The sequence below is a fragment of the Takifugu rubripes genome, chromosome 20, assembly GCF_901000725.2.
Source record: "Takifugu rubripes chromosome 20, fTakRub1.2, whole genome shotgun sequence".
Taxonomy (NCBI): domain Eukaryota; kingdom Metazoa; phylum Chordata; class Actinopteri; order Tetraodontiformes; family Tetraodontidae; genus Takifugu; species Takifugu rubripes.
In genome coordinates, this window is record NC_042304.1 from 14,963,912 (window position 1) to 15,105,719 (window position 141,808).

The 141,808-nt window shown below is 40.7% G+C and overlaps 10 protein-coding genes, 2 long non-coding RNA genes and 1 pseudogene across 16 annotated transcripts in view; 7 read left to right on the forward strand and 6 right to left on the reverse strand.

Moving 5' to 3' along the window:
- LOC101066829 (contactin-associated protein-like 5) overlaps positions 1-12,177 on the forward strand; it is a 47,154-nt gene extending 34,977 nt beyond the window's left edge. For both annotated transcript variants that reach the window (XM_029827755.1, XM_029827754.1), the window contains exons 15-24: positions 230-357; positions 962-1,132; positions 3,016-3,234; positions 4,553-4,792; positions 5,420-5,644; positions 6,604-6,737; positions 8,026-8,113; positions 10,247-10,459; positions 10,689-10,760; positions 11,132-12,177. In XM_029827755.1, coding sequence (XP_029683615.1) covers positions 230-357; positions 962-1,132; positions 3,016-3,234; positions 4,553-4,792; positions 5,420-5,644; positions 6,604-6,737; positions 8,026-8,113; positions 10,247-10,459; positions 10,689-10,760; positions 11,132-11,328 — 1,687 coding nt within the window. In that variant the 3' untranslated portion in view covers positions 11,329-12,177. The remainder of the gene's footprint in view (positions 1-229; positions 358-961; positions 1,133-3,015; positions 3,235-4,552; positions 4,793-5,419; positions 5,645-6,603; positions 6,738-8,025; positions 8,114-10,246; positions 10,460-10,688; positions 10,761-11,131) is intronic.
- Positions 9,813-16,132, reverse strand: LOC115247153 (uncharacterized). Its single transcript, XR_003886203.1, has 3 exons — positions 16,065-16,132; positions 12,558-12,698; positions 9,813-10,429 (listed from the first exon to the last, which is right to left on the reverse strand). It is a non-coding gene; the product is annotated as an uncharacterized lncRNA (long non-coding RNA).
- Positions 16,133-26,754: 10,622 nt separating this feature from the next.
- Positions 26,755-28,028, forward strand: LOC115247154 (uncharacterized). The gene is made up of 3 exons (XR_003886204.1): positions 26,755-27,227; positions 27,745-27,804; positions 27,926-28,028. It is a non-coding gene; the product is annotated as an uncharacterized lncRNA (long non-coding RNA).
- A 247-nt stretch (positions 28,029-28,275) lies between these two features.
- cp (ceruloplasmin) lies at positions 28,276-34,654 on the reverse strand. The gene is made up of 24 exons (XM_029827756.1): positions 34,389-34,654; positions 33,845-34,089; positions 33,560-33,772; positions 33,269-33,442; positions 33,086-33,177; positions 32,813-32,975; positions 32,598-32,736; positions 32,366-32,505; positions 31,987-32,127; positions 31,849-31,893; positions 31,550-31,764; positions 31,227-31,377; positions 30,910-31,122; positions 30,601-30,805; positions 30,332-30,471; positions 30,091-30,219; positions 29,881-29,987; positions 29,723-29,778; positions 29,575-29,646; positions 29,372-29,463; positions 29,144-29,283; positions 29,019-29,075; positions 28,797-28,902; positions 28,276-28,721 (listed from the first exon to the last, which is right to left on the reverse strand). The coding sequence occupies exons 1-24, from the start codon at positions 34,544-34,546 to the stop codon at positions 28,699-28,701; spliced, it is 3,216 nt and encodes a 1,071-aa protein (XP_029683616.1). The 5' UTR covers positions 34,547-34,654; the 3' UTR covers positions 28,276-28,698.
- A 507-nt stretch (positions 34,655-35,161) lies between these two features.
- tm4sf18 (transmembrane 4 L six family member 18) lies at positions 35,162-41,662 on the reverse strand. Its single transcript, XM_029827760.1, has 5 exons — positions 41,575-41,662; positions 38,834-39,065; positions 37,051-37,119; positions 36,339-36,481; positions 35,162-35,997 (listed from the first exon to the last, which is right to left on the reverse strand). The coding sequence occupies exons 2-5, from the start codon at positions 39,011-39,013 to the stop codon at positions 35,799-35,801; spliced, it is 591 nt and encodes a 196-aa protein (XP_029683620.1). The 5' UTR covers positions 39,014-39,065; positions 41,575-41,662; the 3' UTR covers positions 35,162-35,798.
- On the reverse strand, positions 41,615-46,951 carry LOC101066382 (glutathione hydrolase-like YwrD proenzyme). 3 transcript variants are annotated; one of them, XM_029827757.1, is made up of 11 exons: positions 46,002-46,951; positions 45,104-45,257; positions 44,877-45,030; positions 44,464-44,670; positions 43,827-43,979; positions 43,655-43,742; positions 43,258-43,429; positions 42,386-42,542; positions 41,916-42,113; positions 41,755-41,839; positions 41,615-41,670 (listed from the first exon to the last, which is right to left on the reverse strand). In XM_029827757.1, exons 1-9 carry the CDS (start codon positions 46,099-46,101, stop codon positions 41,922-41,924), a joined length of 1,377 nt encoding a protein of 458 aa, XP_029683617.1. In that variant the 5' UTR covers positions 46,102-46,951; the 3' UTR covers positions 41,615-41,670; positions 41,755-41,839; positions 41,916-41,921. The 3 variants fall into 3 exon arrangements, with proteins under 3 accessions (XP_029683617.1, XP_029683618.1, XP_029683619.1); XM_029827758.1 differs by lacking the exons at positions 41,615-41,670; positions 43,258-43,429 and having other exon boundaries at positions 41,931-42,113; XM_029827759.1 differs by lacking the exons at positions 41,615-41,670; positions 43,258-43,429.
- Positions 46,952-47,113: 162 nt separating this feature from the next.
- tm4sf4 (transmembrane 4 L six family member 4) lies at positions 47,114-49,973 on the forward strand. Its single transcript, XM_003974380.3, has 5 exons — positions 47,114-47,429; positions 47,920-48,009; positions 48,475-48,623; positions 48,707-48,893; positions 49,177-49,973. Exons 1-5 carry the CDS (start codon positions 47,259-47,261, stop codon positions 49,189-49,191), a joined length of 612 nt encoding a protein of 203 aa, XP_003974429.1. The 5' UTR covers positions 47,114-47,258; the 3' UTR covers positions 49,192-49,973.
- Positions 49,974-50,277: 304 nt separating this feature from the next.
- On the forward strand, positions 50,278-51,539 carry LOC101065929 (transmembrane protein 69-like). The gene is made up of 3 exons (XM_011615075.2): positions 50,278-50,430; positions 50,511-50,555; positions 50,658-51,539. The coding sequence occupies exons 2-3, from the start codon at positions 50,511-50,513 to the stop codon at positions 51,393-51,395; spliced, it is 783 nt and encodes a 260-aa protein (XP_011613377.1). The 5' UTR covers positions 50,278-50,430; the 3' UTR covers positions 51,396-51,539.
- A 169-nt stretch (positions 51,540-51,708) lies between these two features.
- LOC101062048 (calcium-binding mitochondrial carrier protein SCaMC-1) lies at positions 51,709-59,201 on the reverse strand. The gene is made up of 10 exons (XM_011615074.2): positions 58,987-59,201; positions 57,299-57,425; positions 57,118-57,205; positions 56,026-56,137; positions 53,992-54,150; positions 53,734-53,886; positions 53,513-53,620; positions 53,213-53,380; positions 52,977-53,127; positions 51,709-52,551 (listed from the first exon to the last, which is right to left on the reverse strand). Exons 1-10 carry the CDS (start codon positions 59,170-59,172, stop codon positions 52,370-52,372), a joined length of 1,434 nt encoding a protein of 477 aa, XP_011613376.2. The 5' UTR covers positions 59,173-59,201; the 3' UTR covers positions 51,709-52,369.
- A 160-nt stretch (positions 59,202-59,361) lies between these two features.
- fam102bb (family with sequence similarity 102 member Bb) lies at positions 59,362-70,875 on the forward strand. 2 transcript variants are annotated; one of them, XM_029827812.1, is made up of 11 exons: positions 59,362-59,491; positions 64,044-64,164; positions 64,326-64,355; positions 64,647-64,763; positions 64,878-64,924; positions 65,726-65,820; positions 66,989-67,084; positions 67,510-67,750; positions 68,322-68,458; positions 68,809-68,878; positions 69,174-70,875. In XM_029827812.1, exons 2-11 carry the CDS (start codon positions 64,102-64,104, stop codon positions 69,214-69,216), a joined length of 939 nt encoding a protein of 312 aa, XP_029683672.1. In that variant the 5' UTR covers positions 59,362-59,491; positions 64,044-64,101; the 3' UTR covers positions 69,217-70,875. The 2 variants fall into 2 exon arrangements, with proteins under 2 accessions (XP_029683672.1, XP_011613375.1); XM_011615073.2 differs by lacking the exon at positions 59,362-59,491 and adding an exon at positions 60,640-60,905.
- A 365-nt stretch (positions 70,876-71,240) lies between these two features.
- On the reverse strand, positions 71,241-74,162 carry henmt1 (HEN methyltransferase 1). Its single transcript, XM_003974378.3, has 9 exons — positions 74,010-74,162; positions 73,698-73,810; positions 73,408-73,542; positions 73,112-73,294; positions 72,810-72,993; positions 72,259-72,436; positions 72,064-72,175; positions 71,819-71,970; positions 71,241-71,513 (listed from the first exon to the last, which is right to left on the reverse strand). The coding sequence occupies exons 1-9, from the start codon at positions 74,082-74,084 to the stop codon at positions 71,404-71,406; spliced, it is 1,242 nt and encodes a 413-aa protein (XP_003974427.2). The 5' UTR covers positions 74,085-74,162; the 3' UTR covers positions 71,241-71,403.
- A 3,328-nt stretch (positions 74,163-77,490) lies between these two features.
- Positions 77,491-81,422, forward strand: LOC101068892 (trace amine-associated receptor 13c-like). Its single transcript, XM_029828399.1, has 4 exons — positions 77,491-77,654; positions 80,645-80,931; positions 81,088-81,139; positions 81,326-81,422. The coding sequence occupies exons 1-4, from the start codon at positions 77,491-77,493 to the stop codon at positions 81,420-81,422; spliced, it is 600 nt and encodes a 199-aa protein (XP_029684259.1).
- Positions 81,423-125,255: 43,833 nt separating this feature from the next.
- Positions 125,256-126,264, forward strand: LOC115247253 (trace amine-associated receptor 13c-like; annotated as a pseudogene).
- Positions 126,265-141,808: the final 15,544 nt, after the last annotated feature.

Below are 141,808 nucleotides of genomic sequence, written 5' to 3' on the forward strand. Positions count from 1 at the left end.
CATTTTACGCTTGTTCTGTACCTTCCCATGCCTCACCACCCGTCTTCTTTTAATCTTTAATCCTTGTCCTCTTATCTTTCTGTCTGTGCTTATTTATCATTTCCTTCCTTTGTTCCACTTCTCCCCCTCCTTCTCTTTTTCCTGACTTTATTCCTTCTTCTTCTTACACCTATCCCCCTTGGTTCCTCCCTTTTCTTCATTCTTATACACCCTTTTTCATTTTCTCCAGGACTGATGACTCGGGTTTGGTCACTCATAAGGAGACCCTCCCAGTCAGGTCCTTAGTGCTGGGTGACATCCACAGGATGGGCTCAGAGGTTGCCTACAAGGTGGGACCCCTTCGTTGCCATGGAGACAGTAAGTCCATAGGCATGCAAATAGTCAGTATGCATCTGATGTATGCTGTGAAAAAGTAACAAGCCCTGTTCCAGCCAAATATTCCCTTAAGCCATTAAGTTGCGTGGCTTTTTCCATTACTGCAGTCTGCCACTAGAGGGTGCTTAAGTGCCTTGGTCTTAAAAGTCACTTATCTATTAATTGTCAGTCGGCTTATTCTGATTGTATACACACTGACACTTGGAAAATGGGATACTTCAATTTGTAACCTAATAATTACTATAACAAATAATTTAAATAAAATTCCCTCACATTTCACATATTGATGTAAGTGATGTGTTTTTCCTAAATTGGATCTAATTCTGCTTTCTGATTTATGAGTGGAAATAAACTAAATAAAGGGAAATAAAATAAATAAAAGGGAAAATTGAATGCCTTTCTTGGATAATTAGCTGGGCCTTTGTTTCATTTGTTCACAACAAAATTTTAATTATACAGCCTCTGTAATGACATTTTTTTTTTTTAAAAATGCTTTGTCCTGCGTAGTAGTTGTAGTTTTATAAAAAGGAAATAAAAAGACACAATGAAGGATTCTAGAAGTTCAAAAGGCATTTGTTCATTCTAGAAAGCTTCTGGAATGCAGCATTTTTTGACAAGGAGACATCTTATCTTCACTTCCCCACCTTCCACGGTGAGCTGAATGCTGACATCTCGTTCCTGTTTAAAACTACCTCTTCCTCTGGGGTCTTCGTGGAAAATCTGGGCATCAAGGACTTCATCCGAATTGAACTCAGATGTAAGTAGAAGCTAATTAGCATTCTGCTGTTTGATCAGTATTGTCAACTCGGATGTGGTTCTAAAGTGTTGAAGACTGCACACCAATGAAAACCATCAAGCCCCGCTTTCATGGTACATATTTTGTTTGTTTCATATCCATATTTTCTTATTTTAATATTTGCACATTTACGGTATCCGTGAATGGAGAGAAATTGTTCAGTGTTCACCTTAAACCTGAAAACAGAAACTCATTCAGGGTTCAGTATGTAAATTACAGAAGTGTGATGTGGAAAATGGAAAATGAAATTGCTGTGAGTCAGGAGACAGTGTCTCCCTATGGAATATACAATATACACTCATTTGGATTATTCAATGAAGGAGATACATGTACCTGAAAAGGTTATTTTCTTTTACATTTTATAGCATACAGGAATCAGAGCTCTTGTCCACTTCATAGAATAGCTGGAACATTTCTATCTGCAGTGAATGACAAACAGGCATTATTGTGATTTTCTTAAGATAGCATAATTCCAACTCTCCATTATTTGTTTACTATGTTGATGTATCCAGGATTAGACTGCATGCATGTTCATTCTTGTAGATCAACTAGTTTTAAATCTGCATTATTAAATTAGTTGCCTAACAAATTCAGACTTTAAAGCTTGAATTTTCTTTCTTTAATTAATTCTTGAATTATTTATTGCAACAATGTCAGAAAATGAAGCGGAGTATACTTTGGGGTACGCCAGCTTGTGATTAAAGGCCTCTGGCGCTGTCTATCCTGACTCCACAGAGACAAAACATTGGCCTTCCTAACACTCTACATCCTCACGTCTGTCTTACAAAACCATTACAGGTGAAAACAAACTGCGGAATTAAAGAGATATGCAGGAATTTTCCTCTCAATTTGCATTTGGAAACCTTGAGTGAATCTATTTTTATTGTTCGAAAGAAAGACTAAGTCATTAGCAGTCATTATTCAGCTGGACTTCAGAACCATCCCACGTCTCTGGCGAGTCATCCAGTCATGGACTTTGTTTGTTTGTTTGTTTGTTTGTTGTCAACGTTATTGTACATACAGGCCCACTTGTTACCTGTGAACAGACTTGAGTTTAATTTGAGTTTATTCCCAGTGGGACACAACATTTAATATGCATATGTTAAAGGAAGTCACATACATTGGTTAGCAAATATATTAGACCACCTGCCCTAAAGAAAAGCCTGAAAACACAAAGGAGCTGGCTAAACTTTAAGGTATTTTTCAGCAGCGTGTGGAACCCCACAGTGTTGGCAAACTCCTCACGCTGGCTGTGGGTCTAATTATGGGTTGGTGCTGGAAAATACATTTAAGCTTAGGGTCTAAGTTTTCAGTATTCCATCACTTCGAAGTTTGCTCGTTGTTAGCTCAAGTTCCCTCCTTACGAGGACGTGACGCTCCACGCGTGGAGCCAGAGCCACAACAGTTCTATTTATTCAAACGGGATGATTTAGAAACTTCCAGAAATGCTGACTGATTGCTGGATGCAGTTCATTAAACTCATTCAGATCATTAAGACACTGATGCAAGTGAAGCTGACATGTTTCCTTATTTTAGTAGAAACTTTTTTGTCCTCTGAAAATAAACTCAAATCCTGCGTGGCTGAAGGTGTCAACCTCATTACTCAAGATGAACCATTTTCTCTTTGTGCAAAGTCAGAAGTGTGACATCTTTAGGAGTGACTTTAGGGATTTGTGACGTCTCACAGTCAACACCGCTATCTCGCAGGGTCAGGAAGGGACGGCTAATCAGAGTTCAGGGGGACCGACTCGTCTACATTTGAGAGTGTTTATCATGAATGTTGTTTTGCTAGCAAGTTCTTTCACTCTTATGAGAGTTGCAACTGTTCTGTTGTTCTTCTTTAGCCTCCTCGGAGGTGGTCTTCTCTTTTGATGTGGGGAACGGGCCTCTGGAGGTGAGTGTGGAAACAAACGTCCCCCTGAATGACAACCGGTGGCACAGTGTGCAGGCTGAGCGGAACATTAAAGAGGCTTCGCTACGTGTCGACGAGTACCCTGCCGCCACGCAGCAGGCCCCCACTGATGGACACATTCATTTGCAGCTCAACAGTCAATTATTCATAGGTAAGAACCAGGACAAGGACTTGAATGTCGTCCAAATGTCAGAATTTTACGGCTGGTGTCATAATTGTGATTTCTTTTTTCCAGCTCAGTCAAGACAGGGTTATGGTAGTTAGAATTAAGACTAATACATTTATAATACTGACTTTGCCTGAACAGAAGTTTCAATGGCATTGTAAATGTTTAAGAAGGCAAAAGTTCAATCTGTACTTATGAAGACTCCCAGAGGAGGATCCAGAAGATCTGTCATTTCGTTTTATACACTATTTGCTAATCCATTAAATAACCTTTTTTCAATATTAGTTTCTCAAGATGCAACGAAAAATCCCTGCTGTTTTTTTTTTCCAACTCAGTTTTAATGAACTTTATTAGAGTGTTTTACTTAAATGTGTTGGGCACTGAATACTTGATGAGCTACACAATGAACATGCTTGCGGACAACTCTTTTCCCCTTTAATTATTAAATCAAAAGGATGTTAATTTGAATTTCATACTCTCGTGCTGGTATTTTATAATAGAGAGGGCGGCTCAAAATTTAAAAAAAAAAAAAATCCTTCTGACACTGAGTAACACCTAGACAATTCCCATTTGGGAGGGAAATTCACAACGACATAAATTAATATGCGCATGCATGTGAAATTAGAAGCCACCAGCTTGGACCTGCAACATAACTAATTTTGCAGAGAACAGACTGTAGGACCCAAATGAGGTTATATCGTGGTATTATAGTGATAATTGCCTGGTGAAAATTGACTGTTAGCTGAAGAAATGAATGTCAGACAGCAGGTGGCTCATCAGCCATTCAGTTAACCATCAGTGACTCCAAACCCTGCAGGGCTGCTCAGCCTTAACAACATGTGGTTGTCACTTGTGATTTACTGCGATACTTGTAGCTTGATTGGAATTTTCTTATGTTTCAAAAACCCGGCTTATGGAATTCCAAATTCAATAGAAAAAAATGCAGGTGTTCGATATGCAATCAGAAAAAACACCAAGTCAAAACCTTTAGAATTTGATTTTAAGACAACCATCAGTTCATCAATCAATGTTGGACAAGTATCCCACATGACACAGATCAAGTTAAATAAATAGTTAAATATCTTAAATATTATACATTGATGGTTTGGACAATGCAGCATAAATGGGAATTTTTCTTTTAGTATTTTCTAAAACCAAATGTAAAATCCAAAAGCTTAATGGTAACTTCTATTATTATTATTACGTTTGTGTTCTAATAATTGATTTGATTTTTTAATTTTATTTTTATAAGTGAGGGGCATGAAAGAGTAATGCTGTGTTTGGTTTGGGTGACTGTTTGTAGGAGGAACTGCATCCAGGCAAAAAGGCTTCCTGGGATGCATCCGTTCTCTGCAGCTCAATGGTGTCACGCTGGACCTGGAGGAGCGAGCGAAGATCACCCCAGGCGTGCGGCCTGGCTGCCCGGGCCACTGCAGCAGCTACGGTTCCCTCTGTCAGAACAACGGTCAGTGTGTGGAGAAACCCAGTGGCTTTTCCTGCCGCTGTGCCCAGTCAGCCTACATCGGGACTTTCTGTGATGAAGGTACATATTCTATAGGCAGTTCATGCTAGTAAATATGCTGGAAAAAGTTTTCCATGCTAGTAAATATGCTGGAAAAAGTTTTCCATGCTAGTAAATATGCTGTAAAAGTTTTCCATTTGTAAAATGGTAACTTCTCTAGACAACACGCACAACACTTCAGACTGATCATTTTCATTTGAAGCTCTGATACATTTAAAATTAGTCTGGCTTGGCTCATTAAGTAATTCACCCTCATAATTGCCTTGAAAATTCAATTTTCTTGTGCATAATTTAGCATGGAACATTTAATAAGTTTGTGTCTCAGACTCTGCAAAATTCTCAATCGTTTCCTGATTTGAAGTGATCCATGTAAATTTTAAGGACATGAGAAATAGCTGAAGTGTGTTTTAAATGTATTTATTTCCAGTAATCTTTAAGAAGGAAAGTGGGCAATAACGGGCTCCTGCAACAGGTGGTTCCTTTTAAGCCCTCTTCGATATAACCCATCTGAGAAGGGTTATAGAAGAAGTTAGCAGCTGTTTCTATACATATAACATGAAAATTCTAGCTTAACACTTTGAGTCCAAGCATTTTTATCATATTTGGTATAACAGTCTGGAATAAAATCCATAACTTCCTAATTCTCAGAGGTAGCAGCCAACTTTGAGTCAAGCACGTCCATCACGTACAACCTGAAGGAGCCTTCTGAAGTTGGTCTGAACCACAGTGTCTCACCGTTCTCCATCTACTCTGATGTGACACTGAGAGGAGAAAACATCTCCCTGAGCTTCAGGACCAGCCAGAGTCCTGCTCTGCTGCTCTACGTCAACTCTTACTTCAGGGAGTATTTGGCCCTGCTCATTAATGATTATGGTGAGTTTGCTGAAATAACTTGCTTTTTTTTTTGGGTTCTCCCTACCAAGCTCACATTTGCCTTATGATGCCTTCTGTATAATATCATTTGAATAGTTCTCCTGCAGAGTTTTGGGTTAAAAGACAATATTTGTTGCAGTTATCATTAAATGATAATTTTGTTGTCACCAGGGTTCCTTCCCGCTTTTGTGCTCTCCAATATGATTATTTTATTCAGATTTTCATCACTCATCTCCCTGCAGACAGTTCTCCAGCTGGCAAGCAGGCAATTCATCACTCCTGTGCAAGAATATAGGATTTTGTTACTACTGGTGTCTGCGTCATACAAGTAGAATTACCTGTTAATGAAAAGAGGGGGAAAAAAACACCTGAAAAACATGTAAATGAATAATTTTTAAGAAATCTTTGGTAATTCAAGTTATACTTGATTAGCGATACATATTTTTTTGCTGACAGAATCAAATGAGGACCAGTAGACTTTGTATTTGTTCTTCATGAAAGTATAGAATGAAACTCCAAACAGGTTTCTTTGGATGCTTCACGCAGGTTCTTCAGAGGATTCTCTGTATTAAAGCCGTAAACTGCAGTAAAAGCAGTCACATCTCCTGCACACAGATACTTCCTGCAAGCCTCTGCACGCAGGTTTTTTATGATCAAGACCTGCTGCTTTGTTAGTAGAATTGCCCCCGATTCGCTTTTCTTAGAGGGAAAAGTTGTGAGAGCATTGGAAAAAAAATAGGAACAAATCTGTAAAGTAAATTAGAAGTCTGGATTATTGAAATGCAAACTAGCTGCTCTGTACAATAGAATTTGTTCTATGTCAGGCTGTGAGAACTGGAGACCTATTTTATATATTATTAACAAACACATACAGTTCCTTTTTAAAAAGGATTGTATACATTCTCCGTTAGAGTCAATGGCAGCACATCTTTTATATCTTTTTTTTTCTGTTTGCAAAGATGAGCTGGAAGTGAGGTACAAGCTGCACAGCAGCAAAGATGTGGAGGTGCTGTGGAGCCGAGTGTCAAACGTGGCTGATGGACTTCTCCACTCAGTGAGCATCAGGAGGTTGGAAAACACCGTTTCTGTTCAGGTAAAGAAAAAATGAAAAAATATAAAAATCACAGCACTGTGACACACAGGCCATCTTCAAAAGCGACTTGCATTGCAGACATGGCCACATTGTTCCGTTTTCCATACACAGCTGAAAGGTGGCTGCTGGACTAGAGATATACTGTAGCTGTAGAGCAAAAGTATCAGAAGACGAGGCAGGGCTCGTTATTCAGGAAGACTGTTGAGAAACACCCAAATCATAGCGTTGAAGAGGCTTTAATGTGACACTTCCCACTGCTGTTAGCACCGGCTGGGCTTCAGTAACTGTTGCCCTTTTCTTCAAAAGCAGCGAGGATTATTTTCTTTGGCAGAACACCTTTCGCAGTCATTCCAGAATCATGGAGAGTAATATATGTTCCTGCTTTTTTCCCTGTTTTGATTGTGCATTGGCTGATGTGCTCCCCCGGTGCTGTAAACAATTTTTTCATTTTCAGCTATGGATTTCTTTGTGAAAGCACAGAGGAATCCAATTTTCTCTTTCCATGGTGACATGGCATACATTCCACCTTTGTTTTAAGACTTTATGCAGGAATTTCAGTTTCAGCTAGAATGATACTCAGGTTTTGGTTTCAAATGTGGCCCAAACCTTTGACAAATTTTCATATGAATGAGAATTAAATGAAAAATGTTGCTGATCCTCAGGAATAAAGCTGGAGCCAATCTATGCGATTTCATTCACAGATATCAACTGTGATTTCCTTCCATACATGCAAGACATCACACTTGTTTGAAAAGCCATTTCTTCTGCCCCAGTTTAGATGGAACAGAATGATGAGCTTGAAGAGAGTAGTGCAATTCCTCCTTTTCAACTGTGGCAGACAGTACTTTATCAGGATCTGACATGCCACTCATTACCTCTCGGTTTGTCATTTGTTCAAAAGGATCTTGCAAAGAAAGGTTATAAAGTCATATATTTTCAGGTATTCATAAACTGCCTCCTCCTAATCTATCAGTAGCTCTCAAAAAGACTTTACCAAAGGAAAATACCCTGACTGATTGGATGGGCCCATGTTGCCTTTTTTTTAAGTCTTTCAGAGGGTTCTTTGGCAGCTCTGAGCATCATAATCATCAAAAAATGTTAACTTACCAAAGGGAACAGGTGAAAGGTGCTCCTGCCTTTACTGTCTGATTGCCTTAAATTAGCCTTCCATGTCTAATTACTTGCCTCAGCATTTAATGTCCCCTGCCAAGCAACCCAGCACCTTTGCTTGAAACCTGATATTTTAATTTTACTGCCTCTTTCGTTTCTTGCATGTCTGTTTTTTCAGATTGATGGGGAAGTCAGAGAGCACTTCAATTTGACCTCCGATATGGAATTCAACAGTGTCAAATCGCTTTTCATAGGAAGAGTACAGGGTAAGTGGTGGCCTTTCATCAGAAATCTGCAGTCTAAAGACCTGTCGCGATGCTTTATAAACATCATTTAATGTAAACTGCAGTAATGTGGGAATAAGAACATTTTTCTATTGAGAATAATATCACTACAGCTTTTAAAAATTAGTAAAGCTTGTCAACCATGCCAATTAATCCTTGTAGAATCAGTGTAGCTGTATGGATGGACAAAGTAGTATAAACAATGAGTTATACATTTTATTGAGAGCTGTAAGTGTGTAAGGCTTCCAATTTAATGCTCATCATTGTGGAAATGGTCTTTTACTTTGTATGGTAATGAGGAGAGATTTAAGAGGACAAATTATTAGAAGATTGGAGTCGGTACCCTACTATTCAGCATAACAACCATGTTTCTGCTGCTGGGTGTCTCATTCCTGACGGATATTTTAATCTCCATTCCTTTAACTGCTTTTTTCCCTACTGCACTATCAGAGAAGCAGAGAGCGAGAGAAAATAGTTTAGAAAAAAAGAGACAGGAACATGCAGTGAATATACAATTCATTAATCTGTATGATGGATGGGTTTCAATAAACTGGCTTCATGCGGTCAGGGCCAAAAACTGTCCCCCGATGATCATTTTATGTCTTATTTACATTTATTTAACTTGGACACTGTTTTTTCTGGGGAAAATCCAAATACAGCTCATGCTCAATACCAAGCAACACAAGGCACAGATGTACGCTGAGATGCTGTTGTTGTCATTGGCCCTTCTATCTTTTGCTTTCAGTTCATGTATCCGCTGACCCAACTTATGTTAGTATGTGACCCAGTCTTTTTTCTGCTGAGCCAGAGGACCTGGGCACTCATATCAATATCACAGAGACGGCAAGGTGGTTGCTACACTGTCATTCCCTGCCAGAGCTGTCATCCATCAGCCTAACTAATGGACTCCGAGAAGCTCAGAGAAAGGGGATAATGATGGAAGCGGATCGGTGAAGTAGTGGCACGAGGGTGGTGGAGGTGGAAGGGCAGCAGTTGCGTAACAGTTCTCTGTCCGTGGATGTAAGGGCAGGGCTGCCTATGTGGGGTTTGAGGGACTGTGGTATAAACCATTTCCCCACATGCACATGCTTTTGTATCTTATTTCATTCATCTTGCACTGATCAGGTTCACACATGTTCTGCCTTATGTATGTAATTCCTAGTCAAGTGCTGCGGCTCAGAATAGCCTTTGTTTTACATTATCTCAGTCAAATCCTGGTCAATAACACTGATAAACGGATGAGTGGATATAAATGACTGGCAGGGATACGAAATGAAATCAAACAGCACCATGAGAGCAACCCCTTTTTCTCTCTGCAACATGCATAATCAGGTTGTTCTACACAAGCTTCTGGGAAAATCACTCAATGTTTTGGCCCACTGAGGGTCTGCACTCTTATAATTGAACTTGATGCATGGAACAGTTCTGATGTACTGTGTGTGTGTGTGGGGGGGGGGGGGGGGGGGACAGTGAGCAACAGTATTTTGAAGCTGATATGATGGTGGATGGGTAACAGTTGGAGTTCTTGAAGAAGGGGGGAGGTGGATGATGTGAAGAAGGTGGAAATAGGCAGTCCCGGTGACGGGACTGATGTGAGGCTGCAGCGAGAGGGTGTAGTCGAAGATGACACCCAGCCTCTTGACCAGGAGAGACTTGATGGACAGACAGAAGTTGTGGGATTTGGACAGGATGGGTTTGGTGCCAATCAATATAATCTCGGGTTTATTGCTGATTCGCTTTAGGGAGTTAAGTGAAAACCAGATTGGAATATGACTTTCTGTGACGATGAACTGAGATAGCGCCTATCATTCTGCACATAAACATTCAGTTTTAATACCTGCGTGTCAGGTGGAGATAGCAGTGGCCTGCGCACACCACCCTACATTCTAGTTTTCTAGAAATAAACTCCTTAAAAACACTGAAGCAAATGGAAATATTCTTGCAGGTTTATTCTTGGCTGCATTATCAAAGAAAGGATATTATAATCATTAGAAACGCATAACACCACTTATCCTCAACACCTCGTCTTCTGAGATAAATGTTCAGTGCTGAGTTATATAGGTGTAAATTGAACTTGCTGATTAGAACGCCATCTGTGTGTCTTTCTATTGTTAGAATCTGAGCTGGATGCAGACTTGGTAGAACTGGCCTCTCTTGGGTTCACTGGCTGTCTGTCAGGTGTTCGCTTTAACTCCATCACTCCTGTGAAAGCTGCTCTGCTGCACCCCGACAGCCTGGTTAGTGTCTCTGGCCCATTGGCCCAGTCCAGCTGTGGCTCATCCTCTCCCGTCAGTCCCACTGCGGAGGAGACCATAAACTCCTTATCAGGTGAGGAGCAGGCTCTTGCTTGTATTCTTTGTCTCCCCACAACAAATCTGTGTGTTCAGTTTTTTGTCAGAGCTGTTCATTAAACATCTTTTTTGGCTCATTACCCCCTCGGGTGAACACACGAGGTGAAATGGCGTTACATTGGTTAGACAGCAGTGTAAAACTGGATTTTTTAACAATTCAAAGAATTTTTTCCGTTTTGGATGTTTTTTTTTTTTCCTCCTTACAGACCAACCTGATCCAGTGGATCCTGGACAACCTTTAGTCAATACCATCAGGACTGATTCAGCTCTAATTGGAGGTAAGCCCATCCAACAGTTGGCTTGTTAATCACAGAAAAAAGATTTATTTTTTTTTGACATTTTAAACCAAACAAACAACAGGTGGTGGGAGGATAGAATCATTTTGGTTATAGGTCAGAATTTCCCCTGTAGTCATCTGTGAGGATATTTTTCTTTCACAATGTAATGCAAAGCCATGATCTAAATAGAACACACTTTGCTTAATAATCTGAAAATATTTCGACAGTAGATAAAAACTGGGCAAACCCGCTACCTGCTTATCAAATTACAACCATGAGCAACTGATTTATAGCATTTTCAGTTTGATGTTATATTAGGGTTCCGTGCCTATAATGGACTGATAATAAAACAGTGGTTTTCTGTGTTTAAGGCGTGATCGCCATTGTGATTTTTGTCATCGTGGGAGCTCTGGCACTGATGGCCAGATTCATCTGCAGCAGGAAAGAGACATATAGAAACCAGGAAGTCAAAGCAGCTCATTCTGAAGATGTTCACGAGTTCCCCTTCAGCAGCCACGCTGACCTCCAAAACTCACCCTCGGAAAACCGAAAGGAACATTTCATTTAGCAGGAGACCTGAAGTCCCTGAGCAGAAAATGATCGCTTTGAGCTCGGTCGATAACACAGACGTGTAAATTGAAATGTTTCTTTATTCCCCCCCATTATTTTAAAAGTATTTTTAAGAAGTCATTTCTGTGCTTGTCAAAAACATTTCGTCATATTGAAACAATAAAAAAAAAAAATACCAGAAAACATGCAGGATACTGCATAGCAAAGCTGAAGCTCAGACTTTTTAATTTATAAATATATTATTCTAATTTTTTCTACAAAGACAATGGAATGAAATGCAGAATGTTTGTCAGCGTGAGACTTTGATTTCACTGAAGGACTTAGATCAGCGGTAGCACAGAGCAACATCAACTAGTCTGTACATAAGAACACAAATTAAAGCACTAAACATCTACATTTTGTCTTTGAGTTCAAAAAGTGGCAGTGTTTTATATTATATGGTGGTTTTATTTGTGGAAAAAAAATAAAAGCTTCACTTTTGTCACTTCCTGTTAGCTGTGTGTCTCTAAAAATGATTCAGAAAGATTTGTACACTGATGATCAATGACGAGGAGGTGCTTGGCTAAAAGCCTTTCAGGAGTTAATTGTGACGGTAATAAGCATCCCAGGTGAACCCGCAGTGACGCCTCTGAGAAACCAAGTGGTACACTTTAAAATGGTGCTTTTTTTGCCCGTCTTACAGTGTCATCAACAAGTTTGAGCTTTTCATAATTTTACTGCTATTCAATAAAATACCAGTTTGAATTTTCCTAAGTAATCCTTCTCTCAAACAGGAACAGATGAGAAACCAATGACGAATACGTTGAAGAAAACACATGAAACTGTATTCAATAACCTTTGATTCGTCTTAAAATATATCTCACCTTAAAGATGTGGAACAAGCAGTTTCAAAACACTGCAGCTCAGATTTGAATGGGGATTTGGATGAAATCTGAGGAATTCTGAATAAAAGTAAGAGGAATGGTGAAATAAGATTCAAACCAAACTTATTGTTTCCAATATGAATGAATGAATAAAGTTCTCCCGAATGGAACTGAATTGCTATATGAAGTTGAAAATCACTTTCTTTCCTTATATTATGCTTTTTTTAATTTAAATTAGGACTGTTTTAGACTGTTATCTGTGGCGTGTAATCTTAAAACATGCATGACTCACTCACATCGTAATTGAAGTTAACTCTGCTTTCTCAAGGTTGGTGTCAGGTGCAATGAATAAATGAGTCCTCACCTAAATGGAGTGCCGATTAATAATTTATGCAGAAGAAACGGTGGCATCAGTGCAGTTTGTGGGAAGCGCTGGTGGATCTCTATCCTCCGCCCTCTTTTGGACGATCCCAAGCACTCTTCTATGATGAGCGATCTCATAAGCCTGCAGCAAAAGAACACAACTGCACGTTAGTTGATGGTCTGTGTTTGTCATGATGATGCTGGGAAACTAGGCGGGAAAATACTGAGCCATCTTTGATAATGCCTCAGAGCAAATAATCTAGAATAATCTTAAATTTGATCTTAATGAAAAGATAAAAATACAACAAATGTTCCTTGAAAACTCTTACTAAAGCTATTTTGATCTTAAACAATGTCAATATTTGTAATGTTGCCATTTAAGAGCTTATCAAAAGTATTTCTCTGTTACATTTATGCATCAGAAAAATGCACATAGAGCAGCACTAGTCAGAAGAAATGCAGATATCTGTGATTTGGGTTCTTAAATCATGGCGGTATGGTTGTAGAAAGCAGCAGAATGCAGTTTAATTTCTTTTAGTGGCAAATTGAGCTGCAGCTACTATGCATTTTACTCTTAGTTCCCATCTTTGTATGCAGAGGAAACAGTCACATTAATCTGCATGAAATGAATGTTTCATTGGTCACTGGCAGACAACTTCAACTTCTAATGAAAAAGTGGAAGATTTGGATACAAGATACAGCAAAAGCTGAATAATTCATAGCTTGCCATTTTAAAAAAAAACAACAATACACAATGATGGCAGAATATGTGCGTAAGGAGTAGTAGAAAATACAAAAACACCTCCACTAAAAATGTACAGATACAAATTATCTACAGATGTAACACGTTGTGCTGTTAAATAAGCTGTAAATCTGCATGTTGATGTTTATGCTGCACTTAAGGGTTTACTTTGGTACACCATGGAAGGTTTTCAGTGCAACAAGTGAAGCATTTGGAATAGTGTGTTTACATTACATGCAGTATTTATCCCCATCCACCCAGCAACATCCGTTCTGTCTCATGGTGCGCACGATTCCCTGCGCTTCCTGTGTAATTATTCAGTGCCTGGTCTTGTAATACATCAGTAACACTGTTTATGGCCCAAGGTCAGAGCAGAAAAGGCCATGAAGCCAGTGATGGATTAATAGTTTCAATAGCTTTGAAATCTCAGAGATGCATTTCGGCAACGTGGGCTTTTGGAAAACTCCCTTTTCCCATCCTTCTGGAGGTACACTAAACACGTCTCCAGCACCAGGGGGAACACTCAGCAACTAGTAATTCTCAGAAATGACAAAAACAAAAAATACACTGGGATTCAGTATTCAATATACTGAAAAGAAATGGTAGAAATCCTCCTGGTTTACTTTCCATTTGTCCACGTTACACAAAAACCCAGCTCAGACTGAATGTTACTAAAATACACAGCACAACATAAAGTATAATGTGGGTATTAATCATCCATTTGGACAGCGCTCATCCAGCTGGGCTGAACATGCAACAAATCATTCCATGGGATAGAACTGACCTGATAAGTGCAGGGTTTTAGTGCTATTTTGAAATTCATCCCCTATATTTCCTTTCACTGGGAATATAAAGCAGTGGCGCTGCGCAACATTTTTACATGTTTTTTAATAAATGGCTTCCATCGTGGAGGACAGAACTTTCATGGTTCATTAGCTTTCTCTATCTAGCATAACTGCGACTCCTAACGTTGGTCTAAATCCAAGTACAGCGCAACCAAGATACTCTTTAATGGATATATCTATTCATTAAAATAATCTAATCAACAAAATCAAAAATTTACGTGCAAAATCCATTATTTTGCTTCCTATTGTAGTATTAAATATTTTGTACTATGCATTGGGTTCTCTTTTCTCTTCGTTGAAGAGGGTATCTAAAGTCCAGAGCAGCAAAACGTGAAACGATGCCGATTTAAATATGCAAAGTTCCATAAAAGGCGTTTGATAACCCCAGCCATGATTAAATGGGACCCCTTTAGGGACCACAACAAATTTCTTTTATTTCTTTCAGGTTAAACTCCAGATTTTTGTTCTATGGTTGAGGCATTATGGTGAACAAATTTCAAATAATACAATAAATTTTTCTTAAACCATAGTAATCTCTTATGTGTATACGACCTGTTGGACGCTACGGTTAATGTTATCTATATATTTTTATAGCAACAAAGCCACCCAGTAACAAAAAACATCCACTAATACTATCTGATATGATGTCAAGGGCATTATTTGATTTTATTTTGGCCAATCTCTGAGGGAATAGAGAGGAAACAAGTCCCAGATGTTGCCTGTATGTGTACATTGTTCCTAGTAAAGGATGTAAAATAAGGTTTCAACTTGTCCAACTGAGAACGGCTTCATTTACTACTTCATTTTTAATGTTATTCAAGTTACATCCTATATTTGTGATGTGATCACAGAACTGATTTCTAATAATATTTTAGTGCTCTAAGAGTGATCTGCACAATATTTATTCATCTCGGACAACATCCAAGATAAGAGAAAATGGATGGATGGATGGATGGATGGATGGATGGATGGATGGATGGATGGATGGATGGATGGATGGATGGATGGATGGATGGATGAAGAATTACTACAAGACTCACAACTAAAGATCATTAGCAGCCGACTGAAGTTTTAATGAGTGAGTTTTGGATCATTTAATTTAATAAGACAGCTGACCGTAACAAAAGCAACAGGCAGCACGGCACAGCTCTTCTGGTCTCGGCATTGCACAACCCAGCCAAAGTCCCCTGAGTGGTTATGGGCTGCTCAACAGTGCATGTGACACCCACGGCTGGTCACTGAGGTAGCACTGGTTAGTAGTTCTGGACGGTAACTAAGACTCTGCTAATTATCAAATTGCTGGATTTAAATAGTTCACTGTTTTTTGCTTTGATGAACAGCAAGTGTGCTGAAACTTAATACACTGCGAGGGTTTTATGTCACGACATGAGCATAAAAAAGGATTTTGCCAAACAATATGCACCATGCTTCCAGTGCACATACACTGAGAAAGCAAGTAAATGAACCACAGATACATCTAATTAAATATATACAGCTAAGCGAAGTCTTCTTCTCTCGTGGTCTGTTTCCACGTGTGTTTTCTGTTGAATAAAGATAAATCACATTCATTTATACCTAAACTTGAAATGTATTCAAATGTAGCCCGAGCGTTTGCGGCCTTCGCTGGGGCACCCTGGATTGCAAAGCCTCCCCTTGTGTCTGATTAGACCACGACAGCACAGGCTCCCTGATGTGAGTGTGATAAATACTCTTTTAAAGCCACGTTAAACTGCATTTCAGGACCGACTGGCTGAAGTTGCACATATCACACCTAATGAAGTCATATGATGCCATGCAATATTCATAAGCTCTCCCATGCAGCCAACTTTATCAAATCTGCAGGAATGCTATTCAAATTCAAATCTAGAAATTCTAGACAGTCTGTCTGTGTCTCTTTCTCTTCTTCTGTGTTTTTTCCTACCATTTTAACTTTGGATGATCGGTAATGTGGGTTCTCATTTGTCAACTGTGCACTCCAGCGAATCTCCTGTCTCAGAAAAGACAAAATAGACAAAAAGGATTTTCTTTTTTAATCCCTTCCTCTTTCAAAAGAGCTGTAAGGCAGAAACACCACTCTGCATTTTGTGAACCTTCAATAAAGCAGGGACAACATAGGGATCGATCCATGTTTCAGGTCTTGCCACAAACAGTGCAAACGGGATTTAAAGAAAGTCTGTGGTTGGAAAGCAAAACTTAATGAAATGCAGGCCTTTCAATAATTCTATAAAATGACCTGAAGAAGCTGGTTGATAGTTTTCTTATAATCTTTCATTTCTTCCAGTCTTAAGTCTGTATCAGAAATCCTTATAGTAGTCAGGAACAAAGAGAACAGATATACGTTCCCCAGGTTCTCATTTAAGCTGCACATATGCTTATACACATGCGGGTATGGTTTATTCCCATAAAAAGTAATTAGGAGTTGGTACATCTGGGAATTCCCTAACAACTCCCCTTGCACGAACCCACCCAGCAGCACCAAATGGCACATTAACTCCCCAGAATACATTTGATGAAATTTCAAAGCACAAGATAAGAAAAAGAGCTGCAACACCCCACAATAAAGGTACTATAGAATAATTCTCTCCTGATTCTTTAAGCATCACAGAGCTGGAAGGGAAATGATGGAGGGGAAACTGATGCAATTTCTGATGCAAATTAGTCCGTTAGACAGATGGGGGTTCAGGATATTTGGAGAACTTAAAAGTACACACACACACACACACCACACACACACCACACACACACCACACACACACACACACACACGTCATAGTTCCAGGTCTGTGGGACTCAATACAGACTTTTCAAATGTGAGTTTGGTGTTTTGCTTCTTAACACAATTTTCCTGCATACTTTCAACAATGAAAAATCACAAACCAAGCGATGGTAGCTGGACCAAGAAGACCACAACAAGTAAAGTCGGATGAATATGTATCTGGCTGTTTGTGAACATTGATATTCCTGTAATGTCTTATTCCTGCGAACACAGGCATGCCGCAGCATTTTAAGAAGGTAAAATAACAATGTTTGATTTGTTCTACAAAAACCCGTGAAAACATCGACCAAATCTCTCCGCTTCAGATTTCCGAGGAATGCCAATAAGGTGTCAAGAAGTGGTAGTTGTGAAATTGATTGGGGCTTCAAAAGGACGGTGGGCAGGAATTGCAGACACTGTGTGTTTTCCTAGTGAATTAAAATCAGGAAAAAATCACCAGGAGATGTGGCCTCAGTCCCTGGGCTCTCCCCGAGGTCCAGCCCTCTACATTTACATGCATGAGTCCAATCTGAATGTGGTCAATGACACCGTTAATGTCTTCCAACACGAGCATGACTTAAATATGAATGTAGCATGATCTGCTCTGTAGTAACACACTGCGTTCTAATGAGATGGAGCAGGAAGAAGGGAGATCAGATGGGCAGACAGACTGACAGGTTTTCATTAAAATGTTTTGTTACTGGGTTTGTAATTAATCCTTCAGAGACCACTGCTCACTACCACGACAGATGGAGAAAAGAAGGAAGTATATGTTGTTCTGAATGCAGAAACATGCTTTTGGGGAGTGCGTCTTCCCAGAGAGATGCTGTGCACGGTGGACCCCATAATACCTCTTACACCAAGTATGTGTAGTACAGAAACTTTACCTTTGCATTAGAGAAATCTGAATTGTTGCGAGGGATTATTTTGAGGTTTCAAACTGGATTAAGATTGAATGGTGAAAGAATAAATTTAGCGACTGTTCCAAGATGACAATGTAATAAGCTTCTTTCTTTAAACAGCTCAGATCTCCACAGTTGATAAACTGCTGCCTCTTTCTAGTTGTGCCAACAGACTGAGAAAAATATAAGAAAATCATGCTAATTCCAATGACTCTTAATGGTCAAAAACATGATATAAAGACAGTCCTGTTGATAATTTCTCTATAGTTGGTGGCAGGACAGAGCACAGGTAGTAGATCTAATGCAGGTCGAGTTTTAAACTGTGTGTGTGTGTGTGTGGGGGGGGGGGGGGGGTCAACACATCTTTTGTCTTTTTCCCCCTCCTCTTTCTGAAATAGGGCCAACTCGGACAAAAAATGCTGCTCTGACAGAATAAGTGCTGATACCGTGAATGAAAGGTCAGCAACATAAAAGGAGCAATGGAGGGTCATTAGGATTTCAATGTCATATGACCTTCAACGTGACTTCTTTTGACATGGGATGTTATTCCTTTGGGAAACCAAGGAAAAAGACGATTTGCAAATAAGCAACCAGGAAATCAAGCAGAACGACAAAAGCCAGCCTTGGGGAGAAAAGAAAGGAATATAAGGTAAATATAAGAAGGCAGCAAGAGAGAATAATATATATGGAATAGACATCATCATCATCATCATCATCATCCCATCAATGCTTTGGCACCGTTGGGCACATCAGTTTTAATTCAATTCCATAGTTTCTCATCACAGTATAATTTAATATGCACAATATTCCATATTCTATGTTTTATTTAAAATAATAATCAGCATCACACTTTGCTTTGTTTGATGGTAAAATTGAATGTGGTTGATAAGAAAAGGAACATGAGCGGCGCCGTTTCAGGCGATGGTCAGAACCCGAGGACACAAATCACAGCAGGCCAGAACCGAGGTGCAGGCTGTGCAAAGACAGTCCGAAGATGGTCCAGAACATACCAGCAAGGTGTAGGACGCTGGCGGGTAAAGTTTACGTGGACGCCAAAACCTGGCAGCTGGCTGAACATACAGGAACATCTGGAATGGGTTGAGAGGAAAAGTCCCAAGGTCCAAATGTGTTACAGAATGGAGAAGCAAAGATCCAGTTGGACTTCAGATACAGTAAGACTGCCGATGTCAATCCAGGCTGTTATGGCGGTGGGGGTCAAAGGGCAGAGCAGGGCTGCAGGGACAGATGTTGCAAAACCATCTGATAGCAGCATCAGTAAGAGAGAGCACAAGAAACTAGAGAGACACCAAAGGGTGACTGAACAGTTGGAGAGGATGTGGGGAGTGAAGACATCGGTGATCGCCGTGGTGATCTGCTAAGACCTCAAGCAGACTCCAGCAGATCCCTGTGTTGGTCCAGAGAACAGTTCCAGGGACAGCTAAGATTTTAATGGTTACATCCATGTTATTACTAATGGATTTTAGACAAAGGTGCCAGTCACAAACTTTTCTTTTCTTTTTTTTTTTTAAATCAATACTTTAGGTGACAGGAATATGCATATGTAGGAATAACGTATAAACCAGCAGCAGAAGTCACTTCCTGTTCCTGTGTTGTGAAGATGATGCTACAGAAGTCAGCAGCACTCCGTGTGATCTGAGAGGGGCTGGTTGATGGTATGCACAGAAAAATAATGTGTAATTACACTGATCTTTGGATTGAGACCCTGTGTTTGACCATCACTTCCAGAAACATCAATTATGGAACGCCTAAAGAAATATTAAAGAGTGTTTAATAGTGGTGGGATGAATAAATAATTCACATCTTAATCTCTTCAGTGCAGAAGACAATTTTGGAAACACCTGACAGATGTTGTGTTATATTAGTTATAGGTCACTGCCTCTTGTGAGGCTGCAATAGCTTTGCCCTGGAACTATCAGATTATTGCAATACTTCTGAGTCCATTAATGTTTCAACAGACAGTGTTATTACCACAGGTCAAGGATAGAGTTGGAGGGCTAATTGTAATCAATTAATAATTATATATGTTGACAGGTGAATCCTGTTCAGTTTTATTTATTCGTCAAGAGCGCTTACAGATAAAGGCATAAACATGATTAAATTAGTGTAAATTGTCTTCTATGCAAATCTCATAAATATCTGACCGCTGCACTCCTACATACATATATATTGTATTACACTAAATTTTTAAATATGTGACAAAGGACATATTTGTTTTTGCTTCACCCCAACACTATTTTTTATACACCGGTCCAGATAAGTTTCTAAACTATAAGAATTAAAATAATGCAGTGCGACTTCTGCCAAGGTTTTTTGCTCAGACTAATGACTCCAATAAACAAATACCATGTGATTTTACTTTGTATAATAAAATGAACAAAAATTGAGTGTGATTTTTATTTTATTTTTACAGACAACCAGGTTAAAAAAAGCAGCCATAATTGCTACATTTATTATAAAAATGAACAAGTTTTTTTTTTTTTTTTTACTAACCCTATTTCTGAGGTTATGTTGTCTCAGTTTTCTTAACAAGCTTCTTCCTACACTTTTCAGATATTTCTTTTTAAAATAATTCTAAACCGCCAGACTGGTGTTGGCATTTGAAATCCCCTTGTCTCATGCCAAGATTTAATAAAAACTTTTTTCTTTTGCAGGAAAGTTTAAACCAGAATTCTTAAGATGGCACTTCGTGCTCCTGAATTTGGATAAATTCAAAAAGGTTTTTATATATATATATATACATATATAAATATATGTATATATATATAAATAAATATACACTGGAGGTATGAAAAATCTTGAATGAATATCACATTTCTGCTTTATATTACAAGAGAGTGAAATTCCTCTGCTTCTGAATATTTGATCCGTTCATCTTAATTCCTTCTGCATCCGGGCAAAGGTGCCTATTTCGCTTGATGTTTTGGCTCGGAGGCTGACAGCAGATTCGTGTGGCACTGAATAAATGAGAGAGATCCACAAAAGGCCACAAAGCGGGCGACAAATAGACAAAAGGTTGAGGATGAAGCTTTTTCTACCTGCTTCAAAGGGTGCCAGCATGGCCGTCCTGCTCATCTACATGGCTGCCCCTCAGGTCACAACTCTTCTGCTTATCAGGAAACCAAATCATGAGGTAGGTCTGTGGGGACGCTGGTGGTGCACGTGGTGGTGCACGTGGTGCTGGCGACGTCTGGTTGGAAGAGAGAGAGGTGGTTGCATCCTGCTACTTCTGCCAGCCTTTTCAGCACTCCATTGGGACCGCACCATCTAGCATCTGGGTCAGGTGTGCAGGAAGCTGCCAGTGTTGGGGAGGTGTTTCAGGGATAAAGAAGGGTTGGGTGCTGCTTTGACGTTGAGACAACCAGGTTCTTGATTCCAAAACACCTGCCAGTTTCAGGCATTTCCAGAAAGGGGTTCTGATTGCATCGAGGTGCCAGAAGTCCTTCAGGGCACTGCTGAGGTACCCTTGAGCAAGGTACAGAACCCACAAATGCTCACATAGGGCCCTGCGATGAACTGTGCACCCTCCCCGTGATTATGAAAGGGACAAAGCGGTCAGATGAGAAGATGAGACAACCACCATGACTATGACATCCACAAGGTCTCTGACAGCTCCACTGTCAGCCCCATCATACCACTTTAAACAGACAGCACTCAACCCATGGTCCTTGGGTGTTAAGCCTTGCACCAGCAGCACTGGGGGGCCCTCTTGGACACCAGTTCCTCTCTAAATGTGAGAGGTAAAATAAGAAAAGGATAGGAAAGACCCTGATTTGTTGACATGTATGGCGATAACTCACATCTGCATGTTGCAGAGAATGTTTAAATTTCATATAACATGTATGAGCGTGAGCGTCTTCTAGACTCTGTGCAAGGCTGTTTGCAGAAAAGAAAATGAAGAAACAATCCTTCTAAGGTTGCAGTTTTGTTGCTCAGAGCGAAGCCGCAGGCACTCTCTGTCCAGCTGAGGATACCTAAATTGAGCTCGCTGAGGGTCATCAATGTATTCAGGAGCAGAGAAATGCCGTCTATACATATGTATAACCACTTACGACAGTCTGCAAACCAAATGGCTGCTCTGACACCTGCTCGCTGCCTAACAGTTAGATTAACTCAGATTAACCGTGTTTAATGAACAGCATCTTCGTTAAATTATTTTTATTCTGTTGGATCAGACTCAGTGGACACTGCAGAAATGATTTAGGACTTTCTGTGGCTCAAAACAAGGACTTATTTTTTTAATTGCTTTAAGACAAGTTGTCAGTGGCCTCAGCCCTTTGTGGAAGTGGCTGAAACTTGCAGAGCTGGCTGGCTCTATTTTAAACTAAACTGTCTTAAATTAAAACTGAATAATGTACTACACTGAAACAAGTTGTGTTTGAAACAGACGGGCTGTGTGTAACAGTTTAGCTAAACCATAAACAACATGGATCATAACAGAAAATAAAAGCCGTCCCAGGAGGTGGATGCTGGAGCCTCCAGAGATTTTAAATCTGCAGTTGTTGAATGCTGCTGAAAAATTGGAGTCTTGAAGAATCAAAGTCCCCAGATTTACCAGCGCGTTCTTCCCTAAATGGACAGCAACAAACAAGCCCAAGGTCAGTCAATGACAATGGCACAACAGTGCTGTTTTCTCTTTCTGTCACCAGGAGACTGGACTAACTGAGAATGTAAAGTACCAGGGTGAACAAATGTCCTTGACTAAACTCATTTTGAACAGTCTTATTTTACACAGGCAGACAAAGAAAGAATCCTGCAGCAATAAGTTTCCCTGGAAAACTGGTGTACGGTTAGAAGTAAACCAGTCTGTAAGGCCAGATAAATCAATTTCTGTCTCAGTCTCCTGCTGATGGCCTGTCAGCAATGCAATAATTACAAGAATTACAAAAAATATTTGGAGTTATAAGTGATGCCTGTGTTTTATCTATAATTAAATCTTTTAATTACCCCAGTTAAAGTGTTTGCACCAATCTGCTTAAGCAGCCAATGCATCTGTCTAACAGCAAAATTAACATTCAGCTCCCAAATGATCCAAAATAATCTCCCAATTATTGGAGCACTTCATGTGAACAAGGTGATGGCAAAGGCAGCATTCAAATATTGTTACTCTGAATATTGTTACATGGCAAAAAGTATGATAACCAAATGCCATGATTTCATAACCATCCAATTTACAGATATATAAAATCACTTATATTGAGTAAAATGTTCGGCGGTTATCTTTGCTTATTTCAGACGAGCCAAAAAAAACCTGTATAAAAGGAGCATCTGAACCACCACCATTTTATTCTTTTCAGACAAAAGAAGCAGCACGCACGCACGCACGCACGCACGCACGCACGCACACACACACACACACACTATCATTGCAAAGTTTTTTGTGGTCTAAACAGTTTGGCCGCCATCCACACCAACCACACCCGTTGTGCCCAGTGGGGCATTTAACTGCAGTGTTTTTTTTAGTTGTATAAATATTTAAATCTAATTTGGGATGATTGCATTTACAGTGCTGAATTAATCTAAACCTTTAGAGGAGAACAATAATGCTTAAAAACTGCTTCTAAACGTAATTTTGCACAAAATGTAACAGACACCAACACATTAGTAAGTAAATTAGACTGCAGATGCTAACTCTTTCACCACAAATCAACAGCTGAACATGATATCCTCCCACCTCCACCAAAATAAAAGATATGAAAAGACAATGATACACATTGTTCAACAGCAAATGTTCAAATTCAGTTCGGCAGAGAAAGTTTTATGGTAGCAGATGGTAGCAGGACAGCAACAATCAGGTAGATGTTGCTGGAATGAAGTGCTTACACCCATACCAAAATGTTGCTGAAGCATATTTTCTTTTCTTTTCCTCCTTTGGTGAATTTCCTTAGGCTGTATTTTTGTAAAGTAATCTATTAGAAAGTCCAGGTGAATATTTGGTGAAGCAATTAATTTAAGTGACATTTCCTAAATTAAAGGTGAACTTGTGGTTGCACCTCCACTCACCCAAAACCGTTCAAGCACGGGTGTCTAATTTAAGCAGCAGCAGAGTCGCTGAGTAATTAACTGTGGCTTCAGAATGTTGCATTCTGCCCTTTAGTTTTCATTTCCTCTCACTTATCCAGTGTACCAGGCTTGTGTATGTATGTTTATGTGTATGAATAAGTATCTATATTGTATGTGTGTCTCTAAACTGGAGGCTTTCAGGTATGTAAAAATGTCATTACTAGTTTTCTCACAATAAGATAAATCTGAGCAAGTCTAAAAGTAAATAATAATCTAAATATTATATACAAATCTCATGTTAAATGTCTCAACTAAAACTAAAACTAAAGCTCCACCTGGAACAGCGCAAGGCCATGTCATGCTGACTCAAATCCCTCAAACAGCGCGCAAAGCCCACCAACACCCTCGGGGTCGGTGGACAACGTGTCCGTCACCTCTGGTGTTGTGTTGAATTTAGCTACTGTGCTACTGTGTGGTTCTGTGCATGTGGTTTAGGTTGCACAATGGATTCGCTTGTGAATGTGAAGACTGGATAGGTAAATAAATAATTGTGTCACTAGGAGCATTTTACAATGGGGAGTAGTTGGACTATTAAATGATGCCTTCTAAAATACTTTTATCGGGTAATGTTAGTGTGAATAGCTGTGCGCTCGGCAAGATATTTAACATTTACATTTAACTTTTCTATTTGCATTCATATAAAATTAGATTTACATTTCAAATATATGTAATATTTAGATTTACATCTCGACTGTCGTATTCAGCTAAATATGAGAAAACTAGTTGCGAGTGATATTTTTACATTTGGTGCCCGATACTCCTGTTTACTGAGCTCAGAGAGTCCAATCTTCTGTTTGACATTTTAAACAAATAGAATATTATTTGGTTTAAACATTTATTCACTGAACAACTCGGGATGGTTTCAAGTATGTTTTTATGTAACTCTCTCAAGTCTGAGCAGATCTGTTTACAACTGACCTATTTAATTCACTCTTCAGTCAGATTAAGGTGCAGATTAAGGTTCTGACCTCAGTTCTGAAGTCCAACTCCTGTCTCCTATGAGAGAACTGGACCTGAGTGACAACAGGTTGCTGGAGTGAAGCTGCTGTCTCAACATGAGACTCCAGCTGATTAACTGGTGACTCTGAGGTCAACAGATTATTAAAATCAGTCCAGACTGATTCAGTCCTTTTGGCAAAACAGAGATTTTCCTGTTTGACTATTTCCAATAAATAAATCTGTGACAGAAGCCTGTTGGCAAGCTTAAGGAGTGGTACAAACACAAAAGAATCAGCCAATCAGATCAGATTGATCTGATTAAATTGTCATGGCAACAGAAAGTTAATCTGGATTACTGCTGCCAGAAGTCCTGATACATTGAAATTCCAAGTGAACGGTCTTATTTAAGACAAGAAGGCAAAGAAAGCAACAGTTGTACACAAAGTGCAGCAACCCCCTAAAAGAAAATAAAACCTCTGGTGAATTTTCAAAATAAATAAACCTATGTTTATGGCAGATAACTTTCAACTACGTAGAAGAGACCAGCACTTGCAAAATATAGTTGGAAGGAAAAAAATAACTGCAATACAAAATAAATAATCAAGCAATTGGAGTGAAAATATTGGAATCACCCACAGTAACATCCCCAAAATCTGAATAAAAAGAGCTCCTCCTCTGCTGGAAGGGAACAATTGCCATCTTTTGTGGCTCCTTTCACGTGCTACAGGTTGGTTATATCACACGATCGCACGTGAAGTCGTTTTCAACGGACACGGACATGCAGCCAAACTGCTCCACATCCGCTGAATTGTCAGAATAAACATGTTTATCCAGAAAAAATCCATTTCCATTCATTGCCTAAAGGATAGCAATGTGTTAAAATGTCTTCTATGCTCAGAAATAGTTTTCATTGTCTGAGTAGCGTCTCACCAACATCCAGCTGCAGCCTGTTTCCAGCTATGGCTTTTAGCTGTCATGTTATACTTTGTTTTATAAATAAATTAAATCTAATCTGGGATGATGCATTTACTGTCCTAAATTGGATTTTCTAAGAATTTTTACCAACAGCTCAAAAGAAAATTGTACTTATTTGACAGCAAATTATCATATTTAGTTAGATTGAGGGCAAAAATCTTCCAGATAGATGTTTCTAAGAACAGAGTGATTATTGATCTGATGCATGTTTCATCCAGTTATTCCTGGACTGCAGCGGTGATACATATAATCTTTTCTCTATCGTGCTCAGAGGTGGATGATTTCCAAGATGTTTCAGGCTTTATTTATGCAGTCGGCGTTATGAATTCACACATGCTGCTCCCTGGGTTCAGACTCGCTGTTTACATAAAGGTGAACTGATCATATTTCCTTCCCATGTTCCTCTTTTTTCCACCATAATGCGAATTAATTATGTCTGAATTTCCCATGGGTGGACTTTTTGTATTCTATTTGCAAGTCCAGGTGAATATTTGGTGAAGCAATTAATTTAAGTGGCAGTTCCTAAATTAGAGGTGAACTTGTGGTTGCAGCTCCACTGACCTCAAACTGTTCAAGCATGGCTGTCTAATTTAAGCAGCAGCAGAGTCACTAAGTTATTAACTATGAGTCACAATGTTGCATTCTGCCCTTTACTTTGTGTTTCCTCTCACTTTTCCAACTAACACGCTGCACAAAATATACATCTGACCCTGGAGTCACCATACTTTGGTGACAGACTTGCCCCAAAGCTGAATGCGCACACACACACACACACACACACACACACACACACACACACACACACTCTTACCTTCCAGGCTGCCATTCGCTCTCTGTAGGCGTTTATTAACGTTAACTTTCTTTCCTTCCCCATGATCGAGGATTCTCACAATCCGGGACTTCAGTTTTACGCGTGCTCATTTACGCACCGCGGCCAGGACTCCGCGTATTCAGCGTCTCTCCGTCACTCCGGGGTATCCGCGTGTGTCCAAACGGGAGGAATCGGTTTGAGGCCTTTAAGTCGGAAGTTAGGGGCCACTTTTGCTGTCATGTGATCCCAGTGGACAATGTTTTTATTTTAACTTATATTGCCAAGGTTTTTTTTTCGTGTTAAATAAGCTCAAGACAATTTATTCTAAAATGGATTCTGTCTTATTTATTGTTACATACGCGCACGCGCACTCACGCAGGCGCACTTTCCGTAAGGGTGCAAACCACCTCCGTGTTTTTGACCAATAAAGTCGCACTGAGATTTATTAGCCAAGTTTTTCCTGATTCAACCTGACTCTTAAATCTTGAAGTTTCACTGGAAGCAGAAGCAGAGCCTTCGGGAACCATCTGTTTTATTAAGTTAGAGTGCTTGTTTGTGTCCCACCACATGCCGGAGAGCTCACACTGATGTGAGAATGGGAGTCAAAAAAGAAATCACCAGGTGAAATTTGTGGTAGTAAATCTCTTAGCAACACACTGTGAGCCACTTTAGGGCCCACATTTGGAATTTATATCTGTCTCCATGTTCCTTTTAACACATCTGCTGTTATCAACTCATTAATTAAGCTTGTGTCAACTCTACCGAGAGAGCTTGGTGTGGGAGAGAAATATGACCACAGTCACAAGCAGACATCTGCTCCCAACATGCTGATGTTGCAGAAGATTAGTCTTTAAAGGGCTTGTTTCCAGGAACAGACAGAAAAGGCGAAACTGTCAGGCAGCAGAGAGTGATACGGACACCTTTATGTTGTGAACTTGGTGATTATTAATAGTAGGCCGTGCCGCCGGATTTTCGCTTCTGTCAAAATTGTATTTAAATGTTATGTATTTTATCTTGATCTTCATGCCTGATAACACCTTAATCATTCAGCATAGTTTTATGATTTGTGCTGCTTTCAAAAAGCAATGTAAATGCAAAAAGAATGCTGTGAAATATTTTCTTTGTTCTCTTTTGATAGGAACTCAGTCAGGCGCTTGAAACCTGAGATACTTAAAGTGAAATCGGAGGGGAGAAAAAGGTTGCCCTCCTGTGTTTGTGTGTGCATGGACACAGAGATCTACTTGTTTTAGAAGATAAGATAATCGTCACTCAGGTGGCACTATGTAAATTTTAACTAAAAGGTGTTTATGCTTTTGCAGGTGTTTTTGCAGGGTAAAGCCACCGTAGTTTCTCCAACAGAATCCACGGAGCTGCTCATACGTCATTGAGATTCATCACATGTTTAGATCAGAGCAGGCATTAGTGGCTCCATTCCTTTGTCTGAATAATTTGAATTCCATTTCCTTTCCACTTAATGGAGGACTGCAAGTGGCTGCTAAGACAATGATCTGCACTTTTCTTTTGTGTCTTTCTGTGAGATAATCCTCACATCTCTGATTCTTCTATATAAACAAACAAAATCAGAACAAAATATCTGTTTTTATCTATTTCTGCTTGATTATCTTATCTGTTTGCCACATTGAATGGTTGTATAAAGTGCATACTAGAGTGTCACTCCAGTGAAGTTTATTGCTAAAAGATAAATGCAACAATTCTGATTTTACCTTTTGTTACATACCATATTTTAAGTAGCTTAAACTAAGCTACTGGTTTTCAAATATACAATTTCAGAAATCATAGTATTCAGTCAATCAAATTGACGTTTATAAGTTCCATTGGACAACTGGACTTTGTCCTCCTCGGGTTCTTAGAAGCACCATACCACCACCTGCTGGTCAATTTTTGTTCAACAGTCTTACTTATGTTTATTTTTACTTGGGTTTAGCCTGCATTACTTTTTCAGTGTCATTTGATTTAAACAAAAAACAAACACAGTATTTTAAGTTTTACATGTAAACTACATTGAGATAACAGGAAAGTAAAAGGAATTGTTAATTCTGCTGGTGTGACTGAATCCATCTTCTTTAACGGTTTATCCAAATATCGTCTTCTTTGCTGTTAAAGAGCAACATCATTCATTAAAATTTAGACATCCTTTCACATTTACCTTACTTTTATGTATTCATTTACCTTTTTCCGTAACAGTATATGTTGTTATCATGCCAGCTTTAATGTGGTCTGTTACATGGCAGTGGAGCAACCATGTGCCTGGGAACTGAGGACGCATCTTTAGTGTCTGATAGAAAGGTGATCCAAAAAAAAAGTTTGAGTTTCTTTTTTAATGTTTTTTTTGTATTGGTTATTAAAATTAAATACCTTTGACGATATATGTATCAAAGAAACTCAGTTTACCTGGAAGGTTGCTGGAAATAGCTCATACACGTCAGTGCGATGTGGACCACCACCCAGCTAGAGGCGATAGAGAGTTAATATTCCTCTTATACCATGATTCAGCATGTGTGTCTAGAGTTAAATACCTTATATTCAGCACTGTGTCCATGCCAGTGCACAGAATGTATGTCCACATCAGTGCCCATTCCCATCAGGTACCAGTAGACTTTATCACCAACTTCCATGTTCAAGCCATCGAGATTGCCGTACATTTGTCCATTGATGGCTGTGTACACGAAAATGGGCGCACAGATCACTTAAGATGGTGAAAAATATCTAAAATGTCTATCGAGAAGATTTCTATGTTATCTCACCGTGCATCTTGTTGCTTTCTATAAAGGTCTCGTCAGTCTTTAAATTTGTAGGAGGGTTCCTGATGTGTGTTCGAATGTTTTCATCTAGATACCTGTTGTAATGTGATTATTTGGGAACCAATGTAACAACAGGACATTGTTTCTATGAGTACATACACACTACTGTTCTGACATCATAACCACATAAAATAATATTTAGTTACCAGCTTTCGTTCTCATCAAAAATCAGGAAAAGCAAGGCAAACTCTTCTATTTCTTTCTTCATACCAAGGGTTCTGAAACACATAATAAAGTGAATATCACTACTTCTGAACTAAGACTTAAAGGTCTCCTTTTATGTGCAGAACTCACCTGGCCCAGCTACGGCGACAGATTATCAAGGGGCCAATCAGACCACTGTATAGATCCTAGCCAGCAGATAGAGAAAATAAGTGTGATTGTGTGTGTGTGTGTGTGTGTGTGTGTGTGTGTGTGTGTGTGTGTGTGTGTGTGTGTGTGTGTGTGTGTACCTTGACAACATCAACAGTAGAGTAGTATGCTGATACAGAGCACTCTTCTTGCTCTGTGGTTGGACCCGTATTCTTTGTGACATACCAGTAATACGTATGAGTCTCCCCTGTAATGAGAACATATATGCCATGTTTATATGTAACCCAAGAGATTATTTGGGAAACTTCATAACTCCCATGTTTGTCTGCAGCCCTGCCGTCTGTCTGTACCTGGTTTGGTGTGGTATACATCAGGCGTGTCTGTTTTGACTCCGTTTGCATGGATTGAATAAGGCCTGGATGCCATGTTTTTAAAAACCACCTTCACTTTGTCTCCCACATTGGCGTGAATCATTAAACCTGTATCAGAGACAATGCAAACTTAACCACAGAGCAGAAAATAAGGCTGAATGTGACACAGATGTGAGATCCAAAGAAACAAATTGAGGAGCGTCACCAGCTGAAACCATACCCATTATTCCAAGGTGCTCCGTATCTGCTGTCCTTTCCACCTGCTTGGTGAATTTGTCACTGGTGAACTGACGGTAGACAACCTTCTTATAGCGGGACCCTATAAATCCAGCCTGCTTGTCCAAGAAGACAGAACCAGGACTGCAGTAAGAGAGAGAGATGTTATTTAGCAAAACCTTAGATGGATATACGCTTTGCTGGTGCTGTAAAAGTGCTCGTGTCACTGAAAACGGGCCAAGCATTCAGATCGACACTCAGGAGCTTCTGTACCTCTCCTGACCACGAAAGTTCTCAGTCTCCCATATGCGACTGGGAGAGTAATCCCACTCTATTTCCACGGCAGCTATGTAGTAGGTCTTTGAATGGAGCATAATTTCACTCTGACGCTGAAATAAGCCACATTTCTCCACAGTGTAGTTGGCTCTCATCCCACCACGATAATTGGAAACTGTAGGCGACACCACCTCAAACTGACCTGGAACACATATTTTTGCATAGCATGTTCAGAATAAACACTCACAATGAGGAACAAAAGAAGAAGCCTGTGCATCCTTTATGAACTCATTGTAATCTGCATACCCATACTGTCGGGCTCCATGGTAACAGTGTGGGAGATGTGAGGGAAGACACTGATAGAGTCTCTCCTGTTCTGAAGGTAGATAAATCTGTTCCCTTGGAAGTAAAGGCTGTTTATGTCTGACTCTGAACCCAATCCTGACAGGTGCCATGTTACTTTTTTGCCCTTACACATGGTCAGACCTGGAAGGCTCCTGAAGACAAACCCATTGATGGCTAGAAAAGAGTCAGAAAAACACCAAGTGGATGATTTTTGTGCAGACAGATTATATATTTCACATCTTTTCAGAGGGATTGTGAGGGAAACAAGTCCTTCGCACCATGCATCTTGTTGCTTTCAATGAAGTCCTCATCCTCTTTGTTAACAGTGGTAGGAGCACTGGTGAAGGTCAAAATGTTTTCATCCAGATACCAGCTCAGATTCTCATCGAACACAGTGGCCAAGAGATGGAACTCTTTATCATAGTGTTTCTATGCAAAAAAACCCAAATAATAGAAAAAAGAAAAGGAATGTTACATGGCCAAAGAAGTTTACTAAGAAAGCCAATCATAGCGCAGTTGGCCATGTTGTAGAAAGCTCGATAATCCCAAGACTAATTTATATATTTAACTGTTATTGTGTGTTATTGTGTGAGATTCTTACCTGCACTCCTTTTTTAAGAGATCCAGGTCGACAGACAAGAAGTGGTCCAACCAGCCCAGAGCTGGTATCTTTAACAGGGTCGACTGCTGAGTAGTACAGATAAGTTAGGCAGTCAGCCTCGCCCTGCACTGGACCAGCACCTATTGGAACCGTCCACTCATAGGTGTACACTGAGCCGGGTTTGACCAGAGCAGCTGGGAGAGGGGTCACCACTCCTGGTAACGTACATTTCAACAAAGACCATTAAAAATGCTGGGCTTACATGCTCAGAGTGTTAGAGGTAGTAGGGTTCAACGCACGTGGCTGTTTTTTCAGCTCCCTCAGTCTCTTCTCTGTGTAGGACTCTGTGCAGACCAGAAATGGTGGAGAAAAGGGATGAGGAGGGTCTTCACTTACATTCCATGAACATATTGTGTATTTGTGTGCAAGTTAGCAACCTTCGAGTTCATTGAAATAAAGCGTCCCATCCTGCTCCACACTGTACTGAACACCATGTGGTTGCATACTGTAGGGGCGACTGGCTTTGTTCTTAAATACCACACTGATGGTGTCCTTTTCTTCAGCTCGGATCACCGGACCTAAATATGCATTAGAATGAGATATTTAGTCAACTGACCCGACGCAGCAGTAATGACTACAGTAATTTTGCAAGAAGGAAGTAAATATAGTTTCATTGTAACAGTAAATGTCATAATTCTAAACTAAAGTGAGGATTACATTTAAAAAAAATACTCAGTCTTGCTTTCCTTGCTATCTTAAATTCATTACGTCACATGATGAACATGCAACCCAAAGCCACAGCCTACTCTGATTTACCCAGTATCCCGAGGTGTAGCTCCTCTGGTGTCCTCAGCATTTTGGTCATGAAGGTGTTGTCCGAGTATTCCACATAGCGAACCTTTTTATAGCGGCTCCCGATGCGGTTCTTGCCTCTGGTTAAAAACGCCTCAGCCTCTCTGCGCCAGTGCAGAAAATATGAATTACATTGTTATTTCTTAGTATGGTCCTGAATTATGGGACTACTGTGTACATATGCACATGAACGAACTCATCATCAGTGGGTGTGGGAGCATAGTCCCAGACTTCTTCCTCCGCAGCTATAAAGAATGTTCTGTGCTCGCCGTGAGGTCGTGGTTTATGGACATTGGGGAAACATTTCTTGATCTCAAATAGGGCTTGCATTCCAGCTGAACAAATCAAGAAAACAAAGTGTTTGGAAATGGAACACGTGGGCTTCTGTTGTGTTGTGTTGTGGGACCTTACCCATCAAGTGGTCGTTGACAGTGCAGGTCAGGAGCCAGTGTCCAACATTGTCAGCCATCATTTCAGCTGTAGTGCTGGAGCCGGGGGAAAGACTGACTGTGTCTGTGTGGCGGTTCTGCGCCGTCAGGATCTGGCCATGGAAATGGACTGAATGGGTGTCCACCTTGTTTTAAAGGATAACAAAACAGCAAAGAAGGGGGAATTGAATAAACATATTAATGCTTTTTCTATAGAATCCACCAGTTCCTAGCTAGTCTCACATTTAATAACTACCTCATTGCCTAAACCAAACAAATGCCAGTGGATCTTGTTGCCCTGGCAGATGCTCAGGCCGGGCAGGTTTCCATACAGAAACCCGTTTATACCTGCAGATGACACATGCATCAATAAAGAGTGTAGACGCATGCGTCCACTGTGCGTTATGGTGTATTTGGCATATTGACAGCTCTTCCTCACCATGCATCTTATTGCTCTCAATGAAGTCCTCATCATCTTTTAGGTCCATGGCTGGGTTTGTGATGTACGTCTTGATATTATCGTCCAGATACCAGCTGAAATTCTCATCAGACACCATGAAAAGCAGCGCATATTGATAATCTCCCGAGTGGTCTCCATGTAGGTCGAGAGTTCCTGCAGTTGGGAGCCAGCATCATCAAATCAGTGCTTAATGATAACATACAGTACATACTGTATGAGATGTGTACATCTATATTCACAATGTTTACATTTTCAAAAGTTCAAGCGCACCTTTCTTACAGATAAGGAGGGGCCCTATCAGTCCAGAGTTAATGTCTTTGGGTGTGTTGACGTGAGAGTGGTAGAATCTGGTCAGACAGTTGCTGTCTTCCGATGTGGGGGCATGGTCTTCTGTTAGGGTCCACTCATACGTCACCGTGGTACCAGGAAGCACAAGGTCATCACGCTTCTGCTCTGGCCCGGTCTTATCTGGGTATAAGGCTCCTGCAGACACACGTAAAACACTCGTGAAGTCTATTCTTGAACTTATTGTAGCATTGAGGCATCGATGCTCACCCTCGCTGCTCTTGCTGTAGTTCAGTGCATGTGGATGGATGCTGTAAGGTCTGGATGCTGCGTTCCTCAGGTGGACGATCACAGTGTCTCCTTGCTCAGATGCTAGCAGCGGCCCAAGGTAGCCCAGCCACCCTGGTTTGGTCACTTCTGTCCTGTAGGTGGCGTCGCTATATTGCTTGTATACAGCTTTCTTGTAGGTGGGACCGATTCGCTGTGGGCCTCTTTTTAGGAAGACAGAGGCTTCTCTGTAGAAAGAAACACGTTATAACCTTCCTAAATAATTGTATCAATTTAAACCTATTTATAAGTTCAGGTTGCAGACGCGTTTACATCTGGATGTCTCAAACTCCAAAGGTGTTTTGTGAACCTTGATTTAAACTCTATCGGGTTTTTTTTTATTTATTTTTTTTTATTTTGGTCAAAGCCTAAAATAGAGTTTTTGCTGTTACCAAATTTAAGTGAGTTATAAAATATAGATATTAAGTGCTCAAAGGAAAAAACAAAACAATCATCAATGGATTTTAAAAGATATTTGGTTACTTACTCGTCTTCGTCCACTGTACGGTTCTGAATGAGGTTCATCCCACTTGGAGCATAGTTCCAAGATACCTCTTCTATTCTCAGAAAGTACTCTCTTGTCATTCCAGAGACACACACTGCTGCACAACAAAGCAACACTCCCTTTAACCCCAACCGATGCATTCTGGGGTCCCCAGCACAACTGCTTCAGAGGAATAATACTTTTTATACAGATGATGAGACCGAAGCCAAACAGTGGAACTGACTGATGAGTCTGTCTGTCTGCGGACTCCAGCCCTTCTGTGTTTCTTTATACCCCCTCAGTGACGGCATTGAAAAAGAACAAAGGTCAACAACCTAATAGTCTGGTCAACAAGTCAGACTTGCATAACATGAGACTGTGTTAATGCAACAAATGTGCTCCTTACTAACCGAACAGGTAGTTTTATTCTCTCTCTGACATCCATCAGGGGCAGGATGCATAGGAAATTAATGTTTGTGTCCATTCTGGTCCAGTGAGCTGACAGGGGGATTTATTTAATCCGCGCCACGCTGTCACACTGTTGTGGGCTTTCCTTACTCAAAAATGATGATGTTCTGCCAGATGAGGATTACGACACCCTGGAAACTCAGGGACAAAATGATTTCAAAACAGGGAGCGTATTGACTCACAACACAGACTCCACTCAAACTAAGAATCAATCAATATGGATGAAAGGAGGGAATCAGATAAGCCAAAGGTGCAGGAGGTGAGAAATGCTGATTTTAACTTTTAAAGTGCTAAATGACAACAGGATCTAAGAATTATAACATTTTATTCAAGAATGCACAAACATACAAAAATGTGGCTCTAATATATATAAAATATCCATTCAATACTGACCAGCATCAACCAGATGCAATGAAAACATTTTTTTTTCAAAAAAGAAAAGGTTCTGGAAATGAAAACAAATGTACAGTACACAATGTCATAATCCTGATTTACTCCAACATGACACATAAAGGTTTGAACTTAAGATAAAAACTTGTGTGTAAAAACAATCTCGTCAGCTGAGGAGCTGTAAAACTGTCCAAATTCAGTGTTTGCAAAGACACAAGTAGAGCTGTAAAGCTGTTCTGTAGTTGTTGTGCTTGTAAAGCAGCGCAGGCACATTTAACACATTCTTTCTAAAATTCCTGGCAGTTTCTGTTATAGCTGCTGCCTGTGTTTTAATGATTGTTTTTTTCTCCATTTTGTAACAGTTAAAGGTTTAAAAAAATATAATTTTTACTCTGGCACATGTCAGGTGCCCATGATAAAATACTGCACGTGATATAAAAGACATGTTCACCAGCAGAATGGCTGTCCTGTGTTCAGAAACAATGCAGATGAGGCCTCGGCTATACCAGTGTGTCTCTTCTGTTGCCTCTACTGTATATATGCCTGTGTGTTTATTTAAGCATTGAGGCTATACTCTTGTTTGTAGCAACATGGACGGAAAATAGCATTGATTAAACCATTTCCCAGCTGCAGGAGACAGATGAGGAACTCCAGCGAAGCCAGACCGAGCAGTATGCACAGCAGAGTCACATTCCATTCCACAATATGAAGTGGTTGAAGACAGCGTGACCAAGTATTGGGCTGGAAGAGATACCTGGAAGAAGACAAGAGAAAACAGCTGCTAATGGCAACGGGAAAAAAAGATATTTTTACCCAACAGGTAAGAAATAACAAACATCAAGATAACCAGACAGTTGGATATTTTAGAAGAACAGTGTGAATTTATTCTGAGGGTCCAGTTGCTGATACAACTATAGTCTAAAGGAACAATATATAATATTGTCACTTTTGGTTGTGCAGTTATACATAGTAGCTTGATTGTGTCTCTCACTGTCAAGCGACTGCTAAATGGCTAAAAATTAAATGTAAATACAACAGATACTGATAGAATCAAAAGGATTCTCCTATGTGTGCTGCAGCATGCTATTTCCCCACCTGCCACTCAGATCGTTAAACGGGTATCCCCATCCAAAAACTGTGAAGCACTGGGGACCCTTCAACAAGGCGAACCCTGATATGACAAAGCAGTAGGCAGATCCCAGCAGGCCGACCACAGCTGCAAATACAGAACCGCACATCTAGAGCCAAACACAGACACACAAAGTGAGATGTGGGACGAGAATGCATTCTTGGATGGCTGTTGCATGAGCATGTGTGAAACAGAGACAAAGACTACATAAAGAATGCTTTTACACTTTGTAGATACATTATGCTACAGAGAAAATGACAGCACGTGCCCTGCAGCACGTGCCCTGCAGCACGTGCATACACACACACACACACACACACACACACGCACACACGCACACACAGTGCAGCTGCTGAGAGTTACCTTACAATGGGTCCCCTGTTTAACTGATATAGCTGGATTAGAATTTGCATTCCATCTCACAAGAAGCCGACATTAATTAGCTTAAAACCAGTAGGGGAATAAAGCACAAACATTTTCAAGGGGGAAAAACAATCAGCAGTTGAAATTTACTATGACCAAAAAAAGACACACAGAAATATGAAGAAATGTGTCAGCTTGACACAATAATTATGTTTAACCAGTTGAACTTGCTGAAAGTACTGGACTAATACAGCATCTCTAAAGAATGAGATGTCACTGATCCTTCAGAAGAGAAAAAGTTAAAGCAGTCCTTACCATTAAGCTTTGATTCCAGCAGCAGTTACATTTCCCAAGGGTGATAAAGACAACAGCTGGCACCAACATCTGGAAGCACAGAAATGGGCACTTCTGAGTTTCAGTTCAATTTCAATTTTCTTTGCTTTTGTTGTGTTTCAGCAACTAAACATGGTGATAGTTTGCATTTGGATTGCCCCATTAGAAGTTTTACTGGGAATATTGAGAGCAAAACAGAATTCTATCATAGCCTCCATAGTTTTGTGATAAATAGAACTGCAACATGGAAATACGGTACTTGACGTTAATGTGACCACTCATGTCCACATTTGATAAAATTGTGTTGCCTAATGGATATGATGAATGTTTAGAATTGCTGACAAGACCAGTGGGGAACTCAGATTAGTGCATAAATTGTGCAGTCTGCTCAGAGAACCTTGCTGAAAAGGACAAAAGGGTTGAATCTGAGAATTAAATCTGTTTATTTTAAATTTTTGCTCTTTCCTCCTCCAGTCAGTCCTCCTGTTTCCTGTGTTGTCTCTCTCTCACACAGCGGTCAAGGACCTTAAATCACATCCCTACTGAGGGGGGAAGTTCCCAAGGTTTTTCATACACACAATGTTCATGTGCATCCTTACATACACATCCTGGATGTCCTTCATAAACCACTATCCAAAGAATGACAGGGTGTGTATGTGTGTGTGTGTTGGGGGTTGACAATATCGAGGGAGGTGCACATGGATAGAGGAGGAAAAAGAGGGAGGAAGAGCACTAGCTAAAGATAGAATAGGCTCAGTGGAATTCAGTTTGCTCTGTGACTCTTTGGTTTCCAGAGCATAAAATTTAATACGGCAAAGGCGTAAAAACATGATTTGATGTATGATACTGTAATTAAAACACAGCAAAAGGAACTACCGTGCGCTCCTTAGAGATTCAATCTCTCTGAAGAACCTCTAAACTTAATCCACCATCATGTCGGAATAACTGTTCTATTGCTTTTGTGCATCCCATAAATCACACGATCTCCTCCAGATCACTTCTCTTGTATTCTCCCCACATTGATTGTGAAACAGAAAGTGTTGTTTTCACTATAAAACAATTTAAAGCTTTTCATTAACGAATTAGACTCAAGCTTCTCTTCAGCTTTTACAAAAACAATGACTCGGGGTAGTTTGCAGCTATGGAGATCTGTTTCACCGACTATAAAGAACTTCTTCTCTATCAAACCTTGAGGCACAAGACACCTACAAAACAACGTATCTTATTTAAGAGAGTGAACATTTACAGAACTGAGCAGTAAGTGTACTGCACAGCCAAGTTAGTGTTGTCTGGAGAAACATAATCTCCCCTCTGTTTCTACTTTAGCCCAACAGAACAGTTCCGTTCTACTCGGTCTGCACATAAACCCATCAGATCAGCAACATGTAGAACAGACGGATTAGCTGGGAAATCACACAACACTCCATTGTTCTCATGGAAAAATGCAATCATGCCCCAACTTCCCCTAAATAGGAAACTATTAATACTATGAGAGGTCAAAATTTGCGCTATGGTTGGATGATACCAACTCACATAACTATGCTCAGAACAAATGTTTGATGAGAAATAAGATTATTTTGAACACAATGACGCAGCCTTGATTATGAATGCAGCCACATTACAGCATAGGAAAGATGGTAGGAGGACATCTGCTGCATGGAAAAAGCTTTAAGATTCACAAATCAACAGTCACACTATAGTCATCCGTCAACAAGATAATAATGTGGAGAAAATAATCCAGTGTGATAAAGTTTTCTTTCCTCACCAGCAGTCCACCTCCTCCTAGTCCACCAGAGTACCAGATGAAATTGGACAAACGATCATCTTGGACATAGCTGAGTTCCCCCATAGGAAACAACAGAAGCAGGTTGGCCAAGATGGAGCACAGGGCCAGAGGCAGGAGGGCCAGGCCCAGAGACCTGGCGAAACCCACCGAACAACACATCTCTCTTCCAAATAACACTCGCAGCTGCAGAGAAGAGAGGACTGGAATGGAGCTGAGAGCACAAGGAGGGAAAGAGGGGAGGGAAGTGTCAGAGCAGCTGGGGTGCCAGGAAATGAAAACAAGTGACGTTAGTGTGGGTGTGTGTGTGTTTCCTCCAGCTACCATTTGGTTTTATTGTGTTTTGTATTCTTCGCAAAATAATTGATTTTATAATTTTCTTAAGATGCATTTTAGTCATTAAGCAGATGTTTTTGTCCAAATTGACTTACAGTGGGAGACATAAGCCACTATTTGATTGGAACCAACGTGAATAAAATACTAACTCATGGTGCTACACTACCTAGTACATGTGCAACTACCAACTAACAGTGCAGAGCTGTGGAGTTAACCTAAGAATAAGTTTAACTTCCTCCAGAAAGAGGAAGCAAAAGGTATCAAAGCCCCGCCACTTTATATTTGGTATCATTGAAAAGCCCTAGATGTCTCTGTAGAGAGCAAAAGTAGTTAGTAGTAGTATGTAGTATGTAGGTGGGTGATATTCCGGTTTGAAAATGTCCTCCACGGAGGAAAAATTTAAATTACTGGTAGTCAGGAATGCTAGACACATTTTAGGATTGCTCACCTTTATTGCACACAGGAGTACTTTCATTTAAAATGAAGACTATGAAGAAGAATGAGTTAAAATTACCATATTTTCACAGTTTTAGTTCAACCCAGATGTGCATTAGACAAAAAAAGTGAATTGGAAGAATAATGTGATGTGACAGCATCAAAATCTCTATGTGGGCCAATAGGGCCAACAGAGCTGCTCATAACTGCATGCTCAGCATGTTGTTTGTGCTGCTTCATAATCTGTCTGGAATCCAGAAAATCCAGATAACCTCTGCTATAATCTGGATCTGGGCATGAGCAAGATGTTTCAACCAGGTTTAATTAAGGTTATTAAGGAAAACAGCCTAACACATGGCTCCTTACAGGGGTTGACTTGGTACCAGGTAGGATTTGGATCTGAGCAAACAACAGTGAAAGTGAAAAGTCTACAATGATTCAGCAAAAGACATGATGGACAACTATGACTGTGCCACTCACTGCAGAATTTAATGTTAAAGTATACTAATGTTAAAGTATGTTGTCAAGGTCAACATACTTGATCAAAGCATGTACTCTCCCAGTTAGCTTCAAACAGGCAGGTGTTTTTTTCAGCAGTAATATATAAAACAAAACAAAAGCCTGATTAACATGTTAACAATGTTAAATGTTACAATAAGCAATTAAAGAATGTAGAGTATAGATTAAAAATAATCATCAAGAACAATAAAGTACTTCTTATGTATTTTGACAGTGGGCACAAGGTGATTCAGCACTTACATGAAATATAATTAGATTCCCACACAAAAAAAATACAATTCCCAGAATTACTTTCTATGGTAAATGCTGTCTAGAATCAGAGATAATTGTGACTCTAGAATTTTCTCATGACAGTGGAAAATAGAAATAATCTTGAGAGACAAAAAATACTCAGGTCGAAAAAGCCTTTCCATTGGCTAGGCACTGAATTCTGAATTATTCCCCATCCACACAAGTTTTTCATACTACATATGTATGCAAAATGTTTTCACGTCCAGATTTCAATGAAATTCAATAAAACTTTGCTTTAAGAAGTCACTTAATTTAACTTATTATTAAATCAAATACAGAAAAAACATCTCAGGACTGAACTAACCATGCAGCAAACTGCATGCATGTTAAGCTGATATGATAATTGTCCACTAAAAGTGACCATTTTGATCTCACACAGATGTGATCACACCAGTTGGTTATTTAAAAGTGCAGTTAAAAGCAAATGATGCCCGGAGACATGAAAAATTGTCCACAAACACTGAAATGATTGACAGTCATAGTTTGCCTGCACTGCATAAGGATTGATTTGGGTTTTTTTCCAATTAAAAATGATAATCAGATCACTGACACCATTTTCACTCTTCAGATTTTGGATGGTTCCTCTATGAATGCATATGAGGCAGGGTGGTCGGTACTGTTTGTCTAGTACCCCTGAGCACATCCATCACCTCTGGGGTCCGATCCCGCCCACAGCACCTTGGACGGATGATTAGTTTGACTGACAGATGGGCTCCACCAGTCGCCCACTGTAATGATTTGTCCCCGCCCAAACTGTGACCTCTTGTGGCCTGTGTGCATGAAAGAATTGGCAAATGAACAAATGTAATGAGGTTTTTGATTTACTTAAAAATAACCTTAATATGAGGAACAATAATGTTGATTATTAGAGAATTATTCCCTAACATAATATGAAAAGTATGTGAAATATGAGTGAATTCATCAATCATCTACTGCTTTATCCTTAAGTGGGATTGTGAGAGGGGGGGTTGAAGTCCATCCCAGCTGCACTCAGACTGGGGGGGTTACGAACTGGACAAGTCACCAGCTCATCAGTGATGATTCAGTGATGATTCACTCAAATAAATGAATCATTTCTGAACTGTCTCATTTGGTAAAAGCATTATAAAACATTTGGCCAATTTTTGTATTTTATTCAGTACCTGTGATTGGCCAGTTGACTTTATGGCCCCTCTTTATCAGCTCTTCTGCCACCTCCTGGCGGACGCCTTCTTCCAGATGGACCAACCACTGTGCAGCTGGACATACAGAAACGTTTATGCTGGTTATCTACTGTACGTAAATATGTAATACATGCATTGGTGTTTCAAAAGGGGTCTTACTTTTTTGGTCATAGTGTACATAAATTCTTGGTGCATCCAGAGCTTGTTGAGGATTCATTCCAAACTCCAACATATTCAACAGCACCTTAACACAATAGCAACTTTAATAAATAACTTATGCCACAATGAACTCATAAGGTTGAAAAGAAATATCTCTTTACCCCTCATTAGAATACCTGGACATGTCCTTGTGGTTGCATTAAACCCCCCATAACTCCCAGTGCGGCCAGTAATCGAGGTTTTTGCGAGCTGCTTGGAGAGTCGGTTAGAAGTGCTGCCATTATTGTGTGATACGGACGCTTCCCTCCAGCCACACAATTGAAGTGGTTGCGACGTAAATTGAAGAATGCACCACGATTCTGTGAGATTTCATAACATCATCATTTAATACACAGGTTTCTTTAGAATTCTTTGCTCATCATAATTTCAATAGAGGATGTGTAAAGAAGGTTCCCGACCTATTTGCAATAGTTAAACTGCAATTATAAATCAAATGATAATGGGACATTTATGTGTTACAGGCTTGTAGCGCATGTATTTGTGAGAAGAAACAAAGTGTAATCACACTATCGGTCAACCCTAGAAGGAGAGTGATAAAACAGAGTAGAAATCCTCTTTCAGTGACACTGACCTGCAGTGAAAATCCACAATCCTTAGGGACCAGCCCTGTTCCAAAGCCCATGCAGTTGCTATTGACAAATGAACAAGCGTTGCCGTGACTATCAAGTACGCAAAAATAGACGGTGTCACTTCCACCAGTTGGTCCAGGCTCCACGTCTGCCATGGCCCTACATGCACGCGCACAAACGACAGCAGAACAAAAGCAGAAGGCACAAGGCTAAATAAATGTACAGAAAACAGAGATTAAAGTTTTTGGGTTATAACAGTGCATATAAATTCATGGCATTTTAGTTTTATGCTTCGAAGACACTTTCTCAACATGTTTTTAATGTTTTCTTGTTTTTGAAATATTGTAAATAAATTGCCAGCAAATGTTTTAATGCTAAATTAAGTAATTAAAAGGACAAGACTGATAGTAAGAAAATAATACTGAAGCCCATCCTGAGTAATGTATATTTATTGATATAACACGTTTTAATTACATAACAAGATAATTGTGCATTGTGTTCATATGTGCCCGTGCTCACGTGCATGTTATCACTCGTTAGTCAAAAAGGTAATATGGACTATAAAATGAAAAAAACTTTTTAAAAAAGTTCAAAGTCTACAGTAAGTAAACGTTTGCCAAAACACACACACACACACACACACCACACACACACACACACACACACACACACAACAAAATGGAGGACATAGAAGAGTATGATGGGATGGACATAAAGGTCAGAGGGAAATAAATTCTACAGTCCTATCTAATGTCAACAGAGCACAACTGGTACACACTGGTACCAAATGACACAGAGAAACACACACACTCACACACACACACACGTGCACACCCATACACACACACACACACACATGCACACACGCACACACCTGTCCATGCTGATGTGCTGTGCCCGCTTCTGGCTGTAGCTCTTGTCCAGTAAAGTTCCCAAAGGAATGGTCACGTGCTCTGGGTCTCCCAGATAACTCAAACTGTCTGTTACAGTCAAACGAAGTGCCTCCACTAGAATATGAATGTAGTCAGAACTGTTGTGGCCTAAGGCTTTACCCACACACACACACACACACACACACACACACACACACACAAATACGCTCATCAGGACACCAATTACAAACAAGCAATGGTTGTCACATGATGAGCAAGAGGGATCATTGAATGGCCATCTTCTTTTCCAGAGGTTTTGCATTTCATATTTTGCAGCAGGTAATTAAATCTTTATTTGAGCAGCTCTAATATGGAAATGTATTTTGTTTATCTAAATACCTTTGAGAGGAAAGCTCTCCAGGATGTTGAGGAGCAGCAGGGCAGCCAAGCCCTGACTGTTAGGAGGAGGCTCCCACAGACGCACACCCTGAGCACACAATGGAGTCATTCCCTCTGCTAAACATGTTATCAAAATCCAGATAGCTTCAGCATCTAAGGTCACTGATTTTACCTTGTAATCCGTGCTTATGGGTGTGATGACCTCACTGTCATGGCTGCTGAGGTCATCCAGGGTCATGACTCCTCCATGTTGGCGTATGACATCAACAATAGCTTGGGCCACTCTGCCTTTGTAAAAGGCCGATTTGCCACCCTCACCTAAAGTCTGTTGATAGATGAATCATAAACCCAGAACTCCTCCATTGATTACGCCTATAAAATATGTAACGATTAAGGCATGATTTGAAGGCTGCGCCTTATGAATGTGTGGTTTAATTATTAAGGAACTAAGGAAGAAACACACGTCACGTTTGAGGAATGAGTGTAATGCTCCGGTGGAAACTATCAGTTAGGACGCTGAGGTCACTTCTATTGTTCCTATACTGGGTGGGTGGGGGGGGTAGGGGGGGGGGGGGGGGGGGGGGCTCTAGCATCACTCTGTTTGCATTTCCCTCTGAGGAATCCACCACATTATATCCCCTCTAATTGTCTGTTTTACTTTCACTCCTGCCTTGCTCATTCCAGCCCAGTCTCCTCTCTTCAAACCTTCAGTCTACCTTCAACTTTCTCGTGTAGTCGATGTAAGACTCTGATGGATTGCATTGCACTCTTGCTTGTATAAATGATGGTTTCTAAGGATTTTATAGTACCTTCAATGTTTGTGCCAGGGCAGGATTTTTGTATAACTGTCCAGATTTTGGTGCATGACCATCAATCAGAAGGTTTCCATCTACTTCCTTCCCAGCGTCTCTCAGGGCAGCAACCCAGTTCGTCCAGTGATGAGTTGTCACCTCAGCAACAGGAAACCCCACCTCTGCAAGCTCCACCGCCCCACTCAGTACCTCCTGCAGGGACAGCTGGAGAAGCAGGAAGGGGAAACACTCTTATTACCTCACGGAAAAAAACATTCTGCAGAAAATATAAGTCCCTGTTCTGACATGGAACATGACAAAACATACGACCAACTAAATCTTGGTTGTACTTTCCTTTGTGTGAAAAAATTATACCTGAATATTCTGTAAATTACCGGCACAAAGTCCAACAGAAAAAATAAGAAATTAACCTTTTGACTGCCAAACATCTGTATGGTATCACACCAGCATGCCGGGGCCCCGGGTACCGTCACATTCAAGGCATCAAAAGGTAAAGGAGGTGCTTCTGCTGTGTAACCGAGGCCTTCTATGAAGTCCAGGGTCTGAGCTCTGGATGAACGGCCACTATGGGCGAAAGCAGAAACTCAGCTTAACATTCTATATTATAAACAATAACTATGAAATCTGAGACATTCACCTGCCATTAATCCCTTTGATATCTCCCGTCTCTCCATTATAAAATAAACAGAAAGCATCACCGCCGGGGCCAGTGCTACATGGCTCTGTTACTGCCAGCGCTGCTGCAATGGCAACAGCAGCATCTGCTGCATTTCCTCCACGTTTCAGAATATCTGCACACAAACACATACTGTTATACACACACACACACACACACACACATAATTTCACCTAAACTATTCGTAATGTTGCTCAGTAGGAGTGTATGGCCTCGATGTGCCCAAATACACTCACTGCAGCATTTGTGTATGCTACCGATGAGTTGATGGATGGGGCTCTCTGTGTGGACATTTTTAAAGATTTCCTACTTGCAAAAAGGAACCGACAGATGTCCTTCTGCTGGATTGTTGCCCTCTTACCTGCCCCTCCATCACCAGGGTGTATGGATGTGCCATTGTGAAGAAGCTGCGCGCTGCAGATGCCACTTCCTGCTATCAGTTATCATGAAGGCTGTGGGAATATGTAATTCCAGATTGGTCTGACTAATTAACTGTTCTGTCAATGTGCGGCCTGTCCCATTTGGCAGGTAAAAATGTATATTATTAATATATATTATGATTAATATTACAGTAATCATGTTACAGAATATTTGATGGGTCTTATTTTACATCAGACATTCTGACAAAGTTGTGTGATAATCATGGATGTTCCCTGTGACACCGTTATTTCAAGTTAAAATTGCAGCCAGTTCACTGCTTAAGGTACTGTTGCTGGAGGCAACATTCAAGCACTAAATAGAGAATAACCCGAAGGAATTTTGTTACCTATATCTGGTTTTGCTATTTGTCTGTTAGTGTTTACCATGGGACTCTCATTTCACAAAGTTTAAGATGAGCGTGGGACCGTTTTCTACTCACCCAGTCCTATATTTGAAGCCAGGGATTGGCTGGACGCCACACAGCCGTGGAGACTCACCACAGGTGACCGTCGAGAAGAAAAAGTCAAATCAGCTTCCATCTTGTTTTCACCATAACCATAAAAAATAAGCAAATACGGGGCAAAATATCCTGTTTATAACTGTACATCGACTACTCGGATGTCGATTGAGTTAGTCTGCAGTGGAGCGGCAGCCAGAGAGGACAGATTTTATCGATTGATCAATTTGCGTCAAAAGCAAGTTGTTTCTATACCAGTGTTTTCACAATTTACACAATTTACTGACCATATTCATATCTGGACTGACACTCTTTCGCCCACTCTTATGTTCAAATGTACACATCTACAGATCATATGTTCTGTGTGGAAAGGCTCTAGAAATTAGAGTTGCAATACAGTTAGGTAGTCCTTCATAATATTCGAAGTAAATACTAATATTCCAATATTTATTATTATTATTGTTGTTAGTAGTAGTAGTTGTAATATATAATGTGTTTTAATTAGTATTATTAGCCTTTTTTATCACTCAAAGTACAACAACGCCACAGCTCAGGGGGCGTCACACTTCATATTGATAACCTTTCAACATCATTTTTTTATGATTTATGCATTCCTTTTGTCCCTTTTTTGTTTGTGAATGTTTTGACTACACCCTGTTTTAGTCACTGAACTAATAAAGGAGTCTTTCTTGTCACAAAAGCGGTTCCCACTACAGATCAACCACGAATCGACCAGCTGTCTGTCGCTTCCCTTTCTGTCTCCATGTACACAAAACACCTGGTAGAACATTAACTACTGTCTTCAGTGGTGTATCTGTGCACACAGAGGTATGTTATCTTACATTAATGACTGTGTACTTGTGGGTGACAGACGTGGATGCATCCCTTTATGACCAAAAGAAAATTACATTATATTTTCCTTTGAAATCTTGTGCTTGAATTAGTGATTAAGTTGTTAATAGATATAAAGATGTTAAGAGGCCTTTATCCTTAATGTGGTCTCTGATCAAGCCAATTTGCAATTGGCTGTTGCAAAATGATAAGAGACAGGTAGGGTGGGGAGGGGGATATAAAGGCAAACCTGGAGCATCAGCCACCCAAAGACTCTGGACAGGTGCAGCAGAAAGGGTCATTCAGATAATTCAGTAAATTTGAGAAGATTCTAATCTCAAATCAATCAAAAGATAAACCAAAAGAGAATTTCAAGTACTATTAAGAGATTGAAGAACTCGGGTCAGAATGTGTTCAGGTGGCTTTGCCAAGTGTCTGGGGATCAGTCTGCTGCCTCTGTCTATTGTGTGTGTGCTATGTAACATATTGCTCTTCTTTCCTGGTGGAACTTCAGTGGATAAAGACAATATCACAGTGCAAGTCTGGTACTTTGGAGGTATTATTGGATCTGGAGTGCTGGTGAGTACAATGAAATGGCAAAGGCAATAATTAAAGTATTCTGCAATGGTGTGGATCCAATTATGCATATTTTATGTCAGTACAAAGGTATTCTGATGTTTCAATTTTGGGGCTACAGCAATACTATTAACTCACATTCATTGTTAATATCAGAGAAAACAATTAATTTATGTAATAGCAACAGTCCAGGTATTATTACAAGCTTGTACTGTGGTTTGAAGGGACAGTAAAGGAAAAGGAAAATATTTATTTAAAAAAAATTCTTAATGATTATGATTACATCTGCAACAAATTGCACATTAAAATTAATTTTATGTTATTCTTTATGTAATGTCAAAGATACAGTATATATAGTACAGTATTACCCTGTTTAATCCCGAACAACAAAGCTGAACTGTTTGATGCTCGTGTGTGTGTGTGTGTGTGTGTGTGTGTGTGTGTGTGTGTGTGTGTGTGTGTGTGTGTTTGTGTGTACATACCTGGTTAACAGATGATCTTCCCAGCTCTGGTCTTTCTTGGTTTGAAGAACAATGACTGCTGCGGTTGCTGTGGCAATGAAAGCTGTGGACGGAGATTTGCTGTGAGGAAAAATATTTTTTACTCCACATTTAAAAATCAAACAAATTTGCTGCGGCTTAAAAGTTAGAAAAGTTTCTGGACAGATTTATGACAGCAATTGGCAGCTTTCCATAGTTTCACTTGGAGTGAAAGAGGGAAAAAACCTCATATGTTTGTTCTTTGATAGCAACTAAAATATATAGACTAAAACCCAAATAACTTGTTTATACAAGGGTTTACTGTCATTGCAGTGGTTTTATTTGCACTCTGTCAGTGGTTTCACGGTGTGTCACTTGTTAAATTGTCAAGTTTATTCTCCTTTATTTTAAGCAAACACAACTATACACTGCTTCTCTTATTTAAACAGCAATAAATGCTGGAATTATAAACACCCCCCCCCAACTAATTTTAATTACTCTATTAGGGGATTGTCATTCATTTGAATTGGGTATTTTCAAGTAATACACTTTTCTTGCTGTCTATGTAGATGCTGAGTTCCATACTCTTCGCTGGTGTAGGTGTTTTGGGAGCTGGTTATTCTTTTATCATTTCTATTGTGGCCATAAATCATGGACCCAAGTGTTTGGTTTTCAAAAACGAGACCCACAGGGAATGGAGTGTGCCCTTCTCTAATGGGTGAGACACATATGAACAAATAAATAAAAAAATTAAAATTATTATGTAGACTTTTCTTACATTTGACTTTTCATCCTTTTCAGAGATTACCTGTCCAACACATCGTACTGGTCACGGTGTTTAGAGCCAGATGGTGTGGTGTCCTGGCATCTCTCTCTGTTCTCGGTGCTGCTGGTCATGGGGTTAATCCAGATAGCATTGTGTGCTGTGCAGGTGGTGAACGGCCTGCTGGGAGCTCTATGCGGGGATTGCTGTGGCTGCTGTGGAGGGGTAAGTGGTTAGGTTAAGATAAGTTACTTCAGTCGAATGTGTAGCAATGCCATTTATTTTGAAGGCATGCATGGATTTAATTTTACAATAATATTAAGTAAAGAAAAAAAGTAAGAAATAAAGATTAAACAGCCCACTTTCTCACAGAAGTGAGGGATTTGCAAGAAAAATTCTCTTACAGAAAATACAATTATTTTCCCTTCAGGTTAAAATATTAATGGTCATTATAGTATGCATGGTGTAAGAGAGAAAACATATTTATTCATTGTTTTGTGTGTTTCAGAATGGAGCAGTCTAAAAATCAGAAGAGTCAGAAGATATGTTTGAAGATTATAGTAGTGTCTAATGCATAAGAGCTCATTGATTACATTGTGTGTCCTTTCTTTGAACACCCCTGTGAAGTGACAGAGCTCTCAATTCTCCAGCCTAATGCTCATTGATTACCATGTCGATCCACCAATAATAACCACTCGATTAAAATGATTTTACTTGTGCTGTACAGGATGCCGATGAATATCATACTGGAAAAAGGGGAGATGATATGGAATAGAATTTTTGCTCGAGTTTTTCTAAATACAAAGAAATTTGCATAAAAGCCAATGTTGGCTCCAAAGCCTTCATGAAATATACCGTTCTGCCATCTACTGGTAATGGACAAAATAACTGGATTTGTCTATTTCTTTGTCTCATAACAAGGTATTTCTTGTCGCTAATTTTATTTCTTCATTACGTGTCGACACTTGTGATACAAATGTGGGAACTGTTATGTTTTAAAGCTGTCGATGATCAGATTACATGCTATTTAACGTTTAATAGATACTGTATATCATTAATATTTAATCACACAAATATATTCTCAGTAACATAATCACACAGCACAGTTAGTCAAAATAACTGGGGAGAAAATACGATCATCATGGTTCAAGAAAGCATTAAAGTATGCATTGGACTAATTACCTGACAGCACCAGAGAGCAGCACTGGATGACGCTGTAATTCCAGATGAGATTAAAGAACTGTGACTGCAGTTTTAGTATGTTACACTTCTACTCTTTTTAACATGTATAATAAAAATGCATGTGGAACATTTTGTCTGGTCTTACTTATTATCTCTCACATTTATATGTCTTTATTTTCACTTGCATGTTCAAAAAAAATTTATGAATGAATGAATGAATGAATGAATGAATGAATGAATCAATCAATCAATCAATCAATCAATCGTGCATTAAAATCGATGAAGAATGATGTATCATAAACTACTAATACTTTGTTCTCATACAGATAAATATCTATATTTTTATTCTATTAAAACAACCAACAAAAATTTGGCAGATACTTCAAGCTCAACCTTTACGTCAGCCGTATGTTCAGTTTGACAATTTATTGCCGGAACCACATATTGAGGATGTTAGTAGAGACGGAAGAAAAACGTGACGTACCGGTGTGTTTCATCATTTGTTGTTCCCCGTTTCCCACTGGGTGACCTAAGGAATGATACAAACGCTATCTCCTGAGGATTTTGATCCGAAATAGTGGTAAGCGTATATGGTGTGTATGTAATATTTGTAGTTTCTCTTTCAGTCATCAATCATTAACTTGTCAACTCTTTAATCAGATGTTCTCAGTCGTACTTAAAAGAACTGCCTTTGCAGCCCGGAAGGTAATCTGGCCTTTAAAAAAATATATATTGTTCACATTTTGGATCTATTGTGTTTGCAATAAAAGATGTTCATGGTTTTTCTTTTTCCGTTATTTTTTTCAGTTAGCCCAGTGGGGGGGTATTCAAACACGATGTTTGACTTCCCAGGGTGGTTTCAGGCTGAATGGCTGTCTCGCTTCGACAGCAAGGAGACATTTTCCACAGGACTGTGTTACCCTGGGGTTGAAGAGGGTGGAACTCTTCCAGCTTTCTCCAGCTCCCTCTTTAGTGTGGAGCCAACATGTCCACTCTTCTGCTGTGAGATTTAAAAAGCGTGCACAGCCCGAGCCTCCTCCTCGGGAGCTGGACTTGCTGCGCTATGACATGAGGGACCTGTGGAAAAGCCCAAAGCCTGCACTGACTCTCGGGTTTGCGGGGCTCATCCCCTTTGTGACTCCAGTTTTGATCATGGGAGTGAGAGAGATCTACTGTCCAGAACTGGCCTATGCTCAGCTGGCATATGGCGCATCAATACTTTCCTTCCTGGGTGGAGCACGCTGGGGCTTCGCGCTCCCTGAGAGCAGTCCAGCTCAACCTGACTGGATCAACCTGGCCAACAGTGTGATCCCGTCGCTGCTCGCATGGATGACAATGCTGATGAGTGACAGTGTCACCCCTGCTCTCACTATGCTCATCATGGGACTTGGAATATCGCTGCATTATGATCTGTCTCTGCTGCCCACTTACCCCAGCTGGTTCAAAGCCCTGCGTGCTGTTCTGACCACAGTGGCATTTTTCTCTCTGGTTGGGACTCTCATTGTTAGTCAACTATACCCAGAAAAGAAGTTGTTCTGGGATTAAATTATACCCAAACAGTTCTGTAACTTTCCTTTGTTTTGTGACACTTCTGTTGGATTTAAAGAATATGTTAAATGGAGTTCTTAAAAACACTGTGTCCTCTTACGTGGATAAGATTAGACGTCTTAATTCAGCCATACGCACCTATTACATAAGATGTTAAGTAGTGTAATCTGTACTCTTGGCATCCAATAATAGGCTACCTGGTTTACAGAATATTTTAATATTGCCATTTCCTCAGTATTTGTATCAATGAAGGACAGACGTTATCCAGATACATTATAAATAACATGAACATAAACTCAAAGCCCATTACTTTTCTATCCAAACGTCTTTAATATTGTAAACATCAGGATCTAATGATTGAAATTTAGGAAAACATGAAAGGTATAGAAATTGATAAGATATCTAATGACAACAAATACATAAGGCACATTTCTCCAATCTAAGGTCAAATAAGCTGCAGTAATAACCACTTTTAAACTGCTCCAGTAAATTCTGACAGCAAAGTGCATCCGTAATTATTTTTAAACACTAAATATTTCCAAAAGCCCCAACCACTCAAAGTATAAAACATTAAGGGGAAAATACAGTATTGGATTTTAAACCCCACCCTTTTTTGTAAACAGTTAAATTTGTGAATTTTCAAAATAAATGCAAACCCCTTTAGCAAGTGTCACGCTCTGATAGTATAAAGGCATTTTTGGGAAAAAAATATATTTTTAGTGCATTTTTAAAACAAGACTGTGTCTGGTTTTGTGGTAAACAGAAACAAGACGTCAAATAAAAAGAACTGAAATATCAATTGCCTTTTGAGTGTGTCTGCAAGTGTTGAACTTGCTAGTTTGATGGCCAGTGTTCAGTAAACTGGAAAACATCTCCAATGACACATTTGTATCACCTGTGTGAGAGCAGGAGGATTTGCTCGGGCTTCATAATGTGTACTAACATCCTCTTGGCTCTCAAATGACTTCTCCCTACTTTTGGATACCTAAACTGTAACGCATGTTCTCATACACCACATAACTGATGCTCACAGCCGGGATGACTTTCATGAAATTGGGCAGGATGCCGCGGTACAGTCCAAAGAATCCTTCCTTTTCCAGAATCTTCTTTGCTATCTGACTCATGGACATCTGCTTGGAGCCCTCAATGGAAGCTGAGAAATGCAGAAAAAGAACAAAAACAATTAAAATAGGACATTTTGAAAACCATTATTTAAAATCTGACGTAGGTGGATGTTATCAGCAATTATTGGCTGGGGGGGGGGGGGGGTTGCACATTTACTGTTGGTGATGTAGCAAGCTTGGAAACTGCTGTCGAAACAGTCGAATGATTAGTTGCATTAAAAGAAAACGCGTCTCCAACAACTTTTATTCCTCATTTTTTGTTTTTCAGTTGATTATTAAGCAGTTGTACGATATTACAAGTGTGCTAAGGATTCTGTAACCTCCATTTAAAGAGTAGAAGGTTGCATAAAAACATAAGATAATTCACAATAATGACACTGCTTTCATTCATCTTTTCATTGTTTTGGCATGCTTCAAGAATAACTCTGGAAAACTTTGAAAAGGGCGCGATTACCTTGTGCCTGCATCCTAGTTCGGATCAGAGCGAGAGGGTAACTGGCCACCTGCCCACAGGAGCTGGATATGGTTCCACAGCCAAGCAGCACCAGAATGCCGGGATTGGCCGTATCTTTGGCGTATTTTGATAACCACAGGTTCTTCAAGCTCTGGTAAGTGTGACAGTGAAAGTTTAAGTACACATCTGAGGATTATATGTAGGCCTCCATCTAAAGTTTAAACTTTCACATGTACCTCGTAGATTGCCAGATCAATACCAGCATATGGAATGATGCCCAGGATATTGGGGATGTAACCCTTGTAAAACGCCTTCACACCCTCATTCTTTAAGATTTTCTTGGCGCAGTCAAACATTCCAGAGTACTGTCCCGTCTTCCTCAGCGTCAGCCGTGTTTTTAGCACCTGCAAGGAGGCAAATTAGCAGACTTTAGTGGCAGCAATAATGCAAACAAACTGATACTGAGCATATGCTTGTGGAAGCAGAGCTGAGCAGGTCATACAGTACATCCCTACAAGGACACGTTCCGCGCTCACCTCCATGGGGTAGATGGCTGTTTGTGCTGTGGCTCCTGCCAGCGATCCCGCCATGAACCTCTCATGGGTCCTGACCTTGCCCGGTTCACTTGACAGCAGCTTCTTGTACTGTTAGACACAACAGCGGCGTGAAGGTCAGAGCAGATTAGAATGTTACCGGCGTCAGCGGTCGACAGATTCAGCAAAGGTTAAGATGTGTACTGAAGATCAGCTGGAAATACCTGCTCGTAAGCCATGAATTTAATGGCAGTCTCCGGGGCAATCTTCAGCACGTTGATGCCGTTTCCTCTCCACAGAGACGTCACGCCTCCCTCTTTTAACATTTGCTTAAAGCCGCCAGATAAACTGATTTTGTTGCTCTTGGTCGCGTGGACCTAAAGGTACCAGAATATTAGAAATAGGTCAACGTTTTAAAAATGAACTAACCCTCACATGTGACTGAGGGGATGTTAAAGGTTTTCATGAGGGTTCTGACGCACCTGCATGAACACCTTCATCCTGTCCAGCGGAGCCGTGCCTGTACGGGACACGGCGCCCGCCATGGCCCCGGCCGACAGCTGCTTCCACCACAGACCGCTCGTCTTCTCCTCTTCTGTAAACTCATCTGGGATGGCCAGACTCTCGCCAATGTCCAGCACCTGCGGAACGCAGCATTATTTATTTGGAGTGTTTTCTTGTCTTGTCAGCGTCTCAGCCTCACAACGACACGCCAGGCTGCGTTCAAAGCCTCATCAGATGTTACACAAAACTGCAGCGCAGCTTATAATTGGATAAAGAGCCGTAGTACACGGAAGACAAAATCACTTAATCTGACTTCTATTGGAATCTTGTTCTCTCACCGATATGTAAAATTAGGCTCCCATATTGCATCAGAAAAATGTTTCCATGGTTACTATCTGGTGATCTTCACCTTCCATTCTAATAATCTAATTAAATATGGATTTTTTTGAAGTAAAAGGTGGAAAAAAAACACATTCCGAATCATTTTTGGACCTATTAGAGATGGGTTCTTAAAAGAAAAAGTACTGGAGTCTTTCTTATCTTATAAACTTGAGACTTAAATGAGGATGTGAATGAGAAGGAATTGACATTTCATTAATTTCCAAATTCAACAATGCAAATAAGAACAATTGTGGATTTGAGTCTATCTTGACAACATTCATGTGGTGTGTAAACACACCAGTGCTGACATTATTTTGGAATAAATTTGTGCTTTTAGAGAAAAACCGAGTATCCGACGTAGCAAATGCGATGATAAGTATCTTTTATGGTCACAGAATGAGAGCAGAACATTCTGGGTTTAAGCCAAATGAGGTAAATTTGCTGCTATTGTGCCTTTGTGTAAAAGCAGTAATAAACAGACATGAAACAGACTCTCAGACAGGATTTGCTAGGACACATAATTCAAGTTTCCCTCGATAACCAGGGGACAGCGGAGCTAAATAAACCGACCTACCACGTCCACCTCCACCTCATAGATCCCACCATCATCTTCTAAGTCAATGAAAAACCAGTTTTGCTGCTGCTGTTGTTGGGGCTGCAGCAGCGCCATGGCAACGTCACCGCGCGGTGCAGTGGTCTCCCCTTTACAACCAGAGGCTCAGATTGCTCTGAATCCTTTAAACCAGTAAACGTTGCGTCCAGCCAGATGTTGCTGTAGCTGTGATCCAGCAGGAAGGAAGAAAAGAAGAATCCAAAGTAACCTGAACCTGTGGCATCTATGATCCTCCGACTCTGAGCTGGCGGTCCTCCCCTCTCACTGCTCACTAACCCGTCTAGATCACAGTGACCACGTTAATCCGTCTTTGGGCCTGAAATTAGCTGATCTCTGCCTCAGTTTAGCAGCGACAGGTTAGTGTAACCTGCCAGGGTGTGAACCTTAGGGATTAACCACTGACTGAGAGCTGGCTGGGCTCCCTGCATGCAATTATTGTGCAGGTTTATTTCTGTAAATGTTAATCTGCAACACTTGGGAAATCTCTCATAAAATACACTTTCCTAAAATACACTACTGCACCCAAACATTTCTAATTAGTTACTTGCATTAGTCTGACTTTCTTATTGTGAGATATAATCAACAAAGGTCACCCATGTCAGCAGCGCCATTAAACTATTGATTGAAACTATATTTCAGAAACAACCTGTCATGAGAAAAACTATCTTAAAGAAAAAGTGAGAACACAAGTAGCTACTTTCCAACAAGAATTGACAATTGCAGTGTGTTCTCTGGAATTAAAAGTATGTTATTCTTGGAGCATTTGACACCATTTGGTATCTAATTAAAACTGGTTTCACAGGAAGGACGGTCTGCTTCTAAATGCTCCTCCTCCTGGGCACCACAGCAAACAACCATCACATGAGAAATGCTCTTTTCTACACCAGTTCAGGCCAACTTAAGCTTTTTTAAAGCTCCAAATGACAAATCTTTATCACACCACTTGTTTCCTGTCTTTCCTGCAGGTCACGTCTTAACATCCTCCGTGTCAGTAACGGACCGGCGCCGTCGGTCCTACCGTGCTGTGCTTCCAGTAGCGGATAATCTCCTGCAGATTGGTGGCGGGGTTAAACAGGAAATGCTCCCTCCATTCATTCCAGTCCACCGTCATGGTGCCGTCCACGTCGATGCTGCACGCACAGAAGAGAGGAGCTGTCATCTCTCTAAAATCTTACAAAACGTACATTTATTGATCAATCATCTCAAATGTGCACGATTGGAACCGCAACACTGAGGCGCACGGACAACATGCAAAGCAGGAGACTATTGATGCATATTCAGTCTTTCTTCTGTCTCCTTCCTCCAGATTATTTTGTGTGTGCTGAAAGGCTCATTTTTAGTTTTCTTTGATTCGCAGGCTTCATCACTGCTGGACGTCTTTATTCAACATCTTCATGAAATATTGTGTGTGTGCAAAATAAACACACACACAGACCCTGTTTCAATTGGATCTGACAGGCAACGAGGGGACGGACCAGTGTGTCTTCATTGATAGAAAAAGGGATTTTATTCACTTCCCATTTTTGGAGGTGTGTGTGCTTATTTTGGTGGAGCTTCATGCTGACGGGGGTGAACGCTGTGTGATTCATAAGCCTGACTAACTCTGGTGGAGTGTGTGTAGAGAAACTGGAAGCACGTGCTCCCATTTTTCACTCTTTCGACGGCAGAGAACTTCCTGATCTCCGGTGGGGAGATCCCTGCACATTCACTCAGTCGATTCTGATCAATGAACCGAGTGTTTTGAGAAATCAAAAGATAAAAAATACCTGTTTATCTGCGTTTCTATGTTCTTCTTCATTCATTTACAGATAACAGCTTCTAACATTACCATGCTTGTTACAATAATGCAGATTTAAATAAGGTCATTTACTTTAATAAACTCAGTATATTTTTTTCTTCTCTTCATATTTACTTCAGCCGGGTCAGAAGTGTCTCTGTCGGTGCTTTATCAAGAATTATCAGCACATTTTCATGCACAAACTGAACTGTTATCAGTCCCTCACACTGGTTCTACCCCACCTTTAACATTTTTCTTTAAATTTTAATGCGTAAAGACGGAATCTTTTCACAGGTTTGCTTCCATTAAAGGCTCCTAAGACGACTGTGTTACCTCTGCAGGATCTTCTCTGCCTCCTCTTTGCTGATGTCCAGCCCCAGATCAGCAAGTGACTGCTTTATTTCCGTGTGGTCAATCCGACCTGAAGAGGGGGGGGGGGAAGCCAAAAACCCAGTTACATCTTTTCCCCGATATCATTTTGATCCACAGTTAAGAAACTAAAAATCCTGTTAACCATCGTTGTTTTTGTCCAAACTCTTGAAGGTGAGTTTCAGCTTCTTCTCGTGCTCCTTCAGGTACTTGCTGAACTCACTGAAGTCCAGCCCTTCGTCCTCATCTTTGTCACCGGAGGAAATTATTTTCTAGGGAGAGACGCAGCATATTAGCACATTCCTCCTCCCCCCCCACCACCCCCACTGGCACCTGTGTCTGTCAGCTCGTGGCAGAACAACAGAGATATTCCTTCTCTACCTTATCCGAGTTCACTCACGTCACTCAGTCTGGCGAGTTTTTGCAGCCGACCTCTTTTGCCTTTGAATTTTATTTTCAGCTTCTTTTTACCGAGAGCGGAAGCAGACGGATGTTTCTGCTGATCAGAGCTGATGTAACAGCCCAGAATTCCGCTCGCTACTAAATTGATCCCTCAGTGGATCGATTGCACGATTATTTAAGCAGCCAAGGAGAGACCAACAATAAACGCTCTCCTCCACCCACAGTTTGAACTTTGTAACAGTGTGAAATTCCTGCCTGTGATTTGTTCACCCGCCCTGCTTTTAAATGCCTCAAATTGTTCCAACGTTGGCAGAAAAGGCAGATATTCACTGCAGACAGTTGTATTCAGCTTTGCCAAAGGTCTCAACATCTAACTGATATTTGGGAGATGCAACAAGCAGGATGTGCTCTGCAGAATGCTGGCACTTGCTGGAGCAGTTTGGTGTTGGATGCCTTGCTCCAGGGCAGTCTGTAAAGGTAGAGGAGGAGCTGCTCTCTATTTGATTGCTTGGAACAAGTCAATAAAGCTGATTTTGTTATAATGATCTCAAAGGTTAGAGAAACTGGAGGTAAAGTAACTTATATGTGGCTTTTATTTAGGAAATTTAGAGTTAATGGCAAAATTGAAATAAAGCTAAACAAAACTATGCAGAGCATGGAAATCTAACTTCAGCAGCTGATTAATTTCATGTGATGCAACTCAAAGCTGCAGACAGACCCTGGGGGGCACTTTTTTAGCTCCATTTTAACAGAAGCTCCACACCAGCGTGAACCACAGCTAATTAAAGTACTGAGGAAGCTGCTCTGGATGATGGCAGCGATGTCTGCAGCTTTTCTGAGGTGTCTCAACCGCAACATCAGACCCCAGTAATCCAACGGTGTGACTCAATTTGGGCCTTGGTTATAACACATTATATCTGTAAATGTTGACACGGAAACATGCTGATAACATACAAAAAACAACTAGCGTGAATTTACCATTTACTTGTGTTGGCAGTGCATTAATGAACCAAAATACCTGCCAGTCGCTCAGTAATACATCACTTATCTGTACATATTTAAAGTAAATGATGTCTGCAGACAGATATGTAATAGAACGTAAATGAGGGCCTATACAAGAGTCACATTACTGCCTCCTGACACTGTGGCTTCACTTGTCCTGAGTGTGAGCACATCTGGGGGCTTTGACACACAGTCTGTTCTCATCTGACAGGAGATCAATACATAAACTGTAATCCATTACTGCATGAGAAAAAAAATCAAATGTTATGATGAAATGAGTTAATCCTGTTAAAAGATTACATTAAAACACACGCAAACTCGAATCCAAACTGGGATAAACGCGTCTTTCCCTTCAGGAATGCGCTTCTACACAGTATTTGATCCAGACATGGGGCCTCTAAACCCAGCCGCCTCCTTCTCTGAGCCTACCTGGGCTGCTCCTTTCCCGGACTTGATGCCCATCGCAGCCAGGCCAGCTCTCAGCTCGGACACGTCCACTTTTCCGTCCTTGTTGGCGTCCAGTTTGGCGAACAACTCCTCGTAAGTTTTGGGGCCATCCTGGGACGCGGCGCACCGGCAGTGGGGGAAAAACAGCTTCCCTACAATCTGAAACATAGTTGCACCGAGACGGAAGAGACGGCCTGCAGAGCCCCACACGCACACACCGAACGCGCAAAGAGGTTCCGCGCTGGCACTTCTGGTTTGAAGCTGCGCGTCCGCGTGACTCCAGCAGGAAGGAAAGCGGATCAATTCCGAAGAACTGTGCAGTTTTAAATAATAAAGAGGCGATTTGCTAATGAGGTAGGATCCCAGTGCCAAACACAAGGCTGGAGAGCTTGGGTTTGCCTAAAGACCTCCTCCTGGGTGGCCCGCAGACAGAGCAGAGACACACCCTTGGCCAGCAACAGCAATTATCGCTTACTTTCCATATACGGTATGTATTAATAGCTTGATTTTCTGCATTTAAATATATATATATATATATTTATTTATTTATTTTTAAAGCGAACTTCTTCAAAGGTTTGTCTCGTTCTCTAAAACTTGGTTGTCGTTTCTTGTGGTTTTGCGGCGCGACACTCCCATATTCGTCTACGCAAATATGCATATTCATGCACGCCAGGCATCGGTTCAGTCCAACGCTCCGTTTCGCTCCTTGATTCAGTTCTGTGACTCATACCCACAAGAATCTCGCCAGATTGCAACATTACCCATTAAAAAAATCGTTCGTTGGTTCGTTGGACAAGTGATTTGAACCACAAAAAAACCCCCAAACTTCACCATTGTACGGTGAGAGGTTTTATTCATATATTTGAGACCTATATAATGCAGCACTTATCAGCATTAATTGCCATACTGCACTGTACTGCATACATCCTCAAAAACAAAAAGATCTTGGTCGACTTTCTTGCGGAGTACACATTTGTGCCACCAGGTGGCAACAAATATACATAACGCATAACAGCTGTTTCATTTTCTCTTGTTTCTTTTGTGCTGCAGTTGTTCTGAATGGCCGCCAGAGGGAGACGCTGAGGAGAGGCGGGCTTCCATTTTAAGCTAACGGTTGTTAATACTGTACAACCGTTTAAAATTTTCAAATTAAAATACTAAAAATATAATAAAAATGTTCGGTCTTTAAATTATAACGTCTGTGACGTATAGTGTAACTGAAGAAATAATATACATTAGTAGAAATAACTTTTTTATGGTTTGGAAAAATAAATAATAACAATCATTTCATATGCAATGTAGAGTACATTAATGTGTAGTTATACCAATATTTATTTACTTTGTTTCATTTTCCAATTGCATTTTATAAGATGCTAGCAAAGTAGCTGATCTTTTACTAGCAACAAAAACTAATAAAACAAAAACATATCGATACCAGACACAGGATAATTAAAAAAAAAAAGCTAGACGTATATAGGTATGTGTAGAATCGTGCATTATATTTTTAAATCAGCATGTGACTTGCGATGTATTTTAATTGATAGATTCCAATATTCTCTATGCTTTTATACTGGACATCCTAACCGGAAGCAGTACGCCATTTTGTAAGTGTTTGTTTCATACTTGATCGTTGTCACCAAGAGCTTCACCATCCTCCCACAAAATACAACCCTGTGTCACCACAACAACACAATGAGGGGGTAATGTCAGCGGCTGGTGAGATCTGAGCATCTTCTCATTTTCCCGGAACTGTGTATGGATTTAATGATGATGAAAAAGAAGAAATTCAAATTCAAAGTGGATTTTGAGCTGGACGAGCTCTCCTCGGTCCCCTTTGTCAACGGCGTCCTATTTTGTAAAGTCAGGCTGCTGGATGGCGGGTTCTCGGAGGAGTCTTCTCGGTGAGGATGTTTGGTCTCAATTCAGTCGTTTAAAAAAACAAATACGGATTGTCTCCGCAACCTTTGCCTACATTCTTACCTTTTTAGCTACCTAACAAAGGATCAGACGTGCGCCAGTCGCAGTTTTATAGTTAACATGTAATCTATCCTCCCTGTTAAATGCGTCCCGAAGCGGAGACACAGAAGACACGGATGCGTGTCCACTCCAAACCAGCCCTTTTTCGGGACATCCGACGAGACATCTGGTAGCATTTTGCATGCTAACTTCCTAGCTGATGAGAATTCACCTGACCTGTCGCACGAGCGCCATAAAGCGAAAGTGTCGGCTCGTCAGTCAGTGCACGCGCACGCCCGCGCGTCCCAGGTCACCTTTGACCCCCTCAGCTTAAGGGTATTGAGCAGCAGCTTTACATTAGCCCAGGTTGTTTTTAACAATGCTGGAGACGCAGAGATGTAAATATAAATAACGTGTTGACTTTCACTTCCTGTCATTGACTCAATTGAAAAGCGTTTGTTATCACTTGGGATCCTAAAACACGATGGGATGCCTTCATGTTGTCCATCCAGCTCCACCAAATAGCCATCTGTGAATATTGCACAAGAAAACCTGCGTTTCTTGGGAAGGGAGGATATTTTCAGCCGTAAACGCTGCCATTTTCCTCTCAAGACACCGTTCCTCTCACCCCGGAACGCCGATCTTCCCGTGTTGGGGCTGCTGACTGTGATGTTGGTGTTCCAGGGTGAAGGCCGATGATACGGGTTAAACAACTGGTCACAGTTAAGGCAGCAGATATTAGCAGCTATGCTTGAAATGTCAGATACTTCATCCATGATTTCAGCCCTCTGGCTTCTTTAATGGCTGTAAGATGCAGGGAACCGAGGTGTGTTACAGAATATGCTTTGTGAAATGAACCGTGAGTTAAAGAAATAATCCCAAATTTACAGAATGATGTAGTTTTAATATATTTATTAAATAGCTCCTCAATGGGGTCAATATGATTCATTTATTGATGTCAGCTATTGACGTCTCCTTACGCTGTGGAGTGTTTTTTTGCTTCCACATTAATCCAAAATTTGCTTTGAATCCAAAAGCCTTTCTTTCAGAAGCAGTCCGGTGAGGATTTTATAGCTGTGCTCTGTTATATAAGCAGGTTTCTGCCTGTTCTTGTCAGCAGCTCTTATAAAATGACAGGCTGGACTCTGCAAAAGCCTTTAAGGTCATGAAATTAAAGGTCTTTTTAACATAGAAAAAAAAAATCTGCTTATCGTTGTTCTGTGTCTGATTTTGAATGAATTAATCCAGCTGCATTTTTCTCTAAACTCTCATCTCAACCACAAAAAGAAAGGAGTTTTATTTCTCTTTGGTCTGAGCTGTCTCCAGGACTGTCCCATTAATATGGCACCGTAGGTTCCTGTTGCATAAATGTACCATTTGACTTAGACTTGTTGTTTGTTGCAAGACATCGAAAACTGCTGCAGCCAATTCATGCGAAGAAATGCATGTTTGGGGTTTTACGTGTGAAGTGTGACCACAGCTGCCTCAGAAAAGAGCAGCTGTAGATGAACACGAGACCTGAAAGGACCAGAGAAGCAGTTTTATGTGCTGTTATTTACAGAAGAGCGTGGCGTCCATGTGGCGGGGAGCTCCTTCCACCACTCCGGGCTTCACTGTTGGACATTTGACAGCTCCTTTTCCTGTCAGTCATTGTTTAAACCAAAAATAAGTTACACTTTTCTTTTTGGAAGCATCCACAACCTCTGCTTGTGTTTAAATTCAGCCCGAGGAAAAGAAAAGAGAGAGTGGATTAGATGAGTGGGACGAGAGTGGATGCCAGGGAAACAGAGGCCATCTGGGGTATCACGATGCTGCCCACGCACGCATGCTGCCTTCCCCTCCGTTACATCTCACCCTTGGAGAGGAGGCTTCCCGCACATGTTTTTTAGCTTGAGTGCTAAAAGAAGCTACACCCGCCGCCGCCGTCTTTAGATCCAGCATTTGACTTAACCAGCAGAAGAAAACACGAGTTATAATGAAGTAGCTTGTTCACAAAATGGCCATAAAAGTCAGCGTTTCGGCACATTACCCTGCGACTTGAGTCAAGAGAAAGAAAGATGTCAGCAGTGGATGTCCACGGGTATTTAAGTGCTTTTTGTGTTACGCAACTCTTTGAAATTGCACCACATATAACAGATATGATCAGGGGGACGAGAACACAGCGAGAACACAGGAAAGCAAGTGCGCCATCGTCCACAATCCGCATCTCAACATCTGCTGTAACGTTCTTATTTAATGCTTCATGCTCTTTTTGCACTCAAACTTCAACCCTGCGTTTAAAAGCCTGGGCAGGGGTGACGCTTTGGACGTGCGCTTTGTGATTATGTAAGTCAAGGTGTGCTGTGACCTACTTGTGCTGCACTAGCCCCGCCCTGCCGTGTCACACGAATCGCATGAATGGGGGTGAGAATGTGGGTTAAGCTCCCTGAGAAGGAATCTCAAGACTGTGCAGGGAGCTGAGCGTGAAAGCTCCGCCCCCACCTCTGTCCACAGGTGGTTTTTCCAGTTTTCAGGTGTGTACACGTACCGTGACCAGGTGACTGACGGTCTATGCAGGCGCACTTTGCTGAGTTGCCTCTAAAAAGGAGCAAAATTAACTGAATTAACCTAAACCAGCTCATCCCAGGTCGAATAACCTGATGTGGTAAATGCGTTTCCTCCTCCCGGGCTGCTGTGATTCTAGTTCTGGTCACTTGTGAATCACTTCAGTCAGTAGAAAGAGGCTTCATGAGGAGACTTGAAGAATCTGCTGACCTTGCAGGCCTTATCTCCGCAGACAGGTCCTGCCACAGCCAACCGGCCCCGACAGCAAAGGTCTGGTCTTCGGACTCGACTTTGGAATGACCATCAGGGCCCCGCCCAAAGATCCGGGGCTCCGATGGGACCAACAAATCTGTTATGTAACAAGGGCTGGGTCATCAATGCTGTCAAAATAATCAGTAAAATATTTAAAGTCATTTCCAAAACAGACGGGAGGCCAGAATTAGAGCAGATGAGGAATAAACGTAGTTCAGGTTTGTTCAGAACTCATCTGTGTTCAGTAGTGAAAACGTAGGTTGATGGGTGTTGATTTGCTCTTGCAGGGAGCCGGTGCAGGCCAACTGCGTTCGATGGAGGAAAAGGTTCTCGTTCCCCTGCAAGATGAGCGCCAGCGCTGGGACGGGCGTGCTGGACCCGTGCGTGTGCCGCGTGTCCGTCAGGAAGGTACTCTTTTAACTGTACACGTCCCATTCCTGCTCACACAATTTCAACACCAAAAAAGTAACAATTTTATCAGCAAACATTGAAATCGGAACAGAAACTCTCATGACTATGTTTTTGTCAGTCCACTAAGCGAGTTTTCTATTTCTCTTCCTCACTTCCAGGAGCTGAAAGGTGGGAAAGCCTACGCTAAGGTAAGTTTTCCCATACTGTCGTGGATCCCTCATCCTTTAAGCGAACCTGCAGGTCATCTGCATTTACAGTAATCAGCCATATTTACCCAGAATGCCCTGAGCACACAGATGGCCTGAGCTGCCTGCATGTTGTTGCACGGCTGCTCTCCTGAGTTTCAAGAGTCTCCTCCAGTTTTGTTCTCTGACCCGTGTCATTTCACGTCCAGAGACTTGGAGAGTGCTGACTGGATGGAATCTCCGGTCTCCTGAGATCGCTCAGAGTTCACCCTTTCTCATCTTTTCCTCCTTCAGCTCGGTTTTGCGGATCTGAATTTAGCAGAGTTCGCCGGCTCAGGAAATACAACCCGCAGATGTCTGCTGGAAGGCTACGATACCAAAAATACCCGCCAGGACAACTCGATTCTCAAGGTGAACCTAAGAACTGTTGCAAAGCAGCCACACCTGTCTGGTCATCTTCCAGGTGGAGCACGCTTCAGTTTAAATGATCAGAAAGAGTTAAAAATGGCTTCTTTTTCTCTGTAGGTCATCATCAGTACACAGCTGATGTCCGGCGATCCCTGTTTTAAAACGTAAGTTAAAGTGATACTTGGTACGCTCTGCTGAAGGGACGTTTAACCCGAAAATGAACGATCTGATCCCCACTATGACCCCAGAAAGATGGGCTGAGTTTCTTTGTCAACAAACATGTTATTGGGGTTTGAAGGAAGCAGAGAGGTTGTGTTGGTTTCGGACAGAACGCGGCAGAACCCTGAAATTACAAAATGCAATTTAGGGAGTCGGAAGCCTCTCACACCCCTCCATCAGGCCAGTCACGAGTACGGGTAGATGGCTGAGCTACGGCTGGAACTGCTCTGTTAGACACACATTTGTTCATCCATGTTTACTTTCTACTAAGCTAAAAGCAGAACTGTGTCAAGTCACATTGTAAGTGAATTCTGCAGCATTTGCTTGGGAGCAGGTCCAAGAATGATGCCGTGGGTTGGCTAAAATGTCAACACTGTGCTCCAAACCCACCCTGCTCGCAGTGTTTTATGTTATATTGTGAAAACCTCCACAACATTCCTAAAATAGAATGGTCAGCATGAATAGACTCCACCCTGAGAATCAATAGTTGTTTCAGACTGAGGCAGTAAAACAAAGTTATATCAGAAAGATACGCAGCAAGAAAACTGCTGCTTAACCTTCAGGCAAAACCTGACCTAGATAAAGATCATGAGCCTGTTTACACAAACAAAAACTGTGTTTTTCCATTTCAGCATCCAATCAATGGACACTTCCATCTGTTCGTATCGCTCACTGCGCTTCGGCCTGTTGTTTTCTGAAGAATCGCTTGAATAATTAACACAATACTGGTGTTTCCGTGTCGCCAGGCCTCCCTCCACAGCCACAGTGATCGGGATCCAGAGCGATGGAGATAGTCTGCTGGAGGAGAGAAAGGGAGGAGACTCTCAGAAAAGCAGTTCTGGTGAGATCAGGGTCATCACATTACACTGCTGTGCCCTGCATTCTGCCCCCTTTAGCTTCAGAAGCACAGCACTAGCTCATCCCTCCTGTCATTTCATATTAAAAGGAAATAACTGCCTCATTAGAATCACCTAAGAAGCTTCAAACGTGCTGGGCCATAAAGTAGCTGATCAGGGATGGTACAACAGAAGGTATATTTACGGTTGGAAGCGTTATCCTCCGACAGGTCAGTGCCATGCTCACAGCCCGGCCAGTGCAGAGATATTAAAGTGATTGCAGCACACCCTTCGATGACCTGCACTCTGCACATGTTGTACATCGCTGCGTGTTTGTAGACCTTTTCTCAGATTACATGTAGTCCCTGCTGCTAATACAAATGAAACCCCGGCTGTTGCCGCATTATGCTACACAGGTAAAAGTCTCAACAACACGTAGATGGCTATCATGTCAGGGAACGTACCCACAACTCACCCTCACTCTAGCGTGGTTCATGTTGGGATTCATTAGACTGAGGAGTGGTTCGGTCATGTTTCTGCCTTATGACAGAACAGTCTTGCTTCAGTTATTTATCCTCCATTTAGCCCCATAAACCTTTTACTATCGCAGCTACCCTTCTCTGCTAGGCTTCCCCCTCTTTCCATCCCCCCTCTCTGACTCAGGATTTGTGTGTTCATGAGTGAAATATTCCACCGCTGAGTGTTTTTTCCTGCTGGAACTCAGAGTGCAGCCCTGCTCTGTCATGTATAATTTAAACTAGTTCCCTCGTAGATTAGCTACAATCTGTTCAGTCCCTCTAACACGGTTAAAAATAGGTCTGTCTGGGGGGTTGTGCGATTACATGTGGGTACCATGTGTGTGCTCTTCTGTTTTGATCAAGCTGACACTCTTCCACCTCAACAGCATCATGGCCCTGCTTGTTGTAGGTATTTCAAAGTAGGCTTTAATTTTGCGTGGGAAATTAGATCATAACTATTACTGCAGAGATGCTGAAGTTCACATCATCTCCATCATACAGATGAATCTGTTGTCGATAATAAATTATTAAAATTAGTCAGAGCAGCATTGAAGCTGCAATTGAAACTTGACTCGATATTTGCAATATACGCTCGTCTGCCACATCCAGGATATCTTCCCTCTGTCTCTTAGTTTATTTTCTCTTCATCTAACAGAGATCCGAGATGGGAAGTGTCCTGCTCCTGAAGATCTCGGGGGTTGCGGTCACTCACGGACGTCCAGCTACGCTAGCCAGCAGTCCAAGCTCTCAGGTAGAACACAGATTTGTTCGGAGTGATTTATAATTGCAGATGTTTCCAGGTTGCCTCAGTTATGTCACCATCTTTTGCAAAAGCATAACGTTAATGCAGCCTGGATGAAGCACTCAAACCTGAAGCTGGGGTATTACAGCAGATCAGATGACTCATTTTTCTTTAATTCAACCACGCATCTCCCCTCGTGTAGAGTTCTTTACTTAGGCTCTTCCCTGTCGTTGGGGCTCGTGCCCTCTGACGAAGCTCCCTCGCAGCGGCGCCCTGCAGACATGTTTGTCATGGCTAAATTTACTGAACTGTTGAGTAAAAAGAGAGGATGGTGGTTTAAAATGTGAAAGTAACCCTAAAATAAATACCAACAAGTAGTTGTTTATGTAAAAGTTACTGTATTTAAATACATTTGTTGTTGAATGATCTGTTAGGCTACAGCACAGGACATTCCCGCTCTTCCAGCATGTCAGAGTTCAGCCACAGGAGGAACCACTCCATCGGCAGCGCCTCCACAGGTATAGGCAGCATTCCTGAACCCAACGAAGAGAGAGAGAGAGAACCCAGGGCTTGTCCCGCCCTGCCCGAACACCCCGCTCCTACCTCCGGCACCGCCACTAGCAACCCAGCAAGTACTCCAGTACGGAGTGCCTCATCCTGTGAGAGGCTCAACAGGTGAATCACTAATAGGGATGAAGGTTCGGGGAGCCGAAGGCAGAGAAAAATGTTGGTCCAAGTCGTTTTAACAAAACAAAATGTGGTCTAATGGTGGTCGGTAGCGAATGTGAAATGGAGGAGTGGAAGCTAAAACGTGGACACATGTGCGACCTTTGTTGCACCTCAGGATGCAGCTGGGTTTTCAGTAACGAGCAGCGGAAAGAATCTCTGGGCTTATTATCCTTTCTGAACAGAGGCTTTTTCGTTCACAAATATCATTGTGTTCTTAGGAACTGAAATAACATTTAAAGGAGAATCCACATCCTCAAACACAATCCCAACACTGCTTTTAAATCGGACTTGCGTTGGTCTTTGATTGGGGCGCAGACTATCCAACCAGGATTCTCCACCATCGTCTCATTAATTCAAGATCGGCTCATTTTGGAATAGAAATGCATTTCCTGCACGCGCCTGTGTAACATCCTGTTAATAAAGTGGACCAACTATGAGGAGATAGCATCTTGTTTGTGTGGGGGGGGCATCAGTACAGAATGGAGTCAGAAATGACTCTCTGGTATCCTCCCCACAGGCACCCAGTCAAACAGGATTCCATGGAGTCTCAGCTGAAGAGAATGGATGACACACGAGTAGATGCTGATGATGTAGTGGAAAAAATACTTCAGAGTCAAGACTTTACACCCAACCTAATGGACTCCAGTGCAGAAGGTATCAGTACAATATTCACTGCTCTGGTGTCCAAAATACACTGTTCTAGCAATCACAAAACCCGCCTGCCTCAGACAACAATCAAAATATTTAAGTAAACCAATTTTTTGTCCATTTTGCTGTACTAGAGTTTTGCACATTTCTTAATAGCTTCTGTGCGTTTATTAATAGCTTCTGAGCATCATTTTTCTTCCTGAGGTCTCATCCAGCTCAGTCCGGAGAAGAAAGACGCTGTCAATATATGATTATTTTTAGATCGCCTAGCAACTGGCTGCTTCTGAGGAGAAATATGCAGGAGGGTGTGGGTTCTCAATACTAACCTAATGTTGCTACTGCTGCGTTTGTCACAGAGGAAGGCCTGCGTCTCTTTGTTGGACCTGGGGGAAGTACAGCCCTTGGAAGCCATCACCTTCCCACCAGGTGAGTGCAGGGCACACTTTGCATAGATTTTGTCATCATCAGTTATATAAATATACTGTAGTTGTGGGTTTAAATCATTTGCAGGTGTTCTGTGATGAAGCTCTTGTGTGCTTGTTTCTTTGCTCAAGGCAGTTGTCAAGGGACCCTGTATACCCGTCACTCAGGTTGCCATGGAGATAATCAGTGTTAGGAATGTTTGAAATGATCAGGAAGGAGTGCCATTTAGCAACATGGTGGTTTGGGTCAGTTCGTGATCCGGTTTTTCAACTAAATCTATCTCTTGCTGTCGTTCCAGAGTCGGTGCTGGTGCTTATGAACAGGTGGTGATGAAGCGTTAGACCTGCAGCCTTACTCACGTGGACTGACATGAAAAACAAACAACCAAGTTGCAGCATTTTCACTCTGCATTCCTCCGGGTTCTGCCTGATCACCTCGGTGTCTGTCCGCCCCACTATAATCGGCTGAGGTGACGAGAGCGACCCCAGGTGTTCATATCTACAACATTGATTTAGTTTTGTTTTTTCTGTTAAAGGTAGCCGTCTATGAATACGACTGTTTTGCTTGGCAGCGGACAGCAAGCAAAGTATTCATATAATTTCTGACAGTGCAATTAGCAGTATCTGCATATCTACACTTGAGCATTGTGTTATCGATACATTCCATTTAAGGTTTCTTTCAGATAGGACATTCTAATTAATATTCACCTATACACGAAGGCCTTCTGAAGGTGAATATGTGTTTTAAAACTTGAGATTTTCATGTGGGAACCTGCCAGATGTATGAATGTGTTTGTGAATCTGTTGTGCAGTAGCACCGCTTATTATCTCCTTGCTGGATTAGTAAAGAGATGTGACATAATCGCAAACATTCGAATACACAGTAATACTACCTGACGCAAGACGGGTCCTTGTTCGAGTTCTACACACTCCTAAGGATCGTTTTCAAACCCCTATATCAATACATACTAATCACCTACAATATCGACCATAACATATTTAGTCAAGTTGACTCTGGCTTTGACCAAAGGTAATATTGCAGTGTATACTCTATTTTAAATCCTGCTTTTACTTAAAGCTTAAAGCTAATTCAGAGTCCAATAACTGCATTTTGCCTTTCTGTATTTGCAGTAACTATATGGTTTCAGTAACGATACATTAGCATTGTGACATAACAGAGACAGACAATAAGTCCTCGGCAGCAAAAGACCAACATTATCTTTTATATTCAACTGGATCTAATTCACCTGCTGAAATGTTTGACATCAAACCGTCTTTCCAATGAGATGCAGTATTGAAAAAGAGGTGCCATTGAAACTGGAAATATCTCATTCCTGTAAGAATGCACTTAATACTTTTTGTTTGTTTGGAGTTTAGGACTAGTTATCAACTGCCACAGCTTTGATAAGAGCGCTGTATGAATAACTAAATGATTCAGTTAAGAATGGGTTTGTAACAGTGACCATTCCATTAAGCAAACATAAAGCTAATTCAGCATTTTTAATCCCAATAGGACATTAAATGTACACTTAATTTTGTTTACTGGTGAAATACGCAATCTAGAGAACATAGTGGGCCAAGAGTCATAGTAGAGTTAAGGTGATTTATTGGTGTCAGCAGTTTAAGCCGTTTTAAAAATACATTATTGTCCTGTTTTACACAATGTCTGTTCTGCATGAGTGTCTTTGCTTTAGGTCACAAAGCATAATGCTCCACCTTTTGTTTTTCTGATTTGTTACTGCCCACTTGTTTAATGTGAATATTTCCACATTACAGAAACAAACAAGCTTCCACATTTGCATGGAGGAAGTCGGTTCATACTCACCTCTGAGCGGATGTCTGCAAAACGATGTAATCTTCTGCATTCTCATTGCGATTTTGATGTGGTTTGAATTGTCAGCTTTGAAAACCACCTTTTAAAGATATCGTCTATTTTCATTTCTAACGTTGTGCCATATTTTGTTGGTGGGGTAAAGAGTTTCTGCTATATGGTTAAAAAAATGTCTGATTAATGGTTGTTATATTTACTGTGGAAGTCTCTTCTATATTCTATGGATCAAATAATTTGTTTTACCTGTATGGTGCAGGTATGTTCATCTTGGTACCTAACATGTTGTTACAAACATGATCTCGTCTTCTCTTCTGTGAAGCTGTTGTATGTATTAAACTGTAAAGCGTATTCTTCTGTTAAGTGATATTGCACTGTTCTGACACTGTTTCCTGTTACAAACCTGTTGTTTCAACCAATATTTGCTTCCAAGTGTACTGGATGCTTCACGTGTAACTTGCACTGTTATATTAAACAGTTAAAACCCTCAAAACATGCACCAACTATTGACTCGGCATAATCATAATAGGAGTATATCTCAGCAGTCAATTAATGGTTTATTTTCACTGGCCTTGGTTAATAGGTCATAATGTCAGGGCAGTATACAACAGAAAAAACTATAAATAGCTAACAAACTCAAAGACTAACTGCCACAGAGTAACTTTGAACTTTCTTGACCCAATAAGACTGGACCTTCCAGCTCAAATATTTGCCTCCCACTCCTCTTTCTGGTCTGGTTCAGCCCTGTTTGGGGTCCGACTCACCTCTGCAAACCCACTGTCCTCAAGATCAACAGCGTCCTCTTCAGTGTCTGTGATAACAAATTAGAGGCAGGTGTCAAACACAGGAAACCATTTAGTTGTTATACAGGGTAAACAAAACAGGAAATAATCGTTACCAAGTCAGCTGATCTGCATTGTTGCCTTAACTGCAATAAGCTATGAACAATTGTTTGAAGTAAAGCAAGCACGCTCTTAGAAGAGCGAAACGACAGTGACGCCTTGTGGAGAAACACTGATACTGCAATTGCAAAGTGTGATTTTTGTATCATTTGTGATTTCAGACAAAGCCTTGTTACTCATATAACATTAATTCTGGCTAAGATTTTTAAAATACCTTTCTCCAGTAAAAGGACAGCAGAACCATCTTGATTTAATGTAACTTTAGGCTCTTCCATGAGAAAGTGCCTGAGATTATTGAGACATCCACTCAGGGTGCTGATTTTTGGGGAACAAACCCAGAGCACAGCCAGAGGTATAGACACAGATCTAGTGACAGAAGAAATATGAACACATGAGGAAATTACAATAGACTCCATGCTATTTACATATGATCTGTAATACTATTAAATAAGAAAATACCTAATCTGATTGGGGGACTCCTGTTGCCCTGAATTATCTGCCCAAAACACCTGATCCTCTGGCATTCCTCTGCATCTTTCCAGGAAATCACCCATCTCTGCCCCACATTCCCCTGTCAGATTAATGGGCACACACTTTTAACGGGAATAAGCATGTAGAATATCATGTAGGCATGTCAAACATTGTGATGTTCACCTGCTGACTCATCTTCCATCTCTGCACCTACAGCAGCCGAATGCTCAGCATCATCCTTTTCCGCCATCTTTTCCACAAACCTTTTCTTCAGATTTTCAGCCCAGAACATCACCTCATTCACCAAGACTCTGCGCAAGGTGTTGTTGTCACGCAGGCTGGGATAGTTCACGCTGTAGAGCTGATACAGAAAGACACATAAACCCTTTCTGATGAGACCACAGGGAGGATTTTGTCTTTTACTGTAGGTGCCTTGCAGGATCACCTATTAAAGTGAGTTAGTGTTTAGACATGTGTTGAAATATCTGTCTTATAAAATATATGACTTGCCTTTGACAGTCCAATTACTCCCAACATTAATCTACATCATACTCTGATTGGTTAGTTAATTTATTAGCAGAGATGTTGCAGCCATGCATTTAAAACTACTGTTTTTTGTTATTATATATTTTTATACCTTTGAAAATGATTTGCAAAGCACACAAGAATAATGGGAAAATTGAATTAAACGCAAACAAGTCAAACTCAGAAATGACCAGTCCAGGTCTACTCACCAATGTGTAGGAACACACATCATCCTCATCATCAAGCAAAGGCCCGCAGGCATCTCTACCCCCCAGGCAGCGAAACACACCAATCTGGGAGCAGAATCCAACACTCTCCTGTTGGCCAGGCGGTGCTGGTCCAACACCTGTGAACTCCACCGTGTAGCCATAGTCTTTACACACCTTCAGAGCCCTTTGGAGAGATCAATTCATTATTATCAGGACTACCACACTACCTTTCTTTACCATAAGTATTTTAGCTGTCCACAACACACAAAAAGAATGAAAATAAATACTTAAAACCAACCTACCAAGATTTAAACTCTGCTCTAGTCCACTCAAACTTGTGGTCACTGTGCCTGAAACCCTTTAGTCCAGGCAGAAGGGGGTTGAACTCAGAGTTTGGGGTACTGATGATGACTGCCAACGGGGTCATATACCCAAACACCACCTCCGAGAAGCGGCTTAAGCTAGCAAGACTAAGGTGTTCTATGCTACGCAGGATCAAAAAATATGGGAATGGAAAACAAGCAAGTTAGTGGGGAAATAAAAACACAAGAAAAAAAGATGATGTTACAGAAACTTCAATAATCGAACAACCCCTTACAGCTCTATACTCGTCACTAGATCAAATCCTCTAAGGCGGGCATCTTTTTCTGTGACAGAACCCTGGTAGAGCTCAATGCGCAGCTCGTCTTCACTTGGCTGTAGATAGTCAGTCGACAGAGGAGCTAATCCATACCTGAATGCACATACAAGAACATTTTTCTCACTACTGTAAATGTTAAAACAAAACCACATGACAAAAATATACTATGACAGTGGTTTCTATTGGCTGGTGCAGTTTAAAGCGGACATGTTGCATTTATAGATTGAGTTGACAATTGCAGCACATACATGTGTTTTTTCACAGTGGCGCCGTTGATGTCGACCCCCACCAGCAGTTTCATTTGACGGTGAAACTTGAGTTTTTTGAGAAGTTTGCACTCACAGCACCCCAGGTCGACCACCTGAAGGGAGGAGTAGGGGCATCGATTCGTACAAATGAGATTACTACATACAAAGCATGCCATAGCGAGCAAAATTCATATGCAAACTTTTTGATTTTGAGACCTGTTAAATACGTCCTTAGGGCGTCGAACCGCTTTTGAACGCTGCTCAAATTTGGCTTTGAAACCGCATAATTCATGAAACTGGTAGTCACGTTACCTTTTGGGGCTTATTGTTCACGACAAAGTCGATGACAAATTGATGTCTTTGCGTGTGAAGTGACGGGCTAAACATCGCAGGTGACTATTGAGGAGATTTGGTCCACTGCTTGTTCCACGTTTAGCCTCGACGCGCTGGTGTCGCCACGCCACAAGGGGGCGCTGGGTCTCTAAGAACGATTCTACTTTTGAGAACACGAACATGCTTCGGAAAGTGATTAATTCGATTTAATTTACAGTTTAATCAGTTTGGTGATAAAGACTAGTTGTTCTTTCCCCAAACGTGTGTTTAACTTTATTTATTTTTCACAGGAAGAACTCTTGAGCAGGACCAGGGTCCGGTTGGCGGGGAGACTCTAATTGCTTCCTGCTGGTGCCCGGTCAGATTAAGCAGTATGGGGTTGGGGGAACCACCTATACACATCATGCATCCAAATAAATTGTTGTATTGAAGATGCAGAATAAAAAATGGATGTCAGTGCACAGCCAAGTTCTAAGCATCTTCAGTTTGTTTTTTGGTTGGTAATGGCCCCCTATTTTGAGCTCTTGCTCTTTGCTTTTTTGCTCTATAAAATAACTGGAAACTTTTAATTTTACTTATTTGATTTTTTTTCTTTGCTCTATTTGTGTTAAATACTTCATGGTGAACATTTGAAATATCATCATTTTCCTAAGGGCCACGTAGCACACGGGAGTTTTAGGGTGGTTTATTCATTTATTATTTTTGCAGGTTGTTTTGGAATTGACCATTCTAATTGTGATTGTGAAAAGGGATTTTGACTTTAATCAAGTTGACAATATTTCATATTGTCATTCATTAGAATGGATGAATACATGATAACTTGTTTACACTTTAAAAATAATAATGGAAGGCATGTTGTCCTTTTGCTCATTAAAGGTGTTAAGCAAACACCTCATTATCTCACATGCAGGTCCCTCTGTCAAAAATGATGCAATACTTGCACAACAGCACACAACAGTCATGTTTACAGCACATGTATTTAGAGCCATGTAAAAAAAAAAGAAAACCCCTCAGCCATTACATGGATGTCTGTTTACCTTTTTTTATGTAGTGAAAAGGGTTATGTGTTTACAGGTACCTAGAGACTAGGAATGATAACAATTACACAATGTATTATGTGCTTTCATAACCTGGTAAACATAAAAAAAGAAAAAACGTAAGTATTTTATTTACTTATTTACTAGGCCTGATTGTCACTTATAATAACTGGTTTAACTGCATCGCACACCCATAAATGCCTAGAAGATTACAGTATTCCCTAAACTGCGAAGCATAAGGTAAACAACAACTAATGGCTCATGTTGCGTAATGGCTGGTTCACAACTCAACACCCTAAAGCCTCTTTTACACTGCATGAGGATCCCATGTTGTCCCAAATTGTCACAGGTGTTTTTGGCAATATGAAAGGGTTTCTTCCCATGCCTAATGACACTGCAAGCAACCTGGGAACTTTGTGCCTCGGCTGAGCTCAGCTGCGATATGAAAGGGGTCCCATGAGATTATTGCAAACCATAAGAGCATTTCTCCAACTAAAGGTGTTAAGAAAACAATTCTTCTCATGATAGCATGATGTAAAGATTGACCCATTGTTAACGTTCTGATAATTCAGCACAGTCAAACAATGCTGTTTATATATTTTTTCACTGCCCTATTTACCCATAACAGCATAATGAAAACACAACACAAGTTATATCACTTTTTATGTGTTTTTTGTTTAAGTCCATCATATCTGGGTCACATTTGGTGCAGTGCCCAAATGACATAGTGCATCAGCACAGTCAATGGAACAGATGTCTCATAGCCAGAAGGTCCTGGGTTCAATTACAGCAAATACATTAGAATGTTCACAACCAAAGTTTAAGGCTCAGTTTACATTACTGTACACACTTGCTGTATATGTGTGGCATATAATATGTTGACTTTTCATAAACACACTTAAAATTCAAAATGGTAGAAAATTGTAAGTAAAATTTTTTATTTGATAACCATTGGCAGCAATAACTTCAGCCAGGCTCTTGCTGTAGCTGTAGATCACACTTGCACATCATTCAGGAGGAATTTTAGCCCATTCTTCTGAGCAGGACTACTTCAACTCAGTTATTTTCTTTGGAGGTCTTATGTGACCTCCTTCACATCATTCCATAGCAGGGTTGAGCATGAGATTCAAGATTCAAGATGTACTTTATTCATCCCCGTAGGGAAAATGAATTGTAGTAGCAGCCTAAAGTGGATTAATATAACTGAAGTGTAGGTTTTGTATTCACAAAGTATAGAAATAGAATAAATAAATAATAAGATTAGAATAATAAGATTAGAATGTTATAAGCATATAAGCATATATACATAAATATAGAATAAAATAGAAATTAAATTACAACATAAACATTAGACAATTATTGTTATAGACTGGGTTAGGATGAATTATAGAGTCTGAGGTTTTAGATCATTGTCCTGTTGCATCACCCTTCTTCAGAGTTTCAGTTGATATACAGATACTCTCAAATTATCCTAGAATTTTTCTTACATTTACACATTTGTCTTTCCCTCAGCGACTGCAAGCAGGCCAATCCTGATGCAGCAAAACAGTGAAATTTATGGTTGCAATGGTGCTTTTTGTTCTTTCCAAATAGTTCACTCTGGGTTTCATTGGTGCACCAAACATTTGGCCAGTGCCACTGTGCCAATGTACTCTTCAGCAAACACTGGTGTGCAGAAATGATCCGACATTCTTTTTCATATTCATCAGCCCTCTTCATGGTGTCCTACCAGATATCCTGTTTGTTCAATGTATTATGTATTGAAGCATGATCCTCTGAAAAGTCTTTCAGGACAACCATGACACTTTTATAGTTCTCAAAATAGACAGGAGTTTATGTTATATTATATTGGTCAATACTCTTTACTCAGAAGAGGATCAGATCACATTTTATGACAAATTAATGCAGAAAACCATGAAACTTTTCCTTGTCTTTGAATTAGTAGGAAAAAAAATAATATAAAAAACAATCTTTCCAAAAAACTAACAAATGATATAACGTTTTTCTCAAAATGTAAGATTATTTACAAATTACAACGATGGGTAAAAAAATATGGCCTTTGATGGCCAGGTAGCATCTATGAATTATGTAGGTACATTTCAAATGACTATACTACACATTATACACTATTTGTTTCTATTCGTAATATAATTTTATATGTTTGTCAAAAATAGTGTATGTCTAATCACAACACTAGGTAAACACATTCGAGAAAATGTGGCAGCTGATTTGCTTGTGCTAATTGTGCTAGTTGTGCTAGTTGATCAGGTGATGTACAGGCCCTTTGAGGTAGGTAGCATTGTTGCAATGGAAGGACAGAGGGTTGGACAGCAAAAGCAAAGATTGTAATGAAGGTGGAAGTAAAGATAAATATTTCATCTGAGAAGCAGTGATCTCTTCACAGCAACACTCTGATGACAGTGATGTCACTGGAAGATGGAGATGGCTATATCTCTCCATTCAACACCTTCTGCAGACTCATGTCTGATGCTTGGAAATCCACTCTCACCTGTGCAGCACTGGCCTGCCTTGCTCCTCTCACTGTGGTGCTCAATTTAGTGGTTGTTGTCTCCATTTCTCATTTCAGGCAAAGACACTCTCTTGAATTATAATTTGCATGAGTACAACTACATTTAGATAGATAAATAAAAAAAAAGAACAGTTCAAATGCTCGGAGAGAAAATAAATAATTATCATGAATAATTTTTGGTTTTGAAATATGATTGACATGACTCTCACCTTTGACAAAGATCAGACCAATTCAAATTCTTTACTTTTAAATTATTTATTTGAAAAAAGTGCACTATTGTTTCATGCAGGAAAGCTAATTTTCAAATTTACAATTATTTAAAGAGCAGACGGTTCTAGAGTTTGGATTTTTGATAAGGGTTCAGGATGGAACTCTTACACCAAGTGAAACCAGAAACAGGACCCAAAATATAAACACAGGCAATCCTGAAGATAAAAAAATTTAATTTTCAAAATAAGGGTGACAAAAAGGGTAAAGATGCAATAGGTGGAAAATGTACAGGTGAGGGATCTGCATGAATTGGAACACAAGACAAAGGTGAGGCAGGTAAAAACTCACAAAGAAGATGGACTATCAAAAATACAACCTCAAAATATCCTCACGAAAAGGGAGCCAAGCATTAACACTGAGGAGCAATAATCTGATCTGGAGATGAGAAGAGAAACAAGCTGCTTTAAAGGTGCAGATCCAGCCAACCCAGATGGGCTACAGGTCAGTGAGGTGCTGTTTCAGACCTGCCTGCCAGGGATTGGGGAAACAAGGAAAAACAAAATACACTGAATCATTACATTGCCCTCCTCCAACAAGTGCCTCCAGGTGAATAGTTGCGCTTGTCCGTGGTCTGTGTGAACGACCTGGCTCAAGTCAGGATCCAGAATAGAGTGAACCCGTGGCACCCATGAGTGCCCCTCAGGACCACATCCCTCCCAGTCCACCAAGTATATGCCCCGGTAGCGAATGTCAACAAGGCGGTGAACAGAGTAGACAGGGTCATGAGACGGGGAGAGGGGGTTCAGAAGGAGGCCACAAGTCACTCGTGACAACTGGCTTATTTTGAGACAAATGGAATGCAGGCTGGATCTTCATGTTTTCTGGAAGTGTGACTGTAGTTGGACCAATTCAACAATTTATGGGAAAATGTGTCAATGAATCTAGGAGAGAGTTTCCACGATTCAGTGAGTCGGGGAATGTTCTTGGTTGAAAACCAAATTGACTGACCTGGGCAGTAATTGTGTACTAGTGTTCGACAACGGTTGGAATACTTAGAAGTGCTGGTTTGTGCACGCTCATGGGCCTCCTTGGGCTGCCTCCACACCACCTTACAGTGCTGGATGTATTATCTGCACTGAATTTATGGCTAAATTTGCTTCCTGTGTAGGTAGCAGCAGAGGCTGTTACCCAAGGAAGACCTCAAAGGAGAGAGACCAGTAGCTGCCCAGGTAAGCATGTTGTGAGCATCCTCCACCCATTGAAGGTGGACACGCCAGGTCATGGGATTAGAGGCAGTCACACAGCTCAAGGAAGTGTTCAACACCTGGTTGGCTTGCTCACACTGCCCGTTGGATTGGAGATAGAAAGCAGAGGTGAGGTTTACCAAGGTGCTGAGAGCCTTGCTTATTGCACTCTATACCCAAGGGGTCTCTGAGAAATTTAGAAGGATCCTCCAAAAACATGACATACCGGTTCAGTATAAACCAAGCAACACACTCAGACAGAGGCTGGTACACCCGAAAGACAAGACACCAAGACATAAACAATGTACTGTTCTTTACGCTGTACAATGGAAGGAGGAACGCAAAGAACTGTACACTGATTAAACCAAACAAACTCTCCACATAAAAATGGCACAACACAGATGTGTCACCTCTCCAGGTCAGGTCACTTACACTTAAAGGAGAGCGGGCACTCCTTTGAGGACAGCCAAATATGGCTAATGGCCAGAGAAGACCGCTGGTTTGAGAGGGGTGTCAAGGAAGCCATCTATGTCAAATTGGAAAAAACATCATTAAACAGATGTTTAATGATTAAGGCACTTCTTATCACCTCCACTCCTTCCAACAACAAACCAAACATTCACGCCATTTCAGGAGACCTGGTGACTCACCACCATGTGAGCCAGCAGACAAAGGGGAGACACCTCAACTGAAACTAGGTGAAAGACCCTACCAACTATCTGTGTGTATTTTGTAGATAATGTTAATATATAATATAAACAGAATTTGTAAATTGCACCAAAGTAGGGACAAGATCGGTGCATCTGGAAAAGAAAAATTGAATCCACCAAATAAGAAGCTGTCCAGAGGTTTATAAAGACATCCCGATTCTATTTTTCTTCACCATCTATTAAACTGTTTTTGTGAATAATTTACAGTCTCCTGATTTAAAGCATATTTGCAAACCTTTGCACTTATGATGTATATGAAGGCTGGACAAACTACAGAAATCTGATTTGCACCAAGGGGAATTTGTAAAATCACAGTCTAGAAATTGTGGCTGCTTTATTCCCAGTATATTAGGTCGACCGGGTGATAGACAGCCACTTTGTAGGAGGTAGAATGGTTGCAAAGGAAGGACAGAGTAGTGGGAGGGCAAAAACAAAGATGGCAATGAAGGTGGCAGTAAAGATAAATATTCCATCTGAGGAAACCTAAACAGCTGCTGTACCTCAGAAGTGATCACTTCACAGCAACACTGTGACACCAGTGATGTCACTGGAAGACGGAGATGGCTACATCTCTCCATTCAACACCTCCTGCAGACTCATGTCTGATGCTTGGAAATCCACTCTCATCAGTGCAGCACTGGCCTGCCTTGCTCCTCTCACTGTGGTGCTCAATTTAGTAGTTGTTGTCTCCATTTCTCATTTCAGGCAAAGACACTCTCTTGAATTATAAGTTGCATTAGTTTAGCTATTTTTTTTTTTTACCAAAAAAGTAGCATAGATGTGAGCTAACCTTTTATATGACTGACAGTAACATATTACTTGCAGTTTTCTCTGTAGATGTGTGATTTCAATTGGAGATATTAACAATCATCTCTGTCTTTAGGCATTTCCAGACGACAACCAATATCATCCTGCTCTCCATGGCAGTGTCTGACCTTCTGGTGGGCCTCGCCGTGATGCCGCTCATGATCGTCACCCTGGATTTCTGTTGGTGCATCAGTTCATTTATATGCTTTCTTTTCGACCTGTTACGCTTTGTCCTCACCTGTGCCTCTATTGGGAACATGGTGCTGATATCAGTAGATCGTTATGTGGCCATTTGTTACCCTCTGCGTTATTCCTCCATCAAACCAAGTACAGTTAAAATCTGTGTGTCTGTGTGTTGGATCAGTTCTATTATCTACAATCTCATACTTCTAAAAGATAACCTTTTAAACATTGATTTTTCCAGTTCCTGCATCAAAAAATGCCCACTTTTCATAAATTACATTGTATTTATTGCAGATATAATCATCACATTTTATGTCCCTCTAACTGTGATTATAGTTCTCTACACCAGAGTGTTTGTGGTGGCTGTCACACAGGCACGTGCCATGCGGTCTCAGGTTTCAACAACTGGGTCAAAAGCTGTGAATGCAATGAAATCAGAGATGAGAGCTGCTAGAACACTTGGAATTGTCATTCTCTTTTTCTTCATTTGTTTTTTCCCTCCTTATATTTCATCTTTAATTGGACAAGGCATGAATATTGAAGTTTCAACAGGTCAACTTTTGCTGTTCTGTAGTAATTCTACAATAAATCCTATCATCTATGCTTTTTTCTATCCCTGGTTCAGAAAGACTGTTAAACTCCTCCTGAACTGCAAATTCTGTAAACTGTGAGCAGGAGTATGTAGATGAGAGCATATAGACTGGCACATGTTTGTAACTTCTGTGGTGGTGTAAAATGAACAGTTCAAAAGCTCAAAGAGAGAGAATAAATGATTATCATGAATAATTATTATTAATTCATGGCTCTCATGTTTCTGATTCCATTGTGTTTCACACAGATCTTTGCTGAATATGAATCAAACTGTTTGTAACAAACACATTTCCAAGTGTTTTAAAATTGAGACTGATTGATTGAATGGAGACAACTTTGGAGCCTGGAATGATGTTTATCCATCTAGGTTGTACCACAGGCTACACCCCGGACCTGTCACCCGCTCATCACAGTGTTCCTGGAATACTGTAATTTATATAAATTTCAATGCTATATTCGACCACGCTGATTCTTTTGTTAATGTCGAATATATGTCAAATAAAGTTGCATTTCTATATTAAAAATAAGATAAAGATGTTGTATGTTTTAGTTTTATTCCACTTTCTGTGCTTACAGGATAAACTTCAATAGATTAGTTTTTCATTTCTTGAATGTGTCTTGAGAATAATTGCTATCAAAACATCAGTTTAAACATGAATGATCTGACAAACTAATGTCTTAAACAACCTCGTTAGTTTGGTTGAAAAGAGTAATTGTGATCAGTGAGAAGTGGGCAGAGAAAAACACCTGAGAAATTGTTATAATATATCTTCCATATTTATTCCATGTGGGTTTACTCAGAGGTCAGCTGTTCTCTTTAGCAGCATCCTTTAATGACACTCATGTGTTTGTCCATCAAGAATGTAAATTAATTAAGATGGGAATACATTCAGATGAAATTAAAATTTCACTGAGACATTTTATTGGGCCTTTTTCAGCATAAGCTTTTGAAATATGACATAACTCTCACCTTTGACTAAGATCAGACTAATTCGAGTTTTTTACTGTTAAATTTTTATTTGAAAAAAGTGCACTATTGTTTCATGCAGGAAAGCTAATTTTCAAATTTACAATTATTTAAAGAGCAGACGGTTCTAGAGTTTGGATTTTTGATAAGGGTTCAGGATGGAACTCTTACACCAAGTGAAACCAGAAACAGGACCCAAAATATAAACACAGGCAATCCTGAAGATAAAAAAATTTAATTTTCAAAATAAGGGTGACAAAAAGGGTAAAGATGCAATAGGTGGAAAATGTACAGGTGAGGGATCTGCATGAATTGGAACACAAGACAAAGGTGAGGCAGGTAAAAACTCACAAAGAAGATGGACTATCAAAAATACAACCTCAAAATATCCTCACGAAAAGGGAGCCAAGCATTAACACTGAGGAGCAATAATCTGATCTGGAGATGAGAAGAGAAACAAGCTGCTTTAAAGGTGCAGATCCAGCCAACCCAGATGGGCTACAGGTCAGTGAGGTGCTGTTTCAGACCTGCCTGCCAGGGATTGGGGAAACAAGGAAAAACAAAATACACTGAATCATTACATTGCCCTCCTCCAACAAGTGCCTCCAGGTGAATAGTTGCGCTTGTCCGTGGTCTGTGTGAACGACCTGGCTCAAGTCAGGATCCAGAATAGAGTGAACCCGTGGCACCCATGAGTGCCCCTCAGGACCACATCCCTCCCAGTCCACCAAGTATATGCCCCGGTAGCGAATGTCAACAAGGCGGTGAACAGAGTAGACAGGGTCATGAGACGGGGAGAGGGGGTTCAGAAGGAGGCCACAAGTCACTCGTGACAACTGGCTTATTTTGAGACAAATGGAATGCAGGCTGGATCTTCATGTTTTCTGGAAGTGTGACTGTAGTTGGACCAATTCAACAATTTATGGGAAAATGTGTCAATGAATCTAGGAGAGAGTTTCCACGATTCAGTGAGTCGGGGAATGTTCTTGGTTGAAAACCAAATTGACTGACCTGGGCAGTAATTGTGTACTAGTGTTCGACAACGGTTGGAATACTTAGAAGTGCTGGTTTGTGCACGCTCATGGGCCTCCTTGGGCTGCCTCCACACCACCTTACAGTGCTGGATGTATTATCTGCACTGAATTTATGGCTAAATTTGCTTCCTGTGTAGGTAGCAGCAGAGGCTGTTACCCAAGGAAGACCTCAAAGGAGAGAGACCAGTAGCTGCCCAGGTAAGCATGTTGTGAGCATCCTCCACCCATTGAAGGTGGACACGCCAGGTCATGGGATTAGAGGCAGTCACACAGCTCAAGGAAGTGTTCAACACCTGGTTGGCTTGCTCACACTGCCCGTTGGATTGGAGATAGAAAGCAGAGGTGAGGTTTACCAAGGTGCTGAGAGCCTTGCTTATTGCACTCTATACCCAAGGGGTCTCTGAGAAATTTAGAAGGATCCTCCAAAAACATGACATACCGGTTCAGTATAAACCAAGCAACACACTCAGACAGAGGCTGGTACACCCGAAAGACAAGACACCAAGACATAAACAATGTACTGTTCTTTACGCTGTACAATGGAAGGAGGAACGCAAAGAACTGTACACTGATTAAACCAAACAAACTCTCCACATAAAAATGGCACAACACAGATGTGTCACCTCTCCAGGTCAGGTCACTTACACTTAAAGGAGAGCGGGCACTCCTTTGAGGACAGCCAAATATGGCTAATGGCCAGAGAAGACCGCTGGTTTGAGAGGGGTGTCAAGGAAGCCATCTATGTCAAATTGGAAAAAACATCATTAAACAGATGTTTAATGATTAAGGCACTTCTTATCACCTCCACTCCTTCCAACAACAAACCAAACATTCACGCCATTTCAGGAGACCTGGTGACTCACCACCATGTGAGCCAGCAGACAAAGGGGAGACACCTCAACTGAAACTAGGTGAAAGACCCTACCAACTATCTGTGTGTATTTTGTAGATAATGTTAATATATAATATAAACAGAATTTGTAAATTGCACCAAAGTAGGGACAAGATCGGTGCATCTGGAAAAGAAAAATTGAATCCACCAAATAAGAAGCTGTCCAGAGGTTTATAAAGACATCCCGATTCTATTTTTCTTCACCATCTATTAAACTGTTTTTGTGAATAATTTACAGTCTCCTGATTTAAAGCATATTTGCAAACCTTTGCACTTATGATGTATATGAAGGCTGGACAAACTACAGAAATCTGATTTGCACCAAGGGGAATTTGTAAAATCACAGTCTAGAAATTGTGGCTGCTTTATTCCCAGTATATTAGGTCGACCGGGTGATAGACAGCCACTTTGTAGGAGGTAGAATGGTTGCAAAGGAAGGACAGAGTAGTGGGAGGGCAAAAACAAAGATGGCAATGAAGGTGGCAGTAAAGATAAATATTCCATCTGAGGAAACCTAAACAGCTGCTGTACCTCAGAAGTGATCACTTCACAGCAACACTGTGACACCAGTGATGTCACTGGAAGACGGAGATGGCTACATCTCTCCATTCAACACCTCCTGCAGACTCATGTCTGATGCTTGGAAATCCACTCTCATCAGTGCAGCACTGGCCTGCCTTGCTCCTCTCACTGTGGTGCTCAATTTAGTAGTTGTTGTCTCCATTTCTCATTTCAGGCAAAGACACTCTCTTGAATTATAAGTTGCATTAGTTTAGCTATTTTTTTTTTTTACCAATAAAGTAGCATAGATGTGAGCTAACCTTTTATATGACTGACAGTAACATATTACTTGCAGTTTTCTCTGTAGATGTGTGATTTCAATTGGAGATATTAACAATCATCTCTGTCTTTAGGCATTTCCAGACGACAACCAATATCATCCTGCTCTCCATGGCAGTGTCTGACCTTCTGGTGGGCCTCGCCGTGATGCCGCTCATGATCGTCACCCTGGATTTCTGTTGGTGCATCAGTTCATTTATATGCTTTCTTTTCGACCTGTTACGCTTTGTCCTCACCTGTGCCTCTATTGGGAACATGGTGCTGATATCAGTAGATCGTTATGTGGCCATTTGTTACCCTCTGCGTTATTCCTCCATCAAACCAAGTACAGTTAAAATCTGTGTGTCTGTGTGTTGGATCAGTTCTATTATCTACAATCTCATACTTCTAAAAGATAACCTTTTAAACATTGATTTTTCCAGTTCCTGCATCAAAAAATGCCCACTTTTCATAAATTACATTGTATTTATTGCAGATATAATCATCACATTTTATGTCCCTCTAACTGTGATTATAGTTCTCTACACCAGAGTGTTTGTGGTGGCTGTCACACAGGCACGTGCCATGCGGTCTCAGGTTTCAACAACTGGGTCAAAAGCTGTGAATGCAATGAAATCAGAGATGAGAGCTGCTAGAACACTTGGAATTGTCATTCTCTTTTTCTTCATTTGTTTTTTCCCTCCTTATATTTCATCTTTAATTGGACAAGGCATGAATATTGAAGTTTCAACAGGTCAACTTTTGCTGTTCTGTAGTAATTCTACAATAAATCCTATCATCTATGCTTTTTTCTATCCCTGGTTCAGAAAGACGGTTAAACTCCTCCTGAACTGCAAATTCTGTAAACTGTGAGCAGGAGTATGTAGATGAGAGCATATAGACTGGCACATGTTTGTAACTTCTGTGGTGGTGTAAAATGAACAGTTCAAAAGCTCAAAGAGAGAGAATAAATGATTATCATGAATAATTATTATTAATTCATGGCTCTCATGTTTCTGATTCCATTGTGTTTCACACAGATCTTTGCTGAATATGAATCAAACTGTTTGTAACAAACACATTTCCAAGTGTTTTAAAATTGAGACTGATTGATTGAATGGAGACAACTTTGGAGCCTGGAATGATGTTTATCCATCTAGGTTGTACCACAGGCTACACCCCGGACCTGTCACCCGCTCATCACAGTGTTCCTGGAATACTGTAATTTATATAAATTTCAATGCTATATTCGACCACGCTGATTCTTTTGTTAATGTCGAATATATGTCAAATAAAGTTGCATTTCTATATTAAAAATAAGATAAAGATGTTGTATGTTTTAGTTTTATTCCACTTTCTGTGCTTACAGGATAAACTTCAATAGATTAGTTTTTCATTTCTTGAATGTGTCTTGAGAATAATTGCTATCAAAACATCAGTTTAAACATGAATGATCTGACAAACTAATGTCTTAAACAACCTCGTTAGTTTGGTTGAAAAGAGTAATTGTGATCAGTGAGAAGTGGGCAGAGAAAAACACCTGAGAAATTGTTATAATATATCTTCCATATTTATTCCATGTGGGTTTACTCAGAGGTCAGCTGTTCTCTTTAGCAGCATCCTTTAATGACACTCATGTGTTTGTCCATCAAGAATGTAAATTAATTAAGATGGGAATACATTCAGATGAAATTAAAATTGCACTGAGACATTTTATTGGGCCTTTTTCAGCATAAGCTTTTGAAATATGACATAACTCTCACCTTTGACTAAGATCAGACTAATTCGAGTTTTTTACTGTTAAATTTTTATTTGAAAAAAGTGCACTATTGTTTCATGCAGGAAAGCTAATTTTCAAATTTACAATTATTTAAAGAGCAGACGGTTCTAGAGTTTGGATTTTTGATAAGGGTTCAGGATGGAACTCTTACACCAAGTGAAACCAGAAACAGGACCCAAAATATAAACACAGGCAATCCTGAAGATAAAAAAATTTAATTTTCAAAATAAGGGTGACAAAAAGGGTAAAGATGCAATAGGTGGAAAATGTACAGGTGAGGGATCTGCATGAATTGGAACACAAGACAAAGGTGAGGCAGGTAAAAACTCACAAAGAAGATGGACTATCAAAAATACAACCTCAAAATATCCTCACGAAAAGGGAGCCAAGCATTAACACTGAGGAGCAATAATCTGATCTGGAGATGAGAAGAGAAACAAGCTGCTTTAAAGGTGCAGATCCAGCCAACCCAGATGGGCTACAGGTCAGTGAGGTGCTGTTTCAGACCTGCCTGCCAGGGATTGGGGAAACAAGGAAAAACAAAATACACTGAATCATTACATTGCCCTCCTCCAACAAGTGCCTCCAGGTGAATAGTTGCGCTTGTCCGTGGTCTGTGTGAACGACCTGGCTCAAGTCAGGATCCAGAATAGAGTGAACCCGTGGCACCCATGAGTGCCCCTCAGGACCACATCCCTCCCAGTCCACCAAGTATATGCCCCGGTAGCGAATGTCAACAAGGCGGTGAACAGAGTAGACAGGGTCATGAGACGGGGAGAGGGGGTTCAGAAGGAGGCCACAAGTCACTCGTGACAACTGGCTTATTTTGAGACAAATGGAATGCAGGCTGGATCTTCATGTTTTCTGGAAGTGTGACTGTAGTTGGACCAATTCAACAATTTATGGGAAAATGTGTCAATGAATCTAGGAGAGAGTTTCCACGATTCAGTGAGTCGGGGAATGTTCTTGGTTGAAAACCAAATTGACTGACCTGGGCAGTAATTGTGTACTAGTGTTCGACAACGGTTGGAATACTTAGAAGTGCTGGTTTGTGCATGCTCATGGGCCTCCTTGGGCTGCCTCCACACCACCTTACAGTGCTGGATGTATTATCTGCACTGAATTTATGGCTAAATTTGCTTCCTGTGTAGGTAGCAGCAGAGGCTGTTACCCAAGGAAGACCTCAAAGGAGAGAGACCAGTAGCTGCCCAGGTAAGCATGTTGTGAGCATCCTCCACCCATTGAAGGTGGACACGCCAGGTCATGGGATTAGAGGCAGTCACACAGCTCAAGGAAGTGTTCAACACCTGGTTGGCTTGCTCACACTGCCCGTTGGATTGGAGATAGAAAGCAGAGGTGAGGTTTACCAAGGTGCTGAGAGCCTTGCTTATTGCACTCTATACCCAAGGGGTCTCTGAGAAATTTAGAAGGATCCTCCAAAAACATGACATACCGGTTCAGTATAAACCAAGCAACACACTCAGACAGAGGCTGGTACACCCGAAAGACAAGACACCAAGACATAAACAATGTACTGTTCTTTACGCTGTACAATGGAAGGAGGAACGCAAAGAACTGTACACTGATTAAACCAAACAAACTCTCCACATAAAAATGGCACAACACAGATGTGTCACCTCTCCAGGTCAGGTCACTTACACTTAAAGGAGAGCGGGCACTCCTTTGAGGACAGCCAAATATGGCTAATGGCCAGAGAAGACCGCTGGTTTGAGAGGGGTGTCAAGGAAGCCATCTATGTCAAATTGGAAAAAACATCATTAAACAGATGTTTAATGATTAAGGCACTTCTTATCACCTCCACTCCTTCCAACAACAAACCAAACATTCACGCCATTTCAGGAGACCTGGTGACTCACCACCATGTGAGCCAGCAGACAAAGGGGAGACACCTCAACTGAAACTAGGTGAAAGACCCTACCAACTATCTGTGTGTATTTTGTAGATAATGTTAATATATAATATAAACAGAATTTGTAAATTGCACCAAAGTAGGGACAAGATCGGTGCATCTGGAAAAGAAAAATTGAATCCACCAAATAAGAAGCTGTCCAGAGGTTTATAAAGACATCCCGATTCTATTTTTCTTCACCATCTATTAAACTGTTTTTGTGAATAATTTACAGTCTCCTGATTTAAAGCATATTTGCAAACCTTTGCACTTATGATGTATATGAAGGCTGGACAAACTACAGAAATCTGATTTGCACCAAGGGGAATTTGTAAAATCACAGTCTAGAAATTGTGGCTGCTTTATTCCCAGTATATTAGGTCGACCGGGTGATAGACAGCCACTTTGTAGGAGGTAGAATGGTTGCAAAGGAAGGACAGAGTAGTGGGAGGGCAAAAACAAAGATGGCAATGAAGGTGGCAGTAAAGATAAATATTCCATCTGAGGAAACCTAAACAGCTGCTGTACCTCAGAAGTGATCACTTCACAGCAACACTGTGACACCAGTGATGTCACTGGAAGACGGAGATGGCTACATCTCTCCATTCAACACCTCCTGCAGACTCATGTCTGATGCTTGGAAATCCACTCTCATCAGTGCAGCACTGGCCTGCCTTGCTCCTCTCACTGTGGTGCTCAATTTAGTAGTTGTTGTCTCCATTTCTCATTTCAGGCAAAGACACTCTCTTGAATTATAAGTTGCATTAGTTTAGCTATTTTTTTTTTTTACCAATAAAGTAGCATAGATGTGAGCTAACCTTTTATATGACTGACAGTAACATATTACTTGCAGTTTTCTCTGTAGATGTGTGATTTCAATTGGAGATATTAACAATCATCTCTGTCTTTAGGCATTTCCAGACGACAACCAATATCATCCTGCTCTCCATGGCAGTGTCTGACCTTCTGGTGGGCCTCGCCGTGATGCCGCTCATGATCGTCACCCTGGATTTCTGTTGGTGCATCAGTTCATTTATATGCTTTCTTTTCGACCTGTTACGCTTTGTCCTCACCTGTGCCTCTATTGGGAACATGGTGCTGATATCAGTAGATCGTTATGTGGCCATTTGTTACCCTCTGCGTTATTCCTCCATCAAACCAAGTACAGTTAAAATCTGTGTGTCTGTGTGTTGGATCAGTTCTATTATCTACAATCTCATACTTCTAAAAGATAACCTTTTAAACATTGATTTTTCCAGTTCCTGCATCAAAAAATGCCCACTTTTCATAAATTACATTGTATTTATTGCAGATATAATCATCACATTTTATGTCCCTCTAACTGTGATTATAGTTCTCTACACCAGAGTGTTTGTGGTGGCTGTCACACAGGCACGTGCCATGCGGTCTCAGGTTTCAACAACTGGGTCAAAAGCTGTGAATGCAATGAAATCAGAGATGAGAGCTGCTAGAACACTTGGAATTGTCATTCTCTTTTTCTTCATTTGTTTTTTCCCTCCTTATATTTCATCTTTAATTGGACAAGGCATGAATATTGAAGTTTCAACAGGTCAACTTTTGCTGTTCTGTAGTAATTCTACAATAAATCCTATCATCTATGCTTTTTTCTATCCCTGGTTCAGAAAGACTGTTAAACTCCTCCTGAACTGCAAATTCTGTAAACTGTGAGCAGGAGTATGTAGATGAGAGCATATAGACTGGCACATGTTTGTAACTTCTGTGGTGGTGTAAAATGAACAGTTCAAAAGCTCAAAGAGAGAGAATAAATGATTATCATGAATAATTATTATTAATTCATGGCTCTCATGTTTCTGATTCCATTGTGTTTCACACAGATCTTTGCTGAATATGAATCAAACTGTTTGTAACAAACACATTTCCAAGTGTTTTAAAATTGAGACTGATTGATTGAATGGAGACAACTTTGGAGCCTGGAATGATGTTTATCCATCTAGGTTGTACCACAGGCTACACCCCGGACCTGTCACCCGCTCATCACAGTGTTCCTGGAATACTGTAATTTATATAAATTTCAATGCTATATTCGACCACGCTGATTCTTTTGTTAATGTCGAATATATGTCAAATAAAGTTGCATTTCTATATTAAAAATAAGATAAAGATGTTGTATGTTTTAGTTTTATTCCACTTTCTGTGCTTACAGGATAAACTTCAATAGATTAGTTTTTCATTTCTTGAATGTGTCTTGAGAATAATTGCTATCAAAACATCAGTTTAAACATGAATGATCTGACAAACTAATGTCTTAAACAACCTCGTTAGTTTGGTTGAAAAGAGTAATTGTGATCAGTGAGAAGTGGGCAGAGAAAAACACCTGAGAAATTGTTATAATATATCTTCCATATTTATTCCATGTGGGTTTACTCAGAGGTCAGCTGTTCTCTTTAGCAGCATCCTTTAATGACACTCATGTGTTTGTCCATCAAGAATGTAAATTAATTAAGATGGGAATACATTCAGATGAAATTAAAATTGCACTGAGACATTTTATTGGGCCTTTTTCAGCATAAGCTTTTGAAATATGACATAACTCTCACCTTTGACTAAGATCAGACTAATTCGAGTTTTTTACTGTTAAATTTTTATTTGAAAAAAGTGCACTATTGTTTCATGCAGGAAAGCTAATTTTCAAATTTACAATTATTTAAAGAGCAGACGGTTCTAGAGTTTGGATTTTTGATAAGGGTTCAGGATGGAACTCTTACACCAAGTGAAACCAGAAACAGGACCCAAAATATAAACACAGGCAATCCTGAAGATAAAAAAATTTAATTTTCAAAATAAGGGTGACAAAAAGGGTAAAGATGCAATAGGTGGAAAATGTACAGGTGAGGGATCTGCATGAATTGGAACACAAGACAAAGGTGAGGCAGGTAAAAACTCACAAAGAAGATGGACTATCAAAAATACAACCTCAAAATATCCTCACGAAAAGGGAGCCAAGCATTAACACTGAGGAGCAATAATCTGATCTGGAGATGAGAAGAGAAACAAGCTGCTTTAAAGGTGCAGATCCAGCCAACCCAGATGGGCTACAGGTCAGTGAGGTGCTGTTTCAGACCTGCCTGCCAGGGATTGGGGAAACAAGGAAAAACAAAATACACTGAATCATTACATTGCCCTCCTCCAACAAGTGCCTCCAGGTGAATAGTTGCGCTTGTCCGTGGTCTGTGTGAACGACCTGGCTCAAGTCAGGATCCAGAATAGAGTGAACCCGTGGCACCCATGAGTGCCCCTCAGGACCACATCCCTCCCAGTCCACCAAGTATATGCCCCGGTAGCGAATGTCAACAAGGCGGTGAACAGAGTAGACAGGGTCATGAGACGGGGAGAGGGGGTTCAGAAGGAGGCCACAAGTCACTCGTGACAACTGGCTTATTTTGAGACAAATGGAATGCAGGCTGGATCTTCATGTTTTCTGGAAGTGTGACTGTAGTTGGACCAATTCAACAATTTATGGGAAAATGTGTCAATGAATCTAGGAGAGAGTTTCCACGATTCAGTGAGTCGGGGAATGTTCTTGGTTGAAAACCAAATTGACTGACCTGGGCAGTAATTGTGTACTAGTGTTCGACAACGGTTGGAATACTTAGAAGTGCTGGTTTGTGCACGCTCATGGGCCTCCTTGGGCTGCCTCCACACCACCTTACAGTGCTGGATGTATTATCTGCACTGAATTTATGGCTAAATTTGCTTCCTGTGTAGGTAGCAGCAGAGGCTGTTACCCAAGGAAGACCTCAAAGGAGAGAGACCAGTAGCTGCCCAGGTAAGCATGTTGTGAGCATCCTCCACCCATTGAAGGTGGACACGCCAGGTCATGGGATTAGAGGCAGTCACACAGCTCAAGGAAGTGTTCAACACCTGGTTGGCTTGCTCACACTGCCCGTTGGATTGGAGATAGAAAGCAGAGGTGAGGTTTACCAAGGTGCTGAGAGCCTTGCTTATTGCACTCTATACCCAAGGGGTCTCTGAGAAATTTAGGAGGATCCTCCAAAAACATGACATACCGGTTCAGTATAAACCAAGCAACACACTCAGACAGAGGCTGGTACACCCGAAAGACAAGACACCAAGACATAAACAATGTACTGTTCTTTATGCTGTACAATGCAAGGGGGAATGCAAAGAACTGTACACTGATTAAACCAAACAAACTCTCCACATAAAAATGGCACAACACAGATGTGTCACCTCTCCAGGTCAGGTCACTTACACTTAAAGGAGAGCGGGCACTCCTTTGAGGACAGCCAAATATGGCTAATGGCCAGAGAAGACCGCTGGTTTGAGAGGGGTGTCAAGGAAGCCATCTATGTCAAATTGGAAAAAACATCATTAAACAGATGTTTAATGATTAAGGCACTTCTTATCACCTCCACTCCTTCCAACAACAAACCAAACATTCACGCCATTTCAGGAGACCTGGTGACTCACCACCATGTGAGCCAGCAGACAAAGGGGAGACACCTCAACTGAAACTAGGTGAAAGACCCTACCAACTATCTGTGTGTATTTTGTAGATAATGTTAATATATAATATAAACAGAATTTGTAAATTGCACCAAAGTAGGGACAAGATCGGTGCATCTGGAAAAGAAAAATTGAATCCACCAAATAAGAAGCTGTCCAGAGGTTTATAAAGACATCCCGATTCTATTTTTCTTCACCATCTATTAAACTGTTTTTGTGAATAATTTACAGTCTCCTGATTTAAAGCATATTTGCAAACCTTTGCACTTATGATGTATATGAAGGCTGGACAAACTACAGAAATCTGATTTGCACCAAGGGGAATTTGTAAAATCACAGTCTAGAAATTGTGGCTGCTTTATTCCCAGTATATTAGGTCGACCGGGTGATAGACAGCCACTTTGTAGGAGGTAGAATGGTTGCAAAGGAAGGACAGAGTAGTGGGAGGGCAAAAACAAAGATGGCAATGAAGGTGGCAGTAAAGATAAATATTCCATCTGAGGAAACCTAAACAGCTGCTGTACCTCAGAAGTGATCACTTCACAGCAACACTGTGACACCAGTGATGTCACTGGAAGACGGAGATGGCTACATCTCTCCATTCAACACCTCCTGCAGACTCATGTCTGATGCTTGGAAATCCACTCTCATCAGTGCAGCACTGGCCTGCCTTGCTCCTCTCACTGTGGTGCTCAATTTAGTAGTTGTTGTCTCCATTTCTCATTTCAGGCAAAGACACTCTCTTGAATTATAAGTTGCATTAGTTTAGCTATTTTTTTTTTTTACCAAAAAAGTAGCATAGATGTGAGCTAACCTTTTATATGACTGACAGTAACATATTACTTGCAGTTTTCTCTGTAGATGTGTGATTTCAATTGGAGATATTAACAATCATCTCTGTCTTTAGGCATTTCCAGACGACAACCAATATCATCCTGCTCTCCATGGCAGTGTCTGACCTTCTGGTGGGCCTCGCCGTGATGCCGCTCATGATCGTCACCCTGGATTTCTGTTGGTGCATCAGTTCATTTATATGCTTTCTTTTCGACCTGTTACGCTTTGTCCTCACCTGTGCCTCTATTGGGAACATGGTGCTGATATCAGTAGATCGTTATGTGGCCATTTGTTACCCTCTGCGTTATTCCTCCATCAAACCAAGTACAGTTAAAATCTGTGTGTCTGTGTGTTGGATCAGTTCTATTATCTACAATCTCATACTTCTAAAAGATAACCTTTTAAACATTGATTTTTCCAGTTCCTGCATCAAAAAATGCCCACTTTTCATAAATTACATTGTATTTATTGCAGATATAATCATCACATTTTATGTCCCTCTAACTGTGATTATAGTTCTCTACACCAGAGTGTTTGTGGTGGCTGTCACACAGGCACGTGCCATGCGGTCTCAGGTTTCAACAACTGGGTCAAAAGCTGTGAATGCAATGAAATCAGAGATGAGAGCTGCTAGAACACTTGGAATTGTCATTCTCTTTTTCTTCATTTGTTTTTTCCCTCCTTATATTTCATCTTTAATTGGACAAGGCATGAATATTGAAGTTTCAACAGGTCAACTTTTGCTGTTCTGTAGTAATTCTACAATAAATCCTATCATCTATGCTTTTTTCTATCCCTGGTTCAGAAAGACTGTTAAACTCCTCCTGAACTGCAAATTCTGTAAACTGTGAGCAGGAGTATGTAGATGAGAGCATATAGACTGGCACATGTTTGTAACTTCTGTGGTGGTGTAAAATGAACAGTTCAAAAGCTCAAAGAGAGAGAATAAATGATTATCATGAATAATTATTATTAATTCATGGCTCTCATGTTTCTGATTCCATTGTGTTTCACACAGATCTTTGCTGAATATGAATCAAACTGTTTGTAACAAACACATTTCCAAGTGTTTTAAAATTGAGACTGATTGATTGAATGGAGACAACTTTGGAGCCTGGAATGATGTTTATCCATCTAGGTTGTACCACAGGCTACACCCCGGACCTGTCACCCGCTCATCACAGTGTTCCTGGAATACTGTAATTTATATAAATTTCAATGCTATATTCGACCACGCTGATTCTTTTGTTAATGTCGAATATATGTCAAATAAAGTTGCATTTCTATATTAAAAATAAGATAAAGATGTTGTATGTTTTAGTTTTATTCCACTTTCTGTGCTTACAGGATAAACTTCAATAGATTAGTTTTTCATTTCTTGAATGTGTCTTGAGAATAATTGCTATCAAAACATCAGTTTAAACATGAATGATCTGACAAACTAATGTCTTAAACAACCTCGTTAGTTTGGTTGAAAAGAGTAATTGTGATCAGTGAGAAGTGGGCAGAGAAAAACACCTGAGAAATTGTTATAATATATCTTCCATATTTATTCCATGTGGGTTTACTCAGAGGTCAGCTGTTCTCTTTAGCAGCATCCTTTAATGACACTCATGTGTTTGTCCATCAAGAATGTAAATTAATTAAGATGGGAATACATTCAGATGAAATTAAAATTTCACTGAGACATTTTATTGGGCCTTTTTCAGCATAAGCTTTTGAAATATGACATAACTCTCACCTTTGACTAAGATCAGACTAATTCGAGTTTTTTACTGTTAAATTTTTATTTGAAAAAAGTGCACTATTGTTTCATGCAGGAAAGCTAATTTTCAAATTTACAATTATTTAAAGAGCAGACGGTTCTAGAGTTTGGATTTTTGATAAGGGTTCAGGATGGAACTCTTACACCAAGTGAAACCAGAAACAGGACCCAAAATATAAACACAGGCAATCCTGAAGATAAAAAAATTTAATTTTCAAAATAAGGGTGACAAAAAGGGTAAAGATGCAATAGGTGGAAAATGTACAGGTGAGGGATCTGCATGAATTGGAACACAAGACAAAGGTGAGGCAGGTAAAAACTCACAAAGAAGATGGACTATCAAAAATACAACCTCAAAATATCCTCACGAAAAGGGAGCCAAGCATTAACACTGAGGAGCAATAATCTGATCTGGAGATGAGAAGAGAAACAAGCTGCTTTAAAGGTGCAGATCCAGCCAACCCAGATGGGCTACAGGTCAGTGAGGTGCTGTTTCAGACCTGCCTGCCAGGGATTGGGGAAACAAGGAAAAACAAAATACACTGAATCATTACATTGCCCTCCTCCAACAAGTGCCTCCAGGTGAATAGTTGCGCTTGTCCGTGGTCTGTGTGAACGACCTGGCTCAAGTCAGGATCCAGAATAGAGTGAACCCGTGGCACCCATGAGTGCCCCTCAGGACCACATCCCTCCCAGTCCACCAAGTATATGCCCCGGTAGCGAATGTCAACAAGGCGGTGAACAGAGTAGACAGGGTCATGAGACGGGGAGAGGGGGTTCAGAAGGAGGCCACAAGTCACTCGTGACAACTGGCTTATTTTGAGACAAATGGAATGCAGGCTGGATCTTCATGTTTTCTGGAAGTGTGACTGTAGTTGGACCAATTCAACAATTTATGGGAAAATGTGTCAATGAATCTAGGAGAGAGTTTCCACGATTCAGTGAGTCGGGGAATGTTCTTGGTTGAAAACCAAATTGACTGACCTGGGCAGTAATTGTGTACTAGTGTTCGACAACGGTTGGAATACTTAGAAGTGCTGGTTTGTGCACGCTCATGGGCCTCCTTGGGCTGCCTCCACACCACCTTACAGTGCTGGATGTATTATCTGCACTGAATTTATGGCTAAATTTGCTTCCTGTGTAGGTAGCAGCAGAGGCTGTTACCCAAGGAAGACCTCAAAGGAGAGAGACCAGTAGCTGCCCAGGTAAGCATGTTGTGAGCATCCTCCACCCATTGAAGGTGGACACGCCAGGTCATGGGATTAGAGGCAGTCACACAGCTCAAGGAAGTGTTCAACACCTGGTTGGCTTGCTCACACTGCCCGTTGGATTGGAGATAGAAAGCAGAGGTGAGGTTTACCAAGGTGCTGAGAGCCTTGCTTATTGCACTCTATACCCAAGGGGTCTCTGAGAAATTTAGAAGGATCCTCCAAAAACATGACATACCGGTTCAGTATAAACCAAGCAACACACTCAGACAGAGGCTGGTACACCCGAAAGACAAGACACCAAGACATAAACAATGTACTGTTCTTTACGCTGTACAATGGAAGGAGGAACGCAAAGAACTGTACACTGATTAAACCAAACAAACTCTCCACATAAAAATGGCACAACACAGATGTGTCACCTCTCCAGGTCAGGTCACTTACACTTAAAGGAGAGCGGGCACTCCTTTGAGGACAGCCAAATATGGCTAATGGCCAGAGAAGACCGCTGGTTTGAGAGGGGTGTCAAGGAAGCCATCTATGTCAAATTGGAAAAAACATCATTAAACAGATGTTTAATGATTAAGGCACTTCTTATCACCTCCACTCCTTCCAACAACAAACCAAACATTCACGCCATTTCAGGAGACCTGGTGACTCACCACCATGTGAGCCAGCAGACAAAGGGGAGACACCTCAACTGAAACTAGGTGAAAGACCCTACCAACTATCTGTGTGTATTTTGTAGATAATGTTAATATATAATATAAACAGAATTTGTAAATTGCACCAAAGTAGGGACAAGATCGGTGCATCTGGAAAAGAAAAATTGAATCCACCAAATAAGAAGCTGTCCAGAGGTTTATAAAGACATCCCGATTCTATTTTTCTTCACCATCTATTAAACTGTTTTTGTGAATAATTTACAGTCTCCTGATTTAAAGCATATTTGCAAACCTTTGCACTTATGATGTATATGAAGGCTGGACAAACTACAGAAATCTGATTTGCACCAAGGGGAATTTGTAAAATCACAGTCTAGAAATTGTGGCTGCTTTATTCCCAGTATATTAGGTCGACCGGGTGATAGACAGCCACTTTGTAGGAGGTAGAATGGTTGCAAAGGAAGGACAGAGTAGTGGGAGGGCAAAAACAAAGATGGCAATGAAGGTGGCAGTAAAGATAAATATTCCATCTGAGGAAACCTAAACAGCTGCTGTACCTCAGAAGTGATCACTTCACAGCAACACTGTGACACCAGTGATGTCACTGGAAGACGGAGATGGCTACATCTCTCCATTCAACACCTCCTGCAGACTCATGTCTGATGCTTGGAAATCCACTCTCATCAGTGCAGCACTGGCCTGCCTTGCTCCTCTCACTGTGGTGCTCAATTTAGTAGTTGTTGTCTCCATTTCTCATTTCAGGCAAAGACACTCTCTTGAATTATAAGTTGCATTAGTTTAGCTATTTTTTTTTTTTACCAATAAAGTAGCATAGATGTGAGCTAACCTTTTATATGACTGACAGTAACATATTACTTGCAGTTTTCTCTGTAGATGTGTGATTTCAATTGGAGATATTAACAATCATCTCTGTCTTTAGGCATTTCCAGACGACAACCAATATCATCCTGCTCTCCATGGCAGTGTCTGACCTTCTGGTGGGCCTCGCCGTGATGCCGCTCATGATCGTCACCCTGGATTTCTGTTGGTGCATCAGTTCATTTATATGCTTTCTTTTCGACCTGTTACGCTTTGTCCTCACCTGTGCCTCTATTGGGAACATGGTGCTGATATCAGTAGATCGTTATGTGGCCATTTGTTACCCTCTGCGTTATTCCTCCATCAAACCAAGTACAGTTAAAATCTGTGTGTCTGTGTGTTGGATCAGTTCTATTATCTACAATCTCATACTTCTAAAAGATAACCTTTTAAACATTGATTTTTCCAGTTCCTGCATCAAAAAATGCCCACTTTCATAAATTACATTGTATTTATTGCAGATATAATCATCACATTTTATGTCCCTCTAACTGTGATTATAGTTCTCTACACCAGAGTGTTTGTGGTGGCTGTCACACAGGCACGTGCCATGCGGTCTCAGGTTTCAACAACTGGGTCAAAAGCTGTGAATGCAATGAAATCAGAGATGAGAGCTGCTAGAACACTTGGAATTGTCATTCTCTTTTTCTTCATTTGTTTTTTCCCTCCTTATATTTCATCTTTAATTGGACAAGGCATGAATATTGAAGTTTCAACAGGTCAACTTTTGCTGTTCTGTAGTAATTCTACAATAAATCCTATCATCTATGCTTTTTTCTATCCCTGGTTCAGAAAGACGGTTAAACTCCTCCTGAACTGCAAATTCTGTAAACTGTGAGCAGGAGTATGTAGATGAGAGCATATAGACTGGCACATGTTTGTAACTTCTGTGGTGGTGTAAAATGAACAGTTCAAAAGCTCAAAGAGAGAGAATAAATGATTATCATGAATAATTATTATTAATTCATGGCTCTCATGTTTCTGATTCCATTGTGTTTCACACAGATCTTTGCTGAATATGAATCAAACTGTTTGTAACAAACACATTTCCAAGTGTTTTAAAATTGAGACTGATTGATTGAATGGAGACAACTTTGGAGCCTGGAATGATGTTTATCCATCTAGGTTGTACCACAGGCTACACCCCGGACCTGTCACCCGCTCATCACAGTGTTCCTGGAATACTGTAATTTATATAAATTTCAATGCTATATTCGACCACGCTGATTCTTTTGTTAATGTCGAATATATGTCAAATAAAGTTGCATTTCTATATTAAAAATAAGATAAAGATGTTGTATGTTTTAGTTTTATTCCACTTTCTGTGCTTACAGGATAAACTTCAATAGATTAGTTTTTCATTTCTTGAATGTGTCTTGAGAATAATTGCTATCAAAACATCAGTTTAAACATGAATGATCTGACAAACTAATGTCTTAAACAACCTCGTTAGTTTGGTTGAAAAGAGTAATTGTGATCAGTGAGAAGTGGGCAGAGAAAAACACCTGAGAAATTGTTATAATATATCTTCCATATTTATTCCATGTGGGTTTACTCAGAGGTCAGCTGTTCTCTTTAGCAGCATCCTTTAATGACACTCATGTGTTTGTCCATCAAGAATGTAAATTAATTAAGATGGGAATACATTCAGATGAAATTAAAATTGCACTGAGACATTTTATTGGGCCTTTTTCAGCATAAGCTTTTGAAATATGACATAACTCTCACCTTTGACTAAGATCAGACTAATTCGAGTTTTTTACTGTTAAATTTTTATTTGAAAAAAGTGCACTATTGTTTCATGCAGGAAAGCTAATTTTCAAATTTACAATTATTTAAAGAGCAGACGGTTCTAGAGTTTGGATTTTTGATAAGGGTTCAGGATGGAACTCTTACACCAAGTGAAACCAGAAACAGGACCCAAAATATAAACACAGGCAATCCTGAAGATAAAAAAATTTAATTTTCAAAATAAGGGTGACAAAAAGGGTAAAGATGCAATAGGTGGAAAATGTACAGGTGAGGGATCTGCATGAATTGGAACACAAGACAAAGGTGAGGCAGGTAAAAACTCACAAAGAAGATGGACTATCAAAAATACAACCTCAAAATATCCTCACGAAAAGGGAGCCAAGCATTAACACTGAGGAGCAATAATCTGATCTGGAGATGAGAAGAGAAACAAGCTGCTTTAAAGGTGCAGATCCAGCCAACCCAGATGGGCTACAGGTCAGTGAGGTGCTGTTTCAGACCTGCCTGCCAGGGATTGGGGAAACAAGGAAAAACAAAATACACTGAATCATTACATTGCCCTCCTCCAACAAGTGCCTCCAGGTGAATAGTTGCGCTTGTCCGTGGTCTGTGTGAACGACCTGGCTCAAGTCAGGATCCAGAATAGAGTGAACCCGTGGCACCCATGAGTGCCCCTCAGGACCACATCCCTCCCAGTCCACCAAGTATATGCCCCGGTAGCGAATGTCAACAAGGCGGTGAACAGAGTAGACAGGGTCATGAGACGGGGAGAGGGGGTTCAGAAGGAGGCCACAAGTCACTCGTGACAACTGGCTTATTTTGAGACAAATGGAATGCAGGCTGGATCTTCATGTTTTCTGGAAGTGTGACTGTAGTTGGACCAATTCAACAATTTATGGGAAAATGTGTCAATGAATCTAGGAGAGAGTTTCCACGATTCAGTGAGTCGGGGAATGTTCTTGGTTGAAAACCAAATTGACTGACCTGGGCAGTAATTGTGTACTAGTGTTCGACAACGGTTGGAATACTTAGAAGTGCTGGTTTGCGCACGCTCATGGGCCTCCTTGGGCTGCCTCCACACCACCTTACAGTGCTGGATGTATTATCTGCACTGAATTTATGGCTAAATTTGCTTCCTGTGTAGGTAGCAGCAGAGGCTGTTACCCAAGGAAGACCTCAAAGGAGAGAGACCAGTAGCTGCCCAGGTAAGCATGTTGTGAGCATCCTCCACCCATTGAAGGTGGACACGCCAGGTCATGGGATTAGAGGCAGTCACACAGCTCAAGGAAGTGTTCAACACCTGGTTGGCTTGCTCACACTGCCCGTTGGATTGGAGATAGAAAGCAGAGGTGAGGTTTACCAAGGTGCTGAGAGCCTTGCTTATTGCACTCTATACCCAAGGGGTCTCTGAGAAATTTAGAAGGATCCTCCAAAAACATGACATACCGGTTCAGTATAAACCAAGCAACACACTCAGACAGAGGCTGGTACACCCGAAAGACAAGACACCAAGACATAAACAATGTACTGTTCTTTACGCTGTACAATGGAAGGAGGAACGCAAAGAACTGTACACTGATTAAACCAAACAAACTCTCCACATAAAAATGGCACAACACAGATGTGTCACCTCTCCAGGTCAGGTCACTTACACTTAAAGGAGAGCGGGCACTCCTTTGAGGACAGCCAAATATGGCTAATGGCCAGAGAAGACCGCTGGTTTGAGAGGGGTGTCAAGGAAGCCATCTATGTCAAATTGGAAAAAACATCATTAAACAGATGTTTAATGATTAAGGCACTTCTTATCACCTCCACTCCTTCCAACAACAAACCAAACATTCACGCCATTTCAGGAGACCTGGTGACTCACCACCATGTGAGCCAGCAGACAAAGGGGAGACACCTCAACTGAAACTAGGTGAAAGACCCTACCAACTATCTGTGTGTATTTTGTAGATAATGTTAATATATAATATAAACAGAATTTGTAAATTGCACCAAAGTAGGGACAAGATCGGTGCATCTGGAAAAGAAAAATTGAATCCACCAAATAAGAAGCTGTCCAGAGGTTTATAAAGACATCCCGATTCTATTTTTCTTCACCATCTATTAAACTGTTTTTGTGAATAATTTACAGTCTCCTGATTTAAAGCATATTTGCAAACCTTTGCACTTATGATGTATATGAAGGCTGGACAAACTACAGAAATCTGATTTGCACCAAGGGGAATTTGTAAAATCACAGTCTAGAAATTGTGGCTGCTTTATTCCCAGTATATTAGGTCGACCGGGTGATAGACAGCCACTTTGTAGGAGGTAGAATGGTTGCAAAGGAAGGACAGAGTAGTGGGAGGGCAAAAACAAAGATGGCAATGAAGGTGGCAGTAAAGATAAATATTCCATCTGAGGAAACCTAAACAGCTGCTGTACCTCAGAAGTGATCACTTCACAGCAACACTGTGACACCAGTGATGTCACTGGAAGACGGAGATGGCTACATCTCTCCATTCAACACCTCCTGCAGACTCATGTCTGATGCTTGGAAATCCACTCTCATCAGTGCAGCACTGGCCTGCCTTGCTCCTCTCACTGTGGTGCTCAATTTAGTAGTTGTTGTCTCCATTTCTCATTTCAGGCAAAGACACTCTCTTGAATTATAAGTTGCATTAGTTTAGCTATTTTTTTTTTTTACCAATAAAGTAGCATAGATGTGAGCTAACCTTTTATATGACTGACAGTAACATATTACTTGCAGTTTTCTCTGTAGATGTGTGATTTCAATTGGAGATATTAACAATCATCTCTGTCTTTAGGCATTTCCAGACGACAACCAATATCATCCTGCTCTCCATGGCAGTGTCTGACCTTCTGGTGGGCCTCGCCGTGATGCCGCTCATGATCGTCACCCTGGATTTCTGTTGGTGCATCAGTTCATTTATATGCTTTCTTTTCGACCTGTTACGCTTTGTCCTCACCTGTGCCTCTATTGGGAACATGGTGCTGATATCAGTAGATCGTTATGTGGCCATTTGTTACCCTCTGCGTTATTCCTCCATCAAACCAAGTACAGTTAAAATCTGTGTGTCTGTGTGTTGGATCAGTTCTATTATCTACAATCTCATACTTCTAAAAGATAACCTTTTAAACATTGATTTTTCCAGTTCCTGCATCAAAAAATGCCCACTTTTCATAAATTACATTGTATTTATTGCAGATATAATCATCACATTTTATGTCCCTCTAACTGTGATTATAGTTCTCTACACCAGAGTGTTTGTGGTGGCTGTCACACAGGCACGTGCCATGCGGTCTCAGGTTTCAACAACTGGGTCAAAAGCTGTGAATGCAATGAAATCAGAGATGAGAGCTGCTAGAACACTTGGAATTGTCATTCTCTTTTTCTTCATTTGTTTTTTCCCTCCTTATATTTCATCTTTAATTGGACAAGGCATGAATATTGAAGTTTCAACAGGTCAACTTTTGCTGTTCTGTAGTAATTCTACAATAAATCCTATCATCTATGCTTTTTTCTATCCCTGGTTCAGAAAGACTGTTAAACTCCTCCTGAACTGCAAATTCTGTAAACTGTGAGCAGGAGTATGTAGATGAGAGCATATAGACTGGCACATGTTTGTAACTTCTGTGGTGGTGTAAAATGAACAGTTCAAAAGCTCAAAGAGAGAGAATAAATGATTATCATGAATAATTATTATTAATTCATGGCTCTCATGTTTCTGATTCCATTGTGTTTCACACAGATCTTTGCTGAATATGAATCAAACTGTTTGTAACAAACACATTTCCAAGTGTTTTAAAATTGAGACTGATTGATTGAATGGAGACAACTTTGGAGCCTGGAATGATGTTTATCCATCTAGGTTGTACCACAGGCTACACCCCGGACCTGTCACCCGCTCATCACAGTGTTCCTGGAATACTGTAATTTATATAAATTTCAATGCTATATTCGACCACGCTGATTCTTTTGTTAATGTCGAATATATGTCAAATAAAGTTGCATTTCTATATTAAAAATAAGATAAAGATGTTGTATGTTTTAGTTTTATTCCACTTTCTGTGCTTACAGGATAAACTTCAATAGATTAGTTTTTCATTTCTTGAATGTGTCTTGAGAATAATTGCTATCAAAACATCAGTTTAAACATGAATGATCTGACAAACTAATGTCTTAAACAACCTCGTTAGTTTGGTTGAAAAGAGTAATTGTGATCAGTGAGAAGTGGGCAGAGAAAAACACCTGAGAAATTGTTATAATATATCTTCCATATTTATTCCATGTGGGTTTACTCAGAGGTCAGCTGTTCTCTTTAGCAGCATCCTTTAATGACACTCATGTGTTTGTCCATCAAGAATGTAAATTAATTAAGATGGGAATACATTCAGATGAAATTAAAATTTCACTGAGACATTTTATTGGGCCTTTTTCAGCATAAGCTTTTGAAATATGACATAACTCTCACCTTTGACTAAGATCAGACTAATTCGAGTTTTTTACTGTTAAATTTTTATTTGAAAAAAGTGCACTATTGTTTCATGCAGGAAAGCTAATTTTCAAATTTACAATTATTTAAAGAGCAGACGGTTCTAGAGTTTGGATTTTTGATAAGGGTTCAGGATGGAACTCTTACACCAAGTGAAACCAGAAACAGGACCCAAAATATAAACACAGGCAATCCTGAAGATAAAAAAATTTAATTTTCAAAATAAGGGTGACAAAAAGGGTAAAGATGCAATAGGTGGAAAATGTACAGGTGAGGGATCTGCATGAATTGGAACACAAGACAAAGGTGAGGCAGGTAAAAACTCACAAAGAAGATGGACTATCAAAAATACAACCTCAAAATATCCTCACGAAAAGGGAGCCAAGCATTAACACTGAGGAGCAATAATCTGATCTGGAGATGAGAAGAGAAACAAGCTGCTTTAAAGGTGCAGATCCAGCCAACCCAGATGGGCTACAGGTCAGTGAGGTGCTGTTTCAGACCTGCCTGCCAGGGATTGGGGAAACAAGGAAAAACAAAATACACTGAATCATTACATTGCCCTCCTCCAACAAGTGCCTCCAGGTGAATAGTTGCGCTTGTCCGTGGTCTGTGTGAACGACCTGGCTCAAGTCAGGATCCAGAATAGAGTGAACCCGTGGCACCCATGAGTGCCCCTCAGGACCACATCCCTCCCAGTCCACCAAGTATATGCCCCGGTAGCGAATGTCAACAAGGCGGTGAACAGAGTAGACAGGGTCATGAGACGGGGAGAGGGGGTTCAGAAGGAGGCCACAAGTCACTCGTGACAACTGGCTTATTTTGAGACAAATGGAATGCAGGCTGGATCTTCATGTTTTCTGGAAGTGTGACTGTAGTTGGACCAATTCAACAATTTATGGGAAAATGTGTCAATGAATCTAGGAGAGAGTTTCCACGATTCAGTGAGTCGGGGAATGTTCTTGGTTGAAAACCAAATTGACTGACCTGGGCAGTAATTGTGTACTAGTGTTCGACAACGGTTGGAATACTTAGAAGTGCTGGTTTGTGCACGCTCATGGGCCTCCTTGGGCTGCCTCCACACCACCTTACAGTGCTGGATGTATTATCTGCACTGAATTTATGGCTAAATTTGCTTCCTGTGTAGGTAGCAGCAGAGGCTGTTACCCAAGGAAGACCTCAAAGGAGAGAGACCAGTAGCTGCCCAGGTAAGCATGTTGTGAGCATCCTCCACCCATTGAAGGTGGACACGCCAGGTCATGGGATTAGAGGCAGTCACACAGCTCAAGGAAGTGTTCAACACCTGGTTGGCTTGCTCACACTGCCCGTTGGATTGGAGATAGAAAGCAGAGGTGAGGTTTACCAAGGTGCTGAGAGCCTTGCTTATTGCACTCTATACCCAAGGGGTCTCTGAGAAATTTAGAAGGATCCTCCAAAAACATGACATACCGGTTCAGTATAAACCAAGCAACACACTCAGACAGAGGCTGGTACACCCGAAAGACAAGACACCAAGACATAAACAATGTACTGTTCTTTACGCTGTACAATGGAAGGAGGAACGCAAAGAACTGTACACTGATTAAACCAAACAAACTCTCCACATAAAAATGGCACAACACAGATGTGTCACCTCTCCAGGTCAGGTCACTTACACTTAAAGGAGAGCGGGCACTCCTTTGAGGACAGCCAAATATGGCTAATGGCCAGAGAAGACCGCTGGTTTGAGAGGGGTGTCAAGGAAGCCATCTATGTCAAATTGGAAAAAACATCATTAAACAGATGTTTAATGATTAAGGCACTTCTTATCACCTCCACTCCTTCCAACAACAAACCAAACATTCACGCCATTTCAGGAGACCTGGTGACTCACCACCATGTGAGCCAGCAGACAAAGGGGAGACACCTCAACTGAAACTAGGTGAAAGACCCTACCAACTATCTGTGTGTATTTTGTAGATAATGTTAATATATAATATAAACAGAATTTGTAAATTGCACCAAAGTAGGGACAAGATCGGTGCATCTGGAAAAGAAAAATTGAATCCACCAAATAAGAAGCTGTCCAGAGGTTTATAAAGACATCCCGATTCTATTTTTCTTCACCATCTATTAAACTGTTTTTGTGAATAATTTACAGTCTCCTGATTTAAAGCATATTTGCAAACCTTTGCACTTATGATGTATATGAAGGCTGGACAAACTACAGAAATCTGATTTGCACCAAGGGGAATTTGTAAAATCACAGTCTAGAAATTGTGGCTGCTTTATTCCCAGTATATTAGGTCGACCGGGTGATAGACAGCCACTTTGTAGGAGGTAGAATGGTTGCAAAGGAAGGACAGAGTAGTGGGAGGGCAAAAACAAAGATGGCAATGAAGGTGGCAGTAAAGATAAATATTCCATCTGAGGAAACCTAAACAGCTGCTGTACCTCAGAAGTGATCACTTCACAGCAACACTGTGACACCAGTGATGTCACTGGAAGACGGAGATGGCTACATCTCTCCAATCAACACCTCCTGCAGACTCATGTCTGATGCTTGGAAATCCACTCTCATCAGTGCAGCACTGGCCTGCCTTGCTCCTCTCACTGTGGTGCTCAATTTAGTAGTTGTTGTCTCCATTTCTCATTTCAGGCAAAGACACTCTCTTGAATTATAAGTTGCATTAGTTTAGCTATTTTTTTTTTTTACCAATAAAGTAGCATAGATGTGAGCTAACCTTTTATATGACTGACAGTAACATATTACTTGCAGTTTTCTCTGTAGATGTGTGATTTCAATTGGAGATATTAACAATCATCTCTGTCTTTAGGCATTTCCAGACGACAACCAATATCATCCTGCTCTCCATGGCAGTGTCTGACCTTCTGGTGGGCCTCGCCGTGATGCCGCTCATGATCGTCACCCTGGATTTCTGTTGGTGCATCAGTTCATTTATATGCTTTCTTTTCGACCTGTTACGCTTTGTCCTCACCTGTGCCTCTATTGGGAACATGGTGCTGATATCAGTAGATCGTTATGTGGCCATTTGTTACCCTCTGCGTTATTCCTCCATCAAACCAAGTACAGTTAAAATCTGTGTGTCTGTGTGTTGGATCAGTTCTATTATCTACAATCTCATACTTCTAAAAGATAACCTTTTAAACATTGATTTTTCCAGTTCCTGCATCAAAAAATGCCCACTTTTCATAAATTACATTGTATTTATTGCAGATATAATCATCACATTTTATGTCCCTCTAACTGTGATTATAGTTCTCTACACCAGAGTGTTTGTGGTGGCTGTCACACAGGCACGTGCCATGCGGTCTCAGGTTTCAACAACTGGGTCAAAAGCTGTGAATGCAATGAAATCAGAGATGAGAGCTGCTAGAACACTTGGAATTGTCATTCTCTTTTTCTTCATTTGTTTTTTCCCTCCTTATATTTCATCTTTAATTGGACAAGGCATGAATATTGAAGTTTCAACAGGTCAACTTTTGCTGTTCTGTAGTAATTCTACAATAAATCCTATCATCTATGCTTTTTTCTATCCCTGGTTCAGAAAGACTGTTAAACTCCTCCTGAACTGCAAATTCTGTAAACTGTGAGCAGGAGTATGTAGATGAGAGCATATAGACTGGCACATGTTTGTAACTTCTGTGGTGGTGTAAAATGAACAGTTCAAAAGCTCAAAGAGAGAGAATAAATGATTATCATGAATAATTATTATTAATTCATGGCTCTCATGTTTCTGATTCCATTGTGTTTCACACAGATCTTTGCTGAATATGAATCAAACTGTTTGTAACAAACACATTTCCAAGTGTTTTAAAATTGAGACTGATTGATTGAATGGAGACAACTTTGGAGCCTGGAATGATGTTTATCCATCTAGGTTGTACCACAGGCTACACCCCGGACCTGTCACCCGCTCATCACAGTGTTCCTGGAATACTGTAATTTATATAAATTTCAATGCTATATTCGACCACGCTGATTCTTTTGTTAATGTCGAATATATGTCAAATAAAGTTGCATTTCTATATTAAAAATAAGATAAAGATGTTGTATGTTTTAGTTTTATTCCACTTTCTGTGCTTACAGGATAAACTTCAATAGATTAGTTTTTCATTTCTTGAATGTGTCTTGAGAATAATTGCTATCAAAACATCAGTTTAAACATGAATGATCTGACAAACTAATGTCTTAAACAACCTCGTTAGTTTGGTTGAAAAGAGTAATTGTGATCAGTGAGAAGTGGGCAGAGAAAAACACCTGAGAAATTGTTATAATATATCTTCCATATTTATTCCATGTGGGTTTACTCAGAGGTCAGCTGTTCTCTTTAGCAGCATCCTTTAATGACACTCATGTGTTTGTCCATCAAGAATGTAAATTAATTAAGATGGGAATACATTCAGATGAAATTAAAATTGCACTGAGACATTTTATTGGGCCTTTTTCAGCATAAGCTTTTGAAATATGACATAACTCTCACCTTTGACTAAGATCAGACTAATTCGAGTTTTTTACTGTTAAATTTTTATTTGAAAAAAGTGCACTATTGTTTCATGCAGGAAAGCTAATTTTCAAATTTACAATTATTTAAAGAGCAGACGGTTCTAGAGTTTGGATTTTTGATAAGGGTTCAGGATGGAACTCTTACACCAAGTGAAACCAGAAACAGGACCCAAAATATAAACACAGGCAATCCTGAAGATAAAAAAATTTAATTTTCAAAATAAGGGTGACAAAAAGGGTAAAGATGCAATAGGTGGAAAATGTACAGGTGAGGGATCTGCATGAATTGGAACACAAGACAAAGGTGAGGCAGGTAAAAACTCACAAAGAAGATGGACTATCAAAAATACAACCTCAAAATATCCTCACGAAAAGGGAGCCAAGCATTAACACTGAGGAGCAATAATCTGATCTGGAGATGAGAAGAGAAACAAGCTGCTTTAAAGGTGCAGATCCAGCCAACCCAGATGGGCTACAGGTCAGTGAGGTGCTGTTTCAGACCTGCCTGCCAGGGATTGGGGAAACAAGGAAAAACAAAATACACTGAATCATTACATTGCCCTCCTCCAACAAGTGCCTCCAGGTGAATAGTTGCGCTTGTCCGTGGTCTGTGTGAACGACCTGGCTCAAGTCAGGATCCAGAATAGAGTGAACCCGTGGCACCCATGAGTGCCCCTCAGGACCACATCCCTCCCAGTCCACCAAGTATATGCCCCGGTAGCGAATGTCAACAAGGCGGTGAACAGAGTAGACAGGGTCATGAGACGGGGAGAGGGGGTTCAGAAGGAGGCCACAAGTCACTCGTGACAACTGGCTTATTTTGAGACAAATGGAATGCAGGCTGGATCTTCATGTTTTCTGGAAGTGTGACTGTAGTTGGACCAATTCAACAATTTATGGGAAAATGTGTCAATGAATCTAGGAGAGAGTTTCCACGATTCAGTGAGTCGGGGAATGTTCTTGGTTGAAAACCAAATTGACTGACCTGGGCAGTAATTGTGTACTAGTGTTCGACAACGGTTGGAATACTTAGAAGTGCTGGTTTGCGCACGCTCATGGGCCTCCTTGGGCTGCCTCCACACCACCTTACAGTGCTGGATGTATTATCTGCACTGAATTTATGGCTAAATTTGCTTCCTGTGTAGGTAGCAGCAGAGGCTGTTACCCAAGGAAGACCTCAAAGGAGAGAGACCAGTAGCTGCCCAGGTAAGCATGTTGTGAGCATCCTCCACCCATTGAAGGTGGACACGCCAGGTCATGGGATTAGAGGCAGTCACACAGCTCAAGGAAGTGTTCAACACCTGGTTGGCTTGCTCACACTGCCCGTTGGATTGGAGATAGAAAGCAGAGGTGAGGTTTACCAAGGTGCTGAGAGCCTTGCTTATTGCACTCTATACCCAAGGGGTCTCTGAGAAATTTAGAAGGATCCTCCAAAAACATGACATACCGGTTCAGTATAAACCAAGCAACACACTCAGACAGAGGCTGGTACACCCGAAAGACAAGACACCAAGACATAAACAATGTACTGTTCTTTACGCTGTACAATGGAAGGAGGAACGCAAAGAACTGTACACTGATTAAACCAAACAAACTCTCCACATAAAAATGGCACAACACAGATGTGTCACCTCTCCAGGTCAGGTCACTTACACTTAAAGGAGAGCGGGCACTCCTTTGAGGACAGCCAAATATGGCTAATGGCCAGAGAAGACCGCTGGTTTGAGAGGGGTGTCAAGGAAGCCATCTATGTCAAATTGGAAAAAACATCATTAAACAGATGTTTAATGATTAAGGCACTTCTTATCACCTCCACTCCTTCCAACAACAAACCAAACATTCACGCCATTTCAGGAGACCTGGTGACTCACCACCATGTGAGCCAGCAGACAAAGGGGAGACACCTCAACTGAAACTAGGTGAAAGACCCTACCAACTATCTGTGTGTATTTTGTAGATAATGTTAATATATAATATAAACAGAATTTGTAAATTGCACCAAAGTAGGGACAAGATCGGTGCATCTGGAAAAGAAAAATTGAATCCACCAAATAAGAAGCTGTCCAGAGGTTTATAAAGACATCCCGATTCTATTTTTCTTCACCATCTATTAAACTGTTTTTGTGAATAATTTACAGTCTCCTGATTTAAAGCATATTTGCAAACCTTTGCACTTATGATGTATATGAAGGCTGGACAAACTACAGAAATCTGATTTGCACCAAGGGGAATTTGTAAAATCACAGTCTAGAAATTGTGGCTGCTTTATTCCCAGTATATTAGGTCGACCGGGTGATAGACAGCCACTTTGTAGGAGGTAGAATGGTTGCAAAGGAAGGACAGAGTAGTGGGAGGGCAAAAACAAAGATGGCAATGAAGGTGGCAGTAAAGATAAATATTCCATCTGAGGAACCTAAACAGCTGCTGTACCTCAGAAGTGATCACTTCACAGCAACACTGTGACACCAGTGATGTCACTGGAAGACGGAGATGGCTACATCTCTCCATTCAACACCTCCTGCAGACTCATGTCTGATGCTTGGAAATCCACTCTCATCAGTGCAGCACTGGCCTGCCTTGCTCCTCTCACTGTGGTGCTCAATTTAGTAGTTGTTGTCTCCATTTCTCATTTCAGGCAAAGACACTCTCTTGAATTATAAGTTGCATTAGTTTAGCTATTTATTTTTTTTTACCAATAAAGTAGCATAGATGTGAGCTAACCTTTTATATGACTGACAGTAACATATTACTTGCAGTTTTCTCTGTAGATGTGTGATTTCAATTGGAGATATTAACAATCATCTCTGTCTTTAGGCATTTCCAGACGACAACCAATATCATCCTGCTCTCCATGGCAGTGTCTGACCTTCTGGTGGGCCTCGCCGTGATGCCGCTCATGATCGTCACCCTGGATTTCTGTTGGTGCATCAGTTCATTTATATGCTTTCTTTTCGACCTGTTACGCTTTGTCCTCACCTGTGCCTCTATTGGGAACATGGTGCTGATATCAGTAGATCGTTATGTGGCCATTTGTTACCCTCTGCGTTATTCCTCCATCAAACCAAGTACAGTTAAAATCTGTGTGTCTGTGTGTTGGATCAGTTCTATTATCTACAATCTCATACTTCTAAAAGATAACCTTTTAAACATTGATTTTTCCAGTTCCTGCATCAAAAAATGCCCACTTTTCATAAATTACATTGTATTTATTGCAGATATAATCATCACATTTTATGTCCCTCTAACTGTGATTATAGTTCTCTACACCAGAGTGTTTGTGGTGGCTGTCACACAGGCACGTGCCATGCGGTCTCAGGTTTCAACAACTGGGTCAAAAGCTGTGAATGCAATGAAATCAGAGATGAGAGCTGCTAGAACACTTGGAATTGTCATTCTCTTTTTCTTCATTTGTTTTTTCCCTCCTTATATTTCATCTTTAATTGGACAAGGCATGAATATTGAAGTTTCAACAGGTCAACTTTTGCTGTTCTGTAGTAATTCTACAATAAATCCTATCATCTATGCTTTTTTCTATCCCTGGTTCAGAAAGACGGTTAAACTCCTCCTGAACTGCAAATTCTGTAAACTGTGAGCAGGAGTATGTAGATGAGAGCATATAGACTGGCACATGTTTGTAACTTCTGTGGTGGTGTAAAATGAACAGTTCAAAAGCTCAAAGAGAGAGAATAAATGATTATCATGAATAATTATTATTAATTCATGGCTCTCATGTTTCTGATTCCATTGTGTTTCACACAGATCTTTGCTGAATATGAATCAAACTGTTTGTAACAAACACATTTCCAAGTGTTTTAAAATTGAGACTGATTGATTGAATGGAGACAACTTTGGAGCCTGGAATGATGTTTATCCATCTAGGTTGTACCACAGGCTACACCCCGGACCTGTCACCCGCTCATCACAGTGTTCCTGGAATACTGTAATTTATATAAATTTCAATGCTATATTCGACCACGCTGATTCTTTTGTTAATGTCGAATATATGTCAAATAAAGTTGCATTTCTATATTAAAAATAAGATAAAGATGTTGTATGTTTTAGTTTTATTCCACTTTCTGTGCTTACAGGATAAACTTCAATAGATTAGTTTTTCATTTCTTGAATGTGTCTTGAGAATAATTGCTATCAAAACATCAGTTTAAACATGAATGATCTGACAAACTAATGTCTTAAACAACCTCGTTAGTTTGGTTGAAAAGAGTAATTGTGATCAGTGAGAAGTGGGCAGAGAAAAACACCTGAGAAATTGTTATAATATATCTTCCATATTTATTCCATGTGGGTTTACTCAGAGGTCAGCTGTTCTCTTTAGCAGCATCCTTTAATGACACTCATGTGTTTGTCCATCAAGAATGTAAATTAATTAAGATGGGAATACATTCAGATGAAATTAAAATTGCACTGAGACATTTTATTGGGCCTTTTTCAGCATAAGCTTTTGAAATATGACATAACTCTCACCTTTGACTAAGATCAGACTAATTCGAGTTTTTTACTGTTAAATTTTTATTTGAAAAAAGTGCACTATTGTTTCATGCAGGAAAGCTAATTTTCAAATTTACAATTATTTAAAGAGCAGACGGTTCTAGAGTTTGGATTTTTGATAAGGGTTCAGGATGGAACTCTTACACCAAGTGAAACCAGAAACAGGACCCAAAATATAAACACAGGCAATCCTGAAGATAAAAAAATTTAATTTTCAAAATAAGGGTGACAAAAAGGGTAAAGATGCAATAGGTGGAAAATGTACAGGTGAGGGATCTGCATGAATTGGAACACAAGACAAAGGTGAGGCAGGTAAAAACTCACAAAGAAGATGGACTATCAAAAATACAACCTCAAAATATCCTCACGAAAAGGGAGCCAAGCATTAACACTGAGGAGCAATAATCTGATCTGGAGATGAGAAGAGAAACAAGCTGCTTTAAAGGTGCAGATCCAGCCAACCCAGATGGGCTACAGGTCAGTGAGGTGCTGTTTCAGACCTGCCTGCCAGGGATTGGGGAAACAAGGAAAAACAAAATACACTGAATCATTACATTGCCCTCCTCCAACAAGTGCCTCCAGGTGAATAGTTGCGCTTGTCCGTGGTCTGTGTGAACGACCTGGCTCAAGTCAGGATCCAGAATAGAGTGAACCCGTGGCACCCATGAGTGCCCCTCAGGACCACATCCCTCCCAGTCCACCAAGTATATGCCCCGGTAGCGAATGTCAACAAGGCGGTGAACAGAGTAGACAGGGTCATGAGATGGGGAGAGGGGGTTCAGAAGGAGGCCACAAGTCACTCGTGACAACTGGCTTATTTTGAGACAAATGGAATGCAGGCTGGATCTTCATGTTTTCTGGAAGTGTGACTGTAGTTGGACCAATTCAACAATTTATGGGAAAATGTGTCAATGAATCTAGGAGAGAGTTTCCACGATTCAGTGAGTCGGGGAATGTTCTTGGTTGAAAACCAAATTGACTGACCTGGGCAGTAATTGTGTACTAGTGTTCGACAACGGTTGGAATACTTAGAAGTGCTGGTTTGTGCACGCTCATGGGCCTCCTTGGGCTGCCTCCACACCACCTTACAGTGCTGGATGTATTATCTGCACTGAATTTATGGCTAAATTTGCTTCCTGTGTAGGTAGCAGCAGAGGCTGTTACCCAAGGAAGACCTCAAAGGAGAGAGACCAGTAGCTGCCCAGGTAAGCATGTTGTGAGCATCCTCCACCCATTGAAGGTGGACACGCCAGGTCATGGGATTAGAGGCAGTCACACAGCTCAAGGAAGTGTTCAACACCTGGTTGGCTTGCTCACACTGCCCGTTGGATTGGAGATAGAAAGCAGAGGTGAGGTTTACCAAGGTGCTGAGAGCCTTGCTTATTGCACTCTATACCCAAGGGGTCTCTGAGAAATTTAGAAGGATCCTCCAAAAACATGACATACCGGTTCAGTATAAACCAAGCAACACACTCAGACAGAGGCTGGTACACCCGAAAGACAAGACACCAAGACATAAACAATGTACTGTTCTTTACGCTGTACAATGGAAGGAGGAACGCAAAGAACTGTACACTGATTAAACCAAACAAACTCTCCACATAAAAATGGCACAACACAGATGTGTCACCTCTCCAGGTCAGGTCACTTACACTTAAAGGAGAGCGGGCACTCCTTTGAGGACAGCCAAATATGGCTAATGGCCAGAGAAGACCGCTGGTTTGAGAGGGGTGTCAAGGAAGCCATCTATGTCAAATTGGAAAAAACATCATTAAACAGATGTTTAATGATTAAGGCACTTCTTATCACCTCCACTCCTTCCAACAACAAACCAAACATTCACGCCATTTCAGGAGACCTGGTGACTCACCACCATGTGAGCCAGCAGACAAAGGGGAGACACCTCAACTGAAACTAGGTGAAAGACCCTACCAACTATCTGTGTGTATTTTGTAGATAATGTTAATATATAATATAAACAGAATTTGTAAATTGCACCAAAGTAGGGACAAGATCGGTGCATCTGGAAAAGAAAAATTGAATCCACCAAATAAGAAGCTGTCCAGAGGTTTATAAAGACATCCCGATTCTATTTTTCTTCACCATCTATTAAACTGTTTTTGTGAATAATTTACAGTCTCCTGATTTAAAGCATATTTGCAAACCTTTGCACTTATGATGTATATGAAGGCTGGACAAACTACAGAAATCTGATTTGCACCAAGGGGAATTTGTAAAATCACAGTCTAGAAATTGTGGCTGCTTTATTCCCAGTATATTAGGTCGACCGGGTGATAGACAGCCACTTTGTAGGAGGTAGAATGGTTGCAAAGGAAGGACAGAGTAGTGGGAGGGCAAAAACAAAGATGGCAATGAAGGTGGCAGTAAAGATAAATATTCCATCTGAGGAAACCTAAACAGCTGCTGTACCTCAGAAGTGATCACTTCACAGCAACACTGTGACACCAGTGATGTCACTGGAAGACGGAGATGGCTACATCTCTCCATTCAACACCTCCTGCAGACTCATGTCTGATGCTTGGAAATCCACTCTCATCAGTGCAGCACTGGCCTGCCTTGCTCCTCTCACTGTGGTGCTCAATTTAGTAGTTGTTGTCTCCATTTCTCATTTCAGGCAAAGACACTCTCTTGAATTATAAGTTGCATTAGTTTAGCTATTTTTTTTTTTTACCAATAAAGTAGCATAGATGTGAGCTAACCTTTTATATGACTGACAGTAACATATTACTTGCAGTTTTCTCTGTAGATGTGTGATTTCAATTGGAGATATTAACAATCATCTCTGTCTTTAGGCATTTCCAGACGACAACCAATATCATCCTGCTCTCCATGGCAGTGTCTGACCTTCTGGTGGGCCTCGCCGTGATGCCGCTCATGATCGTCACCCTGGATTTCTGTTGGTGCATCAGTTCATTTATATGCTTTCTTTTCGACCTGTTACGCTTTGTCCTCACCTGTGCCTCTATTGGGAACATGGTGCTGATATCAGTAGATCGTTATGTGGCCATTTGTTACCCTCTGCGTTATTCCTCCATCAAACCAAGTACAGTTAAAATCTGTGTGTCTGTGTGTTGGATCAGTTCTATTATCTACAATCTCATACTTCTAAAAGATAACCTTTTAAACATTGATTTTTCCAGTTCCTGCATCAAAAAATGCCCACTTTTCATAAATTACATTGTATTTATTGCAGATATAATCATCACATTTTATGTCCCTCTAACTGTGATTATAGTTCTCTACACCAGAGTGTTTGTGGTGGCTGTCACACAGGCACGTGCCATGCGGTCTCAGGTTTCAACAACTGGGTCAAAAGCTGTGAATGCAATGAAATCAGAGATGAGAGCTGCTAGAACACTTGGAATTGTCATTCTCTTTTTCTTCATTTGTTTTTTCCCTCCTTATATTTCATCTTTAATTGGACAAGGCATGAATATTGAAGTTTCAACAGGTCAACTTTTGCTGTTCTGTAGTAATTCTACAATAAATCCTATCATCTATGCTTTTTTCTATCCCTGGTTCAGAAAGACGGTTAAACTCCTCCTGAACTGCAAATTCTGTAAACTGTGAGCAGGAGTATGTAGATGAGAGCATATAGACTGGCACATGTTTGTAACTTCTGTGGTGGTGTAAAATGAACAGTTCAAAAGCTCAAAGAGAGAGAATAAATGATTATCATGAATAATTATTATTAATTCATGGCTCTCATGTTTCTGATTCCATTGTGTTTCACACAGATCTTTGCTGAATATGAATCAAACTGTTTGTAACAAACACATTTCCAAGTGTTTTAAAATTGAGACTGATTGATTGAATGGAGACAACTTTGGAGCCTGGAATGATGTTTATCCATCTAGGTTGTACCACAGGCTACACCCCGGACCTGTCACCCGCTCATCACAGTGTTCCTGGAATACTGTAATTTATATAAATTTCAATGCTATATTCGACCACGCTGATTCTTTTGTTAATGTCGAATATATGTCAAATAAAGTTGCATTTCTGTATTAAAAATAAGATAAAGATGTTGTATGTTTTAGTTTTATTCCACTTTCTGTGCTTACAGGATAAAGTTCAATAGATTAGTTTTTCATTTCTTGAATGTGTCTTGAGAATAATTGCTATCAAAACATCAGTTTAAACATGAATGATCTGACAAACTAATGTCTTAAACAACCTCGTTAGTTTGGTTGAAAAGAGTAATTGTGATCAGTGAGAAGTGGGCAGAGAAAAACACCTGAGAAATTGTTATAATATATCTTCCATATTTATTCCATGTGGGTTTACTCAGAGGTCAGCTGTTCTCTTTAGCAGCATCCTTTAATGACACTCATGTGTTTGTCCATCAAGAATGTAAATTAATTAAGATGGGAATACATTCAGATGAAATTAAAATTGCACTGAGACATTTTATTGGGCCTTTTTCAGCATAAGCTTTTGAAATATGACATAACTCTCACCTTTGACTAAGATCAGACTAATTCGAGTTTTTTACTGTTAAATTTTTATTTGAAAAAAGTGCACTATTGTTTCATGCAGGAAAGCTAATTTTCAAATTTACAATTATTTAAAGAGCAGACGGTTCTAGAGTTTGGATTTTTGATAAGGGTTCAGGATGGAACTCTTACACCAAGTGAAACCAGAAACAGGACCCAAAATATAAACACAGGCAATCCTGAAGATAAAAAAATTTAATTTTCAAAATAAGGGTGACAAAAAGGGTAAAGATGCAATAGGTGGAAAATGTACAGGTGAGGGATCTGCATGAATTGGAACACAAGACAAAGGTGAGGCAGGTAAAAACTCACAAAGAAGATGGACTATCAAAAATACAACCTCAAAATATCCTCACGAAAAGGGAGCCAAGCATTAACACTGAGGAGCAATAATCTGATCTGGAGATGAGAAGAGAAACAAGCTGCTTTAAAGGTGCAGATCCAGCCAACCCAGATGGGCTACAGGTCAGTGAGGTGCTGTTTCAGACCTGCCTGCCAGGGATTGGGGAAACAAGGAAAAACAAAATACACTGAATCATTACATTGCCCTCCTCCAACAAGTGCCTCCAGGTGAATAGTTGCGCTTGTCCGTGGTCTGTGTGAACGACCTGGCTCAAGTCAGGATCCAGAATAGAGTGAACCCGTGGCACCCATGAGTGCCCCTCAGGACCACATCCCTCCCAGTCCACCAAGTATATGCCCCGGTAGCGAATGTCAACAAGGCGGTGAACAGAGTAGACAGGGTCATGAGACGGGGAGAGGGGGTTCAGAAGGAGGCCACAAGTCACTCGTGACAACTGGCTTATTTTGAGACAAATGGAATGCAGGCTGGATCTTCATGTTTTCTGGAAGTGTGACTGTAGTTGGGCCAATTCAACAATTTATGGGAAAATGTGTCAATGAATCTAGGAGAGAGTTTCCACGATTCAGTGAGTCGGGGAATGTTCTTGGTTGAAAACCAAATTGACTGACCTGGGCAGTAATTGTGTACTAGGGTTCGACAACGGTTGGAATACTTAGAAGTGCTGGTTTGTGCACGCTCATGGGCCTCCTTGGGCTGCCTCCACACCACCTTACAGTGCTGGATGTATTATCTGCACTGAATTTATGGCTAAATTTGCTTCCTGTGTAGGTAGCAGCAGAGGCTGTTACCCAAGGAAGACCTCAAAGGAGAGAGACCAGTAGCTGCCCAGGTAAGCATGTTGTGAGCATCCTCCACCCATTGAAGGTGGACACGCCAGGTCATGGGATTAGAGGCAGTCACACAGCTCAAGGAAGTGTTCAACACCTGGTTGGCTTGCTCACACTGCCCGTTGGATTGGAGATAGAAAGCAGAGGTGAGGTTTACCAAGGTGCTGAGAGCCTTGCTTATTGCACTCTATACCCAAGGGGTCTCTGAGAAATTTAGAAGGATCCTCCAAAAACATGACATACCGGTTCAGTATAAACCAAGCAACACACTCAGACAGAGGCTGGTACACCCGAAAGACAAGACACCAAGACATAAACAATGTACTGTTCTTTACGCTGTACAATGGAAGGAGGAACGCAAAGAACTGTACACTGATTAAACCAAACAAACTCTCCACATAAAAATGGCACAACACAGATGTGTCACCTCTCCAGGTCAGGTCACTTACACTTAAAGGAGAGCGGGCACTCCTTTGAGGACAGCCAAATATGGCTAATGGCCAGAGAAGACCGCTGGTTTGAGAGGGGTGTCAAGGAAGCCATCTATGTCAAATTGGAAAAAACATCATTAAACAGATGTTTAATGATTAAGGCACTTCTTATCACCTCCACTCCTTCCAACAACAAACCAAACATTCACGCCATTTCAGGAGACCTGGTGACTCACCACCATGTGAGCCAGCAGACAAAGGGGAGACACCTCAACTGAAACTAGGTGAAAGACCCTACCAACTATCTGTGTGTATTTTGTAGATAATGTTAATATATAATATAAACAGAATTTGTAAATTGCACCAAAGTAGGGACAAGATCGGTGCATCTGGAAAAGAAAAATTGAATCCACCAAATAAGAAGCTGTCCAGAGGTTTATAAAGACATCCCGATTCTATTTTTCTTCACCATCTATTAAACTGTTTTTGTGAATAATTTACAGTCTCCTGATTTAAAGCATATTTGCAAACCTTTGCACTTATGATGTATATGAAGGCTGGACAAACTACAGAAATCTGATTTGCACCAAGGGGAATTTGTAAAATCACAGTCTAGAAATTGTGGCTGCTTTATTCCCAGTATATTAGGTCGACCGGGTGATAGACAGCCACTTTGTAGGAGGTAGAATGGTTGCAAAGGAAGGACAGAGTAGTGGGAGGGCAAAAGCAAAGATTGTAATGAAGGTGGAAGTAAAGATAAATATTTCATCTGAGAAGCAGTGATCTCTTCACAGCAACACTCTGATGACAGTGATATCACTGGAAGATGGAGATGGCTACATCTCTCCATTCAACACCTTCTGCAGACTCATGTCTGATGCTTGGAAATCCACTCTCACCTGTGCAGCACTGGCCTGCCTTGCTCCTCTCACTGTGGTGCTCAATTTAGTGGTTGTTGTCTCCATTTCTCATTTCAGGCAAAGACACTCTCTTGAATTATAATTTGCATGAGTACAACTACATTTAGATAGATAAATAAAAAAATAGAACAGTTCAAATGCTCGGAGAGAAAATAAATAATTATCATGAATAATTTTTGGTTTTGAAATATGATTGACATGACTCTCACCTTTGACAAAGATCAGACCAATTCAAATTTTTTACTTTTAAATTATTTATTTGAAAAAAGTGCACTATTGTTTCATGCAGGAAAGCTAATTTTCAAATTTAAAATTATTTAAAGAGCAGACTGGTCTACAGTTTGGATTTTTGATAAGGGTTCAGGATGGAACTCTTACACCAAGTGAAACCAGAAAGATACTACCGGTTCAGTATAAACCAAGCAACACACTCAGACAGAGGCTGGTACACCCGAAAGATAAGACACCAAGACATAAACAATGTACTGTTCTTTTTGCTGTACAATGCAAGGAGGAACGCAAAGAACTGTACACTGATTAAACCAAACAAACTCTCCACATAAAAATGGCACAACACAGATGTGTCACCTCTCCAGGTCAGGTCACTTACACTTAAAGGAGAGCGGGCACTCCTTTGAGGACAGCCAAATATGGCTAATGGCCAGAGAAGACCGCTGGTTTGAGAGGGGTGTCAAGGAAGCCATCTATGTCAAATTGGAAAAAACATCATTAAACAGATGTGGTGGGCTAAAGCACTTCCTATCACCTCCACTCCTTCCAACAACAAACCAAACATTCACACCATTTCAGGAGACCTGGTGACTCACCACCATGTGAGCCAGCAGACAAAGGGGAGACACCTCAACTGAAACTAGGTGAAAGACCCTACCAACTATCTGTGTGTATTTTGTAGATAATGTTAATATATAATATAAACAGAATTTGTAAATTGCACCAAAGTAGGGACAAGATCGGTGCATCTGGAAAAGAAAAATTGAATCCACCAAATAAGAAGCTGCTCTGATTAAAACATCCCGATTCTTTTCACCATCTATTAAACTGTTGTTGTGAATAATTTACAGTCTCCTGATTGAAAGCATATTTGCAAACCTTTGCACTTATGATGTATATGAAGGCTGGGCAAACTACAGAAATCTTATTTGCACCAAGGGGAATTTGTAAAGTCACAGTCTAGAAATTGTGGCTGCTTTATTCCCAGTATATTAGGTCGACCGGGTGATAGACAGCCGCTTTGTAGGAGGTAGAATGGTTGCAAAGGAAGGACAGAGTAGTGGGAGGGCAAAAACAAAGATGGCAATGAAGGTGGCAGTAAAGATAAATATTCCATCTGAGGAAACCTAAACAGCTGCTGTACCTCAGAAGTGATCACTTCACAGCAACACTGTGACACCAGTGATGTCACTGGAAGACGGAGATGGCTACATCTCTCCATTCAACACCTCCTGCAGACTCATGTCTGATGCTTGGAAATCCACTCTCATCAGTGCAGCACTGGCCTGCCTTGCTCCTCTCACTGTGGTGCTCAATTTAGTAGTTGTTGTCTCCATTTCTCATTTCAGGCAAAGACACTCTCTTGAATTATAAGTTGCATTAGTTTAGCTATTTTTTTTTTTTACCAATAAAGTTGCACTAAATTGCACTGAGACATTTTATTGGGCCTTTTTCAGCATAAGCTTTTGAAATATGACATAACTCTCACCTTTGACTAAGATCAGACTAATTCGAGTTTTTTACTGTTAAATTTTTATTTGAAAAAAGTGCACTATTGTTTCATGCAGGAAAGCTAATTTTCAAATTTACAATTATTTAAAGAGCAGACGGTTCTAGAGTTTGGATTTTTGATAAGGGTTCAGGATGGAACTCTTACACCAAGTGAAACCAGAAACAGGACCCAAAATATAAACACAGGCAATCCTGAAGATAAAAAAATTAAATTTTCAAAATAAGGGTGACAAAAAGGGTAAAGATGCAATAGGTGGAAAATGTACAGGTGAGGGATCTGCATGAATTGGAACACAAGACAAAGGTGAGGCAGGTAAAAACTCACAAAGAAGATGGATTATCAAAAATACAACCTCAAAATATCCTCACGAAAAGGGAGCCAAGCATTAACACTGAGGAGCAATAATCTGATCTGGAGATGAGAAGAGAAACAAGCTGCTTTAAAGGTGCAGATCCAGCCAACCCAGATGGGCTACAGGTCAGTGAGGTGCTGTTTCAGACCTGCCTGCCAGGGATTGGGGAAACAAGGAAAAACAAAATACACTGAATCATTACATTGCCCTCCTCCAACAAGTGCCTCCAGGTGAATAGTTGCGCTTGTCCGTGGTCTGTGTGAACGACCTGGCTCAAGTCAGGATCCAGAATAGAGTGAACCCGTGGCACCCATGAGTGCCCCTCAGGACCACATCCCTCCCAGTCCACCAAGTATATGCCCCGGTAGCGAATGTCAACAAGGCGGTGAACAGAGTAGACAGGGTCATGAGACGGGGAGAGGGGGTTCAGAAGGAGGCCACAAGTCACTCGTGACAACTGGCTTATTTTGAGACAAATGGAATGCAGGCTGGATCTTCATGTTTTCTGGAAGTGTGACTGTAGTTGGACCAATTCAACAATTTATGGGAAAATGTGTCAATGAATCTAGGAGAGAGTTTCCACGATTCAGTGAGTCGGGGAATGTTCTTGGTTGAAAACCAAATTGACTGACCTGGGCAGTAATTGTGTACTAGTGTTCGACAACGGTTGGAATACTTAGAAGTGCTGGTTTGCGCACGCTCATGGGCCTCCTTGGGCTGCCTCCACACCACCTTACAGTGCTGGATGTATTATCTGCACTGAATTTATGGCTAAATTTGCTTCCTGTGTAGGTAGCAGCAGAGGCTGTTACCCAAGGAAGACCTCAAAGGAGAGAGACCAGTAGCTGCCCAGGTAAGCATGTTGTGAGCATCCTCCACCCATTGAAGGTGGACACGCCAGGTCATGGGATTAGAGGCAGTCACACAGCTCAAGGAAGTGTTCAACACCTGGTTGGCTTGCTCACACTGCCCGTTGGATTGGAGATAGAAAGCAGAGGTGAGGTTTACCAAGGTGCTGAGAGCCTTGCTTATTGCACTCTATACCCAAGGGGTCTCTGAGAAATTTAGAAGGATCCTCCAAAAACATGACATACCGGTTCAGTATAAACCAAGCAACACACTCAGACAGAGGCTGGTACACCCGAAAGACAAGACACCAAGACATAAACAATGTACTGTTCTTTACGCTGTACAATGGAAGGAGGAACGCAAAGAACTGTACACTGATTAAACCAAACAAACTCTCCACATAAAAATGGCACAACACAGATGTGTCACCTCTCCAGGTCAGGTCACTTACACTTAAAGGAGAGCGGGCACTCCTTTGAGGACAGCCAAATATGGCTAATGGCCAGAGAAGACCGCTGGTTTGAGAGGGGTGTCAAGGAAGCCATCTATGTCAAATTGGAAAAAACATCATTAAACAGATGTTTAATGATTAAGGCACTTCTTATCACCTCCACTCCTTCCAACAACAAACCAAACATTCACGCCATTTCAGGAGACCTGGTGACTCACCACCATGTGAGCCAGCAGACAAAGGGGAGACACCTCAACTGAAACTAGGTGAAAGACCCTACCAACTATCTGTGTGTATTTTGTAGATAATGTTAATATATAATATAAACAGAATTTGTAAATTGCACCAAAGTAGGGACAAGATCGGTGCATCTGGAAAAGAAAAATTGAATCCACCAAATAAGAAGCTGTCCAGAGGTTTATAAAGACATCCCGATTCTATTTTTCTTCACCATCTATTAAACTGTTTTTGTGAATAATTTACAGTCTCCTGATTTAAAGCATATTTGCAAACCTTTGCACTTATGATGTATATGAAGGCTGGACAAACTACAGAAATCTGATTTGCACCAAGGGGAATTTGTAAAATCACAGTCTAGAAATTGTGGCTGCTTTATTCCCAGTATATTAGGTCGACCGGGTGATAGACAGCCACTTTGTAGGAGGTAGAATGGTTGCAAAGGAAGGACAGAGTAGTGGGAGGGCAAAAACAAAGATGGCAATGAAGGTGGCAGTAAAGATAAATATTCCATCTGAGGAAACCTAAACAGCTGCTGTACCTCAGAAGTGATCACTTCACAGCAACACTGTGACACCAGTGATGTCACTGGAAGACGGAGATGGCTACATCTCTCCATTCAACACCTCCTGCAGACTCATGTCTGATGCTTGGAAATCCACTCTCATCAGTGCAGCACTGGCCTGCCTTGCTCCTCTCACTGTGGTGCTCAATTTAGTAGTTGTTGTCTCCATTTCTCATTTCAGGCAAAGACACTCTCTTGAATTATAAGTTGCATTAGTTTAGCTATTTTTTTTTTTTACCAATAAAGTAGCATAGATGTGAGCTAACCTTTTATATGACTGACAGTAACATATTACTTGCAGTTTTCTCTGTAGATGTGTGATTTCAATTGGAGATATTAACAATCATCTCTGTCTTTAGGCATTTCCAGACGACAACCAATATCATCCTGCTCTCCATGGCAGTGTCTGACCTTCTGGTGGGCCTCGCCGTGATGCCGCTCATGATCGTCACCCTGGATTTCTGTTGGTGCATCAGTTCATTTATATGCTTTCTTTTCGACCTGTTACGCTTTGTCCTCACCTGTGCCTCTATTGGGAACATGGTGCTGATATCAGTAGATCGTTATGTGGCCATTTGTTACCCTCTGCGTTATTCCTCCATCAAACCAAGTACAGTTAAAATCTGTGTGTCTGTGTGTTGGATCAGTTCTATTATCTACAATCTCATACTTCTAAAAGATAACCTTTTAAACATTGATTTTTCCAGTTCCTGCATCAAAAAATGCCCACTTTTCATAAATTACATTGTATTTATTGCAGATATAATCATCACATTTTATGTCCCTCTAACTGTGATTATAGTTCTCTACACCAGAGTGTTTGTGGTGGCTGTCACACAGGCACGTGCCATGCGGTCTCAGGTTTCAACAACTGGGTCAAAAGCTGTGAATGCAATGAAATCAGAGATGAGAGCTGCTAGAACACTTGGAATTGTCATTCTCTTTTTCTTCATTTGTTTTTTCCCTCCTTATATTTCATCTTTAATTGGACAAGGCATGAATATTGAAGTTTCAACAGGTCAACTTTTGCTGTTCTGTAGTAATTCTACAATAAATCCTATCATCTATGCTTTTTTCTATCCCTGGTTCAGAAAGACGGTTAAACTCCTCCTGAACTGCAAATTCTGTAAACTGTGAGCAGGAGTATGTAGATGAGAGCATATAGGCTGGCACATGCTTGTAACTTCTGTGGTGGTGTAAAATTAACAGTTCAAAAGCTCAAAGAGAGAGAATAAATGATTATCATGAATAATTATTATTAATTCATGGCTCTCATGTTTCTGATTCCATTGTGTTTCACACAGATCTTTGCTGAATATGAATCAAACTGTTTGTAACAAACACATTTCCAAGTGTTTTAAAATTGAGACTGATTGATTGAATGGAGACAACTTTGGAGCCTGGAATGATGTTTATCCATCTAGGTTGTACCACAGGCTACACCCCGGACCTGTCACCCGCTCATCACAGTGTTCCTGGAATACTGTAATTTATATAAATTTCAATGCTATATTCGACCACGCTGATTCTTTTGTTAATGTCGAATATATGTCAAATAAAGTTGCATTTCTGTATTAAAAATAAGATAAAGATGTTGTATGTTTTAGTTTTATTCCACTTTCTGTGCTTACAGGATAAAGTTCAATAGATTAGTTTTTCATTTCTTGAATGTGTCTTGAGAATAATTGCTATCAAAACATCAGTTTAAACATGAATGATCTGACAAACTAATGTCTTAAACAACCTCGTTAGTTTGGTTGAAAAGAGTAATTGTGATCAGTGAGAAGTGGGCAGAGAAAAACACCTGAGAAATTGTTATAATATATCTTCCATATTTATTCCATGTGGGTTTACTCAGAGGTCAGCTGTTCTCTTTAGCAGCATCCTTTAATGACACTCATGTGTTTGTCCATCAAGAATGTAAATTAATTAAGATGGGAATACATTCAGATGAAATTAAAATTGCACTGAGACATTTTATTGGGCCTTTTTCAGCATAAGCTTTTGAAATATGACATAACTCTCACCTTTGACTAAGATCAGACTAATTCGAGTTTTTTACTGTTAAATTTTTATTTGAAAAAAGTGCACTATTGTTTCATGCAGGAAAGCTAATTTTCAAATTTACAATTATTTAAAGAGCAGACGGTTCTAGAGTTTGGATTTTTGATAAGGGTTCAGGATGGAACTCTTACACCAAGTGAAACCAGAAACAGGACCCAAAATATAAACACAGGCAATCCTGAAGATAAAAAAATTTAATTTTCAAAATAAGGGTGACAAAAAGGGTAAAGATGCAATAGGTGGAAAATGTACAGGTGAGGGATCTGCATGAATTGGAACACAAGACAAAGGTGAGGCAGGTAAAAACTCACAAAGAAGATGGACTATCAAAAATACAACCTCAAAATATCCTCACGAAAAGGGAGCCAAGCATTAACACTGAGGAGCAATAATCTGATCTGGAGATGAGAAGAGAAACAAGCTGCTTTAAAGGTGCAGATCCAGCCAACCCAGATGGGCTACAGGTCAGTGAGGTGCTGTTTCAGACCTGCCTGCCAGGGATTGGGGAAACAAGGAAAAACAAAATACACTGAATCATTACATTGCCCTCCTCCAACAAGTGCCTCCAGGTGAATAGTTGCGCTTGTCCGTGGTCTGTGTGAACGACCCGGCTCAAGTCAGGATCCAGAATAGAGTGAACCCGTGGCACCCATGAGTGCCCCTCAGGACCACATCCCTCCCAGTCCACCAAGTATATGCCCCGGTAGCGAATGTCAACAAGGCGGTGAACAGAGTAGACAGGGTCATGAGACGGGGAGAGGGGGTTCAGAAGGAGGCCACAAGTCACTCGTGACAACTGGCTTATTTTGAGACAAATGGAATGCAGGCTGGATCTTCATGTTTTCTGGAAGTGTGACTGTAGTTGGGCCAATTCAACAATTTATGGGAAAATGTGTCAATGAATCTAGGAGAGAGTTTCCACGATTCAGTGAGTCGGGGAATGTTCTTGGTTGAAAACCAAATTGACTGACCTGGGCAGTAATTGTGTACTAGGGTTCGACAACGGTTGGAATACTTAGAAGTGCTGGTTTGCGCACGCTCATGGGCCTCCTTGGGCTGCCTCCACACCACCTTACAGTGCTGGATGTATTATCTGCACTGAATTTATGGCTAAATTTGCTTCCTGTGTAGGTAGCAGCAGAGGCTGTTACCCAAGGAAGACCTCAAAGGAGAGAGACCAGTAGCTGCCCAGGTAAGCATGTTGTGAGCATCCTCCACCCATTGAAGGTGGACACGCCAGGTCATGGTCATTCAACACCTGGTTGGCTTGCTCACACTGCCTGTTGGATTGGAGATAGAAAGCAGAGGTGAGGTTTACCAAGGTGCTGAGAGCCTTGCTTATTGCACTCTATACCCAAGGGGTCTCTGAGAAATTTAGGAGGATCCTCCAAAAACATGACATACCGGTTACCAAGCAACACACTCAGACAGAGGCTGGTACACCCGAAAGACAAGACACCGAGACATAAACAATGTACTGTTCTTTATGCTGTATAATCCAAGGAGGAACGCAAAGAACTGTACACTGATTAAACCAAACAAACTCTCCACAGAAAAATGGCACAACACAGATGTGTCACCTCTCCAGGTCAGGTCACTTACACTTAAAGGAGAGCGGGCACGCCTTTGAGGACAGCCAAATATGGCTACTGGCCAGAGAAGACCGCTGGTTTGAGAGGGGTGTCAAGGAAGCCATCTATGTCAAATTGGAAAAAAACATCATTAAACAGATGTGGTGGGCTAAGGCACTTCCTATCACCTCCACTCCTTCCAACAACAAACCAAACATTCACACCATTTCAGGAGACCTGGTGACTCACCACCATGTGAGCCAGCAGACAAAGGGGAGACACCTCAACTGAAACTAGGTGAAAGACCCTACCAACTATCTGTGTGTATTTTGTAGATAATGTTAATATATAATATAAACAGAATTTGTAAATTGCACCAAAGTAGGGACAAGATTGGTGCATCTGGAAAAGAAAAATTGAATCCACCAAATAAAAAGCTGCCCTGATAAAGCCATCCCGATTCTCTTTTTCTTCACCATCTATTAAACTGTTGTTGTGAATAATTTACAGTCTCCTGATTTAAAGCATATTTGCAAACCTTTGCACTTATGATGTATATGAAGGCTGGACAAACTACAGAAATCTGATTTGCACCAAGGGGAATTTGTAAAATCACAGTCTAGAAATTGTGGCTGCTTTATTCCCAGTATATTAGGTCGACAGGGTGATAGACAGCCGCTTTGTAGGAGGTAGAATGGTTGCAAAGGAAGGACAGAGTAGTGGGAGGGCAAAAACAAAGATGGCAATGAAGGTGGCAGTAAAGATAAATATTCCATCTGAGGATACCTAAACAGCTGTTGTACCTCAGCAGCGATCACTTCACGGCAACACTGATGACGGTGATGTCACTGGAAGATGGAGATGGCTACATCTCTCCATTCAACACCTCCTGCAGACTCATGTCTGATGCTTGGAAATCCACTCTCATCAGTGCAGCACTGGTCTGCCTTGCTCCGCTCACTGTGGTGCTCAATTTAGTGGTTGTTGTCTCCATTTCTCATTTCAGGCAAAGACACTCTCTTGAATTATAAGTTGCATTAGTTCCACTATTTTTTTTTACCAAAAAAGTAGCATAGATGTGAGCTAACCTTTTATATGACTGACAGTAACATATTAGTTGTAGTTTTCTCTGTAGGTGTCTGATTTGAGTTGGAGATATTAACAATCATCTCTGTCTTTAGGCATTTCCAGACGACAACCAATCTCATCCTGCTCTCCATGGCAGTGTCTGACCTTCTGGTGGGCCTCGCCGTGATGCCGCTCATGATCGTCACCCTGGATTTCTGTTGGTGCATCAGTTCATTTATATGCTTTCTTTTCGACCTGTTAAGCTTTGTCCTCACCTGTGCCTCTATTGGGAACATGGTGCTGATATCAGTAGATCGTTATGTGGCCATTTGTTACCCTCTGCGTTATTCCTCCATCAAACCAAGTACAGTTAAAATCTTTGTGTCTGTGTGTTGGATCAGTTCTATTATCTACAATCTCATACTTCTAAAAGATAACCTTTTACACATTGATTCCAGTTCTTGCTACAAGAAATGCCCCTTTTCATTAAATGACATTTCAGCAATTGTAGATGTATTCATCACATTTTATGTCCCTCTAACTGTAATAATTGTTCTCTACACCAGAGTGTTTGTGGTGGCTGTCACACAGGCACGTGCCATGCGGTCTCGGGTTTCAACAACCGGGTCAAAAACTGTGAGTGCAATGAAATCAGAGTTGAGAGCTGCGAGAACACTCGGAATTGTCATTCTCTTTTTCTTCATCTGTTTTTTACCGTATTATGTTGCTTCTTTAATCGGACAAGACATGAATATTGAAGCTTCAACAGGTCAACATTTGCTGTTCTTTAGTAATTCTACAATAAATCCTATCATCTATGCTTTTTTCTATCCCTGGTTTAGAAAGACGGTTAAACTGCTCCTGAGCTGCAAATTCTGTAAACTGTGAGCAGGAGTACGTAGATGAGAGCATATAGGCTGGCACATCTTTGTAACTTTTGTGGTGGTGTAAAATGAACAGTTCAAAAGCTCAAAGAGAGAGAATAAATGATTATCATAAATAATTATTATTAATTCATGGCTCTCGTGTTTCTGATTCCATGGTGTTTCACACAGATCTTTGCTGAATATGAATCAAACTGTTTGTAACAAACACATTTCCAAGTGTTTTAAAATTGAGACTGATTGGTTGAATGGAGACAACTTTGGAGCCTGGAGTGATGTTTATCCATCTAGGTTGTACCACAGGCTACACCCCGGACCTGTCACCCGCTCATCACAGTGTTCCTGAAATACTGTAATTTATATAAATTTCAATGCTATATTCAACCACGCTGATTCTTTTGTTAATGTCGAATATATGTCAAATAAAGTTGCATTTCTATATTAAAAATAAGATAAAGATGTTGTATGTTTTAGTTTTATTTTACTTTCTGTGCTTACAGGATAAACTTCAATAGATTAGTTTTTCATTTCTTGAATGTGTCTTGAGAATAATCGCTATCAAAACATCAGTTTAAACATGAATGATTTGACAAACTAATGTCTTAAACAACCTCGTTAGTTAGGTTGAAAAGAGTAATTATGATCAGTGAGAAGTGGGCAGAGAAGAACACCTGAGAAATTGTTATAATATATCTTCCATATTTATTCCATGTGGGTTTACTCAGAGGTCAGCTGTTCTCTTTAGCAGCATCCTTTAATGACACTCATGTGTTTGTCCATCAAGAATGTAAATTAATTAAGATGGGAATACATTCAGATGAAATTAAAATTGCACTGAGACATTTTATTGGGCCTTTTTCAGCATAAGCTTTTGAAATATGATTGACATGACTCTCACCTTTGACTAAGATCAGACTAATTCGAGTTTTTTACTGTTAAATTTTTATTTGAAAAAGGTGCACTATTGTTTCATGCAGGAAAGCTAATTTTCAAATTTAAAATTATTGAAAGAGCAGACTGGTCTAGAGTTTGGATTTTTGATAAGGGTTCAGGATGGAACTCTTACACCAAGTGAAACCAGAAACAGGACCCAAAATATAAACACAGGCAATCCTGAAGATGAAAAATTTTAATTTTCAAAAGAAGGGTGACAAAAAGGGTAAAGATGCAATAGGTGGAAAATGTACAGGTGAGGGATCTGCATGAATTGGAACACAAGACAAAGGTGAGGCAGGTAAAAACTCACAAAGAAGATGGACTATCAAAAATACAACCTCAAAATATCCTCACGAAAAGGGAGCCAAGCATTAACACTGAGGAGCAATAATCTGATCTGGAGATGAGAAGAGAAACAAGCTGCTTTAAAGGTGCAGATCCAGCCAATCCAGACGGGCTACAGGTCAGTGAGGTACTGTTTCAGACCTGCCTGCCAGGGATTGGGGAAACAAGGAAAAACAAAATACACTGAATCATTACATTGCCCTCCTCCAACAAGTGCCTCCAGGTGAATAGTTACGCTTGTCCGTGGTCAGTGTGAACGACCCGGCTCAAGTCAGCATCCAGAATAGAGTGAACCCGTGGCACCCATGAGTGCCCCTCAGGACCACATCCCTCCCACTCCACCAAGTATATGCCCCGGTGGCGAATGTCAACAAGGCGGTGAACAGAGTAGACAGGGTCATGAGACGGGGAGAGGGGGTTCAGAAGGAGGCCACAAGTCACTCGTGACAACTGGCTTATTTTGAGACAAATGGAATGCAGGCTGGATCTTCATGTTGTCTGGAAGTGTGACTGTAGTTGGACCAATTCAACAATTTATTGGGAAAATGTGTCAATGAATCTAGGAGAGAGTTTCCACGATTCAGTGAGTCGGGGAATGTTCTTGGTTGAAAACCAAATTGACTGACCTGGGCAGTAATTGTGTACTAGTGTTCGACAACGGTTGGAATACTTAGAAGTGCTGGTTTGTGCACGCTCATGGGCCTCCTTGGGCTGCCTCCACACCACCTTACAGTGCTGGATGTATTATCTGCACTGAATTTATGGCTAAATTTGCTTCCTGTGTAGGTAGCAGCAGAGGCTGTTACCCAAGGAAGACCTCAAAGGAGAGAGACCAGTAGCTGCCCAGGTAAGCATGTTGTGAGCATCCTCCACCCATTGAAGGTGGACACGCCAGGTCATGGTCATTCAACACCTGGTTGGCTTGCTCACACTGCCCGTTGGATTGGAGATAGAAAGCAGAGGTGAGGTTTACCAAGGTGCTGAGAGCCTTGCTTATTGCACTCTATACCCAAGGGGTCTCTGAGAAATTTAGGAGGATCCTCCAAAAACATGACATACCGGTTCAGTATAAACCAAGCATCACACTCAGACAGAGGCTGGTACACCCGAAAGACAAGACACCAAGACATAAACAATGTACTGTTCTTTACGCTGTACAATGGAAGGAGGAACGCAAAGAACTGTACACTGATTAAACCAAACAAACTCTCCACATAAAAATGGCACAACACAGATGTGTCACCTCTCCAGGTCAGGTCACTTACACTTAAAGGAGAGCGGGCATTCCTTTGAGGACAGCCAAATATGGCTACTGGCCAGAGAAGACCGCTGGTTTGAGAGGGGTGTCAAGGAAGCCATCTATGTCAAATTGGAAAAAAACATCATTAAACAGATGTTTAATGATTAAGGCACTTCCTATCACCTCCACTCCTTCCAACAACAAACCAAACATTCACACCATTTCAGGAGACCTGGTGACTCACCACCATGTGAGCCAGCAGACAAAGGGGAGACACCTCAACTGAAACTAGGTGAAAGACCCTACCAACTATCTGTGTGTATTTTGTAGATAATGTTAATATATAATATAAACAGAATTTGTAAATTGCACCAAAGTAGGGACAAGATCGGTGCATCTGGAAAAGAAAAATTGAATCCACCAAATAAGAAGCTGTCCAGAGGTTTATAAAGACATCCCGATTCTCTTTTTCTTCACCATCTATTAAACTGTTGTTGTGAATAATTTACAGTCTCCTGATTTAAAGCATATTTGCAAACCTTTTCACTTATGATGTATATGAAGGCTGGGCAAACTACAGAAATCTGATTTGCACCAAGGGGAATTTGTAAAATCACAGTCTAGAAATTGTGGCTGCTTTATTCCCAGTATATTAGGTCGACCGGGTGATAGACAGCCGCTTTGTAGGAGGTAGAATGGTTGCAAAGGAAGGACAGAGTAGTGGGAGGGCAAAAACAAAGATGGCAATGAAGGTGGCAGTAAAGATAAATATTCCATCTGAGGGTACCTCACTTCACAGCAACACTGTGACACCAGTGATGTCACTGGAAGACGGAGATGGCTCCATCTCTCCATTCAACACCTCCTGCAGACTCATGTCTGATGCTTGGAAATCCACTCTCACCAGTGCAGCACTGGTCTGCCTTGCTCCGCTCACTGTGGTGCTCAATTTAGTGGTTGTTGTCTCCATTTCTCATTTCAGGCAAAGACACTCTCTTGAATTATAAGTTGCATTAGTTCAGCTATTTTTGTTTTAGCAAAAAAGTAGCATAGATGTGAGCTAACCTTTTATATGACTGAAAGTAACATATTACTTGCAGTTTTCTATGTAAATGTGTGATTTGAGTTGGAGATATTAACAATCATCTCTGTCTTTAGGCATTTCCAGACGACAACCAATATCATCCTGCTCTCCATGGCAGTGTCTGACCTTCTGGTGGGCCTTGCCATGATGCCGCTCATGATCGTCACCCTGGATTTCTGTTGGTGCATCAGTTCATTTATATGCTTTCTTTTTGACCTGTTAATCTTTGTCCTCACCTCTGCCTCTGTTGGGAACATGGTGCTGATATCAGTAGATCGTTATGTGGCCATTTGTTACCCTCTCCGTTATTCCTCCATCAAACCAAGTACAGTTAAAATCTGTGTGTCTGTGTGTTGGATCAGTTCTATTATCTACAATCTCATACTTCTAAAAGATAACATTTTATACATTGATTTTTTCAGTTCCTGTAACAAGAAATGCCCTTATTACATAAATTCCATTTTAGCTATTGCAGATATAATCATCACATTTCATGGCCCTCTAACTGTAATTATAGTTCTCTATACCAGAGTGTTTGTGGTGGCTGTCACACAGGCACGTGCCATGCGGTCTCAGGTTTCAACAACTGGGTCAAAAGCTGTGAATGCAATGAAATCAGAGATGAGAGCTGCTAGAACACTCGGAATTGTCATTCTCTTTTTCTTAATGTGTTTTTCCCCTTATTATATTTCATCTTTAATTGGACAAGGCATGAATATTGAAGTTTCAACAGGTCAACTTTTGCTGTTCTATTGTAATTCTACAATAAATCCTATCATCTATGCTTTTTTCTATCCCTGGTTCAGAAACACGGTTAAACTCCTCCTGAACTGCAAATTCTGTAAACTGTGACCAGGAGTATGTCGATGAGAGCATATAGGCTGGCACATGTTTGTAACTTCTGTGGTGGTGTAAAATGAACAGTTCAAAAGCTCAAAGAGAGAGAATAAATGATTATCATAAATAATTATTATTAATTCATGGCTCTCGTGTTTCTGATTCCATGGTGTTTCACACAGATCTTTGCTGAATATGAATCAAACTGTTTGTAACAAACACATTTCCAAGTGTTTTAAAATTGAGACTGATTGGTTGAATGGAGACAACTTTGGAGCCTGGAGTGATGTTTATCCATCTAGGTTGTACCACAGGCTACTCCCCGGACCTGTCACCCGCTCATCACAGTGTTCCTGAAATACTGTAATTTATATAAATTTCAATGCTATATTCAACCACGCTGATTCTTTTGTTAATGTCGAATATATGTCAAATAAAGTTGCATTTCTATATTAAAAATAAGATAAAGATGTTGTATGTTTTAGTTTTATTCCACTTTCTGTGCTTACAGGATAAACTTCAATAGATTAGTTTTTCATTTCTTGAATGTGTCTTGAGAATAATCGCTATCAAAACATCAGTTTAAACATGAATGATTTGACAAACTAACAACCTTGTTCGTCAGTTTGAAAAGAGTAATTATGATCAGTGAGAAGTGGGCAGAGAAGAACACCTGAGAAATTGTTATAATATATCTTCCATATTTATTCCATGTGGGTTTACTCAGAGGTCAGCTGTTCTCTTTAGCAGCATCCTTTAATGACACTCATGTGTTTGTCCATCAAGAATGTAAATTAATTAAGATGGGAATACATTCAGATGAAATTAAAATTGCACTGAGACATTTTATTGGGCCTTTTTCAGCATAAGCTTTTGAAATATGACATGACTCTCACCTTTGACTAAGATCAGACTAATTCGAGTTTTTTACTGTTAAATTTTTATTTGAAAAAAGTGCACTATTGTTTCATGCAGGAAAGCTAATTTTCAAATTTAAAATTATTGAAAGAGCAGACTGGTCTAGAGTTTGGATTTTTGATAAGGGTTCAGGATGGAACTCTTAAACCAAGTGAAACCAGAAACAGGACCCAAAATATAAACACAGGCAATGCTGAAGATGAAAAATTTTAATTTTCAAAAGAAGGGTGACAAAAAGGGTAAAGATGCAATAGGTGGAAAATGTACAGGTGAGGGATCTGCATGAATTGGAACACAAGACAAAGGTGAGGCAGGTAAAAACTCACAAAGAAGATGGACTATCAAAAATACAACCTCAAAATATCCTCACGAAAAGGGAGCCAAGCATTAACACTGACCAGCAATAATCTGATCTGGAGATGAGAAGAGAAACAAGCTGCTTTAAAGGTGCAGATCCAGCCAACCCAGACGGGCTACAGGTCAGTGAGGTGCTGTTTCAGACCTGCCTGCCAGGGATTGGGGAAACAAGGAAAAACAAAATACACTGAATCATTACATTGCCCTCCTCCAACAAGTGCCTCCAGGTGAATAGTTACGCTTGTCCGTGGTCTGTGTGAACGACCCGGCTCAAGTCAGGATCCAGAATAGAGTGAACCCGTGGCACCCATGAGTGCCCCTCAGGACCACATCCCTCCCAGTCCACCAAGTATATGCCCCGGTGGCGAATGTCAACAAGGAGGTGAACAGAGTAGACAGGGTCATGAGACGGGGAGAGGGGGTTCAGAAGGAGGCCACAAGTCACTCGTGACAACTGGCTCATTTTGAGACAAATGGAATGCAGGCTGGATCTTCATGTTGTCTGGAAGTGTGACTGTAGTTGGGCCAATTCAACTATTTATGGGAAAATGTGTCAATGAATCTAGGAGAGAGTTTCCACGATTCAGTGAGTAGGGGAATGTTCTTGGTTGAAAACCAAATTGACTGACCTGGGCAGTAATTGTGTACTAGGGTTCGACAACGGTTGGAATACTTAGAAGTGCTGGTTTGCGCACGCTCATGGGCCTCCTTGGGCTGCCTCCACACCACCTTACAGTGCTGGATGTATTATCTGCACTGAATTTATGGCTAAATTTGCTTCCTGTGTAGGTAGCAGCAGAGGCTGTTACCCAAGGAAGACCTCAAAGGAGAGAGACCAGTAGCTGCCCAGGTAAGCATGTTGTGAGCATCCTCCACCCATTGAAGGTGGACACGCCAGGTCATGGTCATTCAACACCTGGTTGGCTTGCTCACACTGCCCGTTGGATTGGAGATAGAAAGCAGAGGTGAGGTTTACCAAGGTGCTGAGAGCCTTGCTTGTTGCACTCTATACCCAAGGGGTCTCTGAGAAATTTAGGAGGATCCTCCAAAAACATGACATACCAGTTCAGTATAAACCAAGCAACACACTCAGACAGAGGCTGGTACACCTGAAAGACAAGACACCAAGACATAAACAATGTACTGTTCTGTATGCTGTACAATCCAAGGAGGAACGCAAAGAACTGTACACTGATTAAACCAAACAAACTCTCCACATAAAAATGGCACAACACAGATGTGTCACCTCTCCAGGTCAGGTCACTTACACTTAAAGGAGAGGGGGCACTCCTTTGAGGACAGCCAAATATGGCTGCTGGCCAGAGAAGACCGCTGGTTTGACAGGGGTGTCAAGGAAGCCATCTATGTCAAATTGGAAAAACATCATTAAACAGATGTGGTGGGCTAAGGCACTTCCTATCACCTCCACTCCTTCCAACAACAAACCAAACATTCACACCATTTCAGAAGACCTGGTGATTCACCACCATGTGAGCCAGCAGACAAAGGGGAGACACCTCAACTGAAACTAGGTGAAAGACCCTACCAACTATCTGTGTGTATTTTGTAGATAATGTTAATATATACTATAAACAGAATTTGTAAATTGCACCAAAGTAGGGACAAGATCGGTGCATCTGGAAAAGAAAAATTGAATCCACCAAATAAAAAGCTGCCGTGATAAAAACATCCCGATTCTCTTTTTCTTCACCATCTATTAAACTGTTGTTGTGAATAATTTACAGTCTTCTGATTTAAAGCATATTTGCAAACCTTTGCACTTATGATGTATATGAAGGCTGGGCAAACTACAGAAATCTGATTTGCACCAAGGGGAATTTGTAAAATCACAGTCTAGAAATTGTGGCTGCTTTATTCCCAGTATATTAGGTCGACCGGGTGATAGACAGCCACTTTGTAGGAGGTAGAATGGTTGCAAAGGAAGGACAGAGCAGTGGGAGGGCAAAAACAAAGATGGCAATGAAGGTGGCAGTAAGGATAAATATTCCATCTGAGGGTACCTCACTTCACAGCAACACTGTGACACCAGTGATGTCACTGGAAGACGGAGATGGCTACATCTCTCCATTCAACACCTCCTGCAGACTCATGTCTGATGCTTGGAAATCCACTCTCATCAGTGCAGCTCTGGTCTGCCTTGCTCCTCTCACTGTGGTGCTCAATTTAATAGTTGTTGTCTCCATTTCTCATTTCAGGCAAAGACACTCTCTTGAATTATAAGTTGCATTAGTTCAACTAATTTTTTTTTACCAAAAAAGTAGCATAGATTTGAGCTAACCTTTTATATGACTGAAAGTAGGATATTACTTGCAGTTTTCTATGTAAATGTGTGATTTAAGTGGGAGACATTAACAATCATCTCTGTCTTTAGGCATTTCCAGACGACCACCAATATCATCCTGCTCTCCATGGCAGTGTCTGACCTTCTGGTGAGCCTTGCCATGATGCCGCTCATGATCGTCACCCTGGATTCCTGTCAGTGCATTAGTTCATTTATATGCTTTCTTTCCCACCTGCTAAGCTTTGTCCTCACCTCTGCCTCTATTGGGAACATGGTGCTGATATCAGTAGATCGTTATGTGGCCATTTGTTACCCTCTGCGTTATTCCTCCATCAAACCAAGTACAGTTAAAATCTGTGTGTCTGTGTGTTGGATCAGTTCTATTATCTACAATCTCATACTTCTAAAAGATAACCTTTTAAACATTGATTCCAGTTCCTGCAACAAGAAATGCCCACTTTTCATAAATTACATTTTATCTATTGCAGATATAATCATCACATTTTATGGCCCTCTAACTGTGATTATAGTTCTCTACACCAGAGTGTTTGTGGTGGCTGTCACACAGGCACGTGCCATGCGGTCTCAGGTTTCAACAACTGGGTCAAAAGCTGTGAGTGCAATGAAATCAGAGTTGAGAGCTGCGAGAACACTCGGAATTGTCATTCTCTTTTTCTTCATTTGTTTTTTCCCCTATTTCATTTCTTCTATAATAGGACAAGACACAAGTACTGAAGCTTCAACAGTTCAAATTTTTCTGTTCTATTGTAATTCTGCAATAAATCCTATCATCTATGCTTTTTTCTATCCCTGGTTTCGGAAGACAGCTAAACTCCTCCTGAGCTGCAAATTCTGTAAACTGTGACCAGGAGTATGTCGATGAGAGCATATAGGCTGGCACATGTTCGTAGCTTTTCTGGTGGTGAACAATGAACAGTTCAAAAGCTCAAAGACAGAAAATCAATGATTATCGTGAATAATTATTATTAATTCATGGCTCTCGTGTTTCTGATTCCATGGTGTTTCACACAGATCTTTGCTGAATATGAATCAAACTGTTTGTAACAAATAAATTTCCAAGTGTTTTCAATTTGAGACTGATTGGTTGAATGGAGACAACTTTGGAGCCTGAAGTGTTGTTTATCCATTTAGGCTTTACCACAGGCTACTCCCCGGATCTGTCACCCGCTCATCACACTGTTCCTGGAATACTGTCATTTGTATAAATTTCAATGGAATATTCAACCACACTGATTCTTTTGTTAATGTTAAATATATGTCAAATAAAGTTGCATTTCTATATTAAAAATAAGATAAAGATGTTGTATATTTTAGCTTTATTCCACTTTCTGTGCTTACAGTATAAACTTCAATAGATTAGTTTTTAATTTCTTGAATGTGTCTTGAGAATAATCGCTGTCAAAACATCAGTTTAAACATGAATGATTTGACAAACTAACAACCTCGTTCGTCAGTTTGAAAAGAGTAATTATGATCAGTGAGAAGTGGGCAGAGAAGAACACCTGAGAAATAGTTATGAATATATATTCCATTCTTATTCCATGTCGGTTTACTCAGAGGTCAGCTGTTCTCTTTAACAGCATACTTTGATGACACTCATGTCCTTGTCCATCAAGAATGTATACATGTCATGCACATAAATGTTTTTTTGTCATACATGCAGTTGTGATTGCAGAACTTTAATTAGATGGGAATACATTCAGTTAAAATAAAATTTGTCAATACATACTGAGACATTTAATTGGGCCTTTTTCCAGCATAAGTTTTTGACTCATGACTTTCACCCTTCACTAAAATCGGACCCATTAAATTTTTTATTGTTAAATTAGTTACTTAAAAAGCAATCCACTATTTTCTTATGCAGTGACGTTAGTGTTCAGATTTAGATTTTTTTCAAGAGTGAACAGGTCTGCAGTTTGGATTTTTGATAAGGGCTCAGTATGGAAGTCTTGCACCAAGTGAAACCAGAAACAGGACCCAAAATGCAAACACAGGCAATCCTGACCGTGAAAAAATGTAATTTTCAAAATAAGGCTGACAAAAAGGGTAAAGATGCAATAGGTGGAAAATGTACAGGCGAGTGGGGCTGATTAGAGCAGCATAAATTGGAACACAAGACAAAGGTGAGGCAGGTAAAAACTCACAAAGAAGATGGACTATCAAAAATACAACCTCAAAATATCCTCACGAAAAGGGAGCTAAGCATTAACACTGAAGAGCAGTAATGATCTGGAGATGAGAAGAGAAACAAGCTGCTCTTTATAGGCGCAGTTCCAGTCAACCCAGACGGGCTACAGGTCAGTGAGGTGCTGTTTCAGACCTGCCTGCCAGGGAATGGGAAAACAAGAAAAAACAAAATACACTGAATCATTACATTGCCCTCCTCCAACAAGTGTCTCCAGGTGAATAGTTACGCTTGTCCGTGGTCTGTGTGAACGACCCGGCTCAAGTCAGGATCCAGAATAGAGTGAACCCGTGGCACCCATGAGTGCCCCTCAGGACCACATCCCTCCCAGTCCACCAAGTATATGCCCCGGTGGTGAATGTCAACAAGGCGGTGAACAGAGTAGACAGGGTCATGAGACGGGGAGAGGGGGTTCAGAAGGAGGCCACAAGTCACTCGTGACAACTGGCTTATTTTGAGACAAATGGAATGCAGGCTGGATCTTCATGTTGTCTGGAAGTGTGACTGTAGTTGGGCCAATTCAACAATTTATGGGAAAATGTGTCAATGAATCTAGGAGAGAGTTTCCACGATTCAGTGAGTAGGGGAATGTTCTTGGTTGAAAACCAAATTGACTGACCTGGGCAGTAATTGTGTACTAGGGTTTGACAACGGTTGGAATACTTAGAAGTGTTGGCTTGTGCACGCTCATGGGCCTCCTTGGGCTGCCTCCACACCACCTTACAGTGCTGGATGTATTTTCTGCACTGAATTTATGGCTAAATTTGCTTCCTGTGTAGGTAGCAGCAGAGGCTGTTACCCGAGGAAGACCTCAAAGGAGAGAGACCAGTAGCTGCCCAGGTAAGCATGTTGTGAGCATCCTCCACCCA

Bases quoted from the DNA above. Each gene is read 5' to 3' on its own strand.
- cp (XM_029827756.1), bottom strand. From the start codon at position 34,546: ATGCATCGGTTGGGGTTAAAGGGAGTGTTGCTTTGTTGTGCAGCAGTG. The intron at 32,506-32,597 runs GTTCGTTCATGT...GCACTGGCGCAG, and splicing joins CCCACACCCACTGATGATGA to AGAGGCTGAGGCGTTTTTAA. The intron at 31,123-31,226 runs GTGCGAAGGACT...ACTCTTTTCTAG, and splicing joins TGAAAGCAACAAGATGCATG to CCATCAATGGGTTTGTCTTC.
- tm4sf18 (XM_029827760.1), bottom strand. From the start codon at position 39,013: ATGTGTTGTTCGGTGGGTTTCGCCAGGTCTCTGGGCCTGGCCCTCCTG. The intron at 36,482-37,050 runs GTAAGGACTGCT...GTTTGGCTCTAG, and splicing joins GCTGGAATCAAAGCTTAATG to ATGTGCGGTTCTGTATTTGC. The intron at 35,998-36,338 runs GTGGGGAAATAG...GTCTTCTTCCAG, and splicing joins TTTAACGATCTGAGTGGCAG to GTATCTCTTCCAGCCCAATA.
- LOC101066382 (XM_029827757.1), bottom strand. From the start codon at position 46,101: ATGGAAGCTGATTTGACTTTTTCTTCTCGACGGTCACCTGTGGTGAGT. The intron at 45,258-46,001 runs GTGAGTAGAAAA...GTTTGTGTGCAG, and splicing joins GGCTTCAAATATAGGACTGG to ATATTCTGAAACGTGGAGGA. The intron at 44,671-44,876 runs GTTAATTTCTTA...CTGCTTCTCCAG, and splicing joins AGATGTTTGGCAGTCAAAAG to CTGTCCCTGCAGGAGGTACT.
- tm4sf4 (XM_003974380.3), top strand. From the start codon at position 47,259: ATGTGTTCAGGTGGCTTTGCCAAGTGTCTGGGGATCAGTCTGCTGCCT. The intron at 47,430-47,919 runs GTGAGTACAATG...CCTGGTTAACAG, and splicing joins TTATTGGATCTGGAGTGCTG to ATGATCTTCCCAGCTCTGGT. The intron at 48,010-48,474 runs GTGAGGAAAAAT...CTGTCTATGTAG, and splicing joins GCTGTGGACGGAGATTTGCT to ATGCTGAGTTCCATACTCTT.
- LOC101065929 (XM_011615075.2), top strand. From the start codon at position 50,511: ATGTTCTCAGTCGTACTTAAAAGAACTGCCTTTGCAGCCCGGAAG. The intron at 50,556-50,657 runs GTAATCTGGCCT...TATTTTTTTCAG, and splicing joins CTGCCTTTGCAGCCCGGAAG to TTAGCCCAGTGGGGGGGTAT.
- LOC101062048 (XM_011615074.2), bottom strand. From the start codon at position 59,172: ATGTTTCAGATTGTAGGGAAGCTGTTTTTCCCCCACTGCCGGTGCGCC. The intron at 57,426-58,986 runs GTAGGCTCAGAG...GTCTCTCCCTAG, and splicing joins CCGGGAAAGGAGCAGCCCAG to AAAATAATTTCCTCCGGTGA. The intron at 53,887-53,991 runs GTGCGTCAGAAC...TGGTACCTTTAG, and splicing joins GGATGAAGGTGTTCATGCAG to GTCCACGCGACCAAGAGCAA.
- fam102bb (XM_011615073.2), top strand. From the start codon at position 60,760: ATGGATTTAATGATGATGAAAAAGAAGAAATTCAAATTCAAAGTGGAT. The intron at 64,165-64,325 runs GTACTCTTTTAA...CCTCACTTCCAG, and splicing joins GCCGCGTGTCCGTCAGGAAG to GAGCTGAAAGGTGGGAAAGC. The intron at 68,879-69,173 runs GTGAGTGCAGGG...CTGTCGTTCCAG, and splicing joins AGCCATCACCTTCCCACCAG to AGTCGGTGCTGGTGCTTATG.
- henmt1 (XM_003974378.3), bottom strand. From the start codon at position 74,084: ATGTTTAGCCCGTCACTTCACACGCAAAGACATCAATTTGTCATCGAC. The intron at 73,295-73,407 runs GTAAGGGGTTGT...GATCCTGCGTAG, and splicing joins CTAGTGACGAGTATAGAGCT to CATAGAACACCTTAGTCTTG. The intron at 71,514-71,818 runs GTATTTTAAAAA...TTGTTATCACAG, and splicing joins TGTCCTTTTACTGGAGAAAG to ACACTGAAGAGGACGCTGTT.
- LOC101068892 (XM_029828399.1), top strand. From the start codon at position 77,491: ATGTCACTGGAAGATGGAGATGGCTATATCTCTCCATTCAACACCTTC. The intron at 77,655-80,644 runs GCAAAGACACTC...CTCTGTCTTTAG, and splicing joins GTCTCCATTTCTCATTTCAG to GCATTTCCAGACGACAACCA. The intron at 80,932-81,087 runs GTTCTATTATCT...CTGTGATTATAG, and splicing joins TGTGTCTGTGTGTTGGATCA to TTCTCTACACCAGAGTGTTT.